The following is a 119677-nucleotide window of genomic DNA, read 5'->3' on the forward strand; positions in this document are numbered from 1 at the left end:
TGAGTCAAATTTAGTGTGCATCGTTTTTAGGCAACCTGACCTATTAATCACGTAGTGAAAAATATTTGAGAAATTTTTTTTTTTTTTTTGAACAGCCCTTATGCGTATAGCTTCGTACTACTTTTGACCGACTTTCCGAGCGCTAAATTGGATAGAACGACAATCAATTGAAAGCTGCCGCTGTACTGATTACCGAAATATAATTCTTTTTCCGCTCACGGCCCTGGAGCTCGTCAAAATCAGCCTCGAATTTTGCATTGTAACAGACGTTTGCATCGTGACAATGCCGCCTGGAATAAGCAGCCGCAGCTCGGAGCAATTGCGCAGCGTGAGAAAATGCGCTTGCGTTTTGCAATGCTAATCACTGGCTCCCATACGGAATTGTTCCGTCACCATAGCAAACTCCGTTACAATGCAAAATTTGAGGCTGGTTTTGGGGATTTCGGGACCATAAGCATAATAAAATTTAAATATTAGCAATCAGTACCGTGGTAGCTTTCGGTTGATACCAATTCCATCAAACTTCGCGCTCGGCAAGCCGGTCTAAATAGTGACGTAAAATGCCTTTGGTCAAATGGAAAGTGTGATGTAAACCAATCGCAGTGAGCCGTGAGATTTGCTTGTGTCCTTTTCCAGATATATTTTACGGATGGTCAGTAATTCAAGCAATTTAAGCAGTAAAACATCTCTCACTGCTGGACTAGAATCATTAGGAATAGAACTCGATTCAGATGAGAGTATTCGAATCATTGCGCTCAGAGCTAACTTCTGAATTTTTCATCACTTGTAACATTAGATGGAATTCTTTATTCCTTTGCTGCTGTTTTTATTCACCTTCAACACATCGCCAGCGTGGGCAACAAATCTACGAACCGCGCATTTCAAGGAAATTGTCTGCAACCAGTGCCAGCAATGGTGTGAGAACGCGGATCTCATGGTCACCACGGGAAGTATCAGAGTGGGTAAGGCTGGGCCGCCGGGAATTCGTGGAGTCCCTGGACCAGAGGGCCCTCTGGGTAGACCCGGTGACATAGGACCCCCTGGTGCAGTTGGCCCGGTTGGTCCTACAGGTCCACGAGGCCCGGCAGGTGGGCCCGCCGGTGACATCGGACCCCCTGGTGAAGTTGGCCCGGTTGGTCCTACTGGGCCACAAGGCCCGAGAGGTGGACCCGGTGACATCGGACCCCCTGGTGCAGTTGGCCCGGTTGGTCCTACAGGCCCCCAAGGGGAAATTAACATGACTCTGATCGAGCAAATCGTGGATAGAAGAATCAAGGAAGGTGAGATTTCCATCCCTGTTAATCTTCGAGTGACGTATGAAACGAATTCTATGATTTCCAGTTCTTCAAATGTTTCCTGTCATTAGCTGTGATGACGCCACATTGGAATCAGCATTTGCACGTAATGACTCTGGGGGTGTCTTCAAATTTTACATACCCGCTGTTGGAATCAAATCCGTATACTGTGACGTAACTGACGACGGTGGAAACTGGACCGTGAGTTGTATTCCCGGTTTTCACAGAAACTGAGATTTATATTCGCCTTCGCAAAAAGGTTTTCCAGCGACGAATGAACGGAAACATTGACTTCTACCGCGGTTGGAATGATTACGTGAATGGATTTGGCGATTTGCAAGGAGATATGTGGATGGGTATGGCGCATGGCTTTCGACCCCAGATCAATCCCATTATGATGAAGGAAATATTTTCGTTATATTTATCACGACTCTTATATCGAAAGAGTATAAATCGAGTTATCGGCACTTGAATTCTTATACGTCATAGGCGTGTTCAGTGTCACAAACAGACATGGGGCGATTATTTCATGAATGTAATCGATTGCGATTACGATTATTTCTGAATCACGCGATTACGATTACGATTACGATTACAGCATAATCAGGAAGTAGTCGATTACGATTACGGTTACATTGGAAAAGTAATCACGATTATACGGTACTCACGATTACATTCATTTTGCTTATTAGAACTAATCTTTGAAGATATATTGAAGACAATGTAAGGATAGCGATTAAAAGGCCTTATGAGATGACAGCTTTCTTATAAATGATTCTTCATTTGCTTGTTACGTCATAATGTACTCATTGTCCAACTTTATAGGGGACGTTTTATCGCACCCAACGATTTATATTCTTGGCAGGTTCGTAACTGTCGAACCCCAAACTCTCCAATGGGGTGAGGAGTGAGCTCGAAGAGACACAAAAGTATTTCATAGCTCAACATATAGATTATAGAGTATTTTCGAGAGATCCACGATACAAATGCCACCCGGGCCACACAGAGAGGAATGAAGACATGCTAATTTATGTGTGCGTTTCGCGAAGATTTTTCTTTCAGATTGTGCCACGTTTGGGCGACTATTTTATCTTTTGATTATATAACTGACAGGAGGTCACAAATTACCGACATACAACAAAGTAATTATAACAACTTGGCAGATTTTATAATTATGAAATACGTCCCCCTGCTCTACCAGTAAATCTGACCATCGACCAATATTATTGACGAAATTCAGTCATCAACTTGAAAATTGACCACCCTATAGCAGTGTTGGGATAGCAGTGTCAGACTCGGGTCACCTTTTTCGAATGAACTTGGATTGACTCGTGACTGGCAGCAAGATTTACGAGTCAATTTCAAGTCATCAAGTAATAGCTGTCGCATGCTCATATGTCCACGGACCATCTTGCATATGTTCGGACTGTTCGCGAAACGCAGGTGCAACCTTTGAGGTCGACCAATCTTACAATCATTGTGCGTTTTATTGAGCCACCACTGTTTCATCACAAAAAATTGACCCCAAACGAAATGGTCGGAGTTTACAGGTAGCGTTGTCGTAAACTCGTAAACTAGTAGCAAAGTAATCTAATAGCAAAATATCTATCTCTGTTCAATAGACTGCTCATTGTGCTTTGTTCTCACCTTAACCTAACCTCTTCTTTGATTTAAATAGAATTCGAATATAGTATATAATACTCATCAATCATTGGTACTTGAATTTTACACATGGTTGAGTAGGTGGGTAGTGTATCGCAACATATCAATTCGTTTCTACTTTTCGAGGTTTCGTATTATATTTTCTCTTTTTCCCATAATAGTTATGGACCGATACTATACGCAGTTACTTATGTAGTTTAGCAGTCTACGTATGTGTGATTGATATGACTCCTATTAGCCAGTATAGCTTATATTTATAACTCTATATTCGTTCTTCGATTCAAAATAAATGACTTCTCAATCTGTATTTCAAACAGCTATCTAAATGCAATGACGTAACCTAATCATGACTAGTACTCTGAAAAAGCAACTTGACTGGAATTGTAACTTGACTTGACTTGACTCGACTTGACTCGAGTCACCTCCGAAAATTGAGTGACTTGACTTGACTCGAGTCACCTCCGAAAATCGATTGACTTGACTTCACTCGAGTCAAAATGTGCAATGACTCGAGATCATTTGTGACTTGAAGGCCGTGACTTGATCCCAGCACTGCCCTATAGTGGCTGTTTTTTCCTGATTCTAGGTACAATCCACGCTAATGGTGTATAAGCGGATGGTTATGGCGACCGGTTCAAATATCGAGTAACGAATTGCGATTGGCGTATTGGCGTGGAGTCATATGAGAATAAAATAAAATGAACATACATTTCGGCTTACCACTGAATACAGATACTGCAAGCTGCCGCAACGAGAAACTGCAAAGAACGGCCCTATTATAATATGTATCAGCAGCTGTTGATTTCCACTGCTTCGTTGTGGAAATTGCAATGCGCCGTTTGGCGACTACAGAATTTCAAATCTTTGTCGGTGTACGTACGCACGTACATGGGCATACTGCTCGCCAAGCAGCAACTGTCAAACTGCGTTTAAGTGAGCATAACCAAACATTAGTACATAAGTTACTATTTGAAACTAGGCAGAGTGGTGATTACTATGCTGCTGCGAGGTAGAGGCGTCTGGAGTGTATTGATAACCTGATGTACAGCATGGCGGGTGTTCTTACAATCACATTACACAGTGTACATCGAATACCCATTCAGTACGTATGGATGGATACTTCTTTCGTTATGATAACCGAATCTAATACTTCTGACGTAATAATGAGTAGCGGCACTTCAAAATCAGACGATGGGCTGTCACTTTACATTGGTATAATATAGGCTTGTCTTCCCTGTTCACGAATGTTCACTTTCTGACATGTCATAGTCCTTGTACAAATAAAAAGTAATCGTTCTTTCACAAAGAAATCGATTAGATATGGCAAGTAGTCGATTACGATTACGATTACTTCGGATATTTTTCGAATGTAATCGATTGCGATTACGATTACTTGAAAATACTGTAATCGCCGTAATCGATCACGATTACTAATCGCGATTACCCCATGTCTGGTCACAAATAGTACTACTGAATAGCACGTCACCTCCATAGTTGAATGGTTGCAATTTTGTAAGCGGAACGCTGAGATTATGAGTTGTATAGGCCTACGCAAATCACAATAACTAGTTTAGGTGGTTTTCGAGGCAGCCCAAAACATTCAACATTCGCGCTGCTCTAAGTGGTATAAATTGTTTCTCGGCATGTCATTTGTCATCATCATCACTTTAATCAAATCAATACACCACAAGATTGTGATATAGTATAATGAAATGACAGTAGGGTGCTTGTCGAAAGGACTGCGAGTAGTCTTTTAACCAGACACCGACAAGGTCGCATTGTGGTGAAACGTCCGGCTTCTTGATCGGTAGGTCGTGGGTTCAATCCCGGCCCGATCAGACCAAAGATCTGATTAGTAACACTGGTATCCATGACTCCCGCGCTTTGGCGCCGGAATAGCATGACGGGGTGGTATAAGACAGTGTTGGGATGACTCGAGTCCGACTCGAGTCACCTTTTTCGTATGACTTGACTTGATTCGAGTCACTTTGCAAAAATGACTTGACTTGACTTGACTCGACGCTTCAAAAATGCAGATTGACTCGTGAATCGAAGCAAAATTTACGAGTCAATTTCAAGTCATCAAGTAATCGATGTCGACTAGATCGCCGTATCTTGTATAAGTTCAGATTGTTGACCGATCACTCAATGATTGTGCGTTTTACCGAGCCTCCATTGTTACATCACTAATGAATTGATCGTTAACGCAGTCATCGGAGCTTATAGCTTACGTTTTCGTAAACTTGCACACCTCAACCAACCCTCTTGCGTGCTTTAAATCGAACGAATATGGTCCATACGTTTATAATTGTATATCATGGATATATATGTGGGTAGGGTATTGCTCCATATCATTTAATTGAACTTTTTGATGCGTCATATGCTATCCTATATTTTGGCTGATAATTATAGATCAGGGGTGGCAGAGCTGCTTCACGCGCGAGCCGCATATCAAAAATCGTTGCCTTAAAAGAGTCACAACTCAAAAATTTATATATCCTAATTTATTCCGTCACAGGGAAATGTTGGGTGACGAATGAAGTTTATTATTGTGTGGTATAAGACGATGCGTCTCCACCTCGGCTGCAAGGTGTTTAAAATCGGGCTGATATGACGTCAAACAGTGCGGAGCTCGGTAATCATAATACTTCGTAAATATGCCTTTTTTGGGTAACTCTTGACAATTAAGGTTTTGGTGTTTGGTTTCGTAATGACGTTTGAATTCTAGCTTTGTGATTATTATGGGGCGAATCTTGACGGAAAAGGCACAGTGGCTTACGATCATTATCACCGAATGCACATTGCACAGTGCACACTCATTTAGGAGCCGCAATCAAAGACTCAAAGATCAGCATGCGGCTCGGGAGTCGTAGTTTTCCCACCCCTGTTATAGACTGAAGCTATACCGCTATTCTTGCGTAGTTTGACATTTAAATAGCTGGTTCGTGGTACAGAACTTGAATATAGCTTTCAATACAACATCCATTGTAGCAGTATATTTATTAAACTCGAAGACTTTTCGGGTGACTCTTTTCAAGAGTTATCGGCACACGGAAGGGATTTAAACAGATTTAAAAGCAAAACCAAAAAGGCAAAGTATGACGCAACAATCAAAATCACAGACCATGAAATTCGCATTGTATCAATGGCAACAATAACAAACTACGAAGTATACGGACATACGGTACTATAGTAGCAGCACAATTTGTAAATAAACAATTACACGCACGGAACAACACGCACTAATGAGAAATTTGTAGGTTATAGAGGAAATCTTTCTGTCTGCATAAAATAGGTTTGCTCAACTGAATAATAGTAGACTCAAACACTTTTAAATGAAACACAGACCTACCACGCGCAATGACAGTGAACATATTGTCATCATAGTGCTGTCCACAGGCAAGGTTTTCGCTCAGATGCTGACCGATTGACGAAGCATATGCTTGGTAATCATCATAGCAGTCTGACATTTCTACGTATGCACGAGCGATAGAGCGCATTCTTGCATGTATAATCAACTCTTTCTTCGTTCCTCGATTCAAAATAAATGGGGACCCCATCTGTATTTAAAACAGTTAGCAAAATGCAATGACCTTGAATCACGTATCGTACTTTGAAAATTCAACTTGACTCGACTAGTGACTTGACTCGTCACTTGACTTGACTTGACTCGACTTGACTCGAGTCACCTCCAAAAATCGGGTGACTTGACTTGACTCGAGTCACCTTTGAAAATCGAGTGACTTGACTTGACTCGAGTCAAAATCCGCAATGACTCGAGATGACTCGTGACTCGAGGGTAGTGACTTGATCCCAACACTGGTATAAGACCTAGAAAGCCTTACAAGACTATATTTGCACCGTCCTTGTGCAGCTGCATATTCACATCACGCACTCACGGCATATGCGTAATTGCATATGCACAGATCGTGTGTATGTAGTATACATGAGTCGGTGTATTATGCCCAAGAAATTTATGTATGGATAAAATATGTAGAACAAGATTTCTAATTTGCTTTGTATATAAGTGCTAATGGGAGAGAGAGAGAGAGAGAGAGAGAGAGAGAGAGAGAGAGAGAGAGAGTGAGTGAGTCTTTATTTTCATCCAACCAAAATACATAGGCTATCAAAAGCTGACGTCAATGATGGTGGCACAGAAAATATGCAAGTAATTGTACAGTATTCGGTAACTAAAGTTACAAGCAATGTTCCCTCTAAGCTGCGCACGTGCGCAAATGCGCAGTGCTGAAGCGGTCTCTGCGCACAGAAAATCTAAGCTGCGCACAAAAAATCCGAAGTGATGTTTGTTTTAAGTCGTTGCGCACTGTTGTCCAAGGGACCACGCAGGCGCGCAAACTCGTGAAAAATTAGAGGGAACATTGCCAGGGGCAAATAGTGTTATCGTTGAAGTCTGACACCGAGGTACAAGTGCGGCCCACAAAGGTAAATATTACGCTCCGTGAAGAAATGAGACTTTGCAATCACGTGCGCCTAACGAAAAATCTTTTCTTTCAGTATGGTCTCGTACGCGTGAGCGATACTGATATCATTTCAATAGCGCATTATTTTCTGGGAATGGCGAAATAACATGGTTTAACAAAGTTATAAATAACAAGGGGCTAGCTCGATGTTAATCTGCGAGAAACTAGCGCATAGTCGTCATATTTCCTCAGAACCGTAACTGCCGCACCCCAAACCCCCGAGTAGGGGACCAAGCTCGAAAGGGGCCTAAAATTATTTCGTGAATTAACATAAATCATGGTGTATTTTTTTTTGGAATTTTTCGAAATATTTTTCGCGCAGCGCGCGATTTAATTTTGTCAAATATCTTGATTATTGGGTACCCTTCCCACAACAAAAAATACGCGTGATTTAGACAAATGGGCACTTGGGCGTCGGTCATTACCTTGCCACGACGCACCAATACATATGCAGTTATACGATATGTGACATGCGACTCCGATATGTGCTCCAAAACGATCAGCAGCGAGAAAACCTTGGCCGAAAAGGACTGCCCTTATGCTGACCGAAAACTTCGATATATATAGGCTACATATAAGTTTAATTGTCCATATGCGCTTAAATGGCTGGCGCTGAATGTTCATGTGCTGGCGATCCGAGTCTCACAACAAGACAAAATGCCATGTCGAGGGAACATTATTTGCCAGTAGAGAAATACCAATTTGAAATCGTGTTCGTCTTTTAGTTAAGTACGTTTGAGCGATTTCAATGTCTTTTGACATAGCAGATAGGAGGTCACGAAATAGCATCATGTAACGAAGTCATTATACCAACGGGTTCGCCCGAAGATGTTTAATTATTATTTAGAGCAGCGGTTCTCAACCGGGGGTCCGCGAAGCAATTTCAGGGGGTCCGCGAGACCTCTAAATTTTTTAAATGGTTGAAAACCTGCTTTTTATTTTATTCTTTAATTTGAGAAAGCATGAGGCAGTTTCGCATCACAACTACTAAAACCTCATGACTCATATCACCATAATAATCGTCTGACATGAACTATCGTAGTGTGGAAATTAATTTTTATTGCCAATTTCCCAATAACCTACTGATACGAACATATTGCTGTTTAGAGACGTTTTGTTGGGGTTTGAGGAATAAATAAAAATAGGGATATAGTAACGTCAATCAGGTTGACTTCGTAATGTCTGCGGAACCTTCTCTATTTGAAGTTGCCAATCTCGTCAAATTAGTAAACAGTCGTTTGAACTAAAAATTTCCGAAGTATTTCCCTAATTTGTCCCAATGCAGGGATTGAAATCTCTCCACGAAATCCATTTTATCCTGTGATATACATAACCACTATTTCAACAGCTTATTGGAGGTACAAAACTTCAATATACAATTGAATAGTATATTCATATTGAAATGAACCCCAAAATTTTCGGCTGACACTCGTCATAAATCGGACAACGATATTATTGATATGCCTGCTCTTAAAGCTCAGCTATCAGATTTGGCGCATTCTTATTGCGGATTCCCTATCGACAAGGTTGATTTTTTTATAACCAAGGAGTGTTTCGTTGCTATCAAGCATTACGCTCCAAGGCTGAAATTCATATCATCAGTTATATTGGCATGCAGCCTTGTCTTGTTAATGTTCAATTGTCCATGGTCGAAAATGTTTGCTCGTGAAGATATATGTAAACCCGAACAGAACAAGTCATTTCATGACAGTTTTTCTCAGGTTGGAAAACTTGGATCCATTCTTTGGCGCAAAAAATTTGTTTATACTTTTAGATTAGGGTTTCACTTTGACGGTAAAAACTCTCTCTGTGCCGATCAAAATGCCGTCACGGGCCGAATCCGGCCTGCGGTCCGTATGTTGCCCGTCCCTGCGCTACATTCTGGACGTGATATGTTCATAAAAAATATGTTTCTTCATTCTGGTGCCATAAATTTTGCGATCACACCAAAAGTATCGTCGAAAGCGTTGTGCGTTAATATTGCATGAGCATCCATCAATCTTTGCGGAAATGGTTTTCGACACTCCTCGTTCATATCAAAATGAAGACGCGGATTTTCAAGATACGACCACGTACTTTAAGAAATACAGCAGCAAAATTAGCTTTGAAATAATAAAAGTCTACCAATTTCTACATAAATAGTATGATGTTATTTTCAAGAAAAAGCATTATGTTGCTCTTTATCACAAGCCTACAGTTCATATTTGCACAAGACCGATGAAGGTTGCACCATAATAGAGCTAAAATTGAACTAAAATAGAAGGGGTCCGCGAAGGTCCGTGACGGTCGAAAGGGGTCCGCGAAGCCAAAAAGGTTGAGAACCACTGATTTAGAGGATCTACCTTTTCTAACACACCTCACTCGATCAGCTTTACCGGTAAATCCGATTATGTGAGCAGAGAGAGGATAAAAATGGATAGCAATAGGTATATGCAATTCCCGATCATATTGACCGATTCAATCATGAATCATATAAAATTGTCGCGCCTCGCGCGTTCAGACGACAAAAAACACCCAACCGGCTCCCAATGTAGATGATAAGTACCGGCCAAACGCGCAGAGTCCGAGGGGGGTCTGGGGGGCAAAGCCCCCCAGAAGTTAGTTTTATCACCTTATGGGGGGACCTGGTTGCGCACTATTGTCCAAGGCCCTGCGCAGTGAGTTAACGTGTTTGCGCAGACTCGTGAAAAATTAGAGGGAACATTGGTTACAAGTAAGGCAGGAGAGATCCATGTACTCCCAAAAGCTGTAGAGCATACTTAAAAACAGCTACAAGAACTATTCTGAACAAATATATCAAATCCCTGAAAAAGACTTCTAGCAGTTGGAGCAAATTGCAATGCCGTGGATTGGTAAACCACTGTTACACTTTCAAAAGATTCCCTACCAACAAACCATCTGTGCCGAACTGATCTCGATCGGTACTGATCGAACTAAAACGGTGGCCTTCAAGCACTTTCGAGCTGGTAACCTCTGTTCCGGTCGCTCTAACGACATAGTAGCCTACGTAAAAGTTGTCGAAATGGTACGCGCATAACTTGACGTTTTGGGAGCACTGCGCAAAAACATCAGGACAAAATACTAAACGTCCTTTGCTAAGCCTAGACTAGAGCATGCAAATAAGAGGGACGCACATTGGAATTAAGAAAGGACAGCATAAAAGGAAGCGACGAAAATGAATAAGTGTCGGTAGGCGAGGTCGATATGTCGTCCGGCAATCCTTTGTTGGAAATTTCTACCTGAATGTGGGCGACTGGCGCACGGTTATTATTATTATTATTATTTTTCTTTATTCACAGTAAAACTGGTAAATACACACATAATCCGGGGAGCAACCTGCCCCCAAAGGAAAATGGCGAGATTGGGGTAAATTTTTAAAATTTCAGTAATACATTCAAATTGATATTCCTATGCAATACATGGAGAAGTCAGATTACAGAATTGCAGCAGATGAAGAATTGGCAAGGGTTACAGAGCAGAGGTAGAGATGATTGAAGATGAAGAATCGAAATTACAGAAATTATGCTGTGATTCACAAGTATAATTTTAGTCCAGTGGTGCATTCAAGGCCTTCCGAAGAATGTGCACAGTGCCCAATAATGTGATCTTTTGGATCATGTCGAATCGAACGTTACCCGGAATTTGTTGGATATGTCTCATGAGTTTTTTGCTCACGACCCCTGTAGCGCCAATGTTTATTTTGCATCGCCACATTTTCTCACATTCCATTTTGAGGTCTGCGTATTTGGAGTGTTTTTCTGATTCTTTTTGCAGTAGGTTGTGATCAGCTGGGACAGCCAGTTCAATGAATAAGCACTCTCTTTTCTTTTTTAGTTTGACGATTATATCCGGGCGGTTGCTTCTGATTTCGCTGTCAGTTATAACTGGTACATCCCACAGAATTTTTACTTGTTCGTTTTCTGTCACTGGTGCTGGGCTGTAATCGTACTAATTTTTTGTCGAAGTGGTGGTATTAAAATGTTTGCATAATTCAAGATGAATGTAGTGACCAATCCTATTGTGTCTCCATGTGTATTCGGTAGCTGCAAGTGCACCACAGCCGGACATGAGATATGCTACAGTTTCATTTTGGTTGTGGCACATTCTGCATTTGCCGTCCGTGTTTTGCTTCAGAATTCTTTTGCGATAGTATTTTGTAGGAAGCGATTGGTCTTGTGCCGCGAAAATGAATCCTTCGCTTCCCGGTTTCAGGCCAGAGCTGGATAGCCAGGTCCATGAAAGCTCGTCTACAAAGCTCGTCCATGAAGAGGCATCGACTCCCATATCGTTTCTCTCATTTTGAGCGTTGTATTTTTGTATCGGACTCGTGCTGCTTTTGCTATTGTTGTGGGTTTAGCAACAGAGTTTTCTGCAGTGTACAGGTTAGCTGTTTCCATGTTGACTTCTCTGGCAACACACTTATCGCTTTTTCAAGCTATGTGCTGCCACGACATGAATTGTGATAATGTTCATAGTGTCTTTGCCTTTCGTAATCTTGGGGACGGCTTCCAATCTCTTCTGCCAGTCAATCTCCAGTCACCCCCGCTAGCACGCACTTTTCGGTCTGGGCTATTCAATGCACTACCGTAGTAGTGAGATCGGCGATGAGGAGCCCAGAGAAACCTCCGACACGTAGAAGTTGGTCAGAACCGGGATTCGAACCCACATCCATTGGTGTCGTGACTGCAGTGCGTAACCAACTGCGCAACTCGCTTCCCGGTTAGTTTGTGATAACTGGCAATCAACTTTTATTCTAGTTTTTAAACTACTTTTTTCTAGTTATACTTTCTTTCAGGTCTAGAGGCATTGCACCAAATGACGAAGGAAGGAAACATGGAGCTGAAAATCAAAATGATCACGAGAAAAGGAATTTATTTGGTCGCTAAATACTGGTGAATATTAATTTGTGTATTGGGATTTTGGTGCATTTCATAGACTAGAATATCTGTACGGAGTTATTTCATAAAAAAGAGAGAGAATTCTTGCTGCGCCCGTTTTGCTGTTCTCATTTTGGCGTTTTTTTGTTTGAATATCAGAACTATTTCGAGACTGAGCAACCGAAGCTTGAGCTCCCACCAGAAGTTGGAGAGTGTTGCGTCCGATTTGCCGTGAGCAGATTTGTATTTTCGGAGTCAATGCGACACTAGCTTCCGTTTCAAACCAGTTCCATTCCATTTTAGCGCCCAGATCACCATGGGATCAGCAATTTCGTCGAAAGCTTTACATCTGAACTTTGACGTTTTCAGGAACTTCCGCATCGGCCCCAGATCCGACAACTACAGACTGCACGTATCCGGATCCTCCGGGAATGCGAGCGTCAGAAATCGTCTCGTACACTATCACGACAATCGACAATTCACGACGAAGGACGCGGATCACGATGATGCATGGTCAGTGAATTGCGCTTCTGAATGTGAAGGAGGCTGGTGGTATTGGAACTGCGGCTACACCAATCTGAACGGAAACTTCAACAAAACAGGCGGCAATGGTTTTTGGTGGTATTATGATCATGCCTCCGTCCTCCTGCGCTTCTCGGAGATGAAGTTTCGGAAAAGATCGTGAAAACGACAGCGCGGAAAGACGTGACGTCATCTCGGCGTCTCTGTTGCGGTGCTAAATGAAACGATTGCAACATGTCCCTATCGCATCAATTGCCTTGTTGTTCCAATTTCCAATTTTCCTGAACCTGGCGATAACTAACATTTGTACAGAAAAGCATTAAAATGCCATGACTAAAAAGATAGTGGGTCGGGAGTCGATAAATGACGACCTTTTTTTAGTCAACACATCAGTTTTGATAGAAAAATTTCACCAGTTTTTTTAGCCGGTACTAGAGCTTTCAGACTTTTTGAACAGTGTCCTTTTCTCCGGATCTCAAAATACGGTCATTGAAACCGGAGTTTCAAGACACGTAATGCTAAGTGCCGTGATAGCGGGGCTCAGTGACGTATAGAGCCAGTATATTGGGGATATCTTGAATAATTATAGTCAATTTCTTTATGTGAATTCTAAAATGAGGGATATTAGTTATGTCTTAAGCCGTCCAATGCCGCTTCTGAAACCGGGAAAGAGAATTCGTGCAGACTAGCGTCAAATGCATGAATATAGCCTACCTCATAGACAAGGAGAGCCTATATCCTGAGTTCAGCTGTTCATAGACCTTTATATATCGTCTCTGTGAAAAATAAATTTCGACACTATTTTACTAACATAAAAATAACGGCTTATAGTCAAGTATAAATCGCAATAAGTCCAATTTGACTCAGTGTATTATCCTCCGCAAACTTGTGCTTCTAGTGCAGGAATTTACCTATCACATAATGATATGATGGTATTTTGTAGTAATGATATGCATTTTCAGGTTATTTCTATGTATAGAACTCGCTAATAATCTGCGTCTATCAATGCTAAAATAACCAATACAGAATCTTTAGAAGTACATATATCAAGCGCGTAGCCAGTAAAAAAATTGTGGGGGGGGGGGCGGAATTCTCGTTAAACCCTGACAAGGAATCTGGTGTATCTATTTGCGGAAGCCCTAGAGCAGTGTTTTTTGTGTTTTTACCGCTATGCTGCCTTCGGCAGCTTAACATGAATTTCGTATATTCAGATTTTGGTGTATTTCATAGAATGGGCCTACATATCTGTACGGGGTTATTTTATCAGAAAGAGAGAGAGAGAGAGAGATAATTATAGCTGCGCCCGTTTGATCATCGGTCTGCCTGAGCTTTACAGCAACTTCCGCATCGGCCCCGGATCCGACATCCGATCCGGGAATGCAACCGACGATGCTCGCTCATATGATAACAATCAACAATTCTCGACGAAAGACGCGGATCACGGTGATTGGTCGTGGCTGAATTGCGCTTCTCACAACGAATCAGGCTGGTGATATCGCAGCGACTGCGCCTACAGTAATCTGAATGGAAACTTCAACAAAACAGGCGACAAGGGAATTTGGTGGTGGTCCGCCTTTCAGCGATTCTCGGAGATGAAGTTGCGGAAAAGATCGTGATGTTCGTTTTTGGGGATTGTGTATTACAGTGGTCGGGAACCTATGGCTCGCGAGCCGTATATGGCTCTTTTAGGTATAAGATATGGCTCTTTGACATATTTCTTGATTTTGTACTTTATTTTATCGATATTGCAGCATAAACATGTATTTAAGAGGTCCAGACAGTCGTGTATCCAGGGTTAGGGGCTCGGACCCTTCAAAATCCTCAGATTTAAGTTGCTGTAGCGCCAGCGACCAAAATCTCTCGCGAATTCGATGAACCCGACATCGCGCGCCGCGTAATCTTGGATTGCACCATATGTTGATTGATGAAAGAGACTAGCAGACATGGAGACGCCTATATGACAATTTGGTTTTCAAATACACATTGTCTTTCTGATCTACGCCCAGAAATGAACTGCCTTGGAACTGACATTCCAATTACAAATTCACATTACAAACAACGCTTAGCTATCCACGTTATTTATTGTTGCATAGCTTTCAAGCACTGCCGTTGAAATGTGATAATAGTGCAACATCTATGTTACCGGCAAATACTTTGAGAATTGAGAAGTCGATCAATATTTTGATTTTGGTAATCAGTGCTATAGGCAGGCGCGTAGCCAGCCGAAAAATAAAGGGGGGTCTGAAATAAAAGGGGGAAGTTCTATTTTTTCGAATTTAGTAATATAGCATCAATTCATTAGGGTTAAGTACATGCTTGAATAACGATTATACGCGTAAGATAAGCTTGTCGACGTGTCCGGAAGTGCTGTTAATTAGCGACTTCCTGATCTGTTGTGAACAATTAAATACGCGGGCTTCACAACGCGTCGAACAATTATATACGCGCGCTTATCAATGCGTCTTACGTAGCCTCGGCGAGGATTTGCGCAAGTCAAAATATACGTGTTTTTATGGAATATGTGCTATAATGACGCCGATTTCAGTTGGTTCAAACCTTTCTTCTTTAAGAACTCAAGCCTTGACACACAGCTTCTGATGGTTATGTTCAGGTATTAGCGAAAATCAATTACGCGTGAACGAACGCGTACGCATCAGAGATGAGCATGGATTAGGATTAGCTTTTGAAAAAACAGGATTTGTGAAATTTTGTCGGATTTGGATTGGATTTGGATTAGACATTTTTTTCAGAACGGATTAGGATTTGGATTGGATTTACCTATTTTCTGGGAGATTGAAATGTCGTGTGGCGAATGGCGACAAACTTCATTCAGATCAGTTATTAATGTAATTATGGTTACTAAGTTATCTTGAATCAAGTGAATCGTTGGTTGTGAAAGAAAATTTTCGAATCCCTCCATTGCATAGATTAGTATTTTTTTCTGAATTTCCAGTTGGAATCGGATTAGGATTGGACATGGACTTGAATGTGAAAAAGTTATGAATTCGGATTTGGATTTGAACAAATTTCGACATAGTTTCATGTTTAAGCAATCTTTTCAATGGAATAGCTGCAAATAATATGGCACGTCTCAGAAGTTCTATATTGCTTGCGAAAGACGCCTCGTCGTATCAGCGTTTATAAGGCCAAAAATAATAAAGACAAGAAATGGTGAGCGAATGTATTAGGCAAATCAAAAATCAATAGCCGCTTCAAAACTGAATTTTTGGGCTTTCGCCGAAACGAAATCAGCGACAATATCCTCAAAATCAAGTTTTTGAACGTAGTCTCTTTCTATAGAAGGAATGGATAGAGCTAATAGCCGATCATCATTCATGGTAGGCCTACAACCTAAATAAGACTTTCTAAGTTTGAGCTTTGAAAAGCTCCTCTTACAGCTCGCAATTGAAACACCAATGATCAGACAAAGTTTCAGACACGAGCATGAATATGGAGTCGAATCAAGTAGATGTGATTTAACTAACCACTGTAAAACATCAAACGCGGTTCCACTGCTCCGCACCAGTCTCCTATAAATCTGTCAATTTCCGCAGCTAACTCCAATGTAACAATACCGATCTTAATCGAAAGCCCTGTTGCCCTGATTCCGAAAATTCAATTCAAAAACGGGTCAGGGCGAATGAAACCACCCCGAAATAGTCGTCTGAAAATCGGCATTGTTCCGAATCATCGCTCGATACAATTTCGATCATCATGGTTAATTGGTCATTGTGTTGCGGCGATCCGATTAATCGGAACAATCGGCCATTTCGGAGTGGTTCCATTGCCTTGCTCCTATTTCAATTTTGTTTTCGGAATCAGTGCGACACCATAGCTTTCGATTGATAGCCTACCAGCTTGATTAAATTTTAGCTCTCGGGTCGCCAGCTATAGGACTACCAATTGCGCTGCTTTAGCCGGCTGTGCACACTGCACAGTGCACACTGCAGAGATGAGCGGATTTGGAATTTCTATGTCCTAATCCAATCCAAATCCAAACCTCCCAATCCAAATCCTAATCCTAATCCATAACTTTTTCATATTCAAGTCCATGTCCAATCCTAATCCGATTCCAACTGGAAATTCAGAAAAAAAACTAATCTATGCAATGGAGGGATTCGAAAATTTTCTTTCACAACCAACGATTCACTTGATTCAAGATAACTAAGTAACCATAATTACATTAATAACTGATCTGAATAAAGTTTGTCGCCATTCGCCACACGACATTTCAATCTCCCAGAAAATAGGTAAATCCAATCCAAATCCTAATCCGTTCTGAAAAAAATGTCTAATCCAAATCCAATCCAAATCCGACAAAATTTCACAAATCCTGTTTTTTCAAAACCTAATGCTAATCCATGCTCATCTCTGGCACACTGCACATTAGGGTTGTTCAAAAAAAACATTTTTTTCCAAATCTCACTCGCCTAATGACTAAATCAGACCTGGGCAAAGTGCGGCCCGCGGGCCAAATGCGGCCCGCGAAGCTATTTTGTGCGGCCCGCGAGAGGTTATTTGGAATTCAAAGTATAAAACTTGCTTTTTGAATGACTAAAAGCATAGACTGAATGAACTGAACAGTAAATTCGTTTACTTTGAAGCTTTTTCATTAATATGCCACGATTAGGTACCTCGCATGCGTAATCCAGACTCAAAATAAAGGCAGCGTGTGCAAATTGATGAGAATCAATTGAAGTCACAAGAAATCACTCTTGACATATAGTTTAGTTCAAACCTTCTTTGTTGCCATTGTCACATTTCGCATTATACGGTATGTGTTTCAAATTGTTACGTGATACGTTTCCAAATCCCTAATTCGTAAAACAAGTCAATCAGTGCTCGCGATGACTATATGACTCGTATCTATCACCCATAAAGGATGAACGAGCATATCGAAAGGAAGCCTAAAACTGAAATTCAAAGAAGGTTTAGAGCACTAAATATTTGTATACTGGATGAAGGGGTTCCCTCTGAGGATATCGGCGTGATTAAGGATTTTAATTAATGTGAGTCTTTGACAAAAACATGAAACATTCGATAAGGTAAGGCGAATTTCAGAAAAACAGCACTCTTCGCTCAACATCACGGCTATTTAAGCTGCACACTGCTCGGAAGGCAGCGAACAAGCCAATAAGCTTTGTACTATCACATATACATTTCAGTGCAGTGATTCTAGAAGTTGGGGGGGTGGGGGCGTGAAAGAATCTAAAGAGGGTGCGAAGCCGCAGCTGTACAATTTTTTTTCGCGCTTCGCGCGATCCACCCGAGCTTATACTTGGTGCTCCGTGTTTTGTCCCACTCTTATATTTCAGAATTATCTCATCAACAGCTATAACCTTCCATGCCATCAAACTATCTGTTGGGATTGCTAGCATTCCGGTTGCACTTTTTAATATCTTGTGATATCATGATAAGGAGCCCGAATAATTTGGCTATCATGAAGGGAGGCGTGCCTAAAATAGTTTGAGAACCACTGTTTTGGAGTCCTAATAGAAGAACGTGGTTAGGGGTTCAAATAAAGTTAGAAATGTATCATGTTTAACATTGTTTCGAATCATGACGGCAAATAGATATTTCCTTAAATAGCCGTCACTTTCTCGTCATTACCTAACATCAACACATTCACTGATCAGCATTCATTAACAATGTAATTTAGAAATTATATCAAAACACGCTGGAGAATATAGCTAATAATTTTCACTCGGCCCGCCAACGTATTTTTTACTTCTCATTTGGCCCGCGGAGGAAAATAATTGCCCACTCCTGGACTAATTATCCTTGATCCGCGGATTATCAACGAAAAACTCAAATAGTTCCGCTTCTACTAGTCGGAATTGACTCAAATTTGTTTTGCATCGTCTTTGAAGACAGCTCAACAATTTCATGGGGTTGACAGAAAAATTTGAGAATTTTTATTTTTTTATTTTTAATAATAATTTAAAAATTTCAATTCAAGATTGCACGGCTGTTACTGGTTGGAATTGAGTCAAATTTGGTGTACATCGTTTTCTTGGACAACCTGACGATTTAGTCATTAGGCGAGTGAGATTTGGAAAAAAAAGTTTTTTTTGAACAACCCTACTACACATGCGCAGTAGGGCTCTTCAAAATGACTTTTTTCTCAAATCGTACTGGCTACTTGATAAAATTGTTAGGTTACCTAACTTAAGCCTACACACAAAATTTGGTTCAATTCCAGCCAGTAACCGCTTTGCTACAGGAGAAGAAAGTTTCTATTTATTATATAAAAATAAATGATAAAAAATTTGAAAATTTTCTGTTCACCCCATGAAAGTGTTAGGCTGTCTATAGAAACGATGCTCACCAAATTTGGTTCAATTCCAACCAGTGGAAGCGTAGTTATTGCCGTAGAAAAATGTGGATTTGAATAAAATAGTATTTACGGTGAGCACAACTATAACAAATAAACAAAGCATCGGTCACCGTTAATACTATTTTATTCAAATCCAAATTTTTCGACGGCAATATCTCCACTGGTTGGAATTGAACTAAATTTGGTGAGCATCGTTTCTACAGACAGCCTAACACTTTCATGGGGTGAACAGAAAATTTTCAAATTTTTTATTATTTTTTTTTTATGTAATAAATAGAAACTTTCTTCTCCTGTAGCAAAGCGGTTACTGGCTGGAATTGAACCAAATTTTGTGTGTAGGCTTAAGTTAGGTAACCTAACAATTTTATCAAGTAGCCAGTACGATTTGAGAAAAAAAGTCATTTTTGAAGAGCCCTAATGCACAGTGTGCACTGTGCAGCCTCATTTTGCCGCCCCATTGGAGCCTGCCGCAGTGTTATTACCGCCAGGTGGCCGCTACGCCACTGTGTAGACACCATTGCCAGAATGAAGCAACACGGTTTGTCACCAGCAGTGTACGTACAACTTCAGTGTTGTCAGCGAACAACTGCTGCTGTTGAACGTTCTTTCTCCATTCCTGGCAAGCTACTTAATAAGGACAGACACTTTCTACCCGAGAATGTAGGAAAGCATCTTTCGTTGTATTGCAACAAATTTTAATTATTCCTACCATAATACGTGATGTACCTACTGGAGTTCTTCATAGGGCCAGATTTCGTTAAAATACTAGTTTTTTTCATGTAAAGATTTGTCAGTTAGCCAAAAACGTTTTTTCAGGCCAAACTACTTCGTAAGGACAGACCGTTCCAACCAGAAAATAAGGAAAGTAGTTCAGTTCTAACATTTTTGTGCGAAAACACCTAATTTGTATACGTCAGGTCCTATATGGAATCTCTGTCCATTTTTTGAAATAAATCCTGCGTGATGAGAGCTTTTCTATATAGAATAATTAAGGAATTAAACAGAAAATCCTGCGTGACGTTGCCACCAATTCCAACCAGGCGTCAGGTCAAAATTCAGTTTCTTGAGGTCAAAATCTTCCGTTTTGGGTAAAAAAAAACGCCATAGTTATTATACATTCTGAAGTATTTACGATGAATTGCGCTCTCACAGGATTATTAGTAGCCTACGAGTTTTTACCCTAACCAGCTATACTACTTGATAGTCCATACTTTCATTACTTTCGCTATTTCTGTTATTTACCTACCTTGGTTTGCGCTCTTTACTCCTATAATATCTTATGATTTTATTCTCATCTTCGTAATATAGTATTAAGAACATGACTTCAAAACTTGAAAAAATCATTCGGGTCGTAAGCATTACCGGTATTTGCTACAGAAAAGGAGAGGCTAATATGCCGTGCTCACACCTATACCACCCCTGATAACGTGAGGTGCTATAGTAGAGTTGCTTTGGACAGAATCATGTTTTCATAGTATTACTACCCTCTGCTTTCTCTTTATATTATTATATATATTTTCATATACTCAACTTATAGTTAATATCATAACATCTATAATATATAATCTATAGTCTATATATCATACGTAAAATTTTAGCTACATAATAGCAAACTAAATCTCGCAATCCACTAACTTGCGTGGGAGGGGTCAATCCCCACCTATGAAAACCTACGGGGAAGAGATCTAGTCGTAAGACGTATTTCTGAATTGAATTCTAATCTATAGAGAAAACTGTGTAGCGATCATACGAATTCTAATGTAATCTGAAAAAGTTTCTAGTTGCCAACTCTGCCTTGAAAGCCGATACTGATATAAGACCCACAAATGCTCTTTCATTTATTATCGATATCAAAGTTAGCAGTGCCGAGAGGCCTCACATCATTACGGCCACACACGATACAAGTTAAGATGAAGGCAACAGAATAACGCTCCGAGATTCATCCATACAAACGCTACTGTAGTGCAAAGTATCAGATGCCGACTACAAAAAATATTGCAATTGGTGTCATGAAGTCATAACACAGTATGCTAAGATAATGTCATGGTTTTTAAAAGTTTTTGTACACGGGTTACGAGTGATGGCTTAAGAAAAATTGTTATCGGACAAGAAATTATGGATAAATTATAAACAAAATAAGGACATGGCAATACAAAAAGATACATAGCTTGTATTTACAGTAGCGTTGCTCAAAAATAAGATTTTTTTACGCTTTGAGAAAACTTTCAAACCAACTACATAAACTTTTAATAATAAAAATCAGTAAACCATAATTGTGGATAAATGAACATGCAACGATAGATTTGGAGACAACCGATTCAGTAAAACAGTGTGATACAATACTTCTAGCGGGAAGGAATGCATTCAAAGCGATAGAGTTGTAGCCAAAGCTGTCATCATTAGTGTAAGCCAATCAGGTCTAAACAAAATGTACAAAATACATTAACATCTATCTAAATATTGAAGTGTACAATGTTTTGTGATATAAATATAAATATGATACAGTAATCGTTTCATATATAATCTGCTACATAATTTTACTAAACGATACACAGTTCGATAACGAGAATTCACGAAAATCTTGTTTTCGCATTTTGAAAGGCGAAATCGAGCAAATAGTATGAAAATAGGGTTGTTCAAAAAGTTTTCAACAGGCTATCCCATGAAATTATTAGGTTGCCTAAAAAACGATCCCTAACAAATTTGGCTCTATTTCGATTGGTCTTAGCAAAGTTATATGAGTATAACATTTCGGATTTCAAACAGTTCGTGTGGGTACGGTAATTCTATAATAATTAACGAATAAATTTCCCATCGTAAATACTATTTTCTTCAGATCCAAATTTTTTTCAACTCTAATAACTTCGCTTCTGCAGGTTGACATTGAGCCAAATTTTAATGTACAAAAATGTCATTTCTGAACAACCCCGATGAAGAAATATTCAATATACAGTAAAATTTTCACACAAAAACAACATTTTAAAACAGGCTCATCCTGTTACGTTCGATTTTTCTCCAAATTTTGACGAGCCGTGCAGAGATTCATTGTTACCAATTCTTGACGAAGTTGGTTTACCGTCTGTGGGCGGGTGCGGAGAAATGGGAAGTTTCGGTATTGTTTCCGCGTTTTGAACACTGGTAACGTCCAGAGTTTTTTCGATAAACGTGTCTTTCTCGAGATTGGCAAGCCACCTGAAAAACAGATACTTGGAGATACTGTTGGAGGTACAGAACTATACCATCGAGAAAAAAAATTGATTTTTAAATAAACCTGAACCACATACGAAACAGGTAGTACAGGGGCGGCCAACCTTTTCGACCAGAGGGTCACATTAGATTTACAAACCATTGCGCAGGCCACCACAATGTTGACAACCTTTTTTTAGTCGTCCGTATTACTACGCTTAAAAATTGATAACAATTATGTCATGAAAACTCTGTGTGCAACTGTGCAGTGTGCATTCATGTCCTGGTCGCGCGAAGCCCGAAATTTTTTCAAAGGTAATGAATGAATTTGACCAATAAATATGTTACTTGCATACATTTGGGGGTCGCCTCTGTAAACCACTGGGCTCATTTGGCAAGGACAGGATTATTCGGCGTTTAGCCATAGCAATATCGAAGGTTACGGTGAACATCCCTCTATCATTTTGTGCAAATGTTTCATCGACGACAATCTCGCTGCGAGCGCACAAGCGAAGTCGCATGTTGGACGACACATTATCTCCTAATTGCGAAAATAGTTAGACTCAATTCTGTAAATTACGGGAATTTATAATTTTCAGGAAGGGGCTCCAATACTTACCGCAAGAAATCGAGCGACAATAAATCATGCACAGTGCTAAGAATAATTACAAGTGAAACGAATTTGCGACGAAATATTCTACTTCATGGTCATATACGAAGATCTGCGATAAATGTGACTGGCCTCTGGTTACGCCAATGCGTCGGAACTGACGTTTTAGTCATCATCAAATTTCGCGGTCAGGCTAATCAAATTTTGGTTGGCCTTGCAATTTTACGTGATGTTATAACTAATTTCGAGAATTACCTAGCGGGCCACACAACACGGGCTGGCCGCCCCTAATGTAGTACAAAGATCAATTATTTGTGGTTGTCTAAAAGGTACATATTTGAATTTTCTGCATACTCAAATGATACGCAAATACTGGATTCATGATCAAAGCACTCGGCAGTCACTTACTTTTTGCAAGAGAACAAGAAATTATTGGGATTGTTGGAGGGTTTTATCGTGACACTTTCCAGCCACCAACCCATTTTCGCATCGTTTCCATCGTGTCCGACGGTTACCTGTAAAAGTATGTCGAAACAAGATGTTAATTTCGAGAACATGCCAGGCCTACAATGCTTACTTTCATATATACTGAAAAACCAGCACTTGTGCATGACAAACTCTGATGCCGTAGAAGGCATTGTAAAGTATCCATTCCATAATGAAGATGATAAAATGTAATCCGGAACTTAAAAGAATATCTTGCCTGTTTCAAGTCGCCCAGATCGACGCATTTCAAATGAAATTTTGACTCCGTGCCTTTTCCGAACATGTCCATCTCGGCAGCACCTAGCAGCCATCTTTTTCCGCTGTCCAAAACAGGGGCACCATGCAGCATAACGTACACGTTTGCTGTAGTGCCAGCTTCTTCAACGTCTCCAGTTTTGATAGTCACAGTGTAGTTGATTACCTATTGATATAGACTCAGTCAGTAGGAGTATTATTTACAATAGTATATTGAGCTCATTTGTTGATACACAACGATTTGCCAGTGTCGTATCAATATTATCGGAACACTAACATCTGAAAACTTCGATTCCTCCTTTGGTCTGGTCGGAATGAGCTCGATCCAATTTGTACCGGTTTGCGTTTCCTTGCCGTATTGTGCTGCCGTGTCAAACAGTACCGCTTCGGGAGAAAAGCTGAAATTTTAAACAACTTAAAAACCAGGAAATCCGAAGTACTGACTTTTACAACTAGATGATTCTAGCTGTTGCACAATTAGACTAGAGAGCAAAATGTTGTTAATGTAACTTAATCTTCCTGGTCTTCCCGCAAATGCTACAGGATCGTGCGAAACGAGCTAAGCTTGCTTAACAAACATTTGCCATTTCCTTCTAAATCAGAATTGAATTGAATTTTAAAGTTTTTGTAAATTCAATCATTCTAATTCTGATCTATTTTTGGAGAAGATGAACATGTTTTGTTTCTCACCTGAAATATTCATTTGTCGCGCAATTTCGTACGGTGACTTTGAGCAGGGTTATCTTTTTAATTTGACTTCTCATCGAGCGATGGTTGTCCTTGAAGTTCTCAATTCCGACTCCCACTTTTCTCAAGCCGTTCAGCGCTTCGCGTGGCTGTACCTGGGTAGTCAGTGACTGAGATTAGTGTTTATTCCAACAAACTCTTGGAGGCAGACAACTTCAATATACATTGAACAATATATTGATATTGACAGGGATGTAATGACTCGAGTCATGACACGCACTCGAGTCGTGATTTTCTGATGACTCGACTCGATTCATTTTTACAAAATACGGAAATGACTCGACTCGACTCAATTTGTGTATTGACTCGACTTGGACTCGAGTCATTGCGCATGACCCGAACCAAGTCATGTGACTTGAGACTCAGACAGCCAATACAAACATTCCATTGTAATTTCGAATAGTCAAGTATCCACACTATTGGGATTTCGTCTATTACTACTGGTACCATAGTTGAAAATTAGGCCAGAAACTGTTAAAAGTGAGGAAAAAATGAGTGTAATATATATGCGAACGTTTGGATATCACCAAACAGAGTTATCAAAAGTGGATTTCACAAGACTTCAATTGGTAACTGGGCAGTCAACACAATGACTTGGACTCGGACTCGAGTCATAATACCATGACTCGGACTCAACCCTCTGCTCGCTGACTTGGACTCGGTGGTGAATTGAGAACGACTTGACTTGACTCGAGTCAAAACTATAAAAATGAGATTGACTTGAACCCTGTGACTTGGTTACAACCCTGGATATTGAAATAAGCCGGAATACTGTTGGCTGACAATCGTCAGGGCTAATAGTCAGCAACTACTAGAGCCAAAGATCATTAATTTTTCTGTTGCACGATAGAATATGTCAATTTATACAGAATAACAAAAGGAACGACGCCCTTTATTACCAATTTTATCAGATCACCACACAGCAAGATAGCGACACAGTTTAAAGATAGAAAGTCAGACCTAGACCTGGGCCAATGCATGCACACCGAATCAAAACATCCCATTTACAGGGCGTTTCAAATCTGCTTAAAAAGCCCTTCGATTCCAGGGTTGAATGAGCGGAAAAATCTTGTTTATAATCGTGCCATAACTTGTAAACTACTTGTAATTCATTTGAAACAAGTTCAAATACACTCAGATAAAGTCACAAGTCTGATTTACGAATTGCATGAATCAAACACAAAGCAAGCTGACTTCATCAATACTTTACCTTGCTGCTACTCGCGTAACTTTTCCCGGAACCAGTCAATTTTTCGTTCAAAAACTCCAAATCGCTTTCTCCCTCAACTCCATACATTTTCACAGCCAGAGTCGGCAAAATCCTTCTCATTTTGACCTCTGTAAGGTCATTCTCTACGCTTTGTATATCCCACAGAGTGGATATTCCGAATGTTTCCACGGCCCCATTGGCGCGTGGGTTGACGTGGGGCTTTGGAGAATGAGAGAGAGCGACGTTTGGCAGAGATAACTTTATCTCGCTGTTAGGTATAGCTGTCGGCTCGATCCACCTTAAAATGAGTGTCATTTCGGTTCAACTTTGTAATTATTTCAGTAGTTTCAGACCTGGTCAGTAATCAAATTCTAATCTGATTTGTGAAATGATTTCATGTTCTCATTTTAATTATAATCAAATTTCTGTTTTTCTGTAGAGCGAGTCATGAGCCAAGCTCAGAGTACACACAATTGCCATGCTCATGTTTATGTTTGAACTTGATTCAATTTCAATTTCAATGTTTTTGCGAGCTCAGTAATTCTAATTCCAATTTAGTTTGAAAAAAAAACTGTGTAGCTATCATTCTAATTTGGAAAATGAGTGGTTGTCATTCTAATTGTTATCTAATTTGAAAATAAAAACTGTGTACAGTGTGTAGCTATCATTTTAATTCTAATCTAATATGAAAAAAAAACTTATTATCATTCTAATTGTAATCCAACATGAAAAACTGTGTAGTTATCACTCTTATTTTTATATAATTATAATAATGTTTAGCTATAATAGTAATTCTAATCTTGTTCAGATAAAGCTGAAAATGAGCAACAAACCTCCCGTGTTCGAACACAAATTCGTCTTTTGAGAAAAACCCTTTCTTCACTTTGACGCGGTCCAATTTCCATTTCACATTTTTCTCCCCCACTCTGAGAGACACGCTTTTCACGGCCGGGCCCAAATCGACGGCTTCCACAAAGAGCATGTCCATCTTGCCCGGTTGAAGAATGGCTTGACCAGAACTGCCCTGGAAGTAGGTACAGAACTTCAATATACAATGGTATATTGATATTGAAATAAGCCCGAATATTCTCGGCTGACACTCGACAGAGGTAATTGTCAGCAACTAGTAGAGAATTTCAAAATAAATTTGTCCGCTGCATTACCGTTTTCTTGCGTAGCTGTCGCCAACCCGTGTCGCCATTTTCCCCAGACAACAATATTTCGACTTCCGTCTGTCTGTTTGAATGCGCTGTGGATTCGGTACCGGTGAACAGCATGATGTAGTAATCGCACACTGAAAAAGGACAGGAATTATGGCAAAAGGAACGCAGAGTACAACTCAGACTCGTGCAAACTAATGGATTTGCAAAACGTGCAACTAGAACTATAACCACTCCCCTTTCAAAACTCACAACTAGAACAAGAAATAGAACTACTCCCTTTTCAAACTCTCAAACAGGCAGCTAGAACTAGAACCAAAACAGCTCATTTCTGCAAAACTCCTAGCTGGAAGTAGCACTAGAGCTACTCACCTTTCAGAACTAGATACTAGAACTAGAACTACCCCATTTTCAAAACTTGAAACTAGAACTAGCCGCTTTTCAAAACTATCAACTAGAGCTAGAGCTACTCTACTTTTCAAACTGGCAACTAGAACTATAGCCAAAACAGCTCATTTTTGAAAACTCACAACTAGAACAGGAACTAGAGCTACTCACTTTTTAGAACTGGAAACTACAACTAGAACTACTTATTTTCAAAAGTTTAAACTAGAACTAGAACCCTTTCAAAACGACTAACTAGAACTAAAACTACCCCCCCTCCTTTGAAAACTATCAATTAGAGCTAGAACTACTCTCTTTTCAAACTCTCAAACAGGCAGCTAGAACTAGAACCAAAACAGCTCATTTCTGCAAAACTCCTAGCTGGAAGTAGCACTAGAGCTACTCACCTTTCAGAACTAGATACTAGAACTAGACCTACCCCATTTTCAAAACTTGAAACTAGAACTAGCCGCTTTTCAAAACTATCAACTAGAGCTAGAGCTACTCTACTTTTCAAACTGGCAACTAGAACTATAGCCAAAACAGCTCATTTTTGAAAACTCACAACTAGAACAGGAACTAGAGCTACTCACTTTTTAGAACTGGAAACTACAACTAGAACTACTTATTTTCAAAAGTTTAAACTAGAACTAGAACCCTTTCAAAACGACTAACTAGAACTAAAACTACCCCCCCTCCTTTGAAAACTATCAATTAGAGCTAGAACTACTCTCTTTTCAAACAGGCAACTAGAACTAGAGCTAAAACGTCTCACTTCTTCAAACTCACAACTAGGACTAGAACTACTTACTTTTCGGAACTGGAAACTACAACTGGAACTGCCCCATTTTCAAAACTCGCAACTAGAACCATTTTCTTTTCAAAATTCACCACTATATCTAAAGTTAGAATTACTCCATTTTCAAACTGGGAACTAGAACTACTCCTATTTTAAAACTCGCATCTAGAAATGAAGCTAAACCTACTCACTTTTAAAATTTACAACTACAACCAGAAAGACTGGATTTTCAAAACTCGCAACTAGAACTAGAACTGCACACTTTGCAAAACTTCTAACTAGAACTCCTCCCTTTTCAGAACGCACAAACAGAGATAGAACTAGAACACTCACTTTTCAAATTTGCAACTAGAACTAGAACTACTGGGTTTCCAAAACTCACTAAAACCGGAACAAGAACCACTCACTTTTCAAAACTCGAACTAGAAGAACTAGAACTACTCAAAAAGCCAGCAGATAGCTGACCGTCAACTAACTATATTTGTGGTTTGCACAGGTCTGGTAAAAGAGCAAATTGTGTACTTGACAGTGTCTTTGTTCTTGATCTCATGACAGGCAGTTCACGGACTACGTCCCGATTGCTTCCGTCCCAAACTGCGTCGTCGAATACAAAATGCAATTTCTCTTTGGAGTCCGTGTCCGTCATAAGGAGCTAAATGAACAGGAATACGGAATGGAAAACACAGCTCGACTTGGTGATAACATCTATTGTAACACTTGAATGAATACAGAATGGAGGAAAATGTATGCTTTGCTGTTACACTATGTACCGATATGGCGATGCACAGGTTTGATGGTGTTAGGTCCAGAGAAGGTGCAGTTGTGCAACAACTTAATGTTCTTAAGTTAACACACCCAATATCTAGCATGTAGCTTACTACGTAAATTCATAACGTACTGCACATTGTAATTAATAATTACGCAATATCTGTACATTACAAAACTGATAGTATGTCATATCACTGCCATTTTGCGTTTGTCGCTAAGATACTTCCTGCACTTTCAAAAGTGGCCACATCCAATTTAAGAATTCAAATCATAGTATTTACAACGGGTAGATCTATTATAAAAATATTTAAAGAATTTGCCACCGTAAAGACTCTTTTTTTCAAAGCCAAAATTTTGCACGCCAATAACTTTGCTTCTACTGGTTGGAATTTTCAAAATTTTCATATATATTTTTATCAAATAAATCCACAACTTTTTTCTCCTATAGCAATGCCTCTATAGGTTGGAACTGAGCCAAAATTGGTGTACAGTGTTTTATTTTAGGTATCCAAACAATTTTATCACGTAGCCAAATACAATTTGAAAGTAAAAGTTATTTTTGAACCGCTCTACTTCTACTGTTACTTGAGTAGTGAGATGCTGGGCACTTTGGTTACCCGTGGCAAAGGCAAAAGCAGACTCGTACCTCTGCAAACGGCCATCCTTTTCTCTCTCCTCTACTTTTGCTGGCGACTCGAATTTTGAAAAATCCGTCATCAGCCTGGTCGACGCTTTTTTCTTCTTGCGGAAAATTAACAACAAATTCCGCTTCGTTCGCCTCGAATTTGCATTGTTTCGTGACGGTGATGTTCTTCCCGTCGTCGTGTTTCACGTAAAATGAAACTTTTCCAATAAGTGGCTGCGAATTTTTTTCAAATCATATCAGAATTAGAAAAATTTCTGAAAAATCTATTAATACAGTAAACAGCTGTTAAATAAATGACACTAATTAGAACGAAAATCTTGTGATCTAATTCTAATCTAATTTATGAAATGTTACTGTGTTTTAATTATATTCTAATCCAATTCTGGCATTCCTGAAAATGCTACAGGAGAACTGCATAGTGTGAAATGAGCCAAGCTTGCTGTACAGGTATTTGACAGTCTCGTGCTTATGGGAATAAATTCTGATATGATATGAAATAAACTTGATTTTCGTTGCATTTCGGTCTACTTCAGAATTGAATTGAATTTTCAAGTTTTTGCGAATTTAGCAATTCTAATTTTAAGCTATTTTGGAAAAGCTGAAAATTTTCTAGTTCCAACTCTCCAAGGCTTCCTCGTTGCGAAAAAAGTAATCAAACTACAATTCTCGTTGATAAACTAAGTCCCAGCGTAAAACGCATATAATCAGGATTGTAACGACTCGAGTCATGACACGACTCAAGTCGCAGTTTCTTATTGACTCGACTCGAGTCAATTTTTGTATTGACTCGACTTGTACTCAGAAGTGAGTTGAACCCAACTTGAACTCGAGTCTTAACACTATGACTCGGACTCGACCCTTTGCACTTGGACTCGGTGGTGAATTGAAAATGACTCGACTTGACTTGAGTCAAAACTATAAAAGCCAATTTGACTTGTGACTCCCGAGACTGCTTACCTCTTCGTTATAATCAGTGACAAAGTCTTTTGCTTTCAACCTGCATTTCCATTCTCCTTTGGTAGGCTGAAGAAAATTGTTTGGATAACGAAACTTGGTTCCGGTTAAATGCAGTTCTTTTTCCGTCACTTTCTCATCGACACAATCGTCAAGCCATCTGAAAACAAGTCAGGTATGTTATCGTGATGGTCACTAATTGAGCGAACATACTTGTTGCATTGACATATGCGTTGGAAATTGAAAAAATGTTCAATTATTGTCAGAAAAACGGTGTCAAAATCACTTGTGGCATGAAAAAATGTGTCAAAAATTGAAAAAAATGTTTAATTGTTGAAAAAAACGTGTCGAAATAACTCGTAGGGATGTATAATGTGTCGAAAATTGAAAAATAATGTTTTATTATTAAAAAAAAATGAGTCGAAATAACTAGTAGCACTGAAAAATGTATCGAAAATTGAAAAATAATGTTGTATTACCAAAAAATAACGTCAAATTGTTCAACAAAATGAGTGGAAATGATATGTAGCATTGTAAATGCATTGTAAATTGAATAAGAAATGTTGAATTGTTGAAAAAATGTGCCGAATGACTTTCCACATTGAAAAATGCGTGGAAAACTGAAACAGATGATGAAGAGGCGAAATAAAGTCGTCAAAATAAGTTACAGTGCCTTATTGAAAATTTTGCTGAAAATCGTGAACAACGTTAATTGTTGGAAACATGGGAGGCAATTACTTGCAGCATTAAAAAGTGTGTTAAAAATTGAAAAGTGACGTCGAAATAAATGTGTCGAAATTACTTGTAGCACTGAAAAACGTGTTCCGCCGTCTTCTCATTACGTTCTTCCTCAACAGATATTTCTTCCAAAAACCAGCCGGCCCCCAGACCTGCCCCGTCGTGCCTGACACCCATCTTACGGGGCGTCCCGACGTCCAAGGTTTCCATCAGGAAAGTTTCATGGCTTCCCTGCAAGTTTCAAAACCTTATTTTGAGAGCACTGCCACCAACCAGAGTAACGAAGTACTTTTATTTCTCTTGAGTACTCACATATTAAAGAGACTATTGGTGCTTGTGTTAATTCTTAATTAGGTGCGTATGATTTTAGACTGCTTCCACTTGTCAGTTTTTAGGACAAAACTACATACTTTTCTAAAAAATAGAAAGCACTTTTGGGATAAATTAGCATTGTTTCAGCCCCTTATTACCGTAACTGAATATATTCTTGAAAAATGCTCCGATTTGAAAAGTAATTAATCATTTTACGTTAGTCTTGAAGACACATCCTGAAATTTTAATACTAGCCACCGATCAACTGCTGAAGTATTTGATATTCATACTGAAATAACCCCGAATATTTTCAGCCGACACTAGTCAACAACTAGCAGAGAATTGGAAAGAACATTATATATCAACAACTGTATCACGAAATATGACTCAGCTGTGGCTGAAAACAAGTATCTTCGTCTTCATTCTAATCCCAATCAAGGGAACAAATTAGTACTGCAATCATACCATTGCAAATGAATTCCATTTTGAGCGAGGAACCGGCCTCCATCCAGAATCACCATGGCTTCCGTATAAACGCACAGAAACGTTCGCGTCTGTACCGCCACTTGGCATATCCCCAGTTCGAAATGTAATCTAAAAATATATATTCGTGGGTCAGTTGGCTGTAAAGCGGTTATATCTGTGGAGGCGTGATCAACCCACAGCCTTGTCGCGAAGTGCAATGAAATATTGGGTCAAAAAGATACTAAACAATCGTTAATGTGACCTTGACCTGGAAGTGGCATTTTATTCATAGTGGTCGCTTAAACGGTGCACATTTTAACATTTCACATCGTTAAAGGTTCAAGTTAAAATCCGGTTTTATAGGTAGGCCTATTTGCTCAAAAATTCAAACATCATTCGGGGATATCATTATAACTGGCTACAATAAATCAACAATTTTCCACGGAAAACCGAAGCTTGGGGTCGCATGTCTCTTACTTTGTAGCAGTGATGATCCAAAGGCGGAACGTCAGGCGTCACAAGCGGTATATCAACATGGATTTGTCCACTTTCGTCGTTTTTCAAGGTTTCCATTTTCTTGTGCTGCGTTTCGGGCACATGGTAGAGAAACTCCTGATGGGTATCGACGTCCTTCAATTTCAGCTGAAATCATTGAGAATCGTAGTTGAGTTGATATGACTGCTGATCTACTTTTTCTCGCTGCATAACCCTTACGAGTTATCTGCATGTATGACATGACCCTTGGAAATAATGTTCTAAAAAGTGTGCACAATTATAACACCAACTACTGTATTTTCAAAATGAACTAGAACTAGAACTGTCAATTTTCATAATCCGCAATTAGAACTAAAATTAGAACTACTCGCTTTTCAAAATCCGTAACTAGAGCTTGAAGTACAACTACTCACTTTATACAGTTCCCAACTAGAACTAGAACTAACCAAAACACAGTTAACCATGTAAATGGTTCTTTACCAGCGTCCCCAAACGCGCAAGTAATACATGGTAGTGTTTGAAATGTGTGGTTAGATGTGAAATGTGATTCATTTTTGCTTTTGTTGTGACTTAGTGAAAATTAGGCGGTTCCCTGAAAGCTTGCAGATTTTTTGGGTTTACCATCATTTTACTGCGATAGATGAGCTTGGCGCCAATTGGAATCGAGCCAAATTTGGTGTGCAATGTTTTTTTAGGCCGCCTCACAATTTAATCAGTGAATCTCCGGAGTCCGGAAAAAAAAGTTATGTTTGAACAACCCTAAGAATATAACTTATTCAATTGTATACTGTGATTTGTTGGTCACCTTCGTTAAACTGGGATCCCATTCCACGCAACGAAGGCGCAGAAGATAAAAAGTCCCGATCGCATTTCCCAACAGCAGGCGCGATTCAACAGCCCTCATGTCTGAGTGCCTCAATTCTTTCTGCACCGGATTCAAATTTGAAATCTGGATCCGATCCGACGAGCCTTCCGTCCCGAAGACCTGGACGGACACACGTTTCTTTTCTAGGTCCGTGACCATGGCGATTTCGTCTGGCTTTTGGCCGGACACTTTATCCTGAAAAGGCAAAGGTTTCGTTGAATGGGGAGGCTTGGCGTTAGAATTGGACAGCTTGAAATTTTCAACTTCTTAAAATTAGATTAGTATCAGAATGATAGCTACACAGTTTTTTTCAATTTGGATTAGAATTAGGATTTTTGCTACAGCTTTTATTCCAAATTAGATTTGAATTGGAATGATATCTACAGTTCAATCCAAATTAGATTAGAATTAGAAGGATAGCTACACAATTTTGTAACAAATTAGATTAGAATTGGAATGATATCTAAACTTTTTTTCCAAATTAGATTAGAATTCATATTGTAGCTACATTTTTTTTCAAAATCAGATTTTAATTAAAATGATAGCTACAGTTTTTTTTCAAAATTAGATTAGAATTAGAATGATAGCTAGTTTTTTTTTCAGATTGTAGTAGGCCTACAGTTAGAATTATTAAATTCTAAAAAAATTGGAAATGGAATATTCTGAAAAAAGAGAGTAATAAAACAAAAAACAAGATTGGTTTATACCAAATCAAAGTCGATTATCATAAGCGTGAGAATGGGAAATGCCTGTACACCAACTGTGGTCTCGTTGCGCACTATACAGTTCTCCTATAGCATTTTCGGGAAAACCAGAAATTAAGACTAGAATTATCTACTGGGCTATCATGAAATTTTGGATATGAGAAAAATGGTGATTACGTTGGAAAATTCTTAATTATATCAATTATAGAAACTAGCCACCGTTATTACTATACCGTACTACGAATCTAAAATATTGAACACCAATAACTTCGCTTCTACTGGTTGGAATTAAGGCAAATTTGCTACGTATCCTTTTTGAGACAACTCAACAATTCCATTGTGTTGTCAGTGCAATTTGAAAAAAAAAAACTATTATTGTTTTTATAAATTCAAAAATATTTAACGGAACCTTGCACGGGTTGGAATTGAGCAAAATTAGGCGTGCAGCGGTTTTGTTAGCAAACCGAATTATTTTATCGAATTAGAATCAAATTTGAGGAAAAAGGTTATTTTCGAACCACCCTACTGTGCTAGTACCGACCACTCCCCATATCCACCGACCTCAGTTACCGTGTAAATCAAGCAATGTAAACCCACCTGAGTGTAATATAACGTCAGATTCCAGACACCCTGCGATTGCTTGCGCACTGTTTTCAAAGACGATTGATTTCCGCCCCCAACATCATCGGCGTAATATTCCGACAACGCGAATTCTTTCTCCATCACTTTCTGTTCTCCCGATAAAACAAACCTTTCTTCCGGTTCTGATTTGTAAGCCGTGGAATCTACGTTGGGGGTGGCGCTGTGGCTTGGATGGTCGTCAATGCATGCGCATATCGTGTTAATTATCCAACCGGTACCTGCACGAAACAAATGTTACAGTATTCGAAGATATTATTTGACATCATCATCATCATCATCAATGGTTTTATTAGCAATTTTATCAGTTCAATACACCACAAAAATGCGATACAATGAAAAGACAGGAAGATGTCGAAGCGACAAGGAGTAGTCTATGGAATCTGACACCCACCTTGGCCTAGGCGATGTAAAGAGGAGGCATGCACACTGAATGAAAGTAAAGAAGATAGTATAGAAAAAGAATGCGACAAGAAATAGGGCGGCATGTCATGGGAAGCGAGATCGATAGGTCAGTCGTGGTCCGGTAATCTTGAGGATGGACTGTATTTATTTAGTAGTAATTGCTTGTATTTCGACTTGAATGTGGACATGCTCGTCGACTGTCGGATGGCCGGCGGGATACTGTTCCACACATCAGGTCCGGCATATTTGATGGAGCGATGACATATAGAACTTCAATATACAATTGAATAATCCATTCACATTAGGGCTGTTTTATTGGGTTTCGAAAAATTCAAAATTGTTGGCTGAAAAATGCTGCACACCAAATTTGGCTCAATTCACACCTGCGGAAACAAAGCTATCAGAGTTAGCAATCCCATGAAATTGCTAATTGCCTAAAAAACACGGTACAAGCGAATAAGGCTCAATTCCAACCTGTAGAAGCAAAGTTATCGGAGCTCAAAAATTTGGATTTGAAATAATAGTATTTATGGTAACAATAATTGAACACTTTCCCACCGTAAATACTATTTCTTGTGAATCAAAAATTTTGAATTCCAATAACTTCTCTTCCACAGATCGGAATTGAGTCAAATTTGCTATGCATCGTTTTTTTAAAGCAACTTAACAATTCCTTGGGGTTGCCAGTGAAATTTCAAAGAAATCTTTCAACTTTTTTTACTAAAATAGCTTCGTTTCTACTGCTTGGAATCGAGCCAAATTTGTTCTGCATCGTTTTTTAGCCAACTTAACAATTATATCGAATAGCCTGTAAAATTTAAAAAGGTGATTTTTGAACAGCCCCTAATCCACATATACTTGGAAAACGTACTTTTCAATACCCTAAAGCGGCCTTTCTAGTTTATTTCCGTGTGCAAGCATAGTCAGTAAAGCTGTTCTGGTTGAGGTTCTGAAGTTTTGGAAGTGTGCCTTAAGCTAGATATCATATTTTTTAATATCGGCTTAATATTTCTAGGTTATCAGCGAAGGTGCTTGAAATTTGATATCAAACTAGGATGGTTTCAAGGCTTTCATGATGAGAGGAAATAATGAAAACTATAATTTGCATTGATAAAACAGCTCATGGTACTCAAAACAATGTGCCCAGCGCTACTCATGATAAAATCTTGAACACATACCCGGATTTTCATCTTCATAATACACAGCTACAGACGACAGCCGTCCCAAGTCAACCGCGTCGAGTCTGAACACGTGCGAGTCTTCCTGTTCCGTGTTATGGAAAGGTTGCGATCTGCAAATATGGATGAAGTGTTTGATAGGGTTACCATATTTTGGGAATCTGAAGAGGACTCTTTTTAAAAGTTTCCAGACTGTGTTTCAATTAACAGTATTCATGTTTAAGGCTGCGCATACTGATTTGAGTACTTGAATTTGAATCGAGTATTAATTCTGATGATTCGACTCGAGTAGTGACAGATGATTTATTAAATGACTGAAATTATGCGTTCCTTTCCATGAAGAGTTAATTTATCAACGAGATTTTTAGTTTCAATACTATTATCCACTGTGGAAGCCTAGAGACCTCGACTGTTTATACGCTTTTTATTATGCCTTTAACGTTTGATAAGGGGCACAAGAAAAGTCGTCAAGTTCAATAATTATACTGCAATGAATGTAGTCTTGAAGCAATATTTTCTTTGCATCAAATATGTAGTAATCGATTCAATGCAGCCCTGTGCTGTTTTGCAAACGTGTACTAGATTTACTGCTCTCATATATTAATGAATCAATATAAATGACTCACCCAACAAACAAAGTCCTGTACCCCGAATCTCCAGAGCTACCGATGAGGTTTAATCGTAAAATTCCGGACGGCGATCGGTTTGGATTAGCGGCGCATAATGTTACTTCCACAACATACCTCAACACTGATAGGAAAACGGAACTATTAGTAGAGCTTCTCGAAGGTACAGAACTTCAATATACAATTGAATAGTATCTTGATATTGAAATGAACCCGAATATTTTTGGCTGACACTCGTCAGGGGTATTCGTCATCAACTAGTAGAGAATTGGAAAGAACATTGTATATCAACAATCGTATCACACCCGATTATTCAAAATTTCATGCCGGTGACGGACACGATTGTTGATATACGCTGTTCTTTCCAATTCTCTACTAGTTGATGACGATTACCCCTGACGATTGTCACCCAAAACAATTCAGGTTCATTTCAATACGAATATACTATTAATTTAAAATATTTCAAACGTCATTCCATAAACGTTGCTATATATCATGAAATATAATTGATTCCTTCAAAATAAAGAACTATTGTGCTTTTGCGGTATCATGGTTTAATCATTTCAAGGAAACGATTATATTGCATGATATCAGGGTTGTTTGTTTGTTTTGGGGTATTCACGGTGTTTGTCGACTACTATGGTCATTTACACCAGGCCGATATTGTTATTATTTTTCTGTAACTGCCGACTTATAGCACGGCCCACCTCTAGGCTTTTGTAAGACACCGCTGACGCGGATGAGGTGGCGAGGAGGAGCCTAGGTAAACCTCAGGGTTGCAATGACTCGAGTCGCGAATTTTTGGTGACTCGAGTCATTTTCTTGAAAATTAGAAATGATTCGACTCGAGTCAATTTGTGTATCAACCCTGCATCAATTTGTGTATTGACACGACTTGGACTCGAGTCATTTTCTTAAAAATTAGAAATGACTCGACTGAAGTCAATTTGTGTATTGACTCGACTTGGACTCGAGTCGCTGCGCATGACTCGGACCAAGTCATATGACTTGAGACTGGGTCTACTAAGACCGACATCTCATTCTAATTTAGAAGAATAGCAAAGTTATCACACTATTATGATTTCGTCTATCAGTACTGGTACGTAGGAATGCTACCAGAAACTGTTAAAAGTTAAGAAAACTAATATATTATAAATGCGAACCATTCAATATCACCGAGCAGAGTCGTTAAAAGTGGGTTCCACATGATATTACCTCGGAGCTGAACAGTCAACACAATGACGTGGACTCAGACTCGAGTCAAAACACTATTACTCGGACTAAACACAGTACTCTGTGACTTGGACTCGGACTTGACTCGGTGATGATTTTAAAATGACTCGACTTGACCCGAGTCAAAACTATAAAAGTGAGATTGACTTGTGACTCGGAATCTTGTGACTTGGTTACAACCCTACATGATATGATCTTAAATATAATACCATATTATACCACAAGTCATCTTACCTTTGGGTAACGGCGCTTCTGGCTTGAGAGCTGGCAATTCGCAAACAGTATGTCCACCATCGGTCAGGAGTTGCGTGTGAAACGCAAATTTGATTTGTTCCTTGGACCGCGTGTTCTGCATTGAGACGTCCTCCAGCGCCAAACTGACTGCGTCTTCGTAATTGGGTATCTCGACCCTGCAGACATGCAAGAATGAGTTGAAACAGACAACCTTGGCCCACTAGATAATTCTATTAGAGAAAAGTACCGGTAATTTAATTCTGATCTGATTTGTGAAATGTTTCTACGCTGTAATATTAATTCTGATCTAATATCCGGATTATCTGAAAACGATTCACGAGAACTGTAAAGTGCAAAATGAGCCAATCTCGGTGTACATACATTTTCTATTCTCCTCCTTATGACAATGAACTCTGAGTCGATATGGACTGAAGTTGATTTTTGTTCTATTCCTTTCCAATTAGGAATTGAATTCAATTTTCTAGTTTTTGTGAATTTAGTAAGTCCAATTGTAGTGCAATGTTGAACAAATTGGGTAGCTATCAATATCATTCTAGCCTAATTTAGGGAAAAACCTGCTTACCTGATGTGGAACAAACTGAATAGATATAATTGTAATTTTAGTCTTTTAGCTTCAATTCCAATTATGATCTAATTCAGAACAAAGCTGCAGCTTCAATTCTAATTCTAGTCTAATTTAGAAAAAACCTGCGTACCTAGATTTTAATTCCAAGCTAATGTGGAATGAAGTGAGTAGCTATAATTCTAATTTTAGTCGTTTAGCTTCAATTCCAATTATAATCTAAGTCAGAAAAAAACTGTAGCTTTAATTCTAAATGTAGTCTAATTTAGAAAGATCTGCGTATCCAGCATTCTAATTCCAATTTAATTCGCGAAAAAATTGAGTAGCTATCATTCTAATCCCAACCTAATTAGGAAAAAACCGTGAAGCTTTCATTGTAATTCTAATCTAATTTGGAAAAAAATGTACATGGCCCTAATTCTAGTTTTTACCTAATTTGGAAAAAACTGTGTAGCTATAATTTATATTGTAATCTAATTTTAAAAAAAGCTGAAAATTTCAAGCTGTCCAGCTCTGCACTCACCTCAGTTTGTAGAGCTCCCCGACGTCTTTCAGATCAGCCTGGGTCTTCCATTTCTTGCGCCCGCCCGCGCTCCATTCGCCCAGCGACATGGGCCGACTCTTTTTGGCACCGTTGCTTCCGTAGAACGTACTCATCAAATGAATCCGTTTCAGATTGCTCGTCTGCACATCGCTAACGAACACGTTCAACTCCCACATGTCATCTGTTGTCAGAGGTACGCTCAGGAATAAAGCACCTCTACCTTAGTACCATGGAGCGGTAATTTCAGCACTATGGTTGTAATGACTCGAGTCGAGTAGCGATTTTTTGATGGCTCGACTTGACTTTTTTCAAACGCGCAAAATGAACCGACTTGAGTCAATTTCTGCAATGACTCGAACCAAGTCATATGACTCGAGACTCAAACGGCCAAGAACGACATTTCATTGTAATTTTGAAGAATAGTAAAGTAACCACAGTATTGGGATTTCGTGCATTGGTGCTGATACTTGAAAATGCGACCAGAAACTGCTAAAAGCGAGGAAAATTAGTATATTATAAATGCGAAACATTCGATATCACCAAACAGAGTTATAAAAAGTGGGTTTACCAAGACTTTAACTGGAAACGGAGTATTCAACGCACTGACTTGTACTCGGACTTGACTCGGTGGTGAATTGAAAATGACTCAAAACTATAAAAGTGACTTGTGACTCGGAGCATTGTGACTTGGTTACAACCCTGTTCATGGCAGACGAACTGAATGAACGACTCTCTCTTTTCTTTATCTGACTCACCTCTGTCATTCTCTCTGCTCGACATGGGCCCGAGCACTTCCAGCTCCTCCTCGTTACCTTCCAAGTTCATCAATCCCACCGGGAAAAGCCGTCGCGACGTTTTTCGATCTCCGACGCCGTCGTCGAGCCACAGGTTGCAAGGGAACACCCACTCCTGAGACGCAAACTCTCCGGCGCGCAGAGTAGCTTTTTCCACAAACCAACCGGCGCCTTTTCATTGATAAAGAATAAAGAATTTTTCAAATTTCACTGCGCACCCCAAGAAACCAGCGCCTGGAGCAAAGCTTGCTTTGCAAAGCACGGAAAGATCTAGTTTTTTCTGCACAATTTTAACGAGAAGAAACTCTTGTGCATACAGAGCTTCAGTATGCAATTGAATAACACATTCATATTGACATAATTGAATATTTTCAACTGACACTCGTCGGGGGCAGAGCTGGACAATCAGAACATTTTCTGCTTCTCTAAATTAGATTATAACTAGAATTACAGCCACACATTTTTTTACGAATCAGATTACAATTAAAGAGACAATTAAATAGTATATTCATATTGAAATGAACCCGAATATTTTCGGCTGACACTCGTCAGGGGTAATCGTCAGCAACTAGTAGAGAATTGGAAAGAACATTGTATATCAACAATCGTATCACAAAATGTGACGTCACCAGCAAGAAATTTCGAATGAGAGAGCGTTCAATGTACTATTTTTAGGTGATACACGAACTCCTTTTGTTGACAGAGTTTTGGTTGGTGTATTTTGATAAACCAACCAAAACTCTGTCAACAAAAGGAGTTCGTGTATCACCTAAAAATAGTACATTGAACGCTCTCTCATTCGAAATTTCTTGCTGGTGACGTCACATTTTGTGATACGATTGTTGATATACAATGTTCTTTCCAATTCTCTACTAGTTGCTGACGATTACCCCTGACGAGTGTCAGCCGAAAATATTTGGGTTCATTTCAATATGAATATACTATTTAATTGTATATTGAAGTTCTGTACCTCCACGAAGCTCTTCAATTAAAGAGACACATATTATTTTCCAGTATGGACTAAAATTAAAATAACTGAATTTGCAAAAACTAGGAAATTGAATAAGTTCAGTTTGTATCATATCAGATTGCCTTCTATAAGCACGAGTATGGCAAATCTTTGTACAGCAAACTTGGTACGTTTGACACTATACAGTTCTCCCATATCATTTTCAGGAAAATGAAAAAATAGATTAGTATTAGAGCAAAGAAACATTTTACAACATTAGAATTAGATTACCGGCAATTATCTCTAAATATTAGAATTATGCAACTAGAATTATCTAGTTATCCAAGTCTTGTCAGGAGTAATCGTCAGAAACTAGCAGATAATTAAAAAGAACTTTTCATATCAACAATTGTATCACCAAATATGGCGTCTCAAGCATTTTACGATACGATTGTTGATAAAGATTGTTGTTTTCAATTCTCCACCAGTTGCTGACGATAACCCCTGACGAGTGTCAGCCGAAAATATTCGGGTTTATTTCAATATCCAGCAATATCAACCAAAAGTACCATAGGTAGGCGCGCTGGTAGCAGCAAATTCTTACCGAATCCTTGTCCATCGTGGGACAGAACGATTTCTACCATTCTGCCGAGGTCGACCGCTTCCACCACAAATATATCGACGCTGTTTCTCTGTGAAGAATAGACTTGTACGTTAACGCGCACATATACACTTCTACATTAGGGCTCTTCAAAAATGACTTTTTTTCTCAAATCGTACTGGCTACTTGATAAAATTGTTAGGTTACTTAATTTAAGCCTACACACAAAATTTGGTTCAATTCCAACCAGTAGCCGCATTGCTACAGAAGAAAGTTTCTATTTATTATACAAAAATAAATAACGTCGAAAAATTTGGATTATGAATAAAATAGTATTCACGGTGACCAATTCTTTCATTATTTATTATAGTTGTGCCCACCGTAAATACTATTTTATTCAAATCCAAATTTTTCGACGGCAATAACTCCGCTTCCACTGTTTGGAATTGAACCAAATTTGGTGAACATCGTTTCTATAGACAACCTAACACGTTCATGGGGTGAAAATTTTTTTTTGTTATTTGCCTTAAAATTGTGATGAATATTTTACATATTTCTTGATACCTGGAAGACATCGTTTGCGTTTCTCTTCAGTATCCTGTGTCCAGAATCGCCGCGGTCTCCTTTCAAAAGAACGCTGACGTTTGCGTCGGTGCCAGCACCGTGGCGATCCCCCGTGTACACCGTCACATTGTAAAGTATAGCTGCAAATTTTAAATCCGAGGGCTTAGAACAAAGTTAGACAAATAGAACATTTTTAGCTTTTGCAAATTAGATTAGAATTATAACAATAGATACAGATTTTTTTATAAATTCCTTCACAATTAGAATGATAGCTAGTTTTATTTTCAAATTAAATTAGAGTTGAAACTATAGCTACAGGGCTTTTATCAAACTAAACTAGAATTGTACCTCTAGCTACATTTTTTCGAATTAGATAACAATTAGAATTAGAATGATAGCTACACAGTGTTTTTCCAATTAGATTTGAAATGGAATTGCAGCTACACAGTTCTTTTTCCAAATTGGAATGATACCTACACAGTTTTTTCAACTTAGATTACAATTAGAATGATAGCTACGTAGCTTTTTCGAAATTAGAGTATATTTAGAATAGTAGCTGTACAGTATTTTTCAAAATTAAACTAGAATTAGAATTATTGAATTCTCAACATCTTTGAAATTGCAATCAATTCCAATTCGCACAATACCATTCTTCTGTAACATCTTCAGGAGAGTCAGAAATTAGATTAGAATTAAAATGAGGGCATAGAAACTTTTCATCAATTATAATAAAATGAGATTACCTATAACTAGTCTAATTAGGCAACTACAATTATGCTGGAGGCTAAGTTTGTGGTTATGAGATTGATAGAAAAAGATAGTTACTCTTTAAAGTTTCCTGACCATCCGCAACCAAAGCCAGCTCACGAACAGTCTCACGATCATCATCAATATGAGACAGCCATCTGCAATTTCAAACATATCTCCCAATTACACACGGCAAAAGCCAAACACAGACTAAATGGACCTACCTGTTGCAAGGGAACAGCATTTGTCGTTTTGAGGCTACGTCTTGCAAGACAACTTTATCGAGATACCATGAGTCCCAGTCGCTGGTATGATTGTACTGAATGCGGATTTTGTAGATTTGTCCGATTTCGGGAATATCCACCTTTATTGCCACAAAGAGACGTCAAAATTACCGCAAATTTTATTACAAAGAGACGCTTAGGAGTACAGAATAAAATTTGAATAAAATATTCATATTTATTTCCGAAGCTTTTCGGCTGACCCTCGTCAGGCAGTGGCGTATCCAGGGGTTTTTTAGGGGGTCGGAACCCCCCTCCTTTTCAAAAGCCCAAAAATTGATGTCAAATATAGCCTCTAATATTTGCTAATTTATCAGTTCAACATATCCGTTTTCTCGTATGATAAGGCAAATATGGCGTCCTAATGATATTTAGGGGGTCTAAAACCCCTACAAAATATTGGAATCATGCGCCGAATTAGTCGCAAGGATAAAAAAAGTCATCATATTTCCCTAATTCCGTACGAATTCTGCGCTTGTTCAGCTACATTTTAGCTGTGGCAGTTGCCGAAGTTCTTAACTTTCTTCCCTCGATTTCTCTCCGCCTTGCTAAAACGAGAGACGCATTTTAGGAAAATCTAATCTAATTGGTCGATGCGATACGTAATTGCAAAGACGACCTTGTCGGCAATCAACATCGCCCGCGAATTTGCTGCACCTGCTCGCCTTGAAATCCTAATTAAGAATTGCACGGCGTGTTGATTGATCAGCGAGACGCAGACACGGCGGCACCAGTACGACAATGCTGTTCTCAAATCCACATTGTCTTCGTGGTTATCGGCGACCAATGGCCTACGATTGACATTCACATTTCAAAATACAAGCCTAGCAATCCACGTTCCCGATTGTTAGGCGGCTTGCTGTCGTTGAAATACAGGCTTATGTTGTCGCTGAATGGGACTGACTTGCGTGCTTGCAATTAAGACGAAGCAAGTTAACGCGCGATTTTCAAATGATACACAAATTCTTTCTGTTGGCTATTCCTTGCCAACGCTTCAGTTCTCTCGTTTTCCTAACTTTGTATATTTTCTGTGTGACGTCATAATTAGCGATATATATTGTTGCTGAACATAGTTATTCGAGTTCTCGCATTATTGCTGACGATATCCCCTGACGAGGGTCAGCCGAAAAGCTTCGGGAATAAATATGAATGTTTTATTCAAATTTTATTACGGAAATACTCTTGGAGGTACAGAGCTCCGATATACAATTGAATAGTATATTGATATTGAAATGAACCCGAATATTTTCGGCTGACTCTCGTCAGGAGTAATCGTCAGCAACTAGTAGAGAATTGGAAAAAACAATGTACATCCACAATCGTATCACAAGATAAGACAAGTTTACTTCAATGCCACTTTATTTGGAACAACCATAACAATTATGCTAGGGACGTAATGACTCGAGTCACGACGCGAATCACGATTTTTTGGTGACACGAATCGAGTCATTCTTTCAAATGCGTGAAATGACTAGGATACCCAAGACATTGTAACTTCAAAGAATAGTGAAGTCACCACCATATAGGGATTTCGTCTATCAGTCCTGTTACTTGGAAAATAGGTCAGAGACTTTTAAGACTGAGGAAAATTACGATATCGTGAGTCATTCTATCACTCGAGCAGAGTTGAAAAAAGTGGGTTGAACAGGATTGAACTAAAAATTGAACAGTGAACATAATGACTTGGACTCGACGCTAAACACAATGACTCGGACTTGACTTGATTCGAGTCAAAACTATGAAAGTCTAATTGACTTGTGACTCGGAACCTTGCGACTTGGATTCAACCCTGGATTTGAATTCGATAATTCTCTATTTAATCCCAAAAACGGTGCCATAAATATTACCTTGCATTCGTCAGTCTGACTTGGCTTGAAATAATTCGCGATCGTTGAAACACTTCTAGAACTGGCTCGAGATTTCCTTCTCAAAGTCGAATCTCTCCCAGATAGGAGAGATTGAAGCGGAAGCTCCCCGGTTTTACCCTCCTCTCCGTAAACAACCATCGTCACATGAGCGTCATGCGGGCAAGGGTTAGTGGTGGACTGCGGCCCAGTAGTGATCAAAACTTGATATTCGCCTCCGTCTAAAATTTGTTACCAATCAATCATTCATCAGACTTGGGAGAAATAGATAACAATTTAAGTGGTTACCTAAAGAAAAAATACTGAAAAAGATACAAGAAAAGTGTAAAGTGCGAAACAAGCCAAGCTAGGTCTACAGCTATTCCAGTGTTATTTGGGACAAACTGGGTGGCTACAATTCGATTCTAATCTAATTTGAAAAAAAAACTGTGCTGCATAACTAACATTTTGGCTCTAATTTTAATTTGTGAAATGTCTCTATGCTCACATTTTACCTCTAATATAATTTCTATTTTAGGTAAAACTAGGCCTAGAATACGTACTCTGTAAAATTTACAATCTTACTTTAATTTTTTCGGAGTAGGCTACTTTAGATTATTACAGTAATCTGAATTCTGGATTTCCTAAAAATGCTAGTTAAGAACTTGATAATACGAAATGAGTCAAGCTTGGCAATACAGACAATCTCCATTCTTATGATTATGAGAATACCTTGATTTGAACTAAACTTGTATTTTGTTGCGTTTCGTTCTCATTGGGAATTTAATTCAAATTGTAAGTTTTTGCGAATTCAGCCATTTCAATTATACTCTTATTTGGAAAAAAATGTGTAGCTTTAATTCTAATTTACTTTTGAAAATAATCTATCTAGATGTGATTTTAATTTCAATGCAATTTGGAAAAGTTGAAAATCCTTATTACAGCAAAATCAATTTTACAGAAAATACAGTGAAATAATTACCTGCGACGTCATGATCTTTATGATCTTCTTCTTCTAGAAAAGAAATTAATGCATTAGTTTTGCGATGAATATTTGACTAGCTAATTTCATCTCGAACGCTCTCGAACGGATTCCGACATATGAAATATGTGTGTAAAATTTGATGAAAATTTCGTTTTGAAATATGCTATTATGCAGCGAATAACAATACATTGACTCAAACTTCTAGATGACAAAATGATTTGTTAGCATGTGATCCAGCAGTTTACTTTGATAACTGCACGGCTGTTTATTCTTTTCACGACTTGCTTACGGGCAAAATCCTTGTTCGAAGCTCCATGACATAAGAATTGACTTTCGCTCGGAGAAATGCCAGTTCCGACATGACTAACACACTCCTTGTACGGAATCAGCATGGTAGGAAGCCTTGATATCATGAAATGCATCATTTGATTTGAATTGTCCTGTGATTCTTGTGGCAGATTTAACGTAGACGGTGTAACTACGGACATGCCTTGACTTTGAGCGTCAAACGGAGTTTCTAGCAGAAAATCATATACAAAAGGTGTAACTGCTTTATCTTCGTACTGAATATCATCTGTGTAATCCAGTTCAGACATTGTAACATCAGTGTCGCTGTCGGCAAAGCTACTTTCTAGTTCGAATATCGCGGAAGACGTGATTGAGGTAGAATCGTCGTTGCTCTTAAATTTTGGCACCATTTTTTTCATCGTCTTTTTGACTTTGTGGTTGAAATTTTTCAACGATTTTTTCAGCTTTTTGAAAGAATACTCGCGATGGTCCGCGGATTTTGGGATGGATTCTTGGCTTTCCGTGATTTTCAAGGCACGAATGTCATCGAGATTTAGGCTCGAATTTGGCAATGTTTCGCCACTCTTAGACTCGCCTGGAGTTTGCTGTGACTCGTCAGAGCATTTTTTGACCACAATATCTGATAAAGAATTTGTGTTTTTCTTGATTTTGCCGAGTTTGGTATCGATATGAATCACGGTGACTTCGTGGTCCAGCACAAAATTTGGTTGCAAATCTGGAGAAGGCACATTTTCCACAATCGCGTCAGATGTCGGGTTTAAATCTTGAACTTTTTTGGAATTTATCACAGTTGGAGTTGACGAATTGCCGGAATTTTCGGTCAACGTTGATCTTGAGATTTCTTCAATTTCTGGTTTTCGACCCGATTTTGGAGACTTTTCACGAGAAGTGGCTGGACTTGAAAATGGGTCTATTGCAGAAGATATTGGGTCTGGCATTTGAAATTTTGTCGAGCTTGTCAAAGTCCGATTTGAAGAATAGGTGATGCCTTCGGACAATATCGAGTTTGACATTTCTTCCAATTCTGGTTTTTGACTCGATTTTGGAGACTCTTGACGAGAATTGACCGAACTTGAATATCCCTCTTCCATTATATTTGACGAATTGCCAATACCTTCGGCCGACACCGATTTTGGGATTTCTTCAAATTCCGCTTTTTGTTTCGACTTTTGAGACTTGTGAAAATTTGAAAAGTTGTCTCCAAATATGCTTGACGTATCGCCTATACCTTCAGCCGATATCGATTTCGAGATTTCTTCAAATTCTGCTTTTTGACTTGATTTTGACGACTTGTCATGGAAATTGGTCGGACTTGAAATGAATTTCTCTTCAAATTTTACATCTTGTATGGAAATCTCATCAAAAACCGGATTTTGCTTGCTTTTATCAAAACAAATATTTCCTGAAAACCTCTGATCGCACGAATCGTGAATAATTTGATCCAAATTTTTCACGCCCAAATTCTCACACTCCAGATCTATGTTGACAAACCGATTTTTAATACATGCAGCTGATTGGTCGTCATTCTGTGAGTTTGCTCGAAATTTAGAGATTTTGCCTCCAACACTGGATTTTATATCCCTTGATGTCATGTACTTCAATTCTTGATTATCATCAGTATGTGGTTTTATACGCAGCAGCGGAGGAGCGGAACGACAAGCCTCCAAATTACCAGCAGATTTTTCAATACTCGATCCCGTAACAACAAGAAATTTGTCTTCTTCAAAACCGTATTCCATTTGAGGTGTATTTGTATTTGGGCTAGTATCCGACACAGATTGGCCAGCAACAGTTTCACTTTTAAATCTCGAATCAGACATGACCGCTTCGTCCTCAATATTACTTTGGTTCAAACACTCATGTCCATCACAAATTAAATCCGGCTGATCTATCAACGTGTCACATTGCAAAGAAGCCCCACCCCGCACCATCAAACATGAAGACTCTGTGTTTCTTTTACCAAGAGACGGATTCTTAACATCGTCTTGAGTGTCACACACAGAATGTTTTTCACGAGTCTCAATTTCCAAACCCAAAGTTGCTTGGTTTACATCTGCTTCAATATTTGCAGCCGACGAACTATCAACTGTATTAGATGTGTTGCATGCTAAATTCACAGCTAATTGATCAATTTGAGCGTCTCTTTTGACAGTAGATTGGTTCAAACTGCTTGCAATGTAAGTCAAACTTGTCTGAACTGCAGGCAAACTACATTGCCGGGCTGAAATTGATTGTATATCTTCCTTCACACTTAATGTAGATGTATCGTTGTCCAGATTCACTTTTCGCGCCTTTAAAAACGAGGGTTTGGGCAAAAACCTTCTGAAATCTAACTTTGAAATCAGCGCCTTCATCGGTGTATTATTTCGCATACCTGAATTTGATAAACCGGAATCATCTTGAATTTTCATGTCTGAAAAAGACTCTGTGCTGTTTGGCTGCTTAGAACATTTTTCAATACTGTCTTCTGTGTTCAAATCTACAATCTGATCAGCAGATTGCTGGAATTCTTCAGACAAAACCGCATCTGCAGTAAATGCGTTTGAATCTGATGCTTCTGTGTCGTTGAAGGCATCATTTTTAATTTGCTGCGAGCTTATTTTGAGGCAATTCTCAGAAATTTCATCATTACTAGAAAGTATATTCGGCAATTTTTCGGACTCAAGTTGAGTTGTTAATTGACTTTTTTCCACAAAATGATGTATCTCAGATGCTTTTGCATGGTTGGTAGATATTTCCGAGGTTTTTATTCCCTGCATTGTATCAAGACGCATGTCATCAGTGTCTATTTGCTGAGATTTTTCCTCGAATGTTGGCTGGAAAGACTCGCTTCGAATTGCATTATTCGAACAATCATGATCAAAAACTGCGCATTCTGGACTAGCAACGCTGTGAAATGACATACGTCTCTCATTCACAATATCAAGCCCTGAAATTTCAAACGCCTGTTCTTGTGTGATGTCACAGGGCGTTATCAATACGTCGTCATCCTGAGGCCACGAAAATTCCGCAAATCTTTTAACATTTCTTTTCGGAGTCATGACTGTCCCGGTGTCACGAAATTGCGGCTTAGACGAGTGATCCTCTGACATGCTGCGCATTGCGCTTATACGACGAGGCCTAACCCTGTTAATTTTGGGCAAAGATAATCCTCTTTTCAAACGCCGTGGGTTGATATTGTCACCGGAGCATTTGCACCCGATAATTTTTATGATAGTTGTAGCTGAACGCTCCATTTTTGGGGGCAAAATTGAGTCTTGTTTCTCAGTTTGAACTTGCACAGATTGACTTCTTGCCATACCAAAACTACGAGCGGTAGATGCGATTTTATCATTTGTTCTGATATTACTGATGCTACAATCAGGCGTGGTGCTATTAGCCTTTCCGTAAGACTGAAACCTTGACAATATGTGACTAATCATTTGTGGTGTTGTCAGTCTTTGATTAGTAGGCAATTGGTTGCCAATTTCTGGGCCTTGATATTGATTTTTCTTTGTGCTGGATTTAAGATTAGATTCAACGTCTGAGTTTTGAGAATCTGAGCTGCGTTCTTTTGAATTTTTCGTAGCTGTTTTCTTCCTTTTTATCTTTTTCTTTTGTGCAGACCTTTCCGAGACAGTCGATTGCACAGGCGGATTCCAAGCTGGGAATCCTGTGGACGCATATCCTGTAGTTTTTGACGACACCAATCGTTCACTGTGCGCTACCGACGACTTAAATCTGATCGCTGGATGCCCAAAATAAATTTCTAATTAATTTACATCAGGGTTGTTCAAAAATAACTTTTTTGTTCAAATTTTACTGGATAATTGATAAAATTGGTAGGTTCCCTAAAAAAACGTGCACTCCAAATTTGAGTCAATTCCGACTAATACTTTGAAAATTTTGAATATACTACAAACAGATAAAAAATAAATTTCAAATTTTTCTGTCTACCCCATGGAAGTAGTCTAATAAAAAGATAGCAGCAAATTTGGCTCAATTCAACTGGTAGAAGAAAAATTATTGGTGTTGAAATATGAAATAATAGTATTTACTGTGGATAATCTGACAATTATGAATGATAAACTCGCATAACTTCACTTATATGAGCTGGGATTGAGTCAAATTTGTTTTGCATTGTTTTTGTAGACAACTTAACTATTTCATGAATAGGCCAGTAAAAACTGATTCAAATAAATTCAAAATTTTCGAACTGATATAGCTTCACATGCATTAGTTGGAATTGAGTCAAATTTGGTGTGCAACGTTTTTTTAGCCGACCTAACATTTTGATCAAATAGCCACAAAGATTTGAAAATAAAATTTAATTTCTGAACAACCCTAACGTCAACAACAAAGCCAATAAACAGAGAACACACAAAGCAGGGGTCACTAACTCAAAATGGGCCAATTTTTCAACTTGGTTGGGGCAGCACAATATAGCAATATCTAAAGGAAAAGGCTCCACGATAATGCTGCATCACTCAATATACCATTTCCTGTTTTTGTCCAGAATATGTCCTGGCGGACCACATGCGACCCGCGGGCAGCGAGTTGGTGACTCTTGACACAGAGCATATTCAATTTGTCAACTAAACAAAGTCGGGCATACTAGAGCAGGACCAGTTGCGATACAAGTTCAGGTTTAAAGGCTTCCATGCATGGAAAAAGTATGGAAACTATCATTGCCGTTGATAATATCATTGTTATTGGAGGTGTATAATTTTAGTACTCGAAAAAAACATCCCTCACTACTAGGTCCGAATATTTACAATTAATACTCGGTTCAGATTTGAGCACCTGAGCCCTAGCCCCCATTTCATTTTTCATAATATTTAACATTAGAAAAAAACGCCGTTAGATGTTGAAATTGAACAGATTGGATACGTTACGGTTTGGTTTAAAGGTTGTCAAACAAAATGAGTACTTACGCTGCACTTGGATTTCACGTTCAATTTTTCCATCGTCTTGGCCATGATCGAGCCATCTTAAGAAAGAAAAGGAATACAACTATTATGAATTATTTTGTTCTTCAAATTTTTTTTAATTGATACAGAAGACTAGACAAGTAAGGCTTAATAAGAACTTTGCAAAAATTATTCCGTACAAATAAATAAAAATTATAGCATCTTGGAGATATATTCTTGGAGGTACACAACTCAATATAGGCTACAATTGAAAAGTATATTTATAATGATTCAGAACAGGCATTTCAATATCAATATTATTCCGCAACATCCTTGTACAGGTTAAAAATCTGAGACCTCCATTTGATGGAATGAAAAAAAAGTCAAAGCTTACTTATTACAAAAAAACACGTAGTCTTTCGTAGAATTGGAAGATTCTTTGATGACGACTTTGTGCAGAAACCATCCGCTCCCTAAATGGAAAAACCATTGCTAGCAGACTTGTACAAACTAACTGTCCAGTTAGTAATTAGCTACTGTTTTTTTTAGTGGTTCTAGTTCTGGTTGCGCATTTTGAAACGTGAGTAGTTCTAGTTCTAGTTGCGAAATTTTAAAAGTGAGTTATGCTGTCAACAAATCTCATAGACACCGGCAGGATTGGAGTGCCGATTTTCAGAGTCATAATAATAGTCTTCCGTGACCATAACACTAAATTGTCTGCATGTCCCAGATTATACACAATGCACATGATGTTGGCAGTGTATGGAAGAGTTGGAAAACGAGAAACTTTTGAGCTTTTTTCAGGTTGGATAAGACGTGGAATGATAGCTGTAAGTTTTTTCAGCTAAGATTAAAATTGGAATGACCGGTAGAACTTGGATATTGAAGTCAATTCAATGAGCTTCTTGGATGTACGAAACTTCAATATTAAATTGAATGGTATATTCGTATTGAAATGAACCCGAATATTTCCGGCTGACACTCGTCAGGGTAATCGTCAGCAACCGGTAGAGAATTGTAAAGAAAGTTGTGATACGATTGTTGATATACAAAGTTCTTTCCAATTCTCTACTGGTTGCTGACGGTTACCCCTGACCAGTGTCAGCTGAAAATATTCGGGTTCATTTCAATATCCATATACTATTCAATTGTATAAAATCAATCCCTAATTAGAAAGAAATACAACAAAAATTAAGTTAGGTTCAGATCAAAACGTTCCACACGATACCGTTCTCCTGTTGCAAACCACAAATAAGATTAGAATTAAAATGTGAGCACAGAAACATTTCACAAATTCCAGCTAGTTATCCAAATCTACAATATTGTCACATAATCACTGCGCATAAAATGCAACCTACATGTCGTACCTGGACCAAATCCATCGTGACCGATTCGAATTTTCTGCAAATCGCCCAAAGACACTGCGTCCACATCAAATAGATCCATCTGTAAATACAAACATCAACATCACAGAAACGGCCAGGTACCACGATTTGAGTACTCGAATCTGCGCCGAGTATTACTCCAAATGATTCCAGTAGAGTAGTGAGAAATTAATTTTTTCGAGTACTGAAATTAGACGCTCTTCGCCATTAAACATTAATTTATTAACGGGGGTTATTCGATACTATTTTTCGCTGCGGAAGCCTTGAAACCTCAATTGGTCGTATCGCAACATACAAAACATACACACTGATTGAAAAGTAAACGACGATGATATAATATATTCTCGAACACTCAATTCAGAATCAAATCACTCAGGTACTAGATTTTGCCCAGACTTACCCCAAAACACAGCTTCCAAAATGTTGACCCACTCACCTGAGATTCTTGGAACTTGATAGTGTTGGTTTTTGACTTGATCAAAGGACGGACACCGGTGTCGCCGTCTGTACCGTACATGCAAATATATACGTTCGCGTCCGTGTCGCTGCCCAGAATGCTGCCCGTGTACACCATCACTTGGTACGTCAGCACTGAACACAGAACATTACATTTCAACATAAGAGCTAATATTGGTTCAATGGATTTCAGGGAATGGCAAAAAACATTAGTTCTTCGCATACATTCTCACAATATAATACAATGTCACTTTCTAGGGCAGTGGTTCCCAACCTTTTTTGCTGTCACAGACCCCTTTAGACAATGGCTTAATTTTGCCTGGAACTCAATTTACATACTATTGACTATTGTAATAATTATGCTACGTAACTAATGTACTGTGTCAGATTATTGTTGCTGTTGTTGAAGAAAGAAAGAACAAAATACACCATCGGCATAAAATTGAATAAATAATTGCCATCAGGGTTGTAATGACTCGAGTCCGACTCAAATCACGATTTTTTTTTACTCGACTTGCCTCGAGACAATTTTTTAAATGCGTAAAATGACTCGACTTGAGTCAATTTGGGTATTGACTTGACTTGTACTCGATTCATTATGCAATGTGCATGACTCGAGTCTAGGACGGCCAATACAGACATTTCACTTACTTGGGAAAATAGTTAAGTCCTCACATTATTGGTATTTCGTCTATCAGTCCCGATACTTGGAAAATAAGGTCAAAAACTGTTAGCACAGTAGAGAAATATGATATTATGAATGCGAGCCATTCTATATCACTCGAGCAGAGTTGGAAAAAATGGATGTAACTGGATTGAACTTAAAGCTGAACGGTGAACACAATGACTTGGACTCGGCACTCTACTCAATGACTTGGACTCGGACTTGACTCGGTGGTAAATTGAAAATGACTAAGCTTGACTCCAGTCAAAACAACAGTAAAAGTGAAATTGACTTATGATTTGGAACCCTGTGACTTGGTTACAACCCTGATTAACATTAACGAAATAAAGTAACTAGAAAAAAGTGGGGAAATATATATCAATAAAGATTGAGGTTCACAGCCTTCCAGAATGGAAAACAGCATCGAAACTATAATTTGCATCGATAAATTAACATTTAGTGGCAAGGAGGGTATAATTTCAGTACTCAAAAAGGTCATTGCTTACTACTCGATTAAAATTATCAGAATTAATACTATATTCAGATTATTTCAGCCTTACTTCTAAATCTACATACCTGGCGGTGTCTCAATCCCTGGCTTCGGAATTGGAATTTCTGTGAACAGCTGAAAACCGTCTCTATCAACCGCGAGCCATTTTTTCACGGGCAACCTCAAAACGGTGTCGTTGTTGGGGTCCACCAGTTTCAGACTTTCCAAGAACCAGGCCGGATTGGGGCCGCCGTTGTCGTGACTCATGCGGATTTTGTGGAGGTCTTTGATTCCTGACATTGAGACCTGGAATAAAATTGAATTTTTTTATATTTCTTTTCACACATCGCTAGAAGCCAAGTCTACTTCTTAGCTACTTTCTCAAGCTAATTTCCAGGCGTTCATTTTCATTTGAAGCAGTCTCAATAGGTTGTGGAAATAGAAACTTATACTTACAATCTACTCACAACAACTATTGTGAGACACTACCTTGAACTTGACAGTTTTTCCAGGTTCAAATTTCCCGTCCGCGCCTCCTTGCAAGATGACATTGCCCGAATTTGAGCCGTCCAGACCGCAAGCGTAGAACGTGACGTTGGCGCTGGTACCGCCATCCGGGACCGAACCGGTCTTCACGCAGAGTTTCCACTCTCCATCTGTAACGTCGGGCACAGATTTGTACAAAACGCTGGATTTTGAAAATGCGCAACCGCAACTAGAACTACTCATTCGAAATACGCAGCTAGACTTAGAACTAGAGCTACTCATTTTCTCAAATGCTCGTTTTTCAAAATTTGCGACTAGAACTAGATCTACTCACTTTTCCAAATGCGCAACTAAAGGTAGATCTGCCCATTATCCAAAATTTTCAACAAGAACTATTCAATTTGCAAAATCCGCAGCGAGAACTAGAACTAGAACTACTCATTTTTTCAAACACACAACTAAAACTTATTATCTGCTCACATTTTAAAATTTGCAACTAGAAGTACTCACTTTTCAAAATCCGCAACGAGAACTAGATCTGCTCACGAGGCCTATTCAAAATTTGCATATAGAACTACAACTACTCACATTTCAAAATCCGCAACGAGAACTATAGAGCGACTCACTTTCCCAAATGCGCAACTAAAACTTATTATCTGCTCACTTTCGAAAATTTGCAACTGGAACTACAACTAGTCACTTTTCAAAATCCGCAACGAGAACTAGCGACTCAATTTTCCAAATGCGCAACTAAAACTAGATCTGCTCTCTTTTCAAAATTTTCAAATTTTCAAAACTAGAACTAGAACAACACAAAATGCCAGTAGTTAGCTAACTTTCAACAAACTTGAAAATATTTAGCTCTAACAAATTGAACTAGAATTAAGATGATAGATACTTATTTTTATAATTAAATTAGGATTAGAAATTATTGAATTGCTGAAAAACTTTGAAACTGAATTCATATTCCATATCTCAGATTATTACAACAAAAATCAGAGTTCAATTCTCATAAGTATGAGAATTGAGAATGCGTGTACGCCTAGCTTGACTTGTCACACATGATACAGTTTTCTCGTAGCATTTTTGAGAAAAGCAGAGACGAGATAATAGGTGAAATGTGAGCATAGAAACGTTTCAAGTCCGTTCAGGAATCAAATTTCTCATCGCCAAACCTACCTTTGAAGTTGACTTCGTCATTAGAAGCCTTGCTGATGTCACGCACTTCTGATAGCGACAAATTGATGGCAGAGCTGGATCCGGCTTTCTTCAGCCCCAACCATCTACAGAGTTTAAACAGCGCGTCAAAACAAGCTCGCTAATCTCTGACCCAAACTCGTTTAAACTGAAGTTTGCGTTCAGCTCCTACAGCGGAAGCAAATTTATTGAAGTAAAAAATTGTGGATTTGGAAAAAATAGCATTTAAGGTGGCAAATTCTTCTATGATTCATTATAGATCTACCCACCGCGAATACTATGATTTGAAATTGTTAATTTTTAACATCAATAACTTCGCTTCTACAATTAGAATTGAGCCATGGTCTCAAACTCGAGCTAGCAGATTTGATTTGATATGACTTGATATTAGGGACGCTAAGTGCAATGGAACAAATAAAAATTTAATGCTGCCTCAACTGAAATTGATGATCTCAAACAATAACACTTGAGGAAAGTCGGTATTTGGATCGAAAAGGATGATTTTGAGAATGGTAAATATACAATTGAATAATATATCTGTCTTGAAATAAACCGGAATATTTTCGGCAGGGTTAATCATCAGCAACTAGCAAACAATTCAATAGAGGATTGTATATCAACAATCGTACCACCAAATATTTGGGTATTCTGTAACTCCGAGAGTGTTTTGAAATAGTAAACATGTTACTTGTTACAGGAAAAAACATATTCCATGGTGGCGCCCTGTGATTCCCGAACCACAATCTCCTCACACAGCCAAGCGGGGTAGGGCGTGTTGGAGGCCAGCTTGGACGAATTCTTCAGCAACGTGGGACAGGATAGTGTACATTTTGTAAGTGCACCGATGGAGACGGCTTCAATTTCAAAAGTGTCAACCTGAAATGGAACGTTGGTTCTTGAAATTGAAAATGTAGCAATGCACATTAGAGTTGTTCAAAAATAACTTTGTTTTTTTTCCGTATTCCGGGGATTCACTTATTACTTTGATTAGTTGCCTGAAAAATGCTGCACACCAAATTTGGCTCGATTCCAACTGGTAGATGTGAACGCACAGGATATTATAAAAAAAATTAAAAGTGAGATTCCAAATTTTACTGTCAACCCCATGAAATGGTTGAGTTGTCTACAAAAACGATGCAGAACAAATTTGACGCAATTCCAACCCGTAGAAGCGAAGTTATTTGAGTTTTTCATTCATAATTCTGGGATTATCCAACCCACCGTCAATGCTATTTATGCGAATCCAAAATTTTCAACTGCAATACCTTCGCTTCTACCGATTGGAAGTAAGCAAAAATGGGTAAGCATGGTTCTTTTAGGCAACTTAACCATACGGGGTTGACAGTGAAATTTGTATATTTTCCTCAATTTTTTTGTAATGAATTCAAAATTTTCAAACTCTCATGCGTTCACATCTACCAGTTGGAATCGGGCAAAGTGCGCAACGTTTTATTAGGCAACCTAGAATTTAATTGATCAGTCAATCCCCGGAATCCGGAGGAAAAATGTTATTTTTGAACGATTTTGTGATGCGACCATCGCCCGATCAAGGTTTCGAAGTTCCCACATTTGAAATTATAATCTGCTGTCATGATGCAGAGGGTGTCTCGCCTGGTCACATTGATAAAAACAAGCCCAAAAGCACTTTCTAATTGACAAAGTCTTAAGTGTAAATATAAAGTTGTTTTTTTGTTGCCAAAAATCAATATCGCAGAAGTGGAAGTTGTCTAAAATCATAGACATATCTGAGTAAATTTTCAAATCAGTGAGCAATCGAATAATTGCGAGAGAATATATTTATAATATTTATCTCAAATTACTACTGACCTGATTCGGCATGAAAGCCTTTTTAATGGATTCTTTTTTCCCGTCGTTTTGCGCGAAACTGCGTTTCTGCAACAGGCGCCGGCCCGTGTCGCCCCATTCGCCCCACAGGCACAGAAACACGACCGGGGCGTTTTTGCTCGAATAATTGGACGAATTTTTAGAGGTCTTCATTTGAACGTGGTAGCGGAGCACTAAGAAATCAAAATTTGATGAAATGAAAAATAATCTACATGAAAAGAACAATTATGTAAAATAAAAAAATGAAATACATTTGATAAAATTTTGCAATTGAAAATTTTTACAAATTTTATTATCAAATAAAATGAAAAATATTGATGGAAAATAAAAAAATTTGAAATAAAAACTCTAATATTTCATACAAAATTTATCATCAAATCCAGAAATGACAAGAGAGTATAATGCTCACTTTGTAATTCGCCATCAAAACCTTCCGCAATCGCAGGTAACTCTCTCAAAGTGTCGCCGTCGTCGCGATTCCTTGATATCCAACGATTGAATTTGAATCGGAAGATCTCGTTGGTCATCATATCTTTCATTTTGACCTGATACAAAAATGCAATGTACAGATTATCATATACGGCACAGAGATCAATTTCAAAATGGTTCCAACCTGCTTCAACCGCCAATCGCAATTAGACGAGGCCTCTTCGACGCCGATTCGAATTTTATACAGCCGACCGATTTCGGCAAAATTCGCTTCAAATTCATCGGTTTGACCGCATTGGAATATTCCTTTTTCATGTCCTTTCCCTGCAAGGTTACATTCAACCATGTTTGTTATTAGAAGACAACTGTTTAGTTACAGAACTTTAATTTACAGTTGAATAGTATATTGATATTGAAATGAACCCGGATATTATCGGCTGACACTCATCAGGGGTAATCGTCTGACACTAGTAGAGAGTTGGAAAGAACATTTTATGCTAACATTGGTATCATCATTATTATTATTTGGTAATAAAATCATGTTATGATGCTTATAATAACAAATTTCTTCCGCACCATCAGCAAATTTTTTTTAAAAGTTCAATTACCTAGCGTGATGTTGGCAGATCTTCCTTGATCTCCGTATGCGGCAATCGTGACGACTTCTTTTGTTCCTGCGTTGCCGGTGGTCACATAAATTCGGAAATCTCCGTCTGCGGTGTTGAAAAACAAAAATGGGTGAGACGCGTTCCTTTCAGATGATAGTTGGACAAGAAAATATTTGGCCTCTACTAATTAGATTAGAATTTTGGTGACACAATTTTTTTTACAAATTAGATTAGAATTAGAATGATATTTACATATTCTTTCCGAACTAGATTACAATTAGAATGATAGCTACACATATTTTTACAAACTAGATTACAACTAGAATTAAAATCATAGCGACATAGTCTTTCCAAACTAGATTACAATTAGAATTACAGCTACACACTTTTTTTACAAATTAGATTAGGATGATAGTTGCATATTCTTTCCAAACTAGATTACAATTAGAATGATAGCTACACAAATTACAAATTAAATTATAAATAGAATTATAGCTACGACTATTTTTCCAAACTTGGTTAGTATTAAAATGATAGCTCAACAATTTTATCCAAATTATATCAGAATTAGAATTGGTGAACTCGCAAAAACTTGGAAATTGTATTCAATTCCGAATTAGAAAGAAATAAAACAAAAAACAAGTTCAGTCCATATCAAATTATGTTTCATTTTCATAAGCACGAGAATGACAAATGTCTGTAAAGCAAGCTTGGCTCCTTTCATACGACACAGTTCTCCTGCAGCATACTCAGGAAAATTAGAAATTAGATCAGAATGAAAATAAGAACATAGAAACATTTCTCATGTTAGATTAGAATTAGATTAACGGTGTTGCCTTCTAATTAATTTAATTATACAATTAGAATTAACTAGCTGTCCAAGTCTGTTTAAAATCAAGCAGATACCAACCGTTGGGTCCAGGGCTGCCGTACTCCCTCGACCGTACGAGAGCCGTGTTTTTCAGAGTCAGACTGGCCAGCGTTTTGGACGAATGCTTTCTGTTCTGTTCCGAGATCTCGGGGAGCGCGAACGAAGTCTCGGGGGTCCGATAAGGAGAAGCTTTGCCCTGTTTTTTCTCTCCGACTAAAGGGCGGTACAGGGTTTCAGAAAAAATGTCGATCTTGATAGATTTGTCAATCACGAAGCAAAATTCACGAATTGAAATCAGCGTGGTTTTAAGAATCCGTATGCAGGGTCAGTAGGGTTGTTCAAAAATAACTCTTTTTTACGAATTCCGGGGATTCTCTACTTAAATTGTTAGCTTGTTAAAACAAAAACCTACATTTGATCACTTCAGGATAAAACCGTGTGTTGCCGTCTCCCGTATCCACGGTCGGTCTTGCTTTACCGTTCGAGCTGAGTCCGATAAAGACTCCTCTGTGCTTCATGGATTGCAGAGTGACGTAAGCTCCGTGCTTGTATTTTTGCACTTTGAAATGACAGTAAACGTCCCCGGTACCCTGAAAGCAAACAAGAATATTTTGAGTTACCCCGACTGCAATGGGTAAACAACTTAGTTGTAAAACAATGTTTTTGAATTAATATTCGAATTATTAAAAAATTGGAAAACATTTCAAAATTTGAACAAATTTATTTTTAATATAAAAATAAATTCAAATTAATTTCACCAGTCCGTCACACTGTCCGTCTTTTATTCTCAGATATCTCCTCGAGTTTTTCTCGCACTGGAACATTCTGACGCCCTCCGCGACTTTGACGACTCGGAAATGCGCCAGCTGCGGGGCTGCCGAATATCCCGGCGACTTGCTGATCGTCTTCGAACTCCCTGTTTCATAGATATTACGAGAGTCCTTGAAGAAATTTGTCAGGGGGCCAGCCACACGAAAATGAATAAACTAGAACTAGAACTACCCGCAACTAATACTGGAACTACTCACTTTACAAAATGTATAATTAGAACTAGAACTATAGTTCAAAATTGTTGTTCAAAATTTGGAAAATGTTTGGAATACTGCGTATCCATGGCTTATTCTGTAGATTATTGTTAAAAAACAAATTTTGAACAACCCTACTATAAACATTTCAAAACTAGCAACTAGAGTTAGAACTGCTCACTTTTCAAAATGCGCAATGAAAAGTAGAACTACTCACTTTTTAGAACTAACAACTAGAACTACTCACTTTTCAAAACTCACAAATAGAACTAGAACTAGAACTAGAACTACATACTTTCCAAAACTCGCAAATAGAACTAAAACTACCAACGTTTCAAAATGTACAACAAGATCTAGAACTATAACTACCGGTACTCACATTTCAAAACTCGCAACCAGAGCTAAAACCAGAACTACTAAAAAAACAGTGCTTTGTTCACCGCCAACTAGATTGACAGTTTATAAAGGTCGAATCTACTTGGATAGCACTGGTAACTACTTTGGACACTTCTGTGACATATAACCCCGGGTACCCAACAGTGCTTAAATACCTGCAATGTCTCCTCGGTGTCCGGTGCCCACAACATCCCCGGCTCCTGTAACAACTAAAGCTTGAGTTGCACTGGTATTGAAAAGTATCACCGAGTTATTCCTGAAGCAACCCTGAAATGTTAAACAGAAAGCGTGTAGCCTACCGATCAACAGGCAGAGGTGGTCAAAGTAGTCAAGAAAGCTACTCAAGTAGAAGTAGAAGCAGCGACGCAAAAATCTACTCAAGTACGAGTAGAAGTACTTGTTCCATAAGCAACGTAAAACTACTTGAAGTAGAAGTAGAATTGACTGACTATAAAAGTACTCAAGTAAGTAAGTAGTTGTGAAAACGATCCTAATTCGTTAACATGGATTGTAAAAAGGCGAAACTTGAGCTATGCGAAAGGTGACGAGCTTGATTCATATTGGGATCGAACCCACGACCTACCGCTCGAGAAGCCGGACGCATAACCATTACACTATCTCGCATGGACATGCTAGATTACGATATGACAAGTAAATGCTAGATTGCGAAACATCAGTTTCAAACGTTATGATGAGCCATATATACCGTGATGAATTACTTCATATGGGCGAAGGGCGACAATGTGGTGTAAATGGAACCACGCCAGCCCGCGACCTAAATTATATTCACCGATACTTTCGTGAAATCACACCGGTCACTCCGTATCCACTGCGCGTGAAGCGCGACGAAAATTCTGGGCTTTGCTAAACTTCTATGATAATTAAATGTTTTTACTCCGTGAAAACAACCTCGAAATGTCGCAGGCTATCTTCCTGATTGGAAGATTGAACTACTTCTACTTGACAAACTGAAAATAGCGAGAAGTAAGTAAGTAGATCACAAAATATTACGAAGTAGAAGTAGCGAAAATCAGATCTACTTGAGTAAGTACCAGAAGTAGAGGAAAACTACTTGAGTACTTCGAAAAAGTAGAAGTACTTCGTTACTGACCACCTTTGTCAACAGGAAATTTATAGCGATTGCAATGCAAGCAGTCAAGGCATGAAAACATCCAACTACCTTGACGTAAACATTAAATTGTCTGCCTGTAGACGTTGGATGTCCGCGCGTGTCTGTTGGTTTGCCGTTGCCGTCAATGCTAACGTAGTGTCCACGGTACCGACATGATTCCAATATCACCGACCGGTCGGGCTGAACTTTTACCGTGAACTCACAGAAGCTCCCACCCTTTCCCTAGAAGCAAAACACATCTCCATCCAAGACTGGATATCAGTTTATATGATACCAAGCTACAAAACTTTGGAATACACTCTTGGAGGTACCAAGCGTTACTATATGTTTGGATAATACATTCATATTGAAACAAAAAACGTTACGTAGAAGTGGAAGTAGTCTAAGAGTTTAAGAGTGAGGCAAATGAGTATATTTTGAATGTGAGGGATTTATTCCACACAAGCCGAGTTACGTTTATTGATATAAAAATTTCTTTCCAATTCTCTACTAGCTGCTGACGATTAACCCTGACAAGTGTCAGCCAAAAATATCCAGGTTCCTTTCAATATGAATATACTATTCAATTATATATTGAAGTTCTGTACCTCCAGGAAGCTCAACAAGCAGAGTTGTAAAAAAATAGTTGAAAACTACTTGAACTCGAAACTGAACTGTAATAAACAGTATGACTCGGACTCGACCCTACAAGTAGAAGTTAAGATTCCCAAGTAAGCAGAAAAGTATGCGTTCTAGAATTAGTTTTGCTTAAAAAAGTAAAAACTGTTAAATAGAAATGAAAGCAATTTAAAATCATAACCCCTTGAGTAAGTAGCTAATGTAGGCAAAATCTACTTTGTGCTACAAAAAGTTACTTTGTTACTGACCACAGCTGATAGGAAAATCCATCACATACAAGAGACTCTGAACATGCACTTACCTGGCCCAGGAGTCTGTTTTGGTCGATTGCAAGATGAAACGATGGGGCGTGTGCGCTCGCAAACGTCCTGATTACTCCGCGCCTTCTGATCACTTTGTACACCCCTGAAATATTTAACTTTTGATTGATTGTAAAGTAGAAACGGTTCATGGAGGTGGAGGTACAGTGCTTCAATACACGATCGAATAGTATATACAATATTATAAACTAGGAATGAGAATTGAAACCGGTATTTCCTGGTCACGCTTACAAACAATTTGCTTCTATCCTGTTCCCTACCACAGTGAGTCAAAGTAATGGCCTACTGGTTGAGCTGGGTACGATAATTCGAGTACTTGAACTGAATTGAGCAATAATATTATTGATTTGAGTCGATCAGTGAGAGATGATTTCTTCGAGCACTAAAATTATACGGTCCTTGCCAATACTAGGTAATTTATCAACAAGAATTATAGTTTCAATGGTATTTTACACCATGCACTGCTGCCAACCTAGATTGGTCTTATCGCGGCATACGAAACATATAGTACACAGCCACGCACCTTGGTGGAAATGACATATGACAAGATAATTCTAGCTATCTAATTGGACTGATTTGAGCGAATCTAGTTGCAGTCTGTTTTGTGAAATGTTTCTATGCTCTAATTTTAAATTTTAATCTAAATTCTGGTTTTCCTGAAAATGCTACAGGAGAACCGTATGGTGCGAAACAAGCCAAGCTTGCTGTACAGATATAATTTGCCGTTATCGTGCTGATGAGAAGGAACTCTGATTTGATACGAACTAAACTTGATTTTTGTTGTATATATTTCGAATTCGGAATTTAAATCAATTTCCAAGTTCTTAAATTTCCGGTATTTATAATTCTAATCTAATTTTGGGGAAACACTGTGTTGCTATCATTCTAATTCCAATATTGGAGAAGCTGAAATTTTGTGGTTGTCCAAATCAGGGATAATTTTGTACAAACGGTGTAGATTCTCAGACTCTTCATCAAAGATAGAGGAGGAATATCATACGTAACAAGTAAAAGAAACACGAGAATTAGTGTCAGCAATTCGCACTGAATTCCAGAGCAATGATAAGGAAATACAAATTAATAAATCACTCCAAAACAGCATCATCGATCGATGATAGCTCATTTACCAAGCGGGTGCAAGCAGTACCAGTTACCTATCTCAGGCTCTTTAATCTTGACAAGATCTAGAAAGAATGTCTCGCAATATTGGTAAGAGAAAGACAAAGTTAACATGTTCGGATCAAAGCTGCATTTCTCACATAATTTCGAGATGTTTCTCGCTGTTACGTTATGAAAACATGTTATAAGTTACATAATAGTCTATCCGCGATAGGGTTGTTCAAAAAGAACTTTATTTTACAAATGTTACTGGCTATATAATAAAGTTGTTACTGGTTGTCTAAAAATACACGGTAAATCGAATTTTTTTCATTTGCAAGCAGTAGGACGGGTGCTAAATAAGCAAAAAAAAAGTTGGATTTATTTAATAAATTTTTTTTTTTCAAATTTTACTGCCTCCCTCATGAAATTGTTCCGTTGTCTAAAAATAAAACGATGCACAACAAATTTGTCTTTATTCCAACTCATAGAATCTAAGTGATTGGAGTATAGCTAAATGACATATTTAGCCATCATAAATACTATTTTTAAACCCAAAAATCAAATTCAATAACTTCTCTTCAATGGGTTTAAATTGAGCCAAATTTGTTATACATCGTTTTTTTGTAAAATTTGACAATTTGAATGAAATTTGAAATTAAATAACAAAATTAAAAAATGATTTTTTTTAAACAAATCCTAATTTTTTTACATATGCTTGCAGGCGCGTAGCCAGCCGAAAAATAAGGAAGGGGTTTTGAAATAGAAGGGCGGGGTTTCGATGTTTTGCGAATTTACTTAATATAGCGTCAATTCATTAGGGTTAAGTACATGCGTAAATGACGATTATACATTATACAATCTCCTCGTGTTCGCGATTATACGCGATTGATAAGCTTGTCGACGAGTCCGGAAGTACTGTTAATTAGCGACTCCCTGATCTGTCGTCAACAATTAAATACCTGCGCTTATCAAAGCGTCGAACAATTAAATACGCGCGCTCATCAACGCAGCCTCGTCGACTATTTGCGCAAGTCGAAATGTCCGAGATTTTTGGGAATATGTGCCATAATGACGCCGATTTCAGGTGCTTCAAACCTGTCCTATTTTATAACTCAAGTCGATACACATATTCTGATGGTTATGTATAAGTATTAGCGAAGATATATTACGCACGCGTCGCACCTGTTTACGAACATTCGATGTCTTTCAGTTTCGCGATGTCACTCTTTAATCACAATCGCTAATCAGCATACAATCAACGGCATGGTCTTCAAGCCATCGAGAGATAGGAGCCAAACCATGATAGGTCCGAGACGCGATAGTTAGGCTAGCGATCATCTATTGAGATATCTTTCGTATTAGGCCTATTGCAGATGCGATTGTGTAGGCCAGTGGTTCTTAACCTTGCTCCCAGCGCCCCCCAGGGGGCGCTGGCGATTTTGAAGGGGGGCGGAAACGCTCAGGGGGCGATATGGGGGGCGCTGGGCTTAGGGGGGCGGTATGGGGGGCGCTGGAGAAAAATGGCTTCACAGTAGATGATGTGGTGATAGGACATATCCTTAATGAGTATTCAGAACAAATCAACACCGAAAACTTCGTTATATATAGCCTTCAAAGTACATATAAGTTTAATTGTCCATGGGCGCCTAAATGACTGGCACCGAATGTTCCTGTCTTGGCAATCTGAACCCCAGAACACGAATTCCATCTGGCAGGGAAAAATTATATGCCAGTGAAGAAATACCAATTTGAAATCGTGTGTCTCTTAGTTTAGTACGATTGGGCGACTGGGATATATTCCTGTTGGGCGATATCCCTGTTGGGCGAATCTATATTTTTTTGATATTGCAGACCGAAATAACATCACGAAATACCATCATGCAACGAAGTCATATTTACGGGTTAGCCCGCCCGAATATGTTTAATTATTAGTTACGGGCCCTACAGTTTCCAAGACACCTCACAATGTTCGCTTCAAGTATTGATGAGTCTGCGCACACTCAACAACTCACTGCACTGACCCTTGGACAACAGTGCGTAACGACTAAAAAAAGGACATAACTTCGGATTTGTTGTGAGCAACGTAGATTTTCTGTGCGCAGAGACGGTGTCAGCACTGCGCACGTACGCAGCTTTGAGGGAACATTGCATCTCACTCAGCTCTACCGGTAAATCTGTTAACGTGAGCAGAGAGGACAAGAAATTGATAGCAATATGTTTGCAATCCCCGGTCTTACTGACCTATTTTAGCATGAATTATCGAAAGTTTTCGCGCTTCGCACTGGCTCGCTAAGCAGTACAGCTGATTCCGTGGCAAAAGCGAACAACGTGATGGGGGGGAGGGGGCGGTTGGTTTATCACCCTATGGGAGCCCAAGATCAAAGTTTTTTCGGGGGCCTGACGAAGTGACGTTTCGTTCCTGCCAACGGGTATACGCCCGAAGATGTATAATTATTATTGAGGGGTCCTACCTTTTCAAACACACATCACTCAGCTCTACAGGTAAATCTGTTTACGTGAGCAGAGAGAGGATTAAAATTGATCTCAATATTCATGCAATACCCGATCATATTGACCAATTTCAATCATTAATTAGTGAAATTTTCCGCGCTTCGCGCGTCTAGGCGAGAGTAGCTGCCTCAGTAAATGGACACCCAATGTAGATACCTAGTATCAGCAAATAGCGGACAGCCGAATGGGGGTCTGGGAGTGAAGTCCCCCGGAAGTTTGGTTTATCACCCGATGGGGGCCCAGGACCAACGTTTTTTGTTTGGGGGGGGCTGACAAAGTGCTGTTACGGCCCTGGTAACGAATAATTTTACCTACGGGCACGCCCGAATATGTTCAATTATTACTTACGGGCCCTTTATTTTCCTATACAACAGCTCACTCAGCGCTACTGGTAAATCTGATTACGTGGGCTGAGAGGATAAAAAGTTTATAGCGTCTTATATATGTAATTACCACCTATTCATATTATGGAAGATTTTGGTACCTAAGACGACCAGGCCACACAAACTTTGCTGACGGTCGAAATCATGCTATGGGGTTCGTGGGGGCGAAGTTCTCAGAAGTTTGGTTTATCACGCTATGGGTGCGCAAGGCAACCGTTTATAGGGGGGTTGACGAAGTGCTGTTACCGCCCTCCCTCTTACTCATTGTCTTTATTACATTCCTCACAATATGAAGTTGGGGGGCGCTGGAGCACGATAATTTTTGAAAGGGGGCGCTGGACGAAAAAAGGTTAAGAACCACTGGTGTAGGCCAACCAATGATATCGTGCGCTTACCAATGCGTCGAACAACTAAATACGCGCGCTTAGCAATGCGTCTTACGTCTTACATAACCTCTGCGACGATTTGCGCAATTCAAAATGTACGAGTTTTTATGGAATACGGGCTATAATGACGCCGATTTCAGGTGGTTCAAACCTTACCTCTTTTTACGCGTCGCATATGTTTGCGCACATTCGATGTAATTCAGTTTCGAGATGTTACTCTTTAATCACAATCGCTAATCAGCATATACTTAACGACCATTTTATCCGAGCCATCGGGAAATATGAGCCAAAGCATGGTAGGCCCTAAACGCGGTAGTTAGGCTAGCGATATATTTCGTATACTAGGCCGCTTGCAGATGCGGTTGTGTAGGTCAGCGATGATATCGTGCACACCGGGCCTATAGCAGATGAGATAATTCAAGCCAGCGGAACTAGGCTTGTTGGAGACGCGACAAATCAGGCTAGCAACTATTGCCGAGCACGCGGCAATGAATGACCTAATTTCGCAATCATCTCAGCGGATGATCGTGTCGCGTTACATTGTGCAGTGCATCTCGCACCGACGCTAATTGGCTACACGCCGTTCGCTAATCGGCCGCACTCAACACTGATAATACGACTTATTGAATTGCAACCGACCATTAGCGTCAGAACGATCATTTCAAGAGAAAGGGGTTTCGCGTTTAAGAAGGGGGTTTCACGCTTCTAAAGGAGGGGGTACCGACCCCCGAAACCCCCCCCCCCCTCTGGCTACGCGCCTGCTTGCTTGGTTGAAAGGAGGCCAAACTCGATGTGCAGCGTTTTTTAGGCAATTTATCAATTTTATCAATTAGCCAATAAAACAGCCCTAATCCGTAGCACTGTGGATGATACTTGAATAGAAATGAAGTAGATAAAGAGAAAATATGTTTTTTCCACTACAAAATTTTTAAAGTCATCTGTGTTTATAGAGAAAAACTTTCATCATGACTACACCTATCGTCACAACCTCTACGATATCTATGGTAGAATCTCCATATTGTTGCATCCATTAGGCCAATAATCTGATACATTCAAGAGGAATACACCATGTCTTTGAGTAGGCCTACATAAAAAGAAGTAAATTATTGTTTACTGTAATATATGGTGGCAAATAACTGGGAGACGAGAGTGGGAATTTGTGTGAAAAATCATCAATTTTTCCTTTCCACAAGTCACAAATCATGAAAAAATCGTGCCCACTGCACAGGGTTGTATTGACTCGACTCGAGTTGCAATACTTTGTTGACTCGACTCGATTCGAGTCACTCCGTGTATTGTCTCGACTAGTACTCAATCAGGTCATGTGACTCGAGACATTCTGTATGATTATATTCAGGCATTTCAGAGAGAGAAAAATGAGTATACTATGGGTGAGAATGGTTCAATATCACCCACGCAGATCTGTAAAAATATAGTTAAACATGACTTGAACTCAGGACTTAACAGTGAAAAATGACTAGGACTCGGACTCAAGCCTTAACACTATAACTCAGACTAAGCCGTTTGCATGCTAGCTAGGAATTGACTCGGTGGTGAATTGAAAATGACTTGACTTGACTCGAGTTAAAACTAGCCTATATAAAGAAGATTGAATTGTGACTCGGAACCTTGTGATTTGGTCACAATCATGGTAGCAGTCTACAGGACACATATACAGTTGTACATGTACAATGTACATATCTCAGAGATTAAGATATAAGATTTATGAATCTGTTTTTACCGAACGGATGCGAAACTGGACCCAGTCCATCCACAGACCCGTCTGGTTTGGTGCGAACAGCTTTTCCGCTGGCTTTGCTTATCAGCATGATCTGATTTCCGGGGAGGAATTTCCATTTTTCTTGCTCCCACTAAAACCAAAAACATACTCAACAGCCAACACACAAGATAAAGTGACTCTTGGTTGTACAGAACTTCAGTGTACAATTGAATACTATATTCATATTGAAATAAACCCGAATATTGTAATCTGACACTCATCGTCAGGGCTAATTGTCAGCATCTAGTGGAGAATTGAAAAGAACTTTCTATATCAACAAACATATCGTCAAATATGACGTCACCGGCATAAAAATTTTAATGATAATGAAGGCGAAAATATGGCAAAATCTTTAAGGCACTCTTACTAGATTCTTCACAAACTCCTTCAGTTGGCCCAAATTGGGTTGGTGGATTTTGCTATAAGTCGACCCCAACACAACACACAAGAGACACTACATAACATAAAGTTACGAAATATACTTGGATATCTATGATGTGGATGAAAACTTTAGGCACCAGTACCAGTCTATGCAATACATTTTATTCAAAAATATAGCAACAAATTACCAGCTCGTTTTCTTTCGACTTTTCAGAATGTTGTCGAAGTCGTGCATCTACAAAATTTATTAATAAATGTAACGAAAAAGATATAACAAAATTAATTGAGTACAATATGAATATAGTAATAACAAGTAAATAAATCTCTCCCGAACATCCTCCCGGCCAACTCGTGTTCCACAGAGTATTTTATACAAATGCCGTCCCAGCCGCTTATATTGAGCCTCGCGTCTATGCTGTGTTTCTTACTCATATTTCATTTTATAATGTACCGGTATACTATTGATTTGCAAGATTGGGGTAAAGGATTCTTTCTCTTTATCCATTTACCCTGGATTGACGCCGGCACTGGATGCTACAAGCCTACAAATAACTAATGTTTAACTTCATACTTATATGTAATAGGCCTAGTTGTCTACAGCACGCAAGCGCACGATTATGTAACCAGCTCATCAAAGCCTTGCTGTGGCCAGAATTTATTTCCCGCTTATTTACGACAATGGGCGATCAACCGTAACAATGCCGGTTACAGTTGTGTCCGGATTTAGTCTGATATTTGATAACATGCAAAATAGAGCTCGCTTTTTTTGATTACTAAATGCAATCATCTTGGCGGCATGTTCAAAATCAATTCCGTGATAAAGATACAGTAGATGCTTAATTTGCTAAATAGCGACGTGAAAATTTATCTGCCGATAAATATCCGGCGGAATTCGATCTCACCGTGGATGAAAGAAGTTTGTATCGATTTTATTGGCAATTTTATCACATCCATACGCTGTAAAAGCAATGTTTTGGATGATATCTTCAAACTCACTTCCTCCTTTGGTTTCTAGGAATAGTTCCCGGACAATTTTCCCGTCTTCCTGTGCTTCATCAAGCCACCTTCCGCATTGGAAGACATGGTCTTCACCACCGACTCTATCCTCCTGTTGAAATACTCGAGTGAATTCTGCAGTTCATATTACCAAACTATTGTAATGCGGTATCAACCATAACGTATTTATGAAAAACAGTGATTCAAGCATTAAATTTACCATGAACGCAATTCATTAATACCGAAGAACATTGCAAATCGGTGATGATGATTACCCGAACAACGATTTTATCCAGGAACCAACCAGCACCGGGGCCCGTTCCATCATGCCCCACCACCAGTCTTTGTAGAGTCCCGAGATCGACAGCTTCAAGTCGAAACAGTTCCACCTGCGCGGTACGAGTGGATTAGCCCAAATAGATCACTCAAGTCAAAATCATAAATATATTACAGATCCTTTCTGGAGAAACTTTGATTTCCCAACGTTTTGTAGCAGCCGGGCTCCGGAGTCACCGGCAGTTCCGTAGAGTGTAAGAAACACGTTGGCTTCGGTTCCGGCGTTCCACAGATCTCCGGTGTGCACAGAAACAATATACCGCAACACTGCTTAAAATATTCAAAACGATGGCGAGATAGAAATAGAAACACAACAGTTTTGTTCCACAGTCACCGACCTTGCAAAGTCCCGTCATCGTGATGCGAGGCTGGCAGTTCTCGGCATATTTCGCCGTCGTCCTCGTCTCTGGACAACCATCTGAAAGAGTAGGAAACGTTATGAGGATCCACAATATTGGCGGACCACATTTCATAAGATATCAAATTGTTCGACATGCCGATCACCGATTTATAAATTTAAACCGCCATGACATTCTCGTATCAACCTGTTGAAGGAGAACGTGAGTATCTGCCCCGTTGTTAAGTCTGACATGATTATTTCTTCGCACAGCCACCCCGGAGAGGTCTTTCCGGTATTATCGTGGGATATTCTGATCTTCCGAACTTCACCGATGTATCCAACGTTTATCTGAATATCACCAACAAAGGTAACAAGGTAATTTTTGTATTACAGAACCAAATACTTAGGAATGATCAGAGATGGTCAAGTAACGAAGTATCTCCACTGTTTGGGCGTTTAAGTAAGTTTTGCTAGGGTTACCATATTTAGAGATCCGGAAAAGAGGACACTTTTTGCAAATCGCGAAGCTTATAAGATCGGAGGAGAAAAAGACGTGAAATCTTGACTTGACTAATGACTAAATGACTGACAAATTACGTTTGAAGTCGAGTTGGAAAAATGACCATTTTATAGTCAACACAACAGTACTACAGTATTCCTCGGAGGACATTTTCGATTTCTTCAGAATAGAGAACAAAACCTCCTAAAGGAGGACGTATCGCAACCCTATGGTTTTGACTCGCGTCAAGTCGAGTAATTTTCAATTCACCATCGAGTCCGAGTACAAGTCATTAGCCTATGTTCACCGTTCACTTTCAAGTTCAGGGGGTCATATTCAACTCACTTCTTTGTAATATTTTAGATTGTTCGGCCATATTTTGGCCATATGTTTATGTCACATTGCTTCAAAGTTAACCATATGTCCAGGATATCGCCAAATGAAAAATGTAGGTACATGCAATTTTCTCAAAATGTGTCAACATAGCCTACTTTGTTCCCACAGCGACAATAGAGTCGATGGGAGGCAAAGTTTATATTTACCGTGAATTCATCTTCATTTCCACTCGTGAACAACTTCTTCGTTTTATCGCGATTTACAGCGGCGCTTTTTCCGGTGGCGTTGTGCGGAGATAAAGGTATCGGGCCGGAGTTGCCTTTCGTCCCGTACACGACCAGGATTACTTTGGAATCGGTACCTGCGGCCGGAAGTTCGCTCGTAGACACAGCAACGCGCCATCGCCCTTCTGCGAAAGAGAAGCGTGTGACAGATTTGGACAAATAGTGAATTTTTCAGCTTTTTCAACTTGGATTAGAATTAGAATGATAGCTACACAGTTTTCTCCAAATTAGATTAGAATAAGAATTACAGTCACACAGTCTTATTTTCAAATTAAATTGAAATCATAATCATTGAATTCGCAAAAACTTTTTACAACATTTACAACAAAAATCAAGTTCAGATCATATCAAATCAGATTTCATTCTCATCAGCACAAGAATAGCAAATGTATGTTCAGACATTGGGGCTATTTCGCACTATTCAGTATATAGTTCTCCTGTAGCATTTTCAGGAAAACCAGAAATTAGTCTAGGATTAGAATGAGAGCGTCGAAATATTTCACAAATTAGATTGGAATTAGATTACCGGCATTACGATATAATTAGTCTAATTAGACAACAAGAATTGTTTAGTTGAAACATTTCTCACTTACTCGTTCTCTTCAATTCTTTCGGCATCCTGGATAATTCCGCGAGGTTTTCTGCAACATGCAGCGAATTAGCGCTCGTGCGATAAAATTTGAATTTTCGTGAGGAAAGAACTCAAAATGTCGATTTTGGATTGATGGAAAATATACTGAAGGAAATGAATCTGAAATGCAGAGCCACACTGTTTCGCAGTACATATTCATTGTCATATTCTTGTTCTGTGTGAAAATCATGTGCGCCTGTCTTCTGGAGTAATATATTAGACGTGTAATGAAGTTGATTTGGAGTTGATTTCAGGTTCGCCGAATGCTTGCAGATTAGCGCAAGGGTTCGACATGTTCCTAAAGGCAAGAAGCGCTGTGTTTTGAAGCCTCGTTTCAAACCCATATGCGACATCGTCACACATGTTTACATAAAACATTTGGACAAGCCGGAACAGTGATCACGCCCGGTTGCTGTTACGACGCAACAATGAACAATACAAGCTGTCAATCATAACAAATCCAATTAGCGAAACAGCATATTATTTCTGTGATAGAAAGAAAGTGGATCTGATCACTGCTCGGCCAATTCTAAAACTAGTTTTTTGAACAACTCCAACGCTTTCAACGATACGTAAGAATTCTAAGAATCTATTATACATTAGTGTCTCCATTGTTTGATTAGCCGTGAGTCAAATTCATGCGCCCTGCTCCCAGCGTGTTATTACTTGACAGGCGCAGAAGCAGTTTTGAGGGCGGAGTGATGCTACTGAATGAATGCTTGCCGGCGCTCAATAGCTAACATATATATAGTACCAGCCAGAGCTCGAGATTACCAGACCACGTAACCTCGGCTCCGACACATGTCACCTCATTTTATCGCTTTTCCTTTTTACATTATCTTCTATTACTTGTGCATGTCTCTATTTTACATCGTCTAGACCAGAGGTCTCAAACACGAGGCCCGCAAGAACATTTTGTGCGGCCCGAGAAGGCATTTTGGATTTTCAAATATTCGACAATATATTCAACTGCCACATATGTCTTTTAGATTTGAGAACTTAAAGTTCGGTCTGAAACTACTCCAAAAACCGGAAAACTCATCAAACTTCACTATCGCATGACTTTCAAAAGCTAACATGCGGCGGAAGGTCAGCTGATATGTCACGTTTATTGTTCATGATGATAAAAGATGATCCGTTGATGATTCGTGACTGGAAAGAGTGATTTGGACTTGGGGGCGCGACCGTTCGTAAAATTACTCGGGTTTGGACTGACTGGGTGATACAATAAAAATGACTCGAGTTGAGTCGCGTTGTAAAACTTTACAATCAGAGAAGGACTTGTGCCTCGGAATGCCATGAATTGGTACGACCATGGACGCAACAAACGATCAAACTGCAGTGAGTATTTATTCAACTGAAAATTATTTTTCGCGCTACGCGCGATTTTACAAGGATAGGTCTACTGACTTTAATATAGGTACCAGAGTTGGATCAATTACATTATTTCAGTTCAATTACAATTACAATTACAATTACTTTCATGCATGTTTCAATTACATTACAATTACAATTACTCCGTGCTAAAAATATCAAATTACAATTACAATTACAATTACTCCTTGCATGCTTCAATTACATTACAATTACAATTACAATTGCTGCTGTTGAACATGTAATTGATTAATCATAAATTCAACAGTGCTCCTTGACAACCGTAGCGTGGTATTTAACAACAATTCAAGTCTAGTTCAGATTGTGTAGTAATAAATGAGTTTATGTGCGTACATAGTATGCTATGTAAGATGTCATTGTGACGTAATATAAGCGTGTTTTGTATGCTCGGTAATTATGGCTCACGTAATTGGAAATGTAAAATGTTATTTACCTAATTTCCTATGGGTTAGGATTAAGGATAGGGTGCAGTATGTCGTTAAAAAAAGTATTATAATATATGCACGTGTTGGATTTGCGTATATAGTATATAATTAAAGAAATAATATTATTTTTATCGAGGGACGTAGGAATTAGGATGAGGAGTAAAAACAAAACCGTGCTTTGTCAGATAAGACGTTATATAATATCCAGTGGTCTGGTTAGTTAGCCAGACGAAGTAACGATGCAGCATCGTGATCTGAAATCGTATTGTAGATTGCCAACCCACGGATAGATGCGCAAGATGTGAGTCACGAATGAATGCACCGACAAACGTACTGCAGAGCCGGCTAAAAGCAGCAAACTTTGTAGTCCTAGAGCTGGCAATCCATGCGTCCAAATTTGATGCATCTGGTCTTTATTGTAAGCTATTGATGTACTAATTCCGAAAATACAAAATAAAATTTCGTCAGGGCAATGTAACTGGTCCAAAATAGCCGTTTAAGGCCGACTGTTATGAAAAGTGAGAGCGCTGCGGCAGCATGACCACAACAATTGCCAATTACGCCCAGCGATTGTTCAGAACAATGCCGATTCCCAGACTTTCACGACTATTTTGGGATGGTACCATTGCCTGGAATTATACTTTTATTGCGGAATCAGTGCGACACTAGCTTTCGATTAGGACCATACATATCAAATTTCGACACTTGGATCGCCAGGTATGGGGATATCAATTCTGCTGCTATTAGCCGGCTCAGCAGTTCACTTCTCGGCGTATTCAATCGTGAGTCACGTGTTGCGAATCCATCCGTTGGTTAGTAATCTAAAAATTGTATACAATGGCAGCCGAGGCCAGCATAGCGGTAAAAATAAAAAAAACTTCGCCCGCAAGGGCGCAGTCAAGGGCTTCCGCGAATGGATCCACCAAATTCCTTGTCGACATTTCAAGAGAATGCATTATAAGTCAATTATTTTATGTTGTGCTTGTCAGGTCTCAATAGCAATTTAATGTAATTGAAATTGTAATTGAGCAAAATTTTTGTCAAATTACAATTACAATTACACAAAATAAAAATGCTTCAATTATAATTACATTACAATTACATTGAAAAATGTAATTAATTACATTCAATTACAATTACAATTACAATTGATCCAACTCTGATAGGTACCATCAGAAATTGTGTTGAAAATGAACAAGGGGTACGAGAAATCTTATTGGAAGCACAAGGGCTACGAGCGCTAAGAAGGTTTTGAAACACTGCTGTTACTATGGTACAATAAATATTATGTTTAACTTGTTATTGATCTGTTCCAATATTCGAAGGCATATCTAACGCTGATTTAATTTGACTTTGGCAATGACACGAATAATAGCACACTTATCAGGAGTATACCAGAAACCCGGATTAGCTCGAATGCTCTGTTATCAGATCAGTTTTTGGTAAGTTCTGACACATTCTACCTATAATTGTGGTTCGTCAAATTCCCGCTAACCGCAAGGTTATAACGCGACTGCTTTTACGATGTCATGATGCATTCGTCCTCTCGCATATGGTGTCTATAACTCACTATTTTGTCAAATTATGCCCAGCACAAAAATATTTGATTCAAATATTTGAAAATGTTATTTTTTTCGTGCCAAGCGTGAATAGTGCAGTAGTAAATTACATTTTCACGATGTTTATGCGCAGGCCAGTCTTGAAGGTCCCGTCATAATTCCTACTTTGAAATAATACATTTGATACCCCTATTATTGATGCTGCGGCTCGCGGCGTCATCAGAAACTAGGAAATTGGCCCGCGAGCACGTTTGAGTTTGAGACCTCTGGTCTAGACCAAGCGTTCTTAAGCTCAGGTTCATGGATAACTTGGAGGTCCGCCGACTAGTATTACGGGTCACATGAAAGGCTGTGTTGAAACTACACAACTATTATAAAACTGCAGCGTCCTTGTATTCATAAGATCTCTCCTTATTTTTGGACTACGTGCTGGACTCCTTAAGTCAACAGTTCCCAAATTTCCCGGTTAGGGAGTCCATGTAACCACACGAACAAATTTAGAGACCCGCGCTAAGCCACTAACAAAAATTTAAGAATCACTGATTCTGATTTCAAGGACTATAATCCGTTTCGACACCTTCCTTTCTTATCATTGTATCGCAACCTTATTATTAACAATAAACTCAACTCGCTATCTGACGCATATACCCCATCATTATGACATTTCAGCCAACTGGCAACTCTTGATTTGCACTCCTCTACAAACGGTCTGTCTGCACAACTTCCTAAGGCTTAGTCTTAGTGACTCTTTGCAAATGAAGTTTATTTTACCACTCGAACCGCCGGGCTTGAGCGGGTCGTTTGATTGTCGCTTCACTCTGTATTCCATGGATACGAACGGATCTTTGCCGCCTAACACAAAGAGCGTGCCTCCTGCGAAGAGCTCTTGAAGGCTTTCCACCTACAGTATCGAGACACGTTGCTTTTAGACCACCGAATTAAATCGCACTCGAAATTATCAAACCTTTTTTCCTTCTAAGGTGTAGAGTTTTTGTTGTTTCAGTCGAAAAATGTCGGCGACGTCTTCTAGAATTTGCTCGAAGTTTTGGTGCGTTCTTCTGCTCAGAAGGATGGTGTGTCTGAAACAGATCGATACTTTTCGCCAGCGAAATACCGGGTGCCTTTATTGTGTACAATGAAAATAGTTCAACTAATGGATATTGGGATCATTATGAAACAATAATAAACTTTAAAGCCCAACTAAACTAACAATGGAGTGTAGTCCCTCCCTGATTTTTGATTAGAAAAGTCCATATTAGGATTTTACTCATCTAAATGACATCTGAAACCAGACCCTACCGAACCCAAAATATAAAATCTAAATCTGGATGTGTTTTTGTGTCCAGATTCCAATATTTTGAATATGGATTCGGATAGACAAACTCCGAAAACATTATGCCGCTAGGGGCTAGTGATAAATTAGGAATCCAATAAACATACTGAATGATTCCGGACTGGAAATATCCAAATCTGGATTTGGCGAGAAAAACATTAGAATCGGGGTTCATAAATCCGAAATTGGAATCGAATATCTAGATACTTAGCTTCATTAGTGTGATCAGTCTAATGAGCTTCATAAGTATCATTAGTTCCATTATAGTTTCATTATTTTCATTGGCTTTACTAGTTTCATTCGCTCCACTAGCTTCAAATTTCACTAGTTTCATTAGCTGGAAACTACCTGAACGCGGGGTCCCCGTTTTTCACGACCACAATCTTCTTGGGCGATTTGACCTGAGTCATACGGGACGCAATGCTTCTCGTTGCTTCGCTGGGCTGGGCGGACCTTCGGGCCAATGTTGCGACGCGCTGGGTTCGAGTCTTTGGTTTGCTGAATTTCACGGAACAGATTCCATCAGACTTGGACAACTAGATAATTCTAGTTAGCCAACTGGACTAAATATAACGAAATGCTCTAATTCTAATTTAATTTGTGAAATGTTTCTATCCTCTCATTTTCACGCAAATCTTATTTTTGAGTTTCCTGAAAATGCTGCAGGAGAACTGTATCGTGCGAAACGTGCCAAGCTTGGAGTACAAACATTTGTCATTCTCTGTCATACGAGAATCAACTCTGGTTTCATATGATACGAAATGAACTTGATTTTGTTTTACTTCTCTCTGATTCGGTTTTTGCGAACTCAATCATTCTAATTCTAATCTAATAGAACAAAACTGTGTAGCTCTAATTCGAATTTTAGTCTAATTTGGAAAAGATGAATATTTTCTAGTTGCTTAACTCTGTGCAGGCGTACCTTATGAACCAGGGCGGCTTACTCTTCGGGGCTAGTTCGAGATTGATCGGCTTCACCGTCTTCTTATCGGAGCAAATGTACGCTTTCCCGTCTTCCAGCTCATCCAGTCTGCTGATCCCGTGCGTTCCGTTCGGTGTGCTGATTGTACGAACGCCGAAGGGTAGGGGCACCTGAAAGAGTTATTCTCGTTTTCAGCCTTGTTCGGATTGTGCAGACTTCTGTATATTCAAAATGTGCAACTGGAACTACAGCTACTCACTTTTCAAAGTCCGCAACTAGAACTAGAACTACTCACTTTTCACACTCGCAACTAGAATTGACCTACTCACTTTTCAAAACTATCAACTGGAACTAGAACTACTCACATTTCACAATGCACAGCTAGAACTAGAACTGGAATTACTCACTTTTCAGAATGCGCAACTAGAACTATAACTACTCGTTTTTCAAAACTCGCAACCAGAACTACAACTAGAACTACTTCCTTTTCAAAACTCGCAACTAGAACTAGAACTAGAACTACTCAATTTTCAGAACTCGAAACTAGAACTAGAACTGGAACTACTCACTTTTTAAAACTAGCAACTAGAACGAGAACTAGAGCTACCGGTACTTTTTCAAAACTCGCAACTAAAACTAGAGCTAGAACTACTCACTTTTCAAAACTCGCAACTAGAGCTAGAACTACTTACTTGTCAAAACTCGCAACTAGAACAAGAACTAGAAGCCCAATTTTTTCAAAATACGCCACGAGAACTAGAAGTAGGCTATTAAAAATGCGGTAGTTAGTTGACCGCCAACTGAATAAATTGGTAGTTTGTACAAATCTGGTCTTGTTGTGTTATCATTTTTATCGCATACCTTTTCCGAGAGATTCTCCAGCAACGCGTCGAATGTTCGGAAATTCCTTTTCGTGACAGCGACTTTGTACGACTGCAATTTTGAGGGAACAAGAAGGCAACAAATAAGAAGCGGCTACATTCGTAATTGCAAGGCGCATCTTGTAAATTTATATACTCAATTACAAGTAAAAGTAGCGAAAAGAGTGTGCACTGTGCAGTGTGCACTCGCACCCAAAGGGCTGAAAAGGGTGGTACACGAAAACGGAACCTAACTCCGAATTACATTGTGGTCATAAATCCTACGTGCATATACCTTCCTACGTGTTTCTATTTCCACGTATAATTTGGATCAAAATGTTGTACTCGATTTATACCGCGGTGCAAGTCTCAGGTATACCAATAGGTTCTGTTTTCGTATACCACGGGTGTATATTCACACCTGAATATCACGGGTGGTACACAGGTGTGAATGCGCACTCTTTTCGCTAAGACCATAGTCTACTAAAACCTACTACTTGAATAAGTACAGCAAGTACGCAAAATCTGCTAGAAAAAGTCGAAATACAAGTGACGACCCATTTGCCAAAGCGCACGTTAAGACCTACCTCAAAATTTGTGTCTCCGCTTTTATAAAACAACACATTCTTGGCGGTTACATGAGAAGTGTCTTTTAAACTCAATCTTGATACGGGCGTCGATGCTGACGTGACCACCGGGAGAGGTATCGAGTGTCCGGTGCTGTTAGGCGCTTGCATGAAAGGGCGGTCCGGTATGGAAAAGGTTTGGCGATGTCCGACAGATAGCGCGGGTGGCGCCGCTGGCTGATGTGAAGCCAATGAGAGTGATGTAGAGTCTCTCATGTCATCGCATAGTCATTAAATCATAGTAACCAAATCTGCAAGTGATAGATTCGTAATAACACCGCAATGATGCACCATGCATCTCCGCTTCGTAACTATCCCAGCCCAGTGCTTGCTGCGCAATAACCTATAGCTTCCAGGCCAGGGGTTCTCAAACTTTTTTTTTTATAACTGCGTAACCTTTCAATTGACCTGCATGGCGTACCCCTTAAAAATTTACCACAAAATAAATACAAATACAACAAAAAGTATCATGATGATCACTTTTATTTTGAACTACGAGCTGCGCACGATACCAGACAACGCCTTTCAGCGACAAGGAAACGATATTGGGGCTGGCGAGACACGGTACTAACTGAATGACTATCACCCCGCAATGCTTGATCATGTGGGTAATCCCCAAGTCGTTTTCTAAGCGTCTCGGTCGTGGCAGTTTTCTGGCCATTGCACGTCAAGGTAAAATGCTTATTCATATCAGCTAATTCTTCCTCCAAAGAATGCTATTGCCATCGCCGAAGCCTTATCAGCTAGGAATAGTGACGTTGTAAACAGGAGAATATCTTATTTTGAACAGCAACAACTGAAATCAATTTCAGCATTGCAAACTGCGTTACTTGGCGTTATTCCAAAATTTCAAATCAGGTCGCGTGCCGCAAAATACGGCTTTCGGGGCCGCGTGCGGCCCGCCGGTCGCGTGTTGGTGATTCCTGTTCAAGGTCGACGAGGGTGTTTGATTGAAAGACCACTCCAAGTCGCTCCGACGCCCTCCTAATTTTTCATAGCATTAAATCTCGTGGTGTTTTGAAATGATGAACTGAAACCCTACTGCTCCTGGCTTGGGTGACTCCGCTTTGATGACTCTGTTATAGCGTGCCTCTCGTCTATACCTTGCATATCTATGTGTCGCATTTCACTCAATTGAATTCATGTTATGTATGTTGTTAATTTGCACGGTTGACAAATAAAGCCTCCTTGCTAGTTTGCTTATCCTAAAATGCCGGGAAACATGAATATTTTCACACAAAGTGCTGATAACATGAAGTTCGAATAGTTTTCTCAATATGACGCAATACCCGCCCTGTTTGGGTATCAATCTTGATGAGGGATCGGCTTAAATATTTCACGAGATGTTGTTTAGAAACGTATAATTTCGTCTAAGTTTTGTCTCGGCTTGGTCTGATCTGAAATTACTTTTGAAACGTAATTAAAATCAACAACATTCATGACGACAGCGTGTAGCACACGCCAGACAGACAAAATACCGCACGTTTTCAATTTAGTGATACGATTGTTGATATACAATGTTCCTTCCAATTCTCTACTAGTTGCAGACGATCACCGCTGACGAGTGACTTCACAAATATGCCATTTCCAGAAAGGTGCGTAGCTTAGTACTACATTTTTCGTATGCTGCGATGCGGCCAATCGAGATGTTAACTCTTCCACAGTGGGAAATAGGATCGAAAGTATAATTCTCCGAGTGGCAACGAGCGTATAATTTCAGTACACGAAAGAATCATCTCTCACTATTCGACTTGATTGATTGGAGTTAATACTCGATTCATATCCGAGCACTCGAATCATTCTGCCTAGCCCTGGCCGTTACCAAGGAGGCAAAATAAACTATACGTGACGCACATAGATGTAGGACGAAATGGCATCTAGTGTTTATTGAATGGCGTCTGAAAATGCGTGTTACGTTGAGCCTGCCGTCCTGCCTGATTCATTTTCATTCATAAAGTTTCAAAGTAATCTTTCACGACGAAAACTTATAACGCTCAATATATGGAGTTTGATAGCACGCTACTATTTTGCGTACAAATAAAGTCCAGAATGTAAGTTAATCAAAGTCTTAGGCGGAAGACTATTACAAAAAGTGAATGTTTGCTCATTTCGATTTTGAAGCGCGTCTTGAACAGACTCGTGTAGCATGTTTGCTTACTACTTTACAATATTTGCCTAGTGTACTCAAACCCGATAAATCATTTCACGCACACAGTTACAGGGAATAACAAAACATTTGTGTCCGATGAGTAACTTTTCAGTATTATTAACGCAATGATTACGGTAAGCTGCAATTCTATCAGTCGAAGCTACAGCCACATGTCAACGATTAAAACGCTAGTTCCTGTCACGGCAGGGTTTCCCAAACTTCGAGTCACGACCCCAATGAGGTCGTTTGCCTATTCTCTGGGGTCCCAGAGACGAAAATTAAATACCAATGATTATTAGCAGAATGTCAATGCTATCGGTGGCTCATTTCTGAATATTTTAGTTCATTTTTCAAAATAGAAGGTAAAACTAATTCGAACCCGGCTAACAAGGTATCAGATTAGTCGAAGCGTCATTCTACTATAACGCAAGGTTGGTATCTGGTCATTAGTGTGAAGATTAAAGTGTCGGGAGCATAGAAACCAATTGGACGGTTATAATTCCTTCCGTGAAAATTACAAGTGACCGATAGTGCTATGTGTTACAAATATAATACGTACACAGGACACACGTAATAATCACGTAACTAAACACGTAGTAATCAGCACGCCAAATTAAGAGATGGGGTAGCGAAACATTTTCAAATCGAAATTTGGGGTTGCGACCATAAAAAGTTTGGGAACGCCTGAATTAGAGTAATTTGACCGAAATGCTGCTAATCTAATTCTAATCTTATTTGTGAAATGGTTCAATGCTCTCATTTCAATTCTAATCTAATTTCTGGTTCTGAATTCGGAATTGAATTCAATTTCCATGTTTTTGCGAATTAAGTAATTGTAATTCTAATGTAATCTGGAAAAATAACTGTGCGGCTATCAATCTACTTTCTATCTAGTTAGGAAAGGCTGAAATTTTTCTAGTTTTCCGACAATGGTTGCTGCCTCCGATCTGAGATGTAATTGCATCATCATCAGTATATTAATTAGCGCAGAGTTATCGAATTTCCCGAAATCGCTTGACTGCATCTTCAACAAATCGACGAAATGATGTTTCTCGCTGGCATAAACTTGAAGAGCTTTTCTTGCAGGTACAGAACTTTAATATACAATTGAGTAAGAGTATGTTCGTGTTAAAATATCCCCGAATATGTACGGCTGACACTCGTCAGGACTAATCGTCAGCAGCTAGCAGAGAATTGAAAAGAGATACGACGCTCTTTCCAATTCACTACTAGTTACTGACGATTACTCCTGACGTGTGTCAGTCGAAAATAAAATACCCGTGCTTATTTCAGTATCATATACTATTCAATTGTGTAAACTTGGTACCAACTATTTCAATGGCAATATCGGCCAAGAAAACAGACGCAAGATTCATTCAACCGTATATACTAGACACAATCTCAATGAAAACTATACTAACCACGATCTGCAACTGTATCAAACCATAAATCTTTTAAATACCTACGACTCTGCAGATCACCTCATCAATACTTCTAGCCACAATTCTGTTATCACCCCTGTAAAGCTATTCATACGGCATCAACTTTCCATTGTAGTCGTCACACGTCAATTGAAATACATACCTTCACTAAAAGAGCCTTCGCGATTAGTGGTTAGCGATACTATAGGAAAGGTTTATCGAGTCAGACACATACAATGAGAGTGTTCTCTATGAATCAATTGAGTTTAGTTGTCACGTTACAACATCGGATTGTTGGCGAACGCTGCTGTTTGTAAACGAGCGTCTCGAAGGAGACTATTGTAAACATTGTGCAAGTGGAGAACTAGCGCCAGCTCACGGGAATTGTGTAGTTTGGAGTAGTCTTTGAAATCAGACGCGCAGCTGGGCCAAGGCGATGTAAATAAGAGACATGCACACTGGATGGAAAGAAATGAAGGATAACATAAAACATGGGTCACCAACACGCGACCAGCGAGGTCATCTTTTGCGGCCCGCGACTTGATTTGAGATTTCGGAAGAGTGCTTAGTAAAGCATTTTGAAATGCTGCCGGCCATCCGACAGTCGACGAGCATGTCCACATTCAAGTCGAAATACAAGCAATTACTACTAAATAAATACAGTCCATCCTCAAGATTACCGGACCACGACTGACCTATCGATCTCGCTTCCCATGACATGCCGCCCTATTTCTTGTCGCATTCTTTTTCTATACTATCTTCTTTACTTTCATTCAGTGTGCATGCCTCCTCTTTACATCGCCTAGGCCAAGGTGGGTGTCAGATTCCATAGACTACTCCTTGTCGCTTCGACATCTTCCTGTCTTTTCATTGTATCGCATTTTTGTGGTGTATTGAACTGATAAAATTGCTAATAAACCAATGATGATGATGATGATGATGATGCTGAAATTGATTTCAGTCTAAAAATATTGTTGTTGTTCAAAATAAGCTATTATATCCTGTGCCAAACATCACTATTCCTTACTCTAGCTGACACGGCTTCGGCGATGGTATTTAGCATTCCACGGAGGAAGAATTAACTGATATAAATGGGCATATTTCCTTGACGTGCAATGAACCAAACACTGTTAAGACTGCGACGCTTAAAAACGACTTGGGGCTTTCCCGCACGATTAAGCTTTACGAAGGTTAGTTTTTCAGCGAGTAAGAGTTAAGTCATACTATTTAGTACTGTTCTTGATCAATTTCTAGTACAAGTACAAGTGATACTGATTAATACTGTTCAGTCTTGAGTTCGAGTCCAACTCATACTGTTCGGTACTGTTCAGTCTCGAGTTCAAGTCCAAACTGTTTAGTACTGTTCGGGCTCGAGTTCAAGTCTAAGTTAATACTGTTTAGTACTGTTCACTGTTGAGTTCAAGTCCAAGTCATACTGTTGAGTACTGTTCACTCTTGAGTTCAAGTCCAAGTCACACTATTTAGTACTGTTCAAGTCTAGAGTTCAAGTCATGTTCAACTCATGTGGAACTAATCCCTCACATTCACAATATACTCATTTGTCTCACTCTTAACCAGATATGGTCGGTAAAGAAATACTTCTACTTTGCCGAAGTACTAAAGTTGCCTACTTGCACTACTTCCTTAAGTAGTTATGATTTTAAACTACTTCTACTGCACAGTTTTCAGTTTTTTAGGCAACGCTAGACCTAGAATGTTTACTTCTTTACTTACTTGGCATCGCTACTTTTACTTGTACTTGAGTGTGAATGACCGTCGTTATAGCTCTATTTCTACTTGAGGACCAACGAATACCACCTCCACTCTTAACATGTTTATTGAAACAGATATAAGACAGTTGCTGTCCCAAATTCTCTCGGGTCATATGACTTGGTCAAATCATGAGTACAAGTCGAGTCAATACACAAACAGACTCGGGTAGAGTCGAGTCCCCGAAAAATTGTGAGTCGAGTCATTACAACCCTGGTTTGATGGTAATCTGTAATAAGGCCATCCCAGACTCAAGGATTCAAGGATATTTCCGCTCATTTCGTTACCATGAAAACCAGCCCAGGGTCAGAAAACATTGGCACACTTAAAATATCATCGGCATATTTTTCATACTTCTGTCTTTGAAGCCGAGATAGGAGAGCAGCTGGTATCAAAACGGGTAAAATACCTCAAGCTACCCTTCGGCGGCTATCATGAATGGTGTTAAACGCACAGCAAACCTCTTGAATACTGTAAGCATTGTCCTCGCCAATTACTTCAAATAATCATACTCGCTGATAGACCCAAAGTTGAATATCCATGAAATACAGTATGGGACGCAAGTATACTGAAATTATATACTCTCCTTGCCCGTAATTGTTAATTCATCAAAGAAAATTATAATTTCGATAGTATTTCCTCGATTATGGTCGTATCGCTGCATACCAAACATGTAGTACAAAGCAACGCATGTTCGTGGAAATGACATAATTGTGAATCGCGATCAACTCACAGCATTGTGGCAAAGTGCAATGAAATAGGTATGGTCGTAATAATACCAAATTATCTTTATTGTGATGTAAAACTGGCATTATATCTTTGTGGTCGCATAAAAGGTAGATATTTGAAATTTTCACGTCATTCATACTGTTGTGACGTCAAAATCAGTGATAGTCGACTCGGTTCGAAGCCCAGACCTAGATTTGACATATTGGCTTACGCTTACCGACACATGCCCCACTATATTTTCATCAGTTCATATTGATTCTTTACCTCTCGTTTACGTGCTCTCTTCGAGGGCAAGGTGGGCGCGCGGTTGAAATTATGCCACAAGACGATTCGACTCCTGCCGATACTTACATTGTATATCAATCTTGTGGTGTGTTGAAATGATGAAATTATTGATACACTGAACTGAACTAATTCGCATAGCATGTCTAAATGCTGAAAACAAAATTGCTGCAATTTTCGCGTTGAACAATCAGAAACCCTGAGTCTACACTGCAGTGATAAACTTTCTAATGAACTATTTCAATATGTTTAATACATATATCTGATGCATCACAACATAAATTCCCTGGAATCTTTACATAGCTTAAATTTATATGTGCTCATCGTCCTCAAACATCTCAAAGCTAGCAGTTATAATAACAAAAGAATAAGTACCGTTTGCCCCTTCAAACTAATTAAAATACCGCTCAATGTTAAAACCTGTAACACGCTCAAATAGTTACTATATGTTATAACCCTTTGCACAGATTTCGATCATACTTGACCGAACTCAAGCTTAATACCAGCGGCATGAAATCACCCGCTTGGTTTGAAAAGAATTAATACCGCACATTGCAATGATTAATAATAACCGTGTAAACAGCCCTTGAACTGGGATATTTAATACTAGAACATCATTATCGGCGCCACACCGATCGATTTTGCGACTGGGCGTCTGACATTCCCATGGAATTCTTCGGAAATGAGATTAGACTTCAACCAGTACAATCTTATTCCCACATACAGTTAATTGATCGATTTGATGCTACTTGATCTTATACCACAAAATGCAACGTCATGTCCAGAAGAAATTCTTGAACAGAACAGCATCTCCATGTTGTCCAACACTGTAAATCTATACTTGGAAAATAGGTGTATTTATCTGATTTCCACCATAGCGTGGAGTGTAAACTTCGTAATAAACCTCACTTTCAAGTAGTAAATTGTGCTTTCGCACCCATTTTAATAGGTGAATACGAGTTACTTTTTACACTAATCCTTATTGAGATATATATTTCGAGATAGTGGTTTCTGTTGAGGTAAATACCAATTTTTTTTTATATACACTGTTTAAGTTTTCAATTCTCTACCACTTGGTGACGATTACCCCTGACGAGTCCTGTCAGTCGAAAGTATTCGGTCTATTTCGATGTGAATATACCATTCAATTGTATATTGCAGTGCTGTACCTCCAAGAAGTTCTCCAATCACTATCGTCAGTATATATATGATCATGATCAGTTTCGTTCTGAAATCTGTCACTATGTATTATTTTCTATTCTTTCTAATTGAAAATTATATTCATATTGAATGATCCCGAAAATTTTCGACTGACACTCGTCTGGGGTAATCGTCAGCAATTAGTAGCGAATTGGAAAGCACATTGTACAATGTACAGCAAATACATTGATATACAATGCATAGTAATCGTATCACAAAATATGACGTCACTGGCATGAAATTTCGAATAATAGGGGTGAAGAGTGCGCTTAAGCTCAATGGAATATTTTAGATGGTACACGAACTTCTTCTGTAGGCACAGGCTTGGTCAGCCTATATTTTGATAAAAAGTCGACTCCAAGGCACCCAAATGAAAGTGTGACAACACGGAATCTGCCGTCCCTTTCCAACTGACAAATGGATACAGCTTGAATTAGCTTTTACCATTCCCATTGTTATGATATCTGTGGATAATCTTCTGCGACTTGTTGATTCAAATTCACCCAATTGATAACTACTTTCATTGTCTCTTCTACCATTTAAGTATGCTGTAGCTAATCTCCTTTGCTTGGTCCCGATTAAGTTAAAGTTGATAAATACAGACAGAATGGACTCTCTCAACGTTCGGCCTACATACTACTATTTTCTTGGATGATCTCGAAGCCGTTCCACAGGTCTCTATGACTGGTTCGCTATCTAACTTCACTCTTCAAACGCCTGTAGCGAGCGCCGCGAGTCAAGTGAGCACTCGACATCGTGGTAACTGGTTGTATATTACTCTTTGGTCGCCGGCCAAGAATCAGTACAGTGGGATATATTTACTTTCAACTGAATCCTACAGAATATACACTGTGAAACGATTGTATTTTTTTTTGGGGGGGGTGAGTTCGAGTGATGACTATAGGGCAAGTTTTTATTGCACTAAAATCGCGAGAAAGTTGTACATAATTTAACAAAAGTTGCAGTAAAAAGTTGCATTTACAAATATATATATATATTTTAAATATTAGCGCATGAGATACTCGAAAGGTTCCGTTGTATAACCTGCTTCCTGCATAGCTGTCAAAATTACATTTTTTGCCGGTACACAGCAACAAAATTACGCAATGCTGGAATAATTTTCCCAAAAAAAGTCAAACAGTATAGCGATAAACCCTCCCCTAAAACAAGTCAAATTACACACCCCAAACCCCCTTGGTCTGCATTGCAGAGGACTCATTCTTAGCGACTTCAACAAAATCAATAGCCTGAAAAAGGGGACCCATTGAAAATGTAATTTTCGGCGGTCTCGCCTCGGCGTTCGTGAAATGTGAAACGATCTCAAATTTGAACGACAGAATTAAAATAGCGATATATATTACATATTGTTCGGGTACGGTCGTGCTTGGCAGTGGTAGTTTAAATTCCTGCTTGCAAGCCATTGTGTCATAGATAACAGTCAGATACAGCTAACCCATCATATAGCTCATTATCATGCAAATCGAAGAGAATAGAACCATACTAGAAACAGTTTATAGCATGTTTTGAAATAACTCCTTTACATTTTCATACAATATTTGATAAAAGTTGCAGTAAATATTGGAATGAAAAATAAAAGTTGCATTATAAAATCCCTCCAAACAGCTTAAAATATCATAGTACATAGATTCTGAGTATCTAGGAAGCTGTCGGAAGCTGTAAAAAAAGGTTGCGAAAGTTGCAAAAACTTACCCAAGTGATAAACAATTTAGTATCGACCTTCTAATCGCTATTGCTAAGATTCCATTATTTCACAAGTTTAAAGCCGCAATGTTGTTATCTTTCATCTGTAGTCTAATGCAGACATTTTTGGCGTAATATCTTTTCGTATCCAACAAGGAAATGTTTGAACTGGCGGGTCCGTAATGATAGCTAGTCATTGATTAGGAATCTCTTCGTTAGCAGACCATTATATATTTTGTTTAAGAAAAGACAGCTTTATTGTTAGATATGGGGCAGTTTATTTCCAAACCGAGGCAAACCACCCACCCATTGGCATTGGCACTGAACTTTTCCGTAGGTATGCGGGATTGATGACGTCACACATGGGTGATGCCATAATACGCCAGAATCGACAAATGAGCCGACTCGCAAGCGTTCAATATCACTTGTAGATGGTGACAAAATTAGGATACAATTAAGCAGGCACCGCCTGCTGAATTGATTGAAATGATTTTAAATTGACCAAGGTAGCATCAATGTATTAGGGCAGGGGTTCTCAACTTCCCTTGTATAACGGGCCGCATTTTAACAGCAGTAGACGCTGCGGGCCGCAGAAAAATATTTACATGTATTTGTGAGCTAATGTTAAATTTAGGCTAATATAGCCTTTTTACAAGTCGTATACGGCCATGTAGTACGTTTTTATGCATTCTAAAGCATTAATGGACAGCGTGCGTAAGATTGCAGCTGCTGCTTGTTGTAAGACTATGTATCTTGCATTCGATACCAAATCTGTATATTCAACTTCAAACCCTTCCAGCAGAGAACCGAACTCTCTGTTTCAATGCGTGAGACAGCAATTATACAATTGCGGTAACTTTTGCGTTACGGAGGCCATTATCACCTTGAGCTCTGAGTGATATGTGAAGAAGTCTGGTGATCGGGGCCATTTCTGAGCAAACCAATCGGCCCTTTTTCTTTCCAGCCAAGCCTGGGCCTTGCAGCAATAATTACAGTAGTCAGCTTTGTCAAGTTGGCATTTTTGCTAGTCCCCTCCCCTCACCACGTTTGCCCAGCCTGCATTTACTCTGCATATACGTCCACTCTGATAAAATTCAACCAGATAATTAGTTATATCGGTGGATTCGTCGGAGGCTGGGTCGTAGTCTACGCGGCAACGTATTTCAGAACATGCCATGAAATATCGACTGACATTGATGTTTCTCGTCTGGTCAGTGGTCACGATTGAATCAGACGACTGTATCTTCGCAATTCGTCAGGTGATGTTGTCCTTGCTACCAAGTTCCGGAAACCGCAAATATTCGCACAGAATGTTGAGGTTTTATTGAAATAACACCTTCTTTAGCAGATTTCTTGGGTTTAGCGATATTCCAGCCAATTTTGAACGATGCGTCTGTAACGTCGTCGGCAATCTTAACAACCTTTCGCATTGAGTCTAACACTCTTTAAAAGTGTAGGCCTACTACGTTGCGGAATTCTCTTGAACTTAGGGTGCGTTCTAGGTGACGTTTTCGAAATGATTTCGAAACCAATCGCGAGAACACGACCGTTCGAAGTTGACGTGGTTTCGGTAGTGGTTTCGAAATCACCGCGTTCCGACTGGTGGTTTTCGCGCCGATCTTCTCGAAAACCCAACCGTTCGTAGTGGCTCTTGCTCGACTACCGAGGGCGTTCGTAGTGGCGCGAAACGCGAAATTATTATCGTGCTAGCAGGCTACTACGAACGTGTATTTTCGCGCTTGTTGTTGACGCGAAACTACCTGTTACAGGTGGTATGAGCTTGTCGACATTGGTGATATTGCTTATGGAGGTGGCAGATATTGGATACCGGTACTTGTTCTATTCAGTGAACTTGTAGTTGGTCACGGTCACAGTATATATTTATGTACGTAGTGTGATCTGGTAGTTTGTAGGTACTGTAGATATGCGGGTTTTAGTAGTTTATATAGTAATGATATATATGTCTCTCAGAGAGTGTTTTTATTTCACAGAGTTGATGATATGCTAGATACAAGTGTACGGATGTCGAGGGGGACAACTTGGAGTGACATGGAAGTATTGCAACTGGTCATATCATGGTCTAAATCCGAGATACAAAATATGTTAGCATCAAACCAAAAGAATGCTGATATTTTCAAGATAGTATCCGAATTGCTGTCAGAACACGCTATATATCGAAGCCCAGACTGTTGCCTTAAAAAAATCCAGGCCCTCAAACGAATTTACCGAAAGTACAAGGATGAGGGCAACAAGACAGGGGGTGGTGGAGATCGTTATCCACCAAAAGTGTTGAGCCCTGTTTACGAAATCCTTGATGAGGTTCTCAGCACCAAACCCCTCACCAAACCGAAATTGTTGAACAGCATGGAAGAGGGTATTCACGTCTGTGAGGGTAAGCAATTTTGTTGCCCGCCAATCAGAGAGCGCCACGTCATCCTAATTGCCACGCCCATTTTCATACCCTAAGGCAGGGGTGGGCAACATACAGCCCGCGGGCCGGATCCGGCCCGCGAAGGGATTTTGTCCGGCCCGCGGACAGTTTTCTGTCTTTCATGATAATGTGGCCCGCGGCCTTAGTATTCAGAGATTCCCTATACTACTTGCGTAAACGTCAAGTTTTAGTGACTGTATGTGACAAATAGGCCACACTTTGAACAACCACGCTATATCTCATCACCTACTAAACCAGGGTGGCCAACCTGCGGCCGTAGAAGGGAAATTTGTGCGGCCGTGGACAAGTAATTCAATTTTAGCGTATGTGTTGGCGGCCGTCGACATGCAATTTGAATTTACAAATCGAGTCTCGATTTTTTGAGAGATCCTAATTAATCTTGAAAATTTCTTCCCGCTGCGCGCGATTCAATGTGACTTCGTTTATCGATTTTAATATAGTGGCGCCCTTTGCAATCATAGCCCCACAGTACAGACGTGAAGGGTATTCACGTGAATTATAACCATACTGTTTTTCAGGGAACGGAGAAATCTCAGACGAGGAGAAGCTTAGTGGTAATGCATTTTGATGTATGAACACAGTTGGAAATCTGTCCATGTGTCCTTTTCTGTCCAGGTTCATTTAGCTCCACCTCTACTGATTCACCAAATACTTCTAAAAAAAGGGGAGGAGATTATCAAGACACCCCCATTTCAAAGAAAATTGACATGAGTAAGTTTTTACCCGTTATCTTGCTCAGGTGACTAGTAGGCCTACATTATTCCTGAGGCCATGTAGGAAGTATTAGCTGACGATTTCCATCGATGTTGCATAATATGTTTATAAATAAGTAGCGACAAATTGTCCATATAGGCTATATATATGATGACTATTGTTCCGGATTATTGTATTAAAATCATGCATTTTCACAGGGACATATATTAGCAACATTGTCAAGGAAGCCGAGCGTGCGCAGGAAGAGAGAATGCAGAAATGGATGGCTTTCCAAGTAATAAATAGCTTAGTATAGAGTTTAACAGTCGGTGGATTTGGAAGTATAAATCATAAAGATTCTTTCCCATATGTATGGAAATGTTCGGTTGCCCGACATATGAGCATGCGACACAATGGAAAACGACAGTGACTGTATAACCCAAAAACTTACCCTAACCCGAAACATAGCCTAACCTAACCCTAACCCGTAATTTAACCCACATGCTCATGTGTCGCATGTCAAATTGTCGCATGCCGAAGCGTCGCATGCTGTAATGTCGCATGCTCATATGTCCACGGACCGAAATGTTCACCTATTTTTCAAGCGATAAGTGAATAACATTGGTATTTTAGGAAAAGCAAGAAGAAAAAGAGAGGGAACATCAGATGAGAATGATGGAGATGTTGATGCGAGGGTGAATATATTTCAGTTACCTATCAGTCATTTTATTGAGCCATGACAAACTTCGTTTTACTGGAACTGATGCCAATTCTTGACTGCATATATAATTTTAGCCAGCGGACATCGACGCTTACCACAGATGCTCCAGGAACTTCTGCGGCAGAACCAAGGTTCCGAGCAATCATATTTTCTTTCCTGTTCACCGTACCAACTACCTGCACTTATTTCCACAGCATTGTTTCGGTTATTGTTTCGGACGATGGGGAACTGTTTGATACTACTGAAAACTTGCCTGCTGAATAAAAAGTATTTTTCAGGGAACGAAATTTTTCGATTCTGTCTGGCGGCTAGTACTTAAACGCGTTGACAATTCTACATATCAATTCAACGAGGATTAGTATCACAAAAATCGGATTCAAGATTTATTGGATCAACTGATCCCACCGATTTTTTTTTTATACAATGAAATCAACTAATGCTTCTCTGATGCGTGTTGCAGCTGTATCAGCATCCAGATTTGCATGAATTTCGGCATTTTCTTCTACAACTGCATCCAAATCGTGTATAATGTCTCTCTGCGATTCGCAGATATTATGCAGCGTTACACAAGCGCCAATAATGATCCTTGCGTTGGTTGGACTAGCATCGCATCTTTTTAGGATGCATAGCCATCGAGATTTCAGACGACCGAAGGCTTGCTCCACAACCATCCTTGCTGAGCTGTGTTTCTGAAATAAATAGGCCACTATGTTACAATCTGGGTGGACATAGGATTTTCGAAAACCTGACTGGAGTAGCCTAAGATGTAGCAGTGATTTTATAGTCATCTTAAATCTTCACTGTTTGATGACAATTACTAGGTGGGCACTGTGCAGGACTAAGTAAATCATTTCAAATCAATGACTTTATAGTCAATTTTGAACCTCAACTGCTCCACGATAATTTTAGCTGTGCCCTTGGAAGCAATTTACCAACCTTAGTGCCACATCTCATCCAATACATCTTGCTTACCTTGTTAAAGGCAGATTTATTTTCTGTGTCACAAGTTTGAAATGGTGTGACACAGAAAGTCTTGAGAGGATATGCAGAGTCGCCAAGAAAATAGTATGGTATTTTAATACCTTCGTATTCCATTGGACTCTGAAAATAGATTCGTTGTTTGAGCAATCAGCATGAGTGAGAAACTGAGTATAGAATAAATGCTAAAACTTCAAGGACATATACAAGGGAATTGATAAGAAGTCAGTAAGTAGTATATCAGCTTCATTCGTAACAAAAATACCATAAGATGCTTACATCGGGAAACAATGTACCGCCTTGGCATTTTTCGAACAGCGTGCTGTTGGCAAATATTCTTGCATCGTGGCATTTCCCTGGCCAACCAATTACTACATCAATGAATCTGTTGCAAACATATACACATTTTATCCGAGCAATGCTCCATAACAGAAATCTATACCCTCACCTCCCTCTATAGTCTACCAAGGCTTGCATATTGATGGAAAAGAACATCTTCCTATTGAAATAGTCGTCCCCATCTAAATGTGGCCTCGGTATGGCGATGTGGCAACCATCAATCGCACCTATGCAATTCGGCAGTCCTCTCTTAGTTGAGAATGCCAAAGCTGCTGACTCTATATCTCTTGGAATCCGAACACATGTTGGCATGACTCTTTTCACTAATATTTTGCAAATTTCAATTGTGATCTAAATACAAAATGTATGTTAATAAGAAACACATTTAGAAACGAATAGGTAATATCACCTCAAAAACAGTTGTCTTCCCAAGTCCAAAGTGTTCGCCAAGAGCACGGTAGCTTGGTGCACTACCAAGACGCCACAATGCTATGGCAAGTCGACATTCCACAGAAATCGGAATGCAAAAGTTTGTTTCGACAGCCAAAACATGTGGTTTTATCATGCAACACAGCCGCTCAAATGTTGACCTATTATTGACAGTGCTTGTAAGAGAACATGTATCACAGTATCAAAATACCATTTTCCACTCACTTGTTTAATCTTAAATGGTACCTATAATCTGCTACGGACCATCTTGTGAGCACCCGCTCCCAGTAGTTACTGTTTGCTTTCAGTTGTCGTGGACGACGTACTGTGCCAGTAATACAGCAAGCAATCAAGTGTAAATGCTGCTGACATAAATCCAACAGTATTTTATTCTGGTTCTTGCGACGAGACCTTCTCCCTCTCAAAATAGTCATTACCGCATACACATGTTGTGCATTTTGACTACAGGTAGGCCTACTGGACATGGTAAATACTTGATTACTGAAAAAAATGGAGAACTTTACCATCTAACCAAGCAAGCCAACTGTATATTGCCGACTATCAAAACCTCTCATACCTATCATCTACACAGACGTGGTATACGGACTGCACTAAGAACGACAGCGCCTCGGCGCCGGTTTGACAATCACGGACGTCGAATCACGTCTGCGTTCCAAGTGACTAGTTCTTCGAAATAATTACCAAAACACCTGTCGTTCGTAGTGGTGGCGAAAACAGGCCTTGCGTTCGTAGTGAGGTGTTTTCGGCATCAGACTCGAAAACTTTTGGCACGAAACCGCACCTAGAACGCACCCTTAGAGTCCAGTCGAATACTGATTCAAAACAATACCAATCTGAAGTCGAGAATATATCAAGAAACGAGAACACATTAAAGCAGTGGTTCTCAAACTATTTTAGACACGCCTCCGTTTTTGATAGGTAAAATTTAGTGCCCCATTCTCGTCATATAACAAAATGCAACCAGAATGCAACACAAGCACTAGCAACACAAACGGCTAGTTCGATGGCAAGGAAGGTTATGGCTGCTGATGAGAGAATTCTAAAATATGAAATTCTGACCATACACCGAGAAATAACTAGGAAACGGAGATAAATTGCGCAGAGCGCAAATTTTTTGTTCAGTTGACCGCAGCTTCGCCCCACCCCCTCAGATGCTTCAGGCCCCCAAGGGAGCGCATCCTCCAGTTTGAGAACCACTGCTTTCAAGAATGAGTAATCAAATGAAAGAGAGACGGTGCGATAAAAGACCTAAGTATCTAAATTAATTTGTAAAAATACCGTGTCAGAACTAATATTGCGTTTATAATGAAAGATGTCGCGGGCCGCAAAATGATCGTCTGCGGGTTGAGAACCCCTGTATTAGGGTTAACTACATGTACCAATGCCAATAATACATCGGATCAGCTTCCTCGCGTTAACCTCGCACGTATGACATATGTCTACTCGACATCTCACGCTACCATACAATTACTGGCGAGTTCGAATGGGCCTTGTGCAGTCAATTAGTGAGCTCGTAATCTCCCGCCAGTACACAACATATTCGCCAACACGCACGCCGACAATCACGACCCGAGATTTCAATCACTCCGTCTCGAGAACAAACGAATACGCACACATTTTCGGCGACGGCTTATAAACGAAAGTCGCAGGAATTATTTTCACAAATACGCACCAAGTCTGTTCTGGACTGTGTTAAGTCGTGACACTAATTTCAGAGGAGTCAAAATGTTCACTGTAAAAAGCCTGCAACACATCTTCTGATTGTTTTAGTATTAGCGCAAATCAAAATAAATAACGCCGCTTGATTCTGTTCACATTCAGTATGTATCTTAATAAATTCCGTCCATGTTCAATGTCTTGAGCCAGTATGGCATCACAATCACAGCAAACGTGATAGTTCCGGGCGGCGCGCCAGATATCATATTTCTACTACTCAGCTGGAGCCAGTATCGCCACAATAGCGCCTATAGAAATTGACATCTTTAGTATCGAGATCTTGGTCTTGTTGCCTTGCGTCGCGTCTGATAAATGTATTGCTGCTGATTTGGTCACATTAGCAGCAGGATTACGAAATACATCGCTTATTTCTAAATGGCACGTTCACCATCTAGTCTGGCAGTTTAAGGCCTAACGGAGTTCTGGGTATGCCGCACACCCAAAACATACCTGAGTTCAATCAATCAATCGTCAGATTATATTTTCATCTGCCCAAGACACACACACACGATGTACAATGCGATATACAAGACACACCCACAACGCCTATGCACCCACCCTACTAGGTGGGCGTGCTGGTGGGTCCGTAAGGATTGTCGCAGAGCGAATGTTTGTGGACGTTGTACTTGTGTAATCTGACTCCAGAAGGTTACGTTTGCCATTCGTTGCGTGTTTCTTTCCGTTCGACGAACCGGCGTTCCACACCGGTGGGGTTCGTTGGCTGACGTACCACGAAGCCTGTCTAGCACACGTGTTCGAAGATCACATGGACGAATACTTTGTTTCTGTCTCCACGACTTGTAAATTTATTGAATCAACGTACGACGACGTAATATCTTTCCGATCATAAATTGAATTGAATGTCTATATACGCTGTATTACATTCTTATCATAGCCACGAGAGATTACATGCACAAAACATCGTACCATTTATTACAGCTTATCTCTACTTCACACGACATACTACTTGACTTCATGGAATTAAGAATTGTTGGCAAGACTCGTCCTCATTGATCAAATCTTAAAATGGCGTTAACATTATATTCGGTTATAGTCGTTGATTGGGAATCTCTTTGTTAGTAGATCATTACAGATTTTGACAGACAAGACAGCTTTACTGTTAGATATGGGGCATCCGATTTCACAGCATTATCCCCTATACAACCCATTGTATTAGATATGCATTACATGCTTGTTTCAATTTTAGAATCAGGTTATGATTCGAAACAGCAGTGATTAGATTTCTCACACCTCAGTCATGACTCAAATGAATGATCAATGCTGACTGTTTATTATGCATATCGGTTGGATGAAAATAAAGACTCTCTCTCTCTCTCTCTCTCTCTGATAATCTTGGAGTAGTCCACACAAGCAAATCTCAGGGTTCAGTGAAATTGATTCACGTCACAATTTCCATTTGGCTACAGGCAATTTGACGGTCATTTTTGTCCGGCTTGCCGAGCATTAAATTTGGTAAAACGGGTATCAATCGAAAGCTGACTCTGCACTGATTACGAAAATATAGATTTTATTCCGCTCGCGGCCCTGGAACCTCCACAATCAGCCTCGGATTTTTCATTGTTATGGAGATTGGCATTGGGACGCAACAATGCTGTCTGGCGAAACGAGAGAGTAGCTCAAGAGCAAAAGAGCGGCTGCGCAGCGAGAGGGGGAGAACTCAGCTGGCGTCGCGGCAATATGCAATGAGCTTCTGTTTCGAAGTGCAGTGCAATCGCGTCGCGCTGTTGATGCTTTATATAGACCAGTGGTTCCAAAGCGGTGGGGAACTCAATGGTTTCTGGTGGGGAATAGACGCAGTTGTTAAACATTATACACAGGATAGTCTACACATTTACGAAGACACACGCGCGATTACCGTTACCAGGTAAATTGCTCAGGAATGGATGTATCGAAAACTATTTGTTAACAAAAACTCATTATTGAACTCTGGATAACAAATGATGGCGTTACAAACACATGCATCACGCCCAATATGACGTGATATAACGCTTTCGCTAAATTTTGGGAGTTTCCGGTATCAGTTCACAATACGTTTTATGTTGAAGTTATAGGCGATCGATTGTCTTGCGTACTGGTGTGGTTTTCCAATAGCAAGTCCGTATGTTAAACTTCTGGCCAAATGTTATGGAGGGGCATTTTTAAAGGGTATATTCCAGAGTTTGGGGTAGAGAGGAATGAAGCCCAAAAGGTTGGGAACCCCGGCTATACAGACGCTTCGGTAGAAGCGAGCACACATTACCAGCCTTTCCTTGACCTGTAAGGGTACGACTTGGTCCGTGAATGCAGCAGGTAAAATGCTGATTAAAGGTTTACAGCAGGGGTGTCGAACTAAACTGGGATCGCAGTCTGGATTCAATCCATTATTGATATAGCTTATTGCGGGCCGGACCAGTCAAAATATTCCAAAATGTTATCACCAAATCCTTACCTGTGTTTTCACAGGAATGCTCTATTACCAAGCCTAGGCCTATATAGCCCTTGACAGGAATATAGGAGATTTAACCGAACAGTGACGTTCACGTTGGAATTTGATTTATCATTATTCAATCACCATTCGGATTTCTCCGAGTGCCAGAGACCTTTTGCGTCAGAAGTAATACAGCGGTATCATTGCCACGACGCTAGCTGAGCTCTCCCACTCTCGCTGCGCAGCCGCTCATTTGCTCTTGAGCTACTCTCTCGTTTCGCCAGACAGCATTGTTGCGTCCCAATAACAATAAAAAATTCGAGGCTGATCGTGGGGGTTTCAGAGCCACCAGCGGTATAAAATTTATATTTTCGTAATCGGTGCAGAGTCAGCTTTCGATTGATACCCGTTTTACCAAATTCAATACTCGGCAAGCCGGTCAAAATGACCGTCAAATTGCCTGTAGCCAAATGGAAATTGTGACGTGAATCAATTTCACTGAGCTGTGAGATTTGCTTGTGACGACACCATATAGGACACTATGGCGGCGCCATCACTGTGGTCATGTCGCTTTATATATAAAGCCGTTTGATTGTGCTTTTGGTCAGTTCGCTCAAGTGCTGCTTACAATAGACGACCGATACATGCGTTGGCCAGAAGCGATTCCAATTGAAAACTCCACAACTATCACGTGCGCCAAGGCGTTGATATTTCATTGGATTTCTAGGTTTGGTGTTCCTTACCATCTGTCTAGGGCAGTGGTTCCCAACCTGTGGTACGCGTACCACTAGTGGTACGCGAAGGTCTTCCAGGTGGTACGGGAGTAGATTCTGTTTTTTTTTTTTCGAAGTTATTAGTTCAGGTCGGTTTGATTTTGAATTTTTTGAAGTTTTTTGACTAGTGGTGAAAAAACAATTCCATGCATCTCATCAACCCGGGCTGATAATGCCTAGTTTAATAGAATTAGGTATTTAGGGTTACTTTTTTTACAAAATTGAGCTTTAAGTCAAAAAATTGTCAAAATTGTTTACAAAGTCAAAAAATATTTGACCCCTTCATTTCGTTTGTATCGTAGATTTGATATTTTAAAGCTTGAAGCCTACTTTATAGGCCTACCGTTGTAGGCGGTCCATTGTCTGCTCATCGTGGATCATAAATTGTCAAACGAAACAAATAGGTTGACAATTGACATGGTGTTATTCTCAACGTACCGTAATATCCTAATTGAAGCAAGACTGCTTGGGCATTGCATGGATATTTAATCAAGAAGCGCATGATGAATAATTGTGATGTATGACAACATTGTCAGAATCAAGCAACGTGGTGGGCCACCAGCAGTGTACGCACAGTTTGAGTGTTGTCAACCAACAACTACTGCTGTTAAACGGTAGACTATTTCTCCATTCTTTGCAAGCTACTTAGTAAAGACAGACAATTTCTACCCGATAATGTAAGAAAGTATCTTTCGTTGTACCACAACAAATTTTAATTAACTCCCCCATAATACGTGGTGTAACTACTGGGCCAGATATCGTTGAAATAAATTTTTTCATGTCAAAATTTGTCAGTTTCAAGTCAAAATTTAACTCGAAAAGGCTTTTTCAGGCCATACTGCTTCGTAAGGACGGACAGTCTTTACCAAAATTGAATATAAATAGTGCAATTCTAGCATTTTGTGCGAAAACACCTAATTTGCGTAGATGAAGTCAAAATTTGGTCAAAATTAAGTCTTTTAGGTCAAAATCCTCCAATTTTTAGGTAAAATTCGCCCTACACCCCACATAGGTCAATAACGTGATTATGACGTCATAAATGGTGAAAACATTTTCACCGCCTACGTCGTGCGTAAATTATGAAGGTGGTACGCGAGCACTGTATAAAACCTCGAAGTGGTACGCGGATGGAAAAAGGTTGGGAACCACACTGGTCTAGGGTGTAAGTAACGCAGATGTCATTTTCATCACCAGCTTAAAATAACAATATACTCCGTAGCTGAGTCGCGCTTCAAGCCAACTACATTTCCCAGAATAGTCTCCTTATATGAGCCATAACTTATTTACCATGTTACGCGTGAACGATTCCTGCATTTGCTACTGGAGCAAAAGCAAACAGAGAGCAAATGCGTTTAGACCACTGTGATTCTAATAGAATTCTCGGGAATTATATATGTTCAGGTGAAACACAAAAAAACAGCAAGGGCATCATGATATTTTTCAGTTTAAAATTTTTACCAGAATCACGAAAACCACTTGCCAGATTTTACAATAGTTTTTTGTGACAGATTATAGGGATATCTGATCAAGAATGCGACTGAATCAGTAGACAGAGGTACCAAACTATAAAACAAATTTACAATAAAAATGGTTTGAAATATCTCAGGAATACGAACAGACCGGAATCACAACCAATACGATGAAATATCACGTTGTTAAATACATAGATATACTTGTATTTTCGACAAAATCGACACATATATAATTAAAGAATTACCCATGTTGGGACCCTAAAGGAAGATATTCACCCCCTTGAGTGGACGTAAGTACCCCTAATAAAGAATTATTCACGAGTATTCGGGTTCGGAATAACTCAGGAACAGAACAGAATCCGAATGAATTCGGTGGAATAACGCGTCCTTCAATACATACTATAGACACATTTGAATTTCCGACGAAGTCGATACATATATAATTGAAGAAATACCCACGTTGGGACCCTAAAGGAAGATATTCACCCCCTTGAGTGGACGTAAGTACCCCTAATAAAGAATTATTCACGAGTATTCGGGTTCGGAATAACTCAGGAACAGAACAGAATCCGAATGAATTCGGTGGAATAACGCGTCCTTCAATACATAGACACATTTGAATTTCCGACGAAGTCGATACATATATAATTGAAGAATTACCCATGCTGGGACCCTAAAGGAAGATATTCAACCCCATCAGTGGACGTAAGTACCCCGAATAAAAAATTATTTACGATCATCAAGCTTCGGAATGACGAAGGAACAGAACAGAATCCGAATGAATTCGGTGGAATATCACCTCGTTCAATACATAAACACACTTGAAATCCCTACGAAATCGATACATATATAATTGAAGAATTACCCATGTTGGGACCCTAAAGGAAGATATTCACCCCCATGAGTGGACGTAAGTACCCCTAATAAAGTATTATTCACGAGTATTATGGTTCGTAATAACTCAGGAACAGAACAGAATACGAATGAATTCGATTGAATAACACATCCTTCAATGCATAGATACCCTTGAATTTCCGACAAACTCGATACATATATAATTGAAGAAATACCCACGTTGGGACCCTAAAGGAAGATATTCACCCCCTTGAGTGGACGTAAGTACCCCTAATAAAGAATTATTCACGAGTATTCGGGTTCGGAATAACTCAGGAACAGAACAGAATCCGAATGAATTCGGTGGAATAACGCGTCCTTCAATACATAGACACATTTGAATTTCCGACGAAGTCGATACATATATAATTGAAGAATTACCCATGCTGGGACCCTAAAGGAAGATATTCAACCCCATCAGTGGACGTAAGTACCCCTAATAAAAAATTATTCACGAGTATTCGGGTTCGGAATAACTCAGGAACAGAACAGAATCCGAATGAATTCGGTGGAATAACGCGTCCTTCAATACATAGACACATTTGAATTTCCGACGAAGTCGATACATATATAATTGAAGAATTACCCATGCTGGGACCCTAAAGGAAGATATTCAACCCCATCAGTGGACGTAAGTACCCCTAATAAAAAATTATTCACGAGTATTCGGGTTCGGAATAACTCAGGAACAGAACAGAATCCGAATGAATTCGGTGGAATAACGCGTCCTTCAATACATAGACACATTTGAATTTCCGACGAAGTCGATACATATATAATTGAAGAATTATCCACGTTGGGACCCTAAAGGAAGATATTCACCCCCTTGAGTGGACGTAAGTACCCCTAATAAAAAATTATTCACGAGTATTCGGGTTCGGAATAACTCAGGAACAGAACAGAATCCGAATGAATTCGGTGGAATATCGCCTCGTTCAATACATAGACACATTTGAATTTCCGACGAAGTCGATACAGATATAATCGAAATATTACCCATACTGGGACCCTAAAGGAAGATGTTCAACCCCATCAGTGGACGTAAGTACCCCTAATAAAGAATTATTGACGATCAATAAGCTTCGGAATGACGAAGGAACAGAACAGAATTCGAATGAATTCGGTGGAATAACACATCCTTCAATACCTAGATACACTTGAATTTCCGACAAACTCGATACATATATAATTGAAGAATTACCCATGTTGGGACCCTAAAGGAAAATATTCACCCCCTTGAGTGGACGTAAGTACCCCTAATAAAGAATTATTCACGAGTATTCGGGTTCGGAATAACTCAGGAACAGAACAGAATCCGAATAAATTCGATCGAATATCGCGTTAGTCAATATATTAATACTTCAATTTACTTCTACACTGTGATATGTACAATTCATTCATATTGTTGTATATGATCAATAACCAAATTCGCGCCGTCAGGCACCGCGTGCGTAGGGCTGGTACTTGCATGGCTGACCGGATAAGAATACCGCGTGCCGTAGGCTTTTCAAATTTTCGTACAAAGTCGTTTTTTTAATTGCTCTACTGAATTTTTATGATTACTACTGTTCTTTTGGCTCACGTACGAATAACAATTTATTAATTTTGCCGCCTCTTTCAATCGTGCACTTGCGCGGAATTTGTAGTAACAGATTTTAGTTTTATCGCAGTCTCGTGGTGTTTTGATATGATGAAAGTTGCAATGACATGACTCTCACAGTGTAAGCTGGTGCTGTTACGACTAGGGCTGGGCACAATGATTCGAGTACTCGAATCTGAATCGAGTATTAATTTTAATGATTCGAGTCGAGTAGTAAAAGACGAATTTTTCGAGTACTGATATTATACGCTTCTCGCCACTAAAAGTTAAATTATCATCAAAAATTATAGCGTCTATACTTTTTTCCACTGTGGAAGCCATGAAACCTTAATTGTCCGTATTGCAGCATAGAAAACAGGGCATGAAGTACAAGTACAAAGCTACGAACGTTACTGGAAATACCACATTTCCGAAGTCATGATCATCCCACAACATTGTCACAAAGTGCAATGGAATCGGGATGGTCGAAAAATACTAAGTATGGTTAATGTGATGGATAGCACGCATTATATTCTTTGTGGTGGCATAAAGAGGTACAAATTTGAACTTTAACATATTACATTCTGTTATGACGTCATAATGAGCGATACTCGATTACTCGACTCGACTCGAAGCAAAATACGTGATTCAGAATCGAATCACTCAGGTACTCGAAAATGCCCAGCCCTAGTTACGACCCTCTACATACAAGAACAGAGCGTGATACGAATATTCCTCATTTGAATGATCCTGACCGTTACAGAATGTTCAACGTTATAGGCTGGTAATTGGTCATTTACAACATTTGACCACCACCCACTACGCAATCGGCAATTGTTCAGAAATATAGGGTGAAAGAAGAGACGAGACACAGTTGAGGAATAAACGAGCCAAACCTTCACCTTGATTGCATACGAAATTGTGTTCCCGTGGTGGTGATATCATACTTTGACAGAGCGACGGGTTCTCTCATAAATTCTGCTGATCATGTGGTAATTGAACGACGTGGACGCGCATATGTGAATATCTTCCTTTAGGGTCCCAACATGGGTAATTCTTCAATTATATATGTATCGATTTCGTAGGGATTTCAAGTGTGTTTATGTATTGAACGAGGTGATATTCCACCGAATTCATTCGGATTCTGTTCTGTTCCTTCGTCATTCCGAAGCTTGATGATCGTAAATAATTTTTTATTAGGGGTACTTACGTCCACTCATGAGGGTGAATATCTTCCTTTAGGGTCCCAGCATGGGTAATTCTTCAATTATATATGTATCGACTTCGTCGGAAATTCAAATGTGTCTATAGTATGTATTGAAGGACGCGTTATTCCACCGAATTCATTCGGATTCTGTTCTGTTTCTGAGTTATTCCGAACCCGAATACTCGTGAATAATTTTTTATTAGGGGTACTTACGTCCACTGATGGGGTTGAACATCTTCCTTTAGGGTCCCAGTATGGGTAATATTTCGATTATATCTGTATCGACTTCGTCGGAAATTCAAATGTGTCTATGTATTGAACGAGGCGATATTCCACCGAATTCATTTGGATTCTGTTCTGTTCCTGAGTTATTCCGAACCCGAATACTCGTGAATAATTCTTTATTAGGGGTACTTACGTCCACTCATGGGGGTGAATATCTTCCTTTAGGGTCCCAACATGGGTAATTCTTCAATTATATATGTATCGATTTCGTAAGGATTTCAAGTGTGTTTATGTATTGAACGAGGTGATATTCCACCGAATTCATTCGGATTCTGTTCTGTTCCTTCGTCATTCCGAAGCTTGATGATCGTAAATAATTTTTTATTAGGGGTACTTACGTCCACTGATGGGGTTGAATATCTTCCTTTAGGGTCCCAGTATGGGTAATTCTTCAATTATATATGTATCGACTTCGTCGGAAATTCAAATGTGTCTATGTATTGAAGGACGCGTTATTCCACCGAATTCATTCGGATTCTGTTCTGTTCCTGAGTTATTCCGAACCCGAATACTCGTGAATAATTTTTTATTAGGGGTACTTACGTCCAATGATTGGGTTGAATATCTTCCTTTAGGGTCCCAGCATGGGTAATTCTTCAATTATATATGTATCGACTTCGTCGGAAATTCAAATGTGTCTATGTATTGAAGGACGCGTTATTCCACCGAATTCATTCGGATTCTGTTCTGTTCCTGAGTTATTCCGAACCCGAATACTCGTGAATAATTCTTTATTAGGGGTACTTACGTCCACTCATGGGGGTGAATATCTTCCTTTAGGGTCCCAACATGGGTAATTCTTCAATTATATATGTATCGATTTCGTAGGGATTTCAAGTGTGTTTATGTATTGAACGAGGTGATATTCCACCGAATTCATTCGGATTCTGTTCTGTTCCTTCGTCATTCCGAAGCTTGATGATCGTAAATAATTTTTTATTAGGGGTACTTACGTCCACTGATGGGGTTGAATATCTTCCTTTAGGGTCCCAGCATGGGTAATTCTTCAATTATATATGTATCGACTTCGTCGGAAATTCAAATGTGTCTATGTATTGAAGGACGCGTTATTCCACCGAATTCATTCGGATTCTGTTCTGTTCCTGAGTTATTCCGAACCCGAATACTCGTGAATAATTCTTTATTAGGGGTACTTACGTCCACTCATGGGGGTGAATATCTTCCTTTAGGGTCCCAACATGGGTAATTCTTCAATTATATGTGTGCCGATTTTGTCAGAAATTCAAGTGTTTCTATGGATTGAACGACGCGATATTCCACCGAATTCGATTGGATTCTGTTTTGTTCCTTCGTGATTCCGAAGCTTAATGATCATCAATTATTCTTTATTAGGGGTACTTACGTCTACTGATGGGGTTGAATATCTTCCTTTAGGGTCCCAACATGGGTAATTCTTTAATTATATATGTATCGACTTCGTCGGAAATTCAAATGTGTCTATGTATTGAAGGACGCGTTATTCCACCGAATTCATTCGGATTCTGTTCTGTTCCTGAGTTATTCCGAACCCGAATACTCGTGAATAATTCTTTATTAGGGGTACTTACGTCCACTCATGGGGGTGAATATCTTCCTTTAGGGTCCCAACATGGGTGATTCTTCAATTATATGTGTGCCGATTTTGTCAGAAATTCAAGTGTTTCTATGGATTGAACGACGCGATATTCCACCGAATTCGATTGGATTCTGTTTTGTTCCTTCGTGATTCCGAAGCTTAATGATCGTCAATTATTCTTTATTAGGGGTACTTACGTCTACTGATGGGGTTGAATATCTTCCTTTAGGGTCCCAACATGGGTAATTCTTTAATTATATATGTGTCGATTTTGTCGAAAATACAAGTATATCTATGTATTTAACAACGTGATATTTCATCGTATTGGTTGTGAATCCGGTCTGTTCGTATTCCTGAGATATTTCAAACCATTTTTATTGTAAATTTGTTTCATAGTTTGGTACCTCTGTCTACTGATTCAGTCGCATTCTTGATCAGATATCCCTATAACCAGTCACAAAAAACTATTGTAAAATCTGGCAAGTGGTTTTCGGGATTCTGGTAAAAATTCTAAACTGAAAAATATCATGATGCGCTTGCTGTTTTTTGTGTTTCACCTGAACATATATAATTCCCGAGAATTCTATTAGAATCACAGTGGTGCGTTTAGTGTATCTCATTCATTTTATGGTATATATTCTCTTAGGGTTCTGTTCCTCTAAGAAGGGTTGTGTGATATCACACCAATGATTGGGGTTACGATTAGATGAGGGAAATACCGGCATCTTCATTTTACGGGCACTGTGACCCATTCAGATTCATGGACTATGGAGAAGCAAGGAGCGAGCAGTGTTTTTTTTTTCATTTTTTTTGGTTTGTCATCATTTTAGCCTTTTGGTGGCTATGACAGGATTGTAAACAAGTAACAAGGTTCCGAATCACAAGCCAATCTTACTTTTATAGTTATGAGTCCAGTCAAGTCGAATCATTTGCAATTTACCACCGAGTCAAGTCCGAGTCCAATTCGGATTCGGGGAGCAGAGTCTGAGTCATGGTGTTGAGACACGAGTTCGAGTCCAAGTCATTGTGTTCATTGTTCAATTTCTAGTTCAATTCATGCTCAACTGACTTTTACAACTCTGCTTGCTGTTGTTTGTATCAATGCCTCGCATTCAAAATATACCGTACCGGCGTACCGTACTAATTTTCCGTACTGACCTTAATTTTCATCTACCAGGACCAGTACTGATAGAACAAACACCAACAATGTGTTAACTTGTCTACTATGAAGATGCAATGAAATGCCTGTCCAGGCGGTCCGAGTCTCGAGTCATTTCTGTATTTTAGGAAAATGACTCGAGTCACCAACTATTGAGTCATCGCAATCACAACCCAGTTGGATACTAACATTTCTTTATCATCCGTAACCAAAAATGGATGAATCTCACTGTAATTCTATACTCAAGCATTTCAAAAGCATAACCTTTTCAGAAATTAACCGATAATGTCTACTTCAAACGATTGCATCTGTATTAAAGACTTTGAAATACTTGCTGAAAAACAAGTACCACACAACCGTATTGTCTTCTTGAACTCTGGAGCGACGGATGAGCAAACCTTAAACGACAATTGCGCAGCCTTCAAAGAATTCAGATTTCAACCAAGATGTCTCAGGGATGTGTCACAAGTTTCGCTCGAATGCGAGTTATTTGATGACGACTTCAATTTTCCGATAGGAATCGCACCTACCGGGCAAATGAAGATGTATTCACAAGCTGGTGAGTTGGATGCTGCAAAAGCTGCTGAAAATCTTGGCACAATCTTCACGGAAAGCACCTGGTCTTCAGTTACTATCGAAGATATTGCATCCGCATATCCTAAAGGTTGCCAATGGTTTCAGTTGTATATTTTAAAAGATCGAGATCTTACAAAGAGTCTTGTAAAAAGAGCCGAACAGAATGGAGCCAAAGCTATCGTGTTAACTGTAGACTGTCCGGTGCCTGGTAAAAGGTATCGTTTCATGAAAGTAAAACCTATTCAACTATACCCCACTAATTTAAAAGGGGTTGAAGCCGATTGGAAGTCTCTCGTTAGTAATTTAAGAGATTCATCAACCTCATGGGTGGATTTCGATTGGTTGAAATCGATCACTCATTTACCGATCATTGTCAAAGGAATTCTGACGCCTGACGCAGCATTAGAAGCTGTTGATCACGGTGCTTCGGCAGTTTGGGTTTCTAACCATGGCGGTCGACAATTTGACGGAGTGCCGGCCTCTATATATGCTTTACCTTCGGTTGTCAAAGCTATAAACAAACGATGTCCGGTCTTATTTGACGGTGGCATACGTAACGGAGGTGATGTGGCAAAAGCGATCGCGTTAGGCGCAGACTATGTGTTTGTGGGTCGTCCGATAGTTTGGGGTGTTGCGATCGGGGGAGCTGAAGGTTGTAAAAAAGTGCTTGAAATTCTGAGCAGTGAATTGGAGCTGTCTATGAAGCTTCTGGGCGTTACGTCGGTGCGTGAGCTGCAGTCTGTGAAAGATCTGGTCATTCATGAATCGAAAATTATCTCTAAACTTTAGTGAATGTCACATACTTTTGTCGTAATGATAAAGTTAATTAGCTGATTCTGCTGTAACATCACTGTATCTTGTACGCTATGATTTTTCATCATCAACAGACTTTACAAACTACCACTAGAACTACTAATAAAAACTGTAGTTAGTTGACCCTTGACCGTCAACTCTAGGGTTACCAACTTACCATACGTCCTCCTTTTTCAGAAATCGAAAATGTCCTCCTTCTTGGCAATTCGTCCTCTTTTATAGCTTTGACAGCCAGTCGATTGTACACTGTACAGGCACAACTGTAACACGCCATAAATGGACGGCAAGGATGACTAAAAAATGATGCGCGAGCGGGTCTATTGGAAGTAGAGGTTGAAAAATTACCTTTTTCAAATTATTTTTAGTCAACATGACGGTATTCCCAGAGACGTAATTTTCAAATTACCCGGTTTCTCGTCCGATTTTATAAGTTCTGTAATTTTCAGAATGTGTCCTCTTATCCGGATTTCAAATTATGGTAGCCTTACTGAACTAACTAGATGCAACAGTAGGGTTATTCCAATATAACTTTTTCCTTCCAACTTTAATGGCTATCTGGTAGAATTGTCAGGGTGTTTGAAATTTTGGATATTAAATAACAGTATTTACGGTGGGCAGTTATAAAATACTACCTACTTTTTAAGAGTACTCGCTTGCATCCGCTACTTTCTCAATTTCCCGTGGTTTTAGACTGCTTTTACTTCACAGATTTTAGAAAAAATATTTTCTTTTTACTTTTCAGATTTTGTACAGTAAGAAGTAGTTTTTAGATAAGTTTGCCACCCTTTTATTGGGGCCATTATCATGGCAGACTATCAATTAGCCTCCGTGTCACGATTTTGGTTGAGCGAAATCGAGCACCTTGGTGATTTGAGTATCACTCATTATGACAGTGATGAATTTACAACGGTATGAATGTTCAAGTAATTACGATACGACTGTTCAAAAATACTCTTTTTTCACATTTTACTGGCTACTTGATAAAATTGTTAGGTCATGATCAATTCCAACCAGTAGAAGCATTGCTATATGAGAAAAAGTTTTGGATTTATTTAATGTAATAATAATTCCGGCTACCCCACGAAATTGTTAGATTTTCTGAAAAGATGATGCACACCAAATTTGGGTCAATTCCAACCAGTAGAAGCGAAGTTACAAAATTACAAAATTTTGGATTAGAAAATATTAGTATTTATGGTGGTAAGCTATTTAATTGTTTATTTTAATCTACCAACAGTAAATACTCTGATTTGAAATCCTAAATTTCGAACATATTTCTGCTAACTAGATGGTCCCTAAGGAACCGTATCGCTGCAACATGTATTTTGTTTTTGAATGTAATTTTTTGCTCAATAAAAACTGTCTCTGTCTCTCTCTAATGTGATGCAATATCGCCAAGCTCATGGGTGGGCCACCTTTTTAAATACCAGGCTAGTTACTAAAATATATATGGGAAGCTAACTGTCGAAAAATATCCTGAAACCTAGATAATGTCAAATGCACTTTCCTGCTTGTGTAGAGATTTGAGAGATACGGAATCGTTCCCTAATGAGATGCAATGCAATGATTACAATGCAATGATTATAATTATTATATGCAATCAACTTTATTGCAGATGTATTTTTTAACTTGAAAATTCAATCAATTTCTTGTATACTTAAATAAATTTGTTGAGAATAAAGCGCTGTAGTTCGAGTCACTGAATCAAGGTTTGACTGACCGCCTGTGGGCGCTCTCTACGTAGAATTCATTTCCTGAATAGAAAGAACAGCTTCTTGGAGGTACAGAACTTCAATATGCAACTGAATAGTATATTCATATTGAAATACTATTCAAATAGAAAGAAATACAACAAAATCAAGTTCAGTTGATATCAAATCAGAGTTGAATCTCTAAGCACGAGAATGGCAAAATGTCTGTACGCCTAGCTTAGCTCGCTTCGCACGATACAGTTCTCCTGTAGCATTGTTAGAAAACCAGAAATTAGACTAGAGTTTAATTGAGAGCATGGAAACCATTCATAAATTAGATCGGAATTAGATTAACACTGGCATTCCGCTGTAATTATTCTATCCATGTCTGCTTTTCGCATACTACTGAAAGAATTGTAGAATTCACGCTATCGAATACTACTGAACGCTTCCGGCGTAGACAAGAACGCCGATAAAAACTCAATTAACTTATGGAATATCGAATTCGTTCTCTTGGGCAGATATACCAACATATTCAATTGCCTGAATATATCCCGTTCACCCGAACGCAAAATACGTGTGCAACTCAGTTCGGAACCGGTTGAACTCGGAATCTTCAGCGGAAGTGCTGAGAAGCTAAAATATTCATGGGCGACGTCGGAAAGCACAGCATTTTAACGATTGCCATATTGTTCAATTTTACGCAATTTGGTTCGAGGACAAGTCATTCACGCATATGTATAGGCTACTAGCGAAGCCTTGATATAGCCTATTTTACCCAGGGGTTCGCCGAGCCAGCAGTCCAAAAGGTCAATACGCATACCCATCTCATACAGCACAAGCTACACTGATCTGTAGTCAATTATCATTCATATTTTTGCGTTTTGCAGTGATATCAAACTCAGCTTGCGTCGCGTGTCGGACCAGTGTAATTATTCAAAAATGTAACACCGCATTCAGAATGGGCAAAGGCCGTGAATAATTATTATTATATTTATTTTTCGTGCGTTTTAAGTGGCGCCTGTGGGCGTTTCCGGCCTTTTGCTCCACCGACAATTATATTTTATCTGGGATCGGGTTGTTATGCTATAGAGCAGAGATAAAATTCTAACCTATATATGCATTATGCCTGTTACATGAAATAGCGGGGCCGGGGAGATGGCGTAGTGGTGACGATAACCGTCGCCCGGGTTGGATTCCGCGACGGAGGTTATTCTGGGCTCCCCAGTCCCCATCCACTGCGTCTCTGTTCTTACGACGTCAAAAATGGGAAAGCCGATGAAAGAGCGCACTTGCAAGGAATAGAAAGAGCAGCGGAATAGAGACAAACACCGAAGAAAGAACTGCGACATCGGGCACTAGGTGAATGGCAGTTTAAGAGACCGCAACTGGTCGTTCGGCACCCTATTATCTGTTCATACATCGCTCTGTGTCTTATCGCACTGTACATTGTGATTTGTGTGTGTCTTATTCAGATAAAAATATAATCTGACGATTATCATATCTTATACTAAATTCGGTGACCGGGGTAAATAATTGCGGCTGATTCAGTAGTTTGGTCAAAGTAAGCGGTATATTGAGCGTTGGCAGGGAATGTCCGGTGAGCAAGTAATATTTTTTTTACAATGCAACAGTATATGGCCTACTATTTCGGAGACAGCCTCGCCAATATCGAAAGGTGTGTTGCCAGTCTAGAGCGTCCGGTTCGGAGGCCAAAGAGCGTTCAAACAAGTGTTTTGCATAGGCTTCTGGCGCCGTTGTTGATATCCATGATTTGAACATCCGGTTGTGAGATCCTCTCTCCTCCGCATTAAACTCCACCTGCTATTGGTCTCGGGAGAGCTGGCGGGTGACCGCTTTCGCCGCGGATAATGTTACAGTTTGGACATCGATACTAGGTTCCGGTAATAGACTTGATGCGGTCCGAGCTAGTTGGCCAGGCTTTTCGTTGCCGTGAATGGCGTGGTATTGGGGCAAATATTACCATGCCAGCATTGGCACCCAAAGTCTGTGAAATAATATCAAATGAGAGTGTGATTTCCTTGTGCGGCTGACGAATTTGTGAGTCTGACAAGACCCTCAGAGCCGCAACGCAGTCGGAAAAGATCACATAGAGTCGATTCGAGGAAATGCTGTGTTGAATTATCCAGGTCAGCGCGGAAATTAGAGCTTTTAATTCGCTGTGAATGAGAGAGAGAGAGAGAGAGAGTCTTTATTTTTCATCCAACCAAAATACATAACACACGGCAGTGGTGGTGGTACAGAAAAAATGCATGCACAGTATTCGGTATTAGATAGGAATGATCGATAAGATCGCGAAGGTCATCTAGTCTGATCACACCAGCATCAAACATAAGGTACACTGACTCTGAACAGCCTGTCTGTAAAAAAATGTTACGGTATAGGTAAAATAATCAAATGGAAGAAAAATTAAACGATGGTAGCAAATGATCAATGAAGCAATGTCTGTGCGAGGTAGGGCAACAGTGTTAGTGTAACGACAAGAGGTGATCAAGTGGGGCTTTTTTGAATATTATAAGGCAATTCACGGATAGGTGGTAGTAATGCATTCCAGATGATAGGTCGATAGATCTCTTAGTTAGGTTGCTATTGGGTGGGGGTAAGTAGATATTTTCATTTAGACGAGGATCTCGTGTAGTGGGAGTGGAAATTTTTAGCAGGCATGAAAAGTCATGAAACACAGGAGGCAAACTATTGGAAAAATATTTGTGAATGACTTTTGATACTTCGAAGCGATATAGTTTGTCAACTTGCAAAATTCGGTGCTTACGGTAGTGAGGCGATAGTTTGGTACGTAAAGGCACAGATGAGGACAAAAGAGTTGGACAAGCCTGACTATAGCAATACGAAGATTCTGGGATGTAGCCCAGATCCCGAATCTAGCATCAGCAATTGTGATCGAGACGACATATTTCGCATTGTCGGGAGAGGAAGTTACTACGTTCAAAATACGCCAACCAAGTTTGTGCCGACTAAAGGAGTTCGAGTATAATCTAAAATAGTACATCTCTTCGACCCGATTGCTGACGTCCCGATTGGTGACGTCATATTTCGTGATACGGTTGTTGATATACAATGTTTGTTCCACTAGTTGCTGATGATTAACCCTGACGAGTTTCAGCCGGAAATATTGGGATGTATTTCAATATCAATATATTGTTCAAAAGTTCATCTCTGACCACCTCGGCTACAGATATCCATGCATTCGTTCTAGTTTAATGGGTGCAAATATGTAGAAATGGATCATCTGAAGTTTTGGAAATGTGAGTTAAGCTGGATTAGATTAGGTATAGGCCTACTTCCGTACCGTATACTTTGACGAAAATAGCGTACAGTAATTCCCGGCCGTGGCCTGGTGAAGTACATTTGTCTTTTACGATATCGACTACGGTTGCGGACAACATGACAATATATGGCATTCATCTACTTTGAAGAACAGTTACGCGTTTCCTACGGCTAATCATTATTGCGCGCGGGCTGTACTTCAGCGAATTCCGTGATAAACACTTGATATTCTTATATGTAGTTGATGACTCACGATGCAATAACTGCAGCCGAGACTTTAATAACACACACCTGCGGTTCAGCAGAGAGGCAGCCGGCAGACACTAACAGCGAATTGCAACACGAGACACGGCTACTAGAGTACTGGCGATATCGGATTTTTGAGCCTACACCGATCAAACCGATAACTATATAGCAACTTCACCGATAACACCGATATATTCAGCCGATATTCAAAAAATATGCCATCTAGTAAGGCGCATTTCCGACGCTTCACAGCTCTTATTTGAACAGCTTTGCAGCTATATAGGGTTGCTTTTAAAACAAAAATGTTTTTAAAACAAACATGGCCCTTGTTTGAAATATGTTTTTTTTTATTGTTTTTAAGCCATGACGTCACCAATATTCAATTGTGACGTCATAGTGGATTGACATTCACTATTGAAAATAAAGGGTAAATATTGCTCCTTTGACGAGTTATCTACGTACTTTAGCAGTTGAATCGGCTATTTTTAGGTTTCCAACCATCCCATATCGTACACGTCGGCTATATAGGGTGGTAGTCCGTAGGCTCATACAACATCTTTTTTGGAAAGTATTGGCACAATTATGGGATAATTATACAACTTCAAACTCAGTTTTTTTTCAAAAGGCCTTTGTTTAAAACACTCTTTAAAACAGGTTTTAAACAAAGTGTTTTAAACAACCTTTTGTTTAAAATGAAACCCTATTTGCAGCCATGGTCATGAAATATACTAGAAAGGCTACATCTGCATTGCCAAGGCCTCAAGAGGGTCTGGATGTGCAAGTGATAAATCGCTACTCAAATGATTTGGTGTTCTAAACATAGAAGACACGAGGAAGCTATAAATTGCCAAGTCTATGAATCAGTTCCATTGTGGTCGCAGTCCCACAAATTTCAACGACTACTTCACCTAGGAATCATAAGCGCACAACTACAACACACGCGCGCCCTCGAAGTACAACTACCATATATGATCAGAACGGAATATAAGAAAACGCATCGCATACGACAGTCGTCGTGCATGTCCAGTTGTCCACATTCAAATCGAAATACAAGCAATTTCTACTGAATCAATACTAGTCAAGATTACACCGGACCACAATCTGGCATATCGACCCCGCTTACCGACACATGCAGCATTCATTTTTGACGCTTCCTTTTATGTTATCCTTTCTTAAATCCAAAATGCATACCTCTTATTCACATGCTGTAGGCCAAGGAGGGCGTCTGATTAAAAGACTACTCCAAGTCGTTTCGGCACCGTCCTATCTTTTCATTATATCTCATTCTTGCGGTGTATTGATTTGATTAAGATTTTAGTGAAATGATGATGATGATCTGGACATTTGTAAGCTATAAGATATAGATCAATATTCACAGTCTAGCAGTCGCTGATAGTTCTTCGATTCCCAACTACCGTGTCGCGACGTCACGAAAATTGGCGATATTGTGCCATGTCTGGGGCTGGTCACAATGGTTCGAGAACTCGAATCTGAATCGAGAATTAATGATTCGAGCCGAATAATAAAATATCAGTTTTTTTTTAAATTTTATCCCCTTATTGCCACTGAGAGTTTAATTTGTCGATCAGAACTATAGCTGCGATCGTATTTTCCATCGCGGAAGGCTTTAACCATCGATTGGTCGTATCTAGGGTTGTATTTAAAACAAATGGTCGTTTAAAACGCTTTGTTTAAAACACGTTTTGTGTTTTTTAAATTACATAATTATGCTATAATTGTATAATGTATATGTATAACTACTTTCCAGAAAACATGTTGTATGAGCCAACGGACGATTACCACCCGATACAGCCGACGTATACGATATGGGATGGTTGGAGCCCTCGAAATAGTCGTTTCAACAGCTATAGTACGTAGATATCGATCATTGATACGGAATGAATGTTCTGATGATGATGGCCGCCGACTGTAGAAATGCTGCATGACGATGTAGTCCTGGTTGCAGATATTTTTGGTCCGTATATGACAGTGGTTGGAAGCCTATTTCGTCGGTCGAGCTTTATTTACCTAATATTTTGAATTGCTATTGTCAATCCACAATTACGTCCAAATTGAATATTCGTGACGTCATTCCTTGGAAAAAAAAACATGTTTTAAACAAGGTCCTTGTTTTAAATATGATTGTTTTAAATCGATTTTCATTTTAAATGAGACCCAAGCCGTATAGCAGCATACGAAACATGTAGTACAAAGCTACGCACGTTTAACAGCTGATAACGATATTTCTTTCAAAGTGTGATAACGTATAGTGTTATATTTCACAGTTGTAACGCCAATGGGTTGCGTGTTCATGTGCGACTTCTGTACATACGTCATATGCGCCGTGACCTTTTTCTGTGCATATATCGAGACTTCCGCGCAGATGATGACGCCAAGCTCATGGATTTACCTACGCTTTTTAATGTCAATGTTCACCTCTAGCCCATAGCGGCGTATTCAAGTGCATAAGTATAGTCAAATGTGAGAGGAATACGAAAAAATGCTCGATAATTACAGCCTTACCGAATGCTCCGCAAATAGGCGGTATATATGTCTCGTGATTCGTTGGCGATCAATCAAATGATCACGCCAACTCGATTCGTAGCCTCAATGCGGGTTGAGACAAGATAATTGAACTGAAGCAATGCCATATCGCATGATTATTGCGTACAAGTCCACATATCAATGCCTCATTATGCCAGGTAAACTATATGAATACATATGGCAAGAAATGGAGAAAATCTCAATCGCGACTTAACATGAACTAAAGATGCGGTGACCTCAAATGGTCTGGCATTGAAACGATGTTGTCGGGCTGTTTAATTCCCTAATTTTGGTGCATATGCATTTTAAGTTTAGCTCTATCACCTTAGCAATAAACTCTAGGATAGTACAGAACTTCAATATACAATTGAATGGTATATTCATATTGAAATAATCGTCAGTATCTGGTAGAGAATTGGAAATAACATTGCACATCAACAACTTTTGTCATTCTTTAACTATGACAATGAGAACTTGTTTTGTGTATATTTTGGGCGAATATAGCAAATGCTCCCAGGGAACTACTGAATAATTAAGGTAAGTCTGTTAGGAGCATTGAGATTCACCCATCACAAGCTGACATGAAAATTGAATTCCCGTAATACCCACACGTTTTTTTTTCTAATCGAGCCCATTTTAGCCGTCACTGAACTGGCAGAAGTCATTTTTTATTAGAATAAAAGTAGATTAAGTCTATTTTACGCATTTTGAAAAAAATTAGGCAAAGTTTTCCTATTCTTTCGGCCAGATGTTGACTATGATTAACTTTGAAACAAAGCGATAAACATTAACATGGCAAAGATACGACCGAAAAGATGACAGTTTCAAAAACGTGGATTTTCTCTGAATTTGAAAAATGGACAACAGCTGCTTTGATATCAGCGCAACGACATATTTTTAGGGACATTTGGAATATATAAACAGTAATTTGACATTATTTAAGTCAATTTGGCATCCACGGATTTTCAGTAGCTCGGAAACACAGTCGTCACCAAGTCTGCAATTTGCAAGTGGCGACAAATTACTGCAATTGACGAAAACATGGTTTTATGAGTTTAGTAGGCATGTGTCCGACAAAATGATTATCAACGCATCGAAAATCCGTTAAAATTCTGTAGTTTGAGAAACCAGGCCGTTCCCTTATCTTAAAATAAACTTCCACTTCCATCAAACGCGACGATTTCAATCGTCAACAAGCGTATCAGCCCTGAGGCTCGCGCAGTTTCTAGTTGTCATGCGGCAGAAGGTCAGATACGTCGCTGTTAACTGAGGCCGAGGCTAATTACACATTGTAAGATCATCTCGTGAGTTGAGCCTAATTCATGATAAGTAAATTGGTAGGAAATTCTGTCGCCCGCGGTTAAAAGTGATTGTAGCATTCGGCGAGCAACAGAATCATCGTTACTCATCTAGTAGATTTGATAACAGCGGGGTTGTGTTCTTTCAGTCAGTTATCAAGTTTTACATCCTCGCATTGCGAAAGCGGCAAGGATCGTAGAAAGTGGAACGTGATTCGTATAATCAGGCACCAAAGCATCAAGGGATTGAGTAGGTTTCTTAGTAGACGTAAAATGGTACAAAGATCGATGATGTTGATTTCAAAGTCGATGAAATCATACTAAGGCTGGAGAATATAGATAGTATCTAACGCTGTGCGTGAATTTAGATTACAGTAGCAGTCAGTCTGATGAGTGTATCATGTATTGTTGAGTTTGTATTAATGCGCATGCGCATATTGCTAGATTTCGTTTGACGGACACATTATTCAAATCCGTGTCATTATGGCTGACATCGTCATATAAATTATAGGCCCGTCACCGTTAGTTTTGTCCGTGTGATCTTAGTCTACCTATATTCGATTCGGACTAGATAATTCTAGAACTATAGTCAATGTCGGTAATGAAATGTTTTTACGCTCTAGTTTTAATTCTAATCTTATTTTCGGAAGCTGTATAATGCGGAACGAGTCAAGATTAGTGAATAATCATTTGCCAATCTCATGCTTATGAGAATTATTTGATATGAAAATGATTTTTGTTGTGTTTCTCGCCAATTCAGAATTTTATACAATTTCCAAGTTTTTGCAAATTCAGTAATTCAAATTGTAATATAACTAGCAAAAACTGTGTAGCTATCATTCTAATTGTAATCTAAATTT

General features: G+C 39.3%; 3 protein-coding genes and 1 pseudogene across 11 annotated transcripts; 3 read left to right on the forward strand and 1 right to left on the reverse strand.

Annotated features, from left to right (window-relative positions):
• Window positions 1-762: 762 nt before the first annotated feature.
• Window positions 763-14582, forward strand: LOC145448801 (fibrinogen-like protein A). 4 transcript variants are annotated; one of them, XM_080327251.1, is made up of 6 exons: window positions 763-1016; window positions 1164-1280; window positions 1342-1496; window positions 1555-1651; window positions 12234-12330; window positions 12619-13063. In XM_080327251.1, the coding sequence occupies exons 1-6, from the start codon at window positions 797-799 to the stop codon at window positions 12998-13000; spliced, it is 1068 nt and encodes a 355-aa protein (XP_080183377.1). In that variant the 5' UTR covers window positions 763-796; the 3' UTR covers window positions 13001-13063. The 4 variants fall into 4 exon arrangements, with proteins under 4 accessions (XP_080183377.1, XP_080183378.1, XP_080183375.1 ...); XM_080327252.1 differs by lacking the exon at window positions 12619-13063 and adding an exon at window positions 14174-14582 and having other exon boundaries at window positions 763-1280; XM_080327249.1 differs by having other exon boundaries at window positions 763-1280.
• Window positions 14583-20999: 6417 nt separating this feature from the next.
• Window positions 21000-80667, reverse strand: LOC145448424 (lipoxygenase homology domain-containing protein 1-like). Of its 3 annotated transcripts, none has more exons than XM_080326811.1 (61): window positions 80331-80667; window positions 79745-79816; window positions 78884-79053; window positions 78310-78459; window positions 77593-77707; window positions 77400-77529; window positions 73212-73259; window positions 72541-72743; window positions 71705-71847; window positions 71498-71577; window positions 71275-71426; window positions 71099-71212; window positions 70824-70935; window positions 70016-70062; window positions 69408-69537; window positions 64440-64469; window positions 63267-63370; window positions 62396-62569; window positions 61371-61482; window positions 60553-60710; window positions 60207-60384; window positions 59834-60007; window positions 58924-59028; window positions 58500-58639; window positions 58296-58431; window positions 57869-58059; window positions 56730-56917; window positions 56024-56127; window positions 54848-55014; window positions 54445-54664; window positions 53185-53339; window positions 52731-52809; window positions 51758-51836; window positions 51388-51443; window positions 46163-46195; window positions 45184-45422; window positions 43280-43419; window positions 43134-43213; window positions 42309-42448; window positions 41748-41835; window positions 40156-40365; window positions 39380-39581; window positions 38274-38449; window positions 36807-36930; window positions 36181-36293; window positions 34556-34818; window positions 33195-33449; window positions 32372-32536; window positions 31895-32023; window positions 31182-31348; window positions 30383-30539; window positions 29426-29638; window positions 28534-28663; window positions 26832-26962; window positions 26502-26692; window positions 25669-25966; window positions 24402-24553; window positions 23989-24109; window positions 23674-23877; window positions 23379-23485; window positions 21000-22366 (listed from the first exon to the last, which is right to left on the reverse strand). In XM_080326811.1, exons 1-61 carry the CDS (start codon window positions 80583-80585, stop codon window positions 22165-22167), a joined length of 8901 nt encoding a protein of 2966 aa, XP_080182937.1. In that variant the 5' UTR covers window positions 80586-80667; the 3' UTR covers window positions 21000-22164. The 3 variants fall into 3 exon arrangements, with proteins under 3 accessions (XP_080182937.1, XP_080182936.1, XP_080182938.1); XM_080326810.1 differs by having other exon boundaries at window positions 71275-71429; XM_080326812.1 differs by lacking the exon at window positions 64440-64469 and having other exon boundaries at window positions 71275-71429.
• A 10444-nt stretch (window positions 80668-91111) lies between these two features.
• LOC145448593 (uncharacterized) lies at window positions 91112-94745 on the forward strand. 4 transcript variants are annotated; one of them, XM_080327008.1, is made up of 7 exons: window positions 91112-92013; window positions 92592-92627; window positions 92689-92784; window positions 92985-93061; window positions 93400-93461; window positions 93562-93618; window positions 93682-93774. In XM_080327008.1, exons 1-7 carry the CDS (start codon window positions 91623-91625, stop codon window positions 93749-93751), a joined length of 789 nt encoding a protein of 262 aa, XP_080183134.1. In that variant the 5' UTR covers window positions 91112-91622; the 3' UTR covers window positions 93752-93774. The 4 variants fall into 4 exon arrangements, with proteins under 4 accessions (XP_080183134.1, XP_080183133.1, XP_080183136.1 ...); XM_080327007.1 differs by having other exon boundaries at window positions 93562-93774; XM_080327010.1 differs by lacking the exons at window positions 92985-93061; window positions 93400-93461 and having other exon boundaries at window positions 93682-94745.
• A 13792-nt stretch (window positions 94746-108537) lies between these two features.
• Window positions 108538-109769, forward strand: LOC145449050 (2-Hydroxyacid oxidase 1 pseudogene; annotated as a pseudogene).
• The last annotated feature ends 9908 nt before the right edge of the window (window positions 109770-119677 follow it).

Source organism: Botryllus schlosseri, chromosome 10, assembly GCF_051294905.1.
Source record: "Botryllus schlosseri isolate E-star chromosome 10, Bs_hap1, whole genome shotgun sequence".
In the NCBI taxonomy this organism is placed as follows: Eukaryota; Metazoa; Chordata; class Ascidiacea; order Stolidobranchia; family Styelidae; genus Botryllus; species Botryllus schlosseri.

Coding starts and splice junctions, on each gene's coding strand:
- LOC145448801 (XM_080327249.1), top strand. CDS start 797: ATGGAATTCTTTATTCCTTTGCTGCTGTTTTTATTCACCTTCAACACA. Junction 1,281..1,341: donor GGATAGAAGAATCAAGGAAG/GTGAGATTTCCA, acceptor TATGATTTCCAG/TTCTTCAAATGTTTCCTGTC. Junction 1,652..12,233: donor GCAAGGAGATATGTGGATGG/GTATGGCGCATG, acceptor ACTTTCTTTCAG/GTCTAGAGGCATTGCACCAA.
- LOC145448424 (XM_080326810.1), bottom strand. CDS start 80,585: ATGAGAGACTCTACATCACTCTCATTGGCTTCACATCAGCCAGCGGCG. Junction 32,537..33,194: donor GGGATCCCAGTTTAACGAAG/GTGACCAACAAA, acceptor CAATGATTTCAG/CTGAAATTGAAGGACGTCGA. Junction 28,664..29,425: donor AAGGATGGCCGTTTGCAGAG/GTACGAGTCTGC, acceptor CTGTTCATTTAG/CTCCTTATGACGGACACGGA.
- LOC145448593 (XM_080327007.1), top strand. CDS start 91,623: ATGCTAGATACAAGTGTACGGATGTCGAGGGGGACAACTTGGAGTGAC. Junction 92,785..92,984: donor TTCAAAGAAAATTGACATGA/GTAAGTTTTTAC, acceptor GCATTTTCACAG/GGACATATATTAGCAACATT. Junction 93,062..93,399: donor AGAAATGGATGGCTTTCCAA/GTAATAAATAGC, acceptor TTGGTATTTTAG/GAAAAGCAAGAAGAAAAAGA.